Source organism: Hordeum vulgare, chromosome 3H, assembly GCF_904849725.1.
Source record: "Hordeum vulgare subsp. vulgare chromosome 3H, MorexV3_pseudomolecules_assembly, whole genome shotgun sequence".
NCBI lineage: Eukaryota > Viridiplantae > Streptophyta > Magnoliopsida > Poales > Poaceae > Hordeum > Hordeum vulgare.
The window spans coordinates 528,413,357-528,557,535 of record NC_058520.1 but is presented as its reverse complement, the minus strand read 5'-3'; the positions used below and the strand labels follow the sequence as shown (position 1 = coordinate 528,557,535).

At 45.2% G+C, this 144,179-nt stretch overlaps 5 protein-coding genes across 5 annotated transcripts; 2 read left to right on the top strand and 3 right to left on the bottom strand.

Annotated features, from left to right (window-relative positions):
- Nucleotides 1-79,331: 79,331 nt before the first annotated feature.
- On the top strand, nucleotides 79,332-91,070 carry LOC123444716 (N-terminal kinase-like protein). The gene is made up of 21 exons (XM_045121533.1): nucleotides 79,332-79,668; nucleotides 80,197-80,295; nucleotides 80,653-80,804; nucleotides 81,437-81,509; nucleotides 82,550-82,672; nucleotides 82,877-82,985; nucleotides 83,454-83,533; nucleotides 83,684-83,765; nucleotides 83,898-84,037; nucleotides 84,154-84,264; nucleotides 84,376-84,492; nucleotides 84,570-84,659; nucleotides 84,909-84,962; nucleotides 85,072-85,146; nucleotides 85,642-85,717; nucleotides 85,815-85,914; nucleotides 86,947-87,016; nucleotides 87,952-88,025; nucleotides 89,813-89,922; nucleotides 90,104-90,352; nucleotides 90,468-91,070. Exons 1-21 carry the CDS (start codon nucleotides 79,543-79,545, stop codon nucleotides 90,830-90,832), a joined length of 2,475 nt encoding a protein of 824 aa, XP_044977468.1. The 5' UTR covers nucleotides 79,332-79,542; the 3' UTR covers nucleotides 90,833-91,070.
- Nucleotides 91,071-92,541: 1,471 nt separating this feature from the next.
- LOC123444717 (putative pentatricopeptide repeat-containing protein At3g11460, mitochondrial) lies at nucleotides 92,542-95,264 on the bottom strand. Its single transcript, XM_045121534.1, has one exon. The coding sequence runs from the start codon at nucleotides 95,247-95,249 to the stop codon at nucleotides 93,333-93,335; it is 1,917 nt and encodes a 638-aa protein (XP_044977469.1). The 5' UTR covers nucleotides 95,250-95,264; the 3' UTR covers nucleotides 92,542-93,332.
- Nucleotides 95,265-99,467: 4,203 nt separating this feature from the next.
- On the top strand, nucleotides 99,468-104,800 carry LOC123441973. Its single transcript, XM_045118128.1, has 3 exons — nucleotides 99,468-99,680; nucleotides 103,796-103,915; nucleotides 104,465-104,800. The coding sequence occupies exons 1-3, from the start codon at nucleotides 99,468-99,470 to the stop codon at nucleotides 104,798-104,800; spliced, it is 669 nt and encodes a 222-aa protein (XP_044974063.1).
- Nucleotides 104,801-109,230: 4,430 nt separating this feature from the next.
- On the bottom strand, nucleotides 109,231-111,177 carry LOC123440422 (ankyrin-1-like). Its single transcript, XM_045116987.1, is given in 7 exon segments — nucleotides 109,231-109,605; nucleotides 109,723-109,815; nucleotides 109,818-109,886; nucleotides 110,021-110,152; nucleotides 110,400-110,486; nucleotides 110,560-110,699; nucleotides 110,874-111,177. Coding segments are annotated over 7 exon segments (1,134 nt in total). The 3' UTR covers nucleotides 109,231-109,296.
- Nucleotides 111,178-111,798: 621 nt separating this feature from the next.
- Nucleotides 111,799-114,139, bottom strand: LOC123440421. Its single transcript, XM_045116986.1, has 2 exons — nucleotides 113,690-114,139; nucleotides 111,799-113,501 (listed from the first exon to the last, which is right to left on the bottom strand). Exon 2 carries the CDS (start codon nucleotides 113,462-113,464, stop codon nucleotides 112,124-112,126), a length of 1,341 nt encoding a protein of 446 aa, XP_044972921.1. The 5' UTR covers nucleotides 113,465-113,501; nucleotides 113,690-114,139; the 3' UTR covers nucleotides 111,799-112,123.
- Nucleotides 114,140-144,179: the final 30,040 nt, after the last annotated feature.

The following is a 144,179-nucleotide window of genomic DNA, read 5'->3' as shown; positions in this document are numbered from 1 at the left end:
CCTCCGGAATGGGAAAATCAAAGCCATCGTCATCACCAACGCTCGTCTCATCGTGGGCAGTTCATATACATCAACATATTAACCAACACTAGATCATCTCCAATCCCTAATTCATCTCTTGTGCCCAATCTTTGTATCCAACCTCAGATTGGAACCTAGAGTGCTAGTAGTATTGATTGCGTCTTGTGGTTGATGCTAGTTGGTTTACTTAGTGTAAGATTATATGTTTAGATTGTTAAAAACGTATTTATATCCTCTAATCATGAACACAACTATAATTTGTCAGTAATTCATACTTGTTCTTGAGCACATGGAACAAGTCTTGTTATTAGTAATCATGTGAAGTTGGTTTCCATTCAATATTTTGATGATATGTTGTGTTGTTCTTTCTCTAGTGGTGTCGTGTGAGGGGTCTCGTAATCAGGATGACTAGTCCCAAATCAAAATACCAAAGTAAATAACAAATTTCACATGGACAATAATTGATTGAATGGCACCCGTGAATTCGGCTGGCCATGATTTGTGTTGGTATGGTGGAAGGGAAACAAGATTTCTTTTATGTTTGGGAACGGCCTCAAATGTATTTAGCATGGAAGATATTGGATATTCTAGTGTAACTCTTCTGTGTAAAAGCACATCTTTCAAAATACAATTAACTCTATTTTAAGCAATGAGCTTTGGCACATAAGCAAATCCCTACTTCCCTCTGCGAAGGGTCTACCATTTTAGTTTATTGTTGAGCCATCACCTTCTAACTTCAAACACCAACTTTGAGAGTGCTATTGTCATTCTTAGCATAACACGCATTTCGTCTAATTAATAATCGGTGATAGCATGAATGGATGTTTTCTATGCTAAATTACAATGTTTAGTCATTGCTTGAACTTTAGAGGTGCTCTGCATTTATGTTTTGCGGTTACATAATGGGTAGGAAGATACCATATCATCATAGTGTATCATGGTTATTTGATAAAGTGTTGGTATTTGAGATGTAGTATTATTGCTAGGTAGTTGATTATGTCATTGACATGAGTATATATTGATTCTAAGTGTTATCATATAGGGATTCCTATTTTCATGCCGCTCGTTGCTTAGTTCTCCTCAGTTTTTCCCCAGCTCTTTGGTAGTCCTCGCTTTTCCCCTCCACCGCACATCCCACCCTCACAAAAGCCCAAACGGGGGTTTGTCGTTGGGTCAAAGCCTTTGACCGTTACCTAGCGCGGTTACTTACACATGTGACACCCCTCGTAGCGGTTGTGTGCTTGTAGATGGTGGGCGTATATAATGACCTATGGGACACATGTGTCAGCAGGGCATGCTCGTAGATGGTGGGTAGTGTCAGTGACGCGTAGGACAACCATGTTAGCGAAAAGTTGGTCGTCGATGGTGGGCGTAGTTACATGCGCGTGGGACACCAACGACGGGCTCATATGTTAGCGTTTACGCGATGATTTGTTGCAGAATTGGCTGAAAAAAGTACTAGCCTGTGGGAAACCTCTGTTAGTGGGGCGCACTCACAGATCGTGGGCGGTGTCACTAAAGCATGGGACACTCCTGGCAACGGCTACATGCTCGTAGATTGTGGACGCATGTACTGACTTGTGGGACACCTTTGTCATTAGGGCACACTCATAAATGGTTGGTGGTGTCACTGACGCATAGGACATCCATATCAGTGGTAGCGCGTTTCTCGGTGGAGGGCATAGATACATGCGCATGGGACACCAACGACGGGCCCATCTATCATCGTTTGCGTGATGGTTTCTGACAGAATTGGTGAGATAAAGTGTACTGACATGTGGGACACCCCTGGCAGCGGTTGCGTGCTTGTAGATGGTGGGCACATATACTGACTTCTGGGACACCTGTGTTAGCGGGGGGCGCCCGTAGATGGTGGGCGATGTCACTGACACGTAGGACAGGCATGGCAGTGGCTGCACGGTTGTCGGTGGTGGGCGTAGTTACACACTTGTGGGACACCAATGACGGTAGTTACAAGCCCATCTTTCACCGTGTGCATGGTGGTTTATGGCAAAATTGGCAAAAAAGAGTATTAACACGTGGGACACCCGAGGCAGCACTGCACGCTCGTAGATGGTGGGCGCATATACTGGTTTGTGAAAGAGTTCGCAAAACAAGAGGTGGCTTGTTAAGCCAAGAAGGGTATTCAAACCCAATACCTGATGCTCAAAGAAGGGCACAAGGCAAAGTAACAAGTTTGAAACAAAAACATTGTCAACACTTCAAGTTTGACCACATTTTAAACAAAAGTGCACATGGAAATTGCCACATATATGTCATAATCCATGGCTATTTGCCCAAATTTGGCACAAGTATTGGTGTGACCATCGTGGACAATGTTTCTATAGTAATTTGCAATTATTTAGTAATAAAAAGAAAAAATTTCATTTTCCACGTCCTAGAAATGATTGTTTTTGTGAAGGAAGTGCCTCCAATAGTGTAGCACCCTCAAATTTTCAATTTGGGATTTTCTGATTTTATTTGTTTTTAAAGTGAATTTTGAAAACTTTGACAAAAACATCTTCTAGAATCTTTTTGAAAATCTTACCTTGAGAAAAATTCCTTTGAGTTTTCCTTGGCAACAATTCTGGTTTGGAAAGAGCTTTACTTAGTTTCCCTTCTTGACCAAGATTTTCACTTGAGAATCCCCCTCTCCTTCTTTTAAAATTCACTAGTAGTTTGTGTCAAATATTTTGCTAACTAAGTATTGCCCTCTGCAACCTATGGAAGTACCTGAGTGGAAGTGGGATGAAATCAGCATGGGTCTTATTGTCGGACTACCCCGGTCCCGATATGGGCCCGATGCTATATGGGTGGTCACTGATTTACTCACCAAGGTGGCCTATTTCATTCCAGTGAAGACCACCTACTCCACACAGAAGCTCGCTAGGTTGTACCTCGCTCTCATCGTCTACTTACACGGGATTCCGAAGACTATAGTATCCGGCTGAGGCACTCAGTTTACCTCAATATTTTGGGACTACTTACTGTGAGCGAGAGAGGAGAGGAAGCAACGCACCTTGTGGTGTGCCTCTGTAATGCATGTATATATATGTTACAACAGGGGGCGCCGGAGCGCGGGATTACAGGAGCGACATGCGCTAGTGGGTGATGATCGTGGACCTGTACGTGGGTACGACCGGGTCACCCAGTGGACTAGCAGTTGTTGTTAACACCCCGCGGAAGCTGCAATGTCCGGAGGCCGGGTGCACAAGCTGGAACAGAATTCCTGGAACGCCGGAGTAGGCAGGCCCTTCGTCATAACGTCTATGAACTGTTGTGTGGTGGGGACGTGCAAAACACGGAGCTGACCGAGAGCGACCTTCTCACGGACGAAGTGGATATCAAGTTCAATGTGCTTGGTGTGCCTGTGATGAACTAGGTTGGCAGCCATGTAGACCAACGAGATGTTGTTGCAGTAGACCACCGTGGCTGCCGCGAGCGGCGCACGGAGCTCACCGAGGAGCTGGCAGAGCCAACAACATTCGACAACGGCGTTGGAAACAGCGCGGTACTCCACCTCGGCACTCGAGTGCGAGATACTGGGCTGTTTTTTGGATGACCACGACACCAACGAGTCACCCAGGAAGATGGCGTAGTCGGACGTTGATCGGCGGGTGTCGGGGCAGCCCGCCCAGTTGGCATCGGAGTAGGCGATCAGGTCGAGCATGGAGGAGCACGCGATGTGCAGACCATGTGTGTGGGAGACGCGCACATAGCGCAGTATGCACTTCACCAACACGAGGTGCTGCTCGCGGGGGTCGTGCATCGACAAGCATGCCTGCTGGACCGCGTAGGCAAGATCCGGCCGCGTCATCGTGAGGTACTGCAACGCGCCCACAACGCTACGGTAGTCCGAGGCGTCATCAACTGGAGGCCCAACATCGACGGATAGCTTGCAGTGCGTGTCGACGGGCGTGGTCACCGGCTTGCACTACAACATATTGGCGCGGTCCAACAGCTCTTCGGCATACTTGCTCTGCGATAGGAAGAAGCCAGCATCGATGCGGGAGACACGGATGCCGAGGAAGTAGTGCAGGGGGGCGAGGTCTTTCATGAAGAACTCGGCGAGGAGCTGTTGCTGCAGTTGGCGTAGGAGAGACGAGGACGCCGCCGTGATGACGACGTCATCGACGTATAGCAGGAGGTACACGCACGCGCCGGCGTGCTGGAGCATGAAGAGGGACGGGTCTGACGAGGCCGCAACGAACCCGATCTGGCCGAGGAAAGCTGCGAAGCGATCAAACCAGGCCCGGGGCGCCTGCTTCAAGCCGTAGAGAGAGCGGTCGAGGAGGCAGACGTGCTCGGGGTTGCGCTCGTCAACGAAGCCGGCCGGCTGTTGGCAGTAGACGCGTTCGGTGAGGAAGCCTTGCAGGAACGCATTGTTGACATCCATTTGGTGGACCGGCCAGTCCCGGGCCGCTGCAAGGGCAAGGACAACGCGGATTGTGGCAGACTTGACCACAAGCGAGAATGTTTTGTCGAAGTCGATGCCGGGGCGCTGTGAGAAGTTGTGAACGACCCAGCGGGCCTTGTACCACTCCAGTGTGCCATCCGCCTTGTACTTGTGCCGGAAGAGCCATTTGTCGGAGACGATGTTGGCGCCGACGGGGCACGGCACGAGAGTCCAGGTCCTGTTCGCCATGAGAGTCGTGTATTCATCCTGCATTGCAGCCTGCCAATTAGTGTCATGAAGCGCGGCACGCACAATCGTGGGAACGGAAGAGATGGTGGTGGCTGTATTGTTGTCTGAATATTTTGGGTTCGGGAAAAACTTGCCAAGCTACGCGGGTGTGATCATGGTGTGGGTGGAGCGGTTGGTGGTTTGCGAGCGTGGGCGTACGGTAGCGCGGGGATGGCATCAGTGGCTGCATCGGCAGGAGGGTGGAGGGCATGGGCGCTGAGAGCGCCGGCACGGGCGATGCGACACGGACGCCACCAGTGGAAGGCGTCGAGGGCGTAAAGGCACTGTCGGCGGACGCCGCCACAGCAGCATGGGATGGCGGCATGGTTGGTGAGGGCGCTTCTAGGGCAGCGGAACCAGGCAACGCGCAAGGGCTGGGAGTGCGAGCTCGTCGGGGGGCACACGATAGGAAGGGTGGAGTGGTACCGTCTTCGTCGTGGGGAGCAGCAACAGGTGGCGGGCCATAAGGGGAAGGTGTGCTCGCCGAATGTGACACCGCGTGATATGAGGACATGGCCAGTTTCCCTGTTAAGACACGGATATCCCTTGTGCTCAGGGGAGTACCCAAGAAAGACGCATGGCGTGGATCGAGGCGTGAGCTTGTGGGGGGTAATGGCGGAGATGTTGGGGTAGCACAGGCAGCCGAACACCCGCATGCTGGAGTAGTCGGGGTGGGCGCTGTAGAGGAGAAAGAACGGGGTGTTGTCGTGGCGTGGCCGACACGGTCGGCGATTCAGCATGAAGGTGGTCGTGTTCAAGGCCTCTGCTCAGTATGCGAACGGCATGCGAGTGTGCACTAGGAGGGTGCGGACTATGTCGTTGAGAGTACGGAGTGCGCGCTCGGCACGCCCGTTTTGCGGCGACGTGTACGGGCACGACATGCGTAGCACGATGCCATGGGCGGAGAAGAAGTCGCACGAGGCATGGTTATCAAACTCGCGCCCGTTGTCGGACTACAACGTGAGAATGGGGAGATGAAAATGGGTTCGAACAAACACGGCAAACTGTTTGAGTGTAGGGAGAGCGTCAAATTTGTACCGCAGGGGGAAAGTCCAGGCGAAATGGCTATAATCATCAAGGACAACCAAGTAGTACTGAAAACCTGAAGTGCTAGATACAGGCGACGTCCATACATCACAGTGGACTAACTGAAAGGGAAAATACGACATGTATTCTGAAGAACTATAAGGTAACCTAGTGCTTTTTCCTAATTGACAACTTGAGCCAGGAGCAGTGGAGACGACGGGCACATCTTTTGAGGATTGCCGCAGAGTGAGACGGAGGGCGTCGCTGTGAGGGTGGCCGAGGCGATCGTGCCAGAGATTGGCGGAATTTGCGGTGACGGCGATGTGTGTCGAATGCGTGGAGACGGGGTACATGTCGTCGTCATCATCACATTAGAGGATCACTGTCCTCGTGCTTCGATCCTTGACAGAGAAGCCAATGTCGTCAAACTCAAAGTTAACTCGATTGTCACGAGCTAGTTTCTTTACAGAGAGGAGATTCTTGACGAGGTGTGGAGAAACTAGAACGTCTTGTAGAGAGAGAGGTGAAGCAGAGGTAGGGATGGAGGCATGACCTTTGTGTGTGATCGCGAACGATGAGCCATTGCCAACTACAATGCGAGAAGAAGTACAGGGATGGGCCGAGGACAACATACCAGAGGAGGACGCTGCTACTGCAACAAAAGACCTTCCAACGGCGCGAGAAATAGGCACGTCGAAGGGAGAACACTTGGCTTGATCTTTCTGCTGCGGCTACGCCTTAAGGGACTTCCTAGGCAAGTATTCAAAGGATTTCCCCCGTAGCCTAGGAGCCTTGCGTTGGTGTTCCCTCGAAGCGGAAGGGTGATGTAGAGTAGCGGTGGTAAGTATTTCCCTCAGTTTGAGAACCAAGGTATCAATCCAGTGGAGGAGTATCTCAAGATCCTGCACAAACACAAAAACTTGCTCCCAACGCTATGAAGGGGTTGTCAATCCCTTCTAGATTGTTTGCCAAATGAGAACTGAAAGCAACAAAGTAACAAAGCAAAGTAAAAGCGGAGATGTAAACGATGGATGTGAATAGACCCGGGGGCCGTAGTGTTTACTAGTGGCTTCTCTCATGAAAGGAAGTAGACGGAGGGTGAACAAATTACTGTCGAGCAATTGATAGAACCGCGCAAAGTTGTGACGACATCTATGCAAGGATTATTTCTATAGGCATCACGTCCAAAACAAGTAGACCGATACTGTCTGCATCTACTACTATTACTCCACACGTCGACCGCTATCCAGCATGCATCTAGTGTATTAAGTCCATAAGAACAGAGTAACGTCTTAAGCAAGATGACATGATGTAGAGGGATAATCTCAAACCAATGATAAAAACCCCATCTTTTTACCCTTGATGGCAACTACTTGATGTGTGCCTTCCTGCCCCTACTGTCACTAGGAAAGGTCACCACATGGCAGAATCCAAAACCAAACACTTCTCCCATTGCAAGAATCATAGATCTAGTTCGCCAAACAAAACCCAAGACTCGGAGAGACTTACAAGGATATCAAATCATGCATATAAGAAATCAGCAAAAACTCAAATATATATCATAGATAATCTGATCACAAATCCACAATTCATCGGATCTCGACAAACACACCGCCAAAGAAGATTACATCGGATAGATCTCCATGAAGATCATGGAGAACTTTGTATTGAAGATCCAAGAGAGAGAAGAATCCATCTAGATACTAACTACGGACCCGTAGGTCTGAAGTGAACTACTCACGAGTCATTGGAGGGGCGATGATGATGATGAAGAAGCCCTCCAACTCCAGAGTCCCCTCCGGCAGGGCGCCGAGAAGGGTCTCCAGATGAGATCTCGCGGAAACGGAAGCTTGCGGCGGCGGAAAAGTATTTTCGAGGCTCCCCTCATTTTTTGCGGAATATTTGGGAATTTATAGGCCAAAGATCTAGGTCAGGGGGCGGCCAGGGAGGCCACAAGCCTGCCCACAGCCGCCTCCCCCTAGTGGCGGAGTGGGGGCTTGTGGGCTCCCTAGAGCCCACCTGGCTTGACCCAAAGGCCCCCTGATCTTCTTCCTTTCGGGAAAAAATCATTTCGGGGTTTTTCTTCCGTTTGGACTCCGTTCCAAAATCAGATCTGAAAAGAGTCAAAAACACGGAAAAAAACAGGAACTGGCGCTTGGCACTGAATCAATAAGTTAGTCCCCAAAAAGATATAAAAGGTACATAAAACAACCAAAGAAGACAAGATAACAACGTGAAACCATCAAAAATTATATATACGTTTGAGACGTATCACACGCCATGTGGGACGACGCGCCCGTGTCTAGGATCTAGGTGGCGCCGGCAGGCGGCTCATACGTCTCCAACGTATCTATATTTTTTTATGGTTTCATGTTGTTATCTTGTCAAACTTTGGATGTTTTATATGCCTTTTATATCTTTTTTTGGGACTAACCTATTAATTCAGTGCCAAGTGCCACTTCCTGTTCTTTCCGTGTTTTTGACCCTTTTTCAAGCGGAGTACAAACGGAATAATTCTTTCGCGATGATTTTTTATGAAAAATATCAAAAATACCGGAAGAAAAAGATACCGGAGGGGGTCCCGAGGAAGCCACAAGCCGTGTCGGCGCCCCCCCCCAGGCCGCACCAACCAAGCTTGTGGGCCCCTCAGGGGCCCACTTGACACAACTCCACCGCCATCTGGTCCTATAAATCCAGAAACCTCCAGAAATAAACCTAGATAGGGAGTTCCGCCGCCGCAAGCCTCTATAGCCACCAAAAACCAATCTGGGGCCCGTTCCGGCACCCTACCGGAGGGGGAATCCATCTTCGGTGGCCATCTTCATCATCCTGGCGAGCTCCATGACGAGGAGGAAGTAGTTCTCCCTTGGGGCTGAGGGTATGTACGAGTAGCTATGTGTTTGATCTCTCTCTCTCGTGTTCTTGAGATGCCTTGATCTCGATGTATCGTGGGCTTTGCTACAATAGTTGGATCTTATGATGTTCTTCCCCCTCTCCCTTCTTGTAATGAATTGAGTTTCCCCTTTGGAGTTATCTTATCGGATTGAGTCTTTGAGAACACTTGATGTATGTCTTGCACGTGTCTATCTGCGGTGATCAACTTGCGGGTTTGTGATAATTGGGAACCTATGCATATGAGTTGGCACACGTGGATTCATGTGAGTACTCGATGTATGTTTGGTGATCAACTTGCGGGTTCGTGACATTGGGAACCTATGGATAGGGGTTGGCACACGTTTTGACTCTCCGGTAGAAACTTTGGGGCACTCTTTGAAGTTCTATGTGGTTGGTTGAATAGATGATTCTGAGATTGTGTGATGCATATCGTATAATCATGCCCACGGATACTTGAGGTGACAATGGAGTATCTAGGTGATATTAGGGTCTTGGTTGATAAGTATCTTAAGGTGTTATTCTAGTACGAACTTTATGAAAGATTGAACGGAAAGAATAGCTTCGTGTTATTTTACTACGAACTCTTGAATAGATCGATCAGAAAGAATAACTTTGTGGTGGTTTCGTACCCGACAATAATCTCTTCGTTTGTTCTCCGCTATTAGTGACTTTGGAGTGATTCTTTGTTGCATGTTGAGGGCTAGTTATATGATCCAATTATGTTATCATTGTTGAGAGAACTTCACTAGTGAAAGTATGAACCCTAGGCCTTGTTTCCACGCATTGCAATACCGTTCGTGCTCACTTTTGTTACTAGTTACCTTGCTGTTTTTGTAATTTCAGATTACAAAAACCTATATCTACCATCCATATTGTACTTGTATCACCGTCTCTTCGCCGAACTAGTGGACCTATACAACTTACCATTGTATTGGGTGTGTTGGGGACACAAGAGACTCTTTGTTATTTGGTTGCACTGTTGCTTAAGAGAGACCATCTTCATCCTACGCCTCCTGCGGATTGATAAACCTTAGGTCACCCACTTGAGGGAAAATTGCTACTGTCCTACAAACCTCTGCGCTTGGAGGCCAAAAACATCTGTAAAAAAAAGGTTGCGTAGTAGACATCACCGGCTGTTGCTGCTGCATGCCGAGGTTGTTCAGAGCCTACACTAGGGTGGCCCGGTCCCAAGCAGGTACGGCAGAGGACGATGCCCCGGTGGGTGTCGCGCCGTACGGAGGTTGGATAGGAACAACGCCTGGCGTCCAGGCCAGGGGTGGTGCGCCATGGGGAATCGGGTGCGGCGTGTGGGCCACAGCATGGTGCGAGGCGACGCTGGCGAAAGGTGGAGTAGAGTCGGGTCGCGGCCCGAGCACACCAGCCCCTGGTGCATGCGGGCGCCATGGGATGGGCCAAGCGTGCACCATGCCAGTCCAGGGAGCAGGCGCGGGAGCGGACGGCGCCCGCGAGCGCGATGAAGAAGCACCACCTTGGTCGACGACCTTGCCCTTACCCTTGTTGCGGCCGCCCCCACCGGAGCGATGTGTGTTGCCACCGCTACCCTGAGGTGCCCCACCGGAGTTGGAGCCGGGGAGTGAACGGGCAGCGTACAGCGTCGTCTCACTGGAGGGTTCAGGCGCCAAACGGCTCTCTTCCAGCAGCAGGGGGGGCGTCTGCATGGTGAGAATAGGGATGGCGTAGCACAGGCGTGGATGAAGGCCGCAGAACATGTTCAGGACTTGTTCACGGTTAGAGACGGGCTGACCAAGGTCCACGAGGCGATCCGCGTACTCCTTCAGGCGCGCGAAGAAAGAGATGACGGGCCCGGAACCCTGCTTGATGCGCCCGAACTCCGTGGCGAGGAAGACGGCCTGGTGTTTGTGGTTCTCGAGGAAGAGCGAGGTGATGGACACCCAGAGCTCGGCGGCACTGGCGCCACGCTGATGAACCGGCCCGAAGATCTCAGGGCTCACGCGAGTGTAGAGCCACGAGACGACGTACGTGTCATCTTGCACCCAGGCGGGGTCGTCGGGCGGGGCGGACCAGAGATGTGGGCGAGCACGCCTCTCTTTTGGAACGTGACCTCGAAGAGGGTCCTCCACTGAGAGAAATTGGCTGGGTTCAGTTGGAGGACGAGCGGGACGTGTTGGTTGATGTAGATCGTGGCCAGCGGAGAAGCGGGCGGCGACGCGGTCGTGGAGGGATCTGTCGCAGGGGCGACGAGTGCACCGGCGTGAATGGTAGCGGCGAGCGCGGACGCGGTGTGGAGAGCGGAGCGACCCGATGTAGGGGAAGCCGCGGCGTGGAAGGTGCTGGAGAGGCCATTGAGGGGAGGAGGAGGTGGTGGTGTGGGAGGCGGAGGGGTGGACAACGCCGGAGGAGTGGTGGAGGCAGCGGAAGAAGCTTTACATGCATGGTATAATGCCGGCGTCTGATACCATGTGAGCGAGAGAGGAGAGGAAGCAATGCACCTTATGGTATGCCTCTGTATTGCATGTATATATATGTTACAACAGGGGTGCCGGAGCGCACTGTTACAGGAGCGACGTGCGCTAGTGGGTGATGATCGTGGAGCTGTACGTAGGTACGACTGGGTCACCCAGTGGACTGGCAGTTGCTTTTAACACTTACAGCTTGGGAATGCAGTTAGTATTTAGTACAACATATCACCCCCACACAGGAGGACAAACGTGTAAACCAGATTCTGGAGGACATGCTCGGGGCATGTGTACTAATGTACGAAAACAGTTGGGAGGACAGTTTGCCATGCGTCGAGTTTTCTTACAACAACAGCTACCACACAAGTCTACAAATGCCGCCTTTTGAAGCCTTGTATGGACGAAGGTGTCGTACACCACTAAATTGGTTAGAGACCATAGATAGACATATCTTCGGCCCACACATGCTCCAAGAGGCCGAGGACAAAGTGAAGTTCATCGGGTACAAGCTCAACACAGCTCAAAGCCATCAGAAGAGCTATTACGATCAAAGGCACCGTGACGTTAGTTTTCAGAAAAACATGTATGTGTACCTCGGAGTATCACCAATGAGGGGTTTGCAAAGATTCAAGGTCAAGGGCAAGCTGGCGCCTCGCTTCATCGGACCGTTCTGAATAATCGCACAGAGAGGCAAGGTTGCCTGCCAGCTAGACCTACCCACTGAGTTGTGAGACGTGCATAACCTGTTTCACATTTCTCAGTTAAGAAAATGTGTGAGCAATCCAAACCAACAAATATCACATGACATCATAGATGTGCAGCCAGATCTCACTTACCGTGAACACCCCGTAAGGATACTAGAGGAAGCAGAAAGGAGGACACGTCGAAAGGTCACAAAGTTATACACGGTATGGTGGAGTAATCACTAAGAGGATGAGGCCACTTGAGAAACAGAAGAGTTTATGGAGAAAGAGCAACCACACTTGCTTGAGGAATGGTTGAAATCTCAAGGTCGAGATTTTTCTTAAGGGGTTAGGTATTGTAACACCCTCAAATTTTCAATTTGGGATTTTCTAATTTTATTTATTTTTAAAGTGAATTTCCAAAACTTTGACAAAAACATATTTTGGAATCTTCTTGAAAATCTTACCTTGAGAAAAATTCCTTTGAGTTTTCCTTGGCAACAATTCTGATTTGGAAAGAGCTTTACTTAGTTTCCCTTCTTGACCAACATTTTCACTTGAGAATCCCCTTCTCCTTCTTTTAAAATTCACTAGTAGTTTGTGTCAAATATTTTGCTAACTAAGTATTGCCCTAAAACCCTTCCCTCTCCCTCCCTCTCTGATTTCTTGCCCATGATACCCCTCTAGCATCAGGGCATCTTTTAAAAATAGATTCTCAAAGTTTTGGGGGAGTTTAGTTACCTTTCCTATTTTCAAATGACCAAAAACAATTTCTGTAATCAGTTTTGACCCCTAGAGTTTTACAAAGGAACCTATAGATTCCTTTGTATTTTGACCCCGAATTTCCTATCCATTGTAGCTCTCGGTACCCTCAACCCATTGCCCCAAAAACTTTTTGGTTTCTAGTTTGAAATTTTCAAACTCTGTTTGGCCAAAGTTTGGACCAGATTTGCTCTTTTTACTAAAAACCCACCTCAACCATTTTCAAAAATCTGAAAATTTGCAAGCAGCTTCTAGAGTTAAAGAGAGGCCACCCCGAAAAAATTCACAAGCTAACTCGTTTTCCTTGGGTCGGTTTCATTTCGCTGAACAGTTGGTGGGCACTGTTCCGAGGTGTACGAATGGCGGTGCCAATCTCACCAGTATCGGCCCTGGCGGTTTGCGCACTGTGCCCCTCTGTTAGGGCATATTTATGCCTAAGTAATTTTGGTGATTGATGACAGTATCTTAGTGGATTAATCGTGTGCATTGAGCATTTCAGATAATACATGACAAAGGCACAAGACGATTTGGCACCCTCCATGGAATAAAAGCACGGTGTCTTCTACGATTCTCTTTGTTGGTTTTCAGTCGTAGGAACGCCATACTATTAACAGGGTATCCGTATTGGAAAGGTTTGGGTGGAATCAATCTTGCACGCACACACTTTTTCTCCATCTCCTTTCCCTAGCAACTATGGAGTTTTTCCCCTCTCTGGTCTTTCTCTCCATGCAAAATGTCCTCTGGCGGTAGTACCGCTGGACCTGGCGGTAGTACCACTGGTGCTGGTGGTAGTACCGCTGGCCTAGTGGTAGTACCGCCCCTGGTCAGCGGTAGTACCGCTCCAGGACTTTAGTACCGCCATCCTTGCGATTGTACTACGTCGGACTTTTTGCGAAGGCTTTCTTGGCGGTGGTTGGCCCGGTAGTATCTTTGCGCTACCATGGGCTTAGCGGTAGTACCGCTCTGGCCCCAGCGATAGTACCACTGAGCGAGCGTAGTACCGCTACTGCCAGCGGTAGTACCACTGGGCTCGTGCTGTGAGTGAGGGTAACGGTTGGATTCGTTCCCTCAGTATATAAAGGGTTCTTCTTTCTCAAGAACCCTACCTTTGACCCTCCCAAGCTCCATTGTTGCTCTCTAAGCTCATAAGTGCCCGATCTCTCTCCCGAGCCAATCAAACTTGTTGATTTCCTATGGATTAGTTGAGCAGGCCAAGATCTACACTTCCACGAAGAGAAAATTGATTCCCCCCACTAATCCCTCACGGATCTTGTTACTCTTGGGTGTTTGAGCGCCCTAGACGGTTGAGGTCACCTCGGATCCATATCCATTGTGGTGAAGCTCCGTGGTCTTGTTGGGAGCCTCCGAGCATTGTGTGGAGATTGCCCCAACCTTGTTTGTAAAGGTTCGGTCGCCACCTTCAAGAGCACCAATAGTGGAATCACGACTTCTCGCATTGTGTGAGGGCGTGAGGAGAATACGGTGGTCCTAGTGACTTCTTGGGGAGCATTGTGCCTCCACACCGGTCCAACGGAGACATGCTTCCTGTCAAAGGGAAGGAACTTCGGTAACACATCCTCGTCTCAATTGGTTCCACTTGCGGTTATCTCTTACCTTTACTTTGTATTCCTTGTATTGTGGTGTATTGCATTTGTGCTTATTGTTGTTATAGTTGATTGCATCATATAGGTTGCTCACCTAGTCGTTCATCTAGAGAACCTTTTGTTAATTAATTGTACCTTGTTAAGAAAAGCTAAAAATTGGTAGTTGCCTATTCACCCCCCTCTAGTCAACCATATCGATCCTTTCACCCTCCCTTATCCACCATGTTGCACGGCCGTTTAGCCCATTGTGGGCGTCGGTGGTGAGCTGGCCTGCACGCCATGGCTATGGCAGTGGCACAAGCAACGGCTCTTGCGGCCGTCAGAGCAGCATCGTTGCAAAGCCGCACATCCTGGCACCGCCCTTTCATCCTGAGAGCTCCGTGTGGCCGTCCCTCACCCCTGCACACGTTGCTGCTCGTCGACACGTTGTGGACAGTGGAGAGCACGCTCTATGCAACCGCCATGCCCGTGACGAACCGCTCCGTCGAGAGCCTGCCTCCACGCGTAATTGCTCTCAGCGAGCAGTGAAATGGAGCGTCCGCAGACTGCTTTAGTTGTCCTAAACCCCGTAAGCTCCTACCGAACCTCTGGCTCGCCATAATCTGCACCGGAATCAACCCTGATGTGGCACCCATCTCGCCCGCCTATAGATAGAGCCACGCCTAAGCCACTCGGAGGGCTTCGGGAAGGTCATCTTCCCCGCCTCCGGCCGCCCGATTTAGCTTCGGGTTCCCGTTAAATTTGAGCACGTGAATGCATCCCCGCAACCCAAACTTATACAACATGCTCCTCGAGCACTCGCCCATCTAACCTCCGCACCAATTCGGCGTTTGTAGGCTTATCCGACGAGATCCAACTGCACCCGAAAACACCGCCCGCCGGAGTTGGAGCTGTCGTTGACGTGGTGCTCACCGGCGACTACCTCCACCTCCGTCAGCTACGGAATCAACCAGTGAGTGCACCCGTGTCCATTTCCCCCTCTATTTTATTGTAGGACACCGCCGATGATACCGCGAGCCTTTGCCATCGGCAAGCTGATTCCAAACCTAAAAGTTGGAGCTGTCCTAGTGAGGGATTTGTTTTTATTCGAACTATTTTCTCGTGGCATATTTCCCCTAAGTACGCTTTCCCCTCTCGCTCATGCAGTTCCACCAGAGCATTTTCTTTCTTTTTGGTCAGACCCGTGGGGTACTTTCTGTTTATTACAGATTGGCCCCTTGATTTCATCCTCTCCTAACTTTTAAACCAGAGGGGATTTTGAGTTGATTCTTTTTGCAAAACTTTTCTTTTGTTGTCTATTTTTTTATATTTATTCAAAAATATTTTGAGACAATATTTTGAACTGCGGTATTTATGATAGAACCGATGTGTGTGACATCGGTACCGAAGGAGGAGACGCCACCGAGCTCGATCCTGATTTTGTCAACCCAAGCAAGCTTTTTATTCAATTGTTGTGATGTTTGCTAATAGGATTGTTAGTGTTTTGCTTCATAAGAATACTTGCATATGATGAATTTCTTCATAAAAACACTGGCATACGATATGATTTCTTGCTTGACAAAGTTGATCGTCAAGGTGATGATGAGAGGTCGTGGACAATCTAGTCACGTGGCACGTGATAGGTTGTGGCCTGATCATGCTAGTTACATGATACCGTGTGGATAAATTTAATAACTCCAGTGTCGGCATAGATCGAGTATTGTTAGTGTATCACCTTACCTTTTGTACCACCACAGGTCTTTCCGGAAGGGAATACGATGTAGTAGATGATAAACCTATTATCAGTTACACACCAAGTATGGGGGTCGGGATGAAGGTCTCCATGGCCCTGGAGTAAAGCCAGTCATCCGATCAGGTGGAATGGATGTTTCCGATGTGGAACCGAGAGGGATGACACTCCCTTGTAGCGCGCGGTAGAAATTTGATCACATGCTAGTCGTTGATGTTGGCCTCCATGTCTTATATTTTTTTCCCTCAAAGCGTGACCCAGGTGATGCCGGGCTTTGCTAGGTAAAAATGGTTGTGTGCTTGTTCTGAGTGTGTGCTGGTTGTGAGAGTTTACTTATGAAATACCATACACAGGATTAGTCTTAGTGACTATGGAAACCCGTTGGTTGTGGGTAAAGAGTACACCCTCTGCGGAGTCAAAACTATTCGAGTAGCCGTGTCCATGGTCAAGGACGACTGGCTGGCACGTCAAGTGTCGGTCTTTGGAGAACGAGTTTGTTTATGGAAGTGCTGAATGTTGACACCTGTCTATGATGATGGGACTAACATGGTGAAACTTGGTTATATCAAATATCTCAAAGGTTGGTTGTACCACTCGGATATTCATTTACTTTTATGCCCTTTCTGTGGTGTTGTACCACCCGGATATTCATTTACTTTTATGCACTTTCCGTGGTGTCGCTAAGACGCCCGACTGAGGCAAGCGTTTACTTTTATGACCTTTCTGTGGTGTCTCTAAGATGCCCGACTGAGGCGAGCATTTACTTTTATGCCCTTTTGTGGTGTCGCTAAGATGCCCAACTGAGGCGATCATTTACTTTTATGCCCTCTCCATGGTGTCGCTTAGACGCCCTACTGTGGCTTGTTAATTTATTATTATACCTTGTATGCAGTGTCACTTAGACGCCCGATGGTGGTTGTTTATTCTTACCTGTTAACCTTTCGAGGCGTCGCTTCAGACACCCGATCGATGCACTTTTATTTTCTTGGATATTTTGGGAGGATTACCACCAAATTTATCTACTCTAACTTAACTTCTATTAATTTTTCTACCATGATAATTGTGATAATTAGCCCTGCATATAAAATTGTTGCATCTATCTTATCTTTTGTGCAATCCATTTTGCGAGTACTTTCAAAGTACTCACTGGCTTATTTATGTGGCCAGATATGGATGAAGGAGACCTCATGGACGAAGAGTACGATAGCGAGTCCGATGCCTAGAGCAGTCCCAGTCAGTCTTGCAATCTTGGAGTCTGCCGTTGTATCATTTCACCGCTTGTGCCACCATGAATAATAGTCAAGCCTCACTCTCACGCTTGGCATGTAGTAGTACTTAAGTTGTGTCACATCACTCCGATGTGACATGCCTACCTATTTATGCGAACAGTAGAGCTGCCCCATGACCACTGTGAGATATCCGCCCTATGCTAAGTATGTGAGTGTTGTAATAAACTATTGAGCGGCCTCCGCTCTACTCTGCTTAATATTAAGTACTAGTAGTTTTCTATATCAACTTAGTATATTAGTGAGAACGATTTTCAGCACTCATGACATTCATGGCTGATTTCCGATAATTATATTATTTGTAAACCGGTCCTGACAACCTTGGTATCACAGCAAGGCTGACAACCTTGTAATTATTTCATAATAAAAAGAAAAAAATAAAAAAAATCAAGTCCTAGAAATGACTTTTTGTGAAGGAACTGCCTCAAATAGTTTTCAAATTTGTCCCATTTCATTTTTCACCAAAAGTATGTCACATTAGATGGCCATTGACCAAGTTTCAGTAATTTCAGAGAACCATTGCTATATTCCATCTATTTAGTTTACTTTTAGTGAATTATTAGATGTTACCCAAATTTGAACTACAAGTGTGATGTAATTTGGTCTTGAAAATTGCAAAAAAAAATGCTCCAATGTTGGTGGTGGATCAACTTGGGACAAGGAAAGTAGGAATTCCGAACCTTTTTGTATCAATGGTTAACACTTCAAGTTTGACCCCATTTTGAAAAAGTGATGAAAAAGGCTAAAAAATGAAATCCTTCACACAGAGGCTTTTTTGTGAACTACTTTGTGGGGAAATAATAAGCTTGCAATACACCATGTTTGAAAAAAAAACTTCACAAAATGGCTTCTCTAGTATGAACTTATGTGGATTCCAAGGCATATGCACATGGAAATGGCCACATACATGGCATAATCCATGGTTATTTGCCCAAATTTGGCATAAGTATTAGAGTTACCATTTCAGATAATGTTTCCATAGTAATTTTCAATTATTTCATAATAAAAAGCAATAAATTCATTTTCCCTAGAAATGATTGTTTTTGTGAAGGAAGTGCCTTAAATAGTTTTGAAATTTGTTCCATTTCATTTTTCACCAAAAGTAGGTCACATTGGATGGATAGTGACCAAGTTTCAGTAATTTCACAGTATTGTTTCTATATTCCATCTAATTAGTTGACTTTTAGTGAATTATCAGGAATTGCCCAAATTTACTACAAGTGTGATGTAGTTTGGTCCTGAAAATTGCAAAAAATCATTTTATGATCCAATGTTGGTGGTGGATGAACTTGGGACAAGGAGAGTAGGAATTACAAAAGTTTTTGTATCAGTGAGTTTGACCCCATTTTGAAGAACAAAAAAGGCACAAAAAATGAAATTCCATTGCATGGAGCCACCTATTCTGCGCTAGTTTGTGGAAAAATAATAAACTTGCAATAGAAGCTGTTTGAAATACAACAAGTTTGAATTTGGCAATGTTTGATTGAAAACACCCACTTATTTTAGCAAATTCATGGAATGTGGGTCACAAGTCGTCACACACAAGCAAATAATGCACAAATTGGACATCCAAACATGCATACGTACTAACATTCAATGTGGACATTCAAAGAACACCAAATTTCATTAGAAGTTTAAATTTTGAACTTAAATAAACCCTAAAACAAGCTACTGCTCATTTTCATCCAAGTCGCAGCCGATGTTGATGCGTGAGGAGCCGTCCTCGTCGCCCTTCTCCTACTTGCCATCATCCTTGTCCTTGCTCAAGAGGTCGATGGTGACATCGTCCAATGAGGCGACGACCACTTGTTGCATGCCCGACGAGTCCTTCAGGTCATCGGGGTGGCGTTGCGGCCCCTTTGTTGATTCACACAACACCAGGAGGAGCCCTCACATGATTGTAGGATTCCAGCCTCACTAACCACCGCCAACTTGTACCCCGCCGGCAGTGGTGGCTCTGGCTCAGGTTTGGGATCGAGTACGGGAGTACCGTAGCTTGTCCCGGGCTTCAACTTGTGCACGAGAAGGGGGTGCACGAGTGCTATCACACAAACAACAGTGCCAGAAATTGACACGTTGATAGAGGCCGGGCTTGCGTTGGTTCTTCCCTTGAAGAGGAAAGGGTGATGCAGCACAGGAGCAGTAAGTATTTCCCTCAGTTTGAGAACCAAGGTATCGATCCAGAAGGAGGGTCTTGTCAAGTCCAGAGTATCTGTGCAAACACAAACAAGCTTGCACCCAAGGCTTCAAAGGGGTTGTCAATCCCTTCAAGATTGTTTGCAAAGTGAGATCTGAAGGCAGAAAGTGCAACGAAGTAAAAAGTGTAAGGCTGAAATTATGGTGTGGAGTAGACCCTGGGGGACATAGTTTTCACTAGAGGCTTCTCTCAAAATAGCAAGTACTACGGTGGGTGGACAAATTACTGTCGAGCAATTGATAGAACCGCGCAAAGTCATGACGATATATAAGGCAATGATCATGCATATAGGCATCACGTCCGAGACAAGTAGACCGATACTTTCTGCATCTACTACTATTACTCCACACATCGACCGCTATCCAGCATGCATCTAGTGTATTGAGTTCATGACGAACAGAGTAACGCATTAAGCAAGATGACATGATGTAGAGGGATAATCTCAAACCAATGATGAAAACCCCATCTTTTTATCCTTGATGGCAATAACACGATGCGTGCCTCGCTACCACTTGTCACTGGGTGAGGTCACCACATGGTATGAACCCAAAACCAAGCACTTCTCCCATTGCAAGAATCATAGATTTAGTTGGCCAAACAAAACCCACAACTCGAAGATAATTACAAGGATATGAAATCATTCATAAGAGAGATCAGAAGAAACTCAAATAAGATTCATAGATAATCTGATCATAATTCCACAATTCATCGGATCTCGACAAACACACCGCAAAAGAAGATTACATCAGATAGATCTCCATGAAGATCATGGAGAACTTTGTATTGAAGATCCAAGAGAGAGAAGAAGCCATCTAGTTACTAGCTATGGACCCGTAGGTCTATGGTGAACTACTCACGCATCATCGGAGAGGTCATGGTGTTGATGAAGAAGCCCTCCGTGTCCGAATCCCCCCTCCGGCAGGGCACCAGGACGTGCCCCAGATGGGATCTTGCGGAGACAGAAGCTTGCGGCGGCGGAAAAGTGATTGCGATGAACTCCTGATTTTTTTGGAATTTATGGGAATATATAGGTGAAAGACCTAGGACAGGGGACGTCCAGGGGGCCCAGAAGCCTGGATGGCGCGACCAACCTGGCCGCGAGGTGGGGGCTTATGGGGCCCCTGGGGCTCCCCTGCCTTGGCCCCCAAGTTCCCCGATCTTCTTCCGTTCCAAAAAAAAATCTTTTCGGGGATTTTCTTCCGTTTGGACTGCGTTTCAAAATCTCCTGTGAAAGGGGTCAAAAACATGGAAAAAACAGGAACTCGCACTTTGAAAGGACGTGGATGTCGCCTGGAGGGGGGTGAATAGGCGCTTTAAAATAATTACGGTTTAGTCTTGAACAAATGCGGAATAAAACTAACGTTTAATTTGTCAAGCACAAAACCTACAACAACTAGGCTCACCTATGTGCACCAACAACTTATGCTAAGCAAGATAAACAACTAAGTGATAGCAAGATATATGACAATAAACAATATGGCTATCACAAAGTAAAGTGCATAAGTAAAGGGTTCGGGTAAGAGATAACCGAGGCACGCGGAGACGATGATGTATCCCGAAGTTCACACCCTTGCGGATGCTAATCTCCGTTGGAGCGGTGTGGAGGCACAATGCTCCCCAAGATGCCACTAAGGCCACCGTAATCTCCTCACGCCCTCGCAGAATGCAAGATGTCGTGATTCCACTAAGGGACCCTTGAGGGCGGTCACCGAACCCGTACAAACAAGGTTGGGGCAATCTCCACAACTTAATTGGAGGCTCCCAACAACACCACAAAGCTTCACCACAATGGCATATGGCTTCGAGGTGACCACAAATGCTCGGGGCAATCTCCACAACTTAATTGGAGACCCCGACGCTTGCCCGGAGCTTTACACCACAATGATTGAGCTCTGAGGCACCACCAAGCTTCTAGGGGTACCAAGTACCCAAAGGTAATAAGCTTCTCAACTTCTCACTTCCACGTATCACCGTGGAGAACTCAAACCGATGCACCAAATGCAATGGCAAGGGCGCACGGAGTGCCCAAGTCCTTCTCTCCCAAATCCCACCAAAGCAACTAATGCTAGGGAGGAAATGAGAGGAAGAACGAAGAAAACACGAAGAACTCCAAGAACTAGACTCAAGGGGTTCCCCTCACTTAGAGGAGAAAGTGATTGGTGGAAATGTGGATCTAGATCTCCTCTCTCTTTTCCCTCAAGAACTAGCAAGAATCATTGGAGGGATTGAGAGTTAGCAAGCTCGAAGAAGGTCAACAATGGGGGAAGAACACGAGCTAAAGAGATAAGGTTCAATGGGGAAGAAGACCCACTTTTATAGGTGGGGAAAAATCCAAATGTTAGGCCTCACAGCCCGCACAGAGCGGTACTACCGCTCGGTAGGTTCACCAACCATGCCGAGGCCAAAAAGTATGCAAAAAACAGTCCGACGGAGCGGTACTACCGCTCCGGGAGCGGTAGTAAAAAAATACTACAGCTCCGGGGGCGGTACTACCTCTCCGGGCGCGGTACTACCGCTCGCACCAGGAGCGGTACTACCGCTGGATACTGCAACTGCTGTAACTTTCGCATACGGACTCCGAATTCAATGAAACCAAGTTTGTTGGAAAGCTAACGACATGGGCTAACACAATATTGATAGAAATATCAATAAAAAGCAAGTGAGAAAAGTCTCATAAGAAAATGGTGAGAACCCTTCTTGGAATAAGACCGGTAAAAACTCCCAACATCGAAAACATCATAGAAGATGCATATGGACTCCGTTTTCGATGAACTCGAGCTTGTCATGAAGATGAACATAAGCTCTAAAACTCACAAAGAGAAACACCAAACAAGAACCAATAAGTATGATGCAAGGATGCAAATAGTTTGAGCTCTCAACGAATGATACGATCAAGCTACTCACTTGAGAGCCCCCTTGACAGTACGACAATCTACCTTAAAAGAGAAAACCTATCAAGGGCAAACCTATACCTTGCACCTCGTCCTCTTGAGCTAGATGACGATGATCTTGGGTTCCTCAAGATGGACCACCTTTCTTGCTTGCGTTGACTTGATGAAGACTAGTTGATTGCTCCCCCATACACACTATGGGTGAGCCGCTCTTCACCATATCTTCACAAGTCCATTGCCACCATCCTCCATCACTTGACGTCATCCTCCATGGGTTGTATGAGATATTCCTCTTGACGCAAGCCCATGGAAACACACCTAACCCCACATAGAACTCTCAAGAAGACCATGGGTTAGTACACAAATACGTACTGGACAATGCTTACCATACCATGGGATCACTTGATCCCTCTCGGTACATCTTGTACGCTTTGTGTGTTGATCATCTTGATTTACTCTTTGTCTGACGATCTTGATCAACCTTGTGTCTCTACGACCATTCTTTGGATAATACCTTGAATACCACCTTGGTCATCATATAAACTCCTTGAACCCAACAGATGGACTTCAAGAAGTGCCTATGGACAAATCCTATAAATATAACTTAAGGCAACCATTAGTCCATAGGAATTGTCATCAATTACCAAAACCACATATGGAGATATATGCTCTAACAATCTCCCCCATCTTGGTAATTGATGACAACCACTTCAAGAGAGTTTATATAAGGAAATAAGCATAACCAAGCGCACACATACAAAGCAATAATGCATGCGTGCAAGATGTAAATGCTTACGCAATAAAAGAAAAACCCTCTAAACATATCCAAAGTAAACTCTCTAAACTTCTCCCCCATTGGCATCGATTGCCAAAATGGACGAAAAGTTTAGAAAGCCAATATAGTAGGTGGTCCTCCAAAAAGTGTGTACTTCTCAGCAAATGAGTGCAAAGAAATACACAAATACAATGATAAGTAGTTGGAGGAAAACAAACTATATTGAGGATCCAAAGATTGCAAAAAGAAGGATCGTATGGCACAAAGACATACAAAATAGAAGCAAGCAATCAAAAGATACCATATGGAACAAACAATCACATGGTACTTCGAACCACATGAATAAAAGATACTATGATAAAAGCAAAGGAGTGTTTTATCAAAACTAGAGAAGCTCCCCATGATTTGTGCACTAATAAGAGATTTTTGTATTTGATACAAGCGCACAAAATAGGATCGTTGCTCCCCCAAAATTAATAAGAACACACAACGAGTGCAAGAAGATAGATGAGACAATAAGCATATCAATTGCACAAAACAAATGGTTGAGCAACATGTAAAAGAAGCAACTTAAGAATAGGCTCAACCAAAGTAATGTGTGTGAGTCATGGCAAAGCACTTGAGAAGACTAAGATAAGGATGAGCATTACTCATCAACATAGTCTTGATGAAATGAGACACAAAGTGCAAGACATATCGTTCCCACACACACATACCAGAAAATGGGTTCACAAGCTTACTAATAAACAAAATAAGAATCAACGCTTGTGACAACCCATGGCGAAGATAGGAAGTAAGAACCTTGTCAAGAGGAGGGATACCAATCGAAATGGAAAAACCCTCATCAAGACAAGCATGAGGAAAAATAATCTTCACGGCCAAAGAGTGCATCAAGATGTAGGAAAATAAGATACGCACTCAAGACAAATCCTTTCACGAAGCCACCAAAAACTGAAAAAGGAAATGCAACGGTGGACGTGAAAGAAAAGAGGATATCAATTAGAGATGTAACTTCTCTCATGTGTAAAAGATTCTAAGTAGAAGACAATCATGATGATATATTTCCACAAAGAAGGATGTACACACGAAATGGTTACAAGAAGGAACAAACTAGATATCCAAAAGGAAGTCATAAATATATCAATAAGATCTTTTGCTTGGAAGCATAACACATGGCCTAATATTTTCTTATTGTACAATATGAACTTCCAACATACGAACAACAAAGACATCCCAACTAGTAGTAAGACATCATCGTTCGGATGCTTTGAGAAAGGAAACAAGTACTACAAGACCGAATCAAGAGATTCATGTCATGATGCAACCTGGAAAAGAAAAGACAGGTTGGGGCCTTTGCAAGAAAAGAATGCATGAAGTGGATACTTGTTACCGAGACAACATTGTATTGATTAGTAGATAGTTGTTCTTTGATCATCCTAACTTGGATCCAATAACCACATGGTCTCAACACCTTCCTTATAGGTGAGCCGAGCATCCAATGCATCTCCAGTTGTTCCTGGAACAACAAAACAAACAAAATGGTGCCCAAACTCATTGCGACCAAAGAGTTAGAAAACCAACAATACATAGGACAAACTCCACATACATATGTGCATATAGATATGAATTTGAATTTCATGCACACTTTAGCCAATTTATGACAAGGTGGAGTTTCCCCTATATATTGGGTCAAAGAAAGAAAGCAAGCAAAAGAAGCTGTATATAGTAGATATGCATGCTCAAGACTCTCAAGAATCAACTCAACACAAAGTTGATAAGTCACCAAAAGACAAGGTATCAAGTGATAATAAGATCCCAAAAAAAAACTATTAGTTGAAGGATATCAATTAAAAGATACCTCAAGGAATGAGATATCCATTGACACATGCCAAATAAAAGGAAACAAGATACCAATTGAAGTGAAACAAACACAAGGTATCTAATTTCCAAAAGAGAGCTAGGTTCCAACAAACCAAATCCTCGACAAATTTTCATGATGGCACAAAGCATCATAAAGAGCAAGACTTGCCTCCCATCAACACACACTTGATGGGGATCAAAAGATTTTATGATGGGTGAATAAAGAGAGTGTTCTAAATAAAATAGGATAGCTCCCCCAAGGGACGTGCATTATATAGAATTTGCATTTAAATACAAAATGCACAAGATGGGATCATCACTTTCTCTATATCTATAAAAACACTAGACATGTTAAAATAGATCCACAAGAGGCAAGGAAGACAAACGAAACACAAAATCCAATGTAAAGACGATTAGCAATTCCTACCACATGATGGGAATACCAATTGTCAAGGACAAGAATTATTTTGGAAATGATACTCATTGGTAGATCGCAAATATTTCCAAGATCATCTTTACCCATAAAACGCAAGCAAATGACACTTGTAGAGCAAACATGCCACCTAGGAACAAGATAATTTACAGTATCAACACTAAGTGGCAATACCTCAAATGTAGACATTCTCTAGGCTTGTAATATGCACATAGCATATTACTCCCCCATAATGTGATAACCCAACAATATTAACGAGTGGCAAATTAAAACCAACAAGAGATAATTAATGGACCATATAGAAATTGGATTTCTCATGAGTAAGACATACCACATAGAAACTAGATAATCTTGAAATATCAATCCTAAGTGGTATTCCCCATGTATACACACATTTATGGGATTGTGAGGTGTGCAAAGCACATCACTACCCCACAACGGGATAATCCATTAATCTCTCACAAGAGCCAACAAAGATACAAACAAGATGCAAAAAAGGCTCAATACAAGACTCACATGTACATGATATGCAAACCAACATACACATACTCGATTACTCAACATAAGCAAGTTGGAAGCACAACATGTACAAACACATGCAAGGTACAAAACCACAACATGCAAAGGGGCAAGAAACTAACAATGTAAACAGTTTAGGTACAAGTTACCGTAAGGAGGCACATTAGATATAAGATATATACTCGATAATCCAAATGACTTGGCTTGAGAAAATATGAATGATGAAGACCCCTTTAATTCTTCATTATGTATCCAAGTCTCTAATGTCCTCCACAAACACCTATTGATCAAGTTTGAGCTCATTGGTCCCCAACCACGTTGGGTCCTAAGAGGTTAGTCACAATAGGCTTGGCAACCCAAATGGTACTTTTCTTGTCACCACTTTGAGTACCAACAAACTTGGCAAACACATTGCCAACCTTATCCTTCCCAAGTGAATAGATATCATCAATAATGATTGGGTTGGATAAATTACCTCTCGTGCAAGAAGAAGCGAAGTGACCCTTCTCACGACATAAGTAGCAACATCTACCCTTTAATTTCTTCCCTATTGATTTCTCAACATGAGGAGTGTTGGCTTGGGTATTCTTGGGAAGGGGCCTTTCTTCAACTTGTAGTTGAGTATGTGAGTGCACTTGTGGCCTCTTTCCTTGTTGCTTCTGACTTTGGGGCTTCTTCTTTAGTGGGCAAGATCTAACATGGTGCCCTTCAATTTTGCACTTGAAGCAAATAATCTTGGCCGAATTCTTGACTTGTTCTTGGCCCTTCTTCTTGAAGCTTTTGGACTTATTCTTCTTGTTGGAGTTGAATCCAAGTCCATATTTGTCATTTGGGGATTTTTGCCCACACAAGACATTGTTGAGTGTGGACATTCCTTCATGACTCTTTTCCAAGTCTTTCTTCAAGGAAGTGACTTGGGCCTTGAGCTCTTTGATTTCCTCTACATGGTTAGTATCAACACAAGTACTAGAGGAAGTATAAGCTTCATTTTTAGAGCAACAAGGCATGGAAAGTAATTCATCACAAGATGTAGCAACATTGTGAGTAGATGAATTACGAGGACTAGCACATGGAAATATAGCTTTTTGACTAGAAGTAGTGCTAATGTCCACATGGGGCTCACACGATGTTACCTTGGTAGTAATAGCCTCATGAGCTAATTTTAGCACATTATGGGATACTAGAAGATCATCATGAGAGCTTGTGAGCATTACATGACTTTCTTCCAATTTCCATAATTGCTAGATAGCAACTCGAGTTGAGACCTTAGCTCAACATTCTCCTTTAAAATGGATGCTTCACAAGAAGTAGAATTAGTAGCACAAGCATCATTATTAACAATAAGAGGAGAAGGCAACTTTGCAAGCTCTTTAGCATATGAAGCTTAAAGTTGAGCATGAGACTCGGTGAGTTCGATGAGCGAACTCTTAATAGCCTTTGAGCCATTTTCGAGGTGCTCATAGTCCTCAACGAGTTTAGCATGTGCAACTTCAAGCTTATCGTTTTTAGTTCTAAAATCATTAGCCACCTCGAGAGCCCTATCATGGGATTCTTTTAATCTAGATAATTCTATAGTAAAGGTTTCCTCAAGAGATTCCTTGATGGTTTGTTCATTTTCAAGAGCTTGAGATAGCTCCGCGATCTCGTTAGCGTATTCACGCTCATGACCTTCCATTGTCTCAATGGCGGCCTCATGCTCCTCGAGATGAGCTTCCAACTCCTCAATGTATTTCTTGCCCTGAGTGGCAATAGTCATGATTTCCAAGAAGTTGGAACAAGCAAGTTTATTCTTATAAAGAGATTTAAAAATCATTTCACCCTTAATTTTTAAGGATGCAATATTATCACTCTCTTCATCATTATTCTCATCCCCATTATCATCAACATCATCATCATGAGATATATTGGGATTTAAAGTAGGAGATACCTTTGAAGCCTTAGCCATAAGGCAAAAGTGAGTCACAATAGATGATGATGTAGGATCCCTTGAAGCATCATTCAAGGCCACATCATGTTCCATGGAGTGATGAATTTCCTCTACATTGTTAGCACAACAACTCGAGGAAATATATACATTTTTATCATGGCAACAAGATATAGGAAGCATATCATCATGAGATTTAGTCAAGCAGTTTTTACATGATATGCAAGGACTATCAACACAAGCATGTAAAACATTTAGAGTGCTCGAAGTGTTAGTGTCCAAAGATGAAGCATTGCAATAATATAGTGATGAAGGATCAACAACAATAAACCCACTATCATTATTGCAATGATCACCACTACTCACCATATCATTACCTTGTGGCAATCCACATGTAGGTGAAGTAGATGAAGTTGAGAAGACCACACGACCGGAGGTGGAGGGAGAACAATCATTCCCGAAAATCTTGGACATACCATATTTATCTTGAAGCTTTGTCCACAACTCATGAGCATCCCGGAATGGCATGAGTTGAAATATAACTACATTGCTCAAAGCATCAAAAAGAACATTAGAAGCTTGAGCATTGAGATAAGAGTTTTTCTCATCCTCTAAAGATATATTTTAAGAATCCTTTGGAGGAGAAAAACCCATATCTACAATTCGCTCTAAATTTGGGTCCTAGACCCGAAAGTGATTAAGCATGTGAATTACCCAAACATCAAAATTTGTGCCATCGAAACTAAGAGTGTCAGTGAATCCTAAACCCCTAGTCGACATCCTTACTCTCTGGGTGGTTAAACCTAATAAAGAGATACCTAGATCTAATACCAATTGAAAGGACGTGGATGTCGCCTAGAGGGGGGGGTGAATAGGCGCTTTAAAATAATTATGGTTTAGGCTTGAACAAATGCGGAATAAAACTAACGTTTAATTTGTCAAGCACAAAACCTACAACAAGTAGGCTCACCTATGTGCACCAACAACTTATGCTAAGCAAGATAAACAACTAAGTGATAGCAAGATATATGACAATAAACAATATGGCTATCACAAAGAAAAGTGCATAAGTAAAGGGTTCGGGTAAGAGATAACTGAGGCACGCGGAGACGATGATGTATCCCGAAGTTCACACCCTTGCGGATTCTAATCTCCGTTGGAACGGTGTGGAGGCACAATGCTCTCCAAGATGCCACTAAGGCCACCATAATCTCCTCACGCCCTCGCAGAATGCAAGATGCCGTGATTCCACTAAGGGACCCTTGAGGGCGGTCACCGAACCTGTCGTGGTTTTGTCACGGCAGATGTCCTCGTGAAATGACTTAGTGTTGGAGCCATCGCACCTTGGTGGCGACTCAAAGGGGTTTAAACGGGAGCGAGACAGAGATTTACCCAGGTTCGGCCCCTCGTGAGGAGGTAAAAGCCTACATCCTGCTTTGTGTTGTATTGATGGAGTTTCGATTACAAGGAGGGCGTAACTCGCCTGACCTAGCACTCGATGATTTCTAACCTACCCTCTTCTTCCTTGGGACTCTCCTTTATATATAGGTCGAGTCCCTAGGGTTTACAAGGGTCCTTTCCTTTATACAAATCGTGACTCTTAAGATCTCTAAGTCACCATCTTTCCAAAGCTTGGAGACCTTCTCTATTATAGACTATTTCCGGAAGTCGTAAACCGCCATACAACTTTCGGTCTTACCAGGCCAAGGTCCGAACCACATTTCAGATGAATCTCCAGCTTTGGTGACCCGGCCCAACTAGGGCGGGTTATCAACAGATAATATCCCCAACATTAGGCCCCAGATTGACTTGAATTTCCTTCACACCAATATCCTTACTCAATTAAGGGTGATTCATCTTCACTCCTCTTATGCACCATGCACTTAAACCGCCATTTATTGCGAAAGAACTTGAGTCGCCAAACCATTTCTTGTTGGCATGTCTTTATCCCTTGAATCCCGGAAAGGATAATGACATAATCCCCAACGGATCCTTCGATATCGTTATCCCAAAAATTTCGGGGCGCCATTATGGCGAATCTTTATATTTTGGTAGTTCCCGCTCATGGCGCCTCGATCCTAGCACCCGACCTGATAAATAGGCGGGAGGAAGGGACTGGGCGCATTTCACCTACCTGTCTTGTCGCCCTTCTCTTCCCCACTATCGCAGTGAAAACCCTCACCGCCTCCCGAGAGCTCCGCCGCCACCCGAAGACCTCGTCGCCATATGAAAGCTTCGGTGCCGCCCGAAGACTTCGTCGCCGTCGAGCACCTCGTCGTGGCCGAGAAGTTCGTCGCTATCGACCGTCTCACCGCCGTCGAGCACCTTGTCACCGTCGAACACCTCGTCGCCACCCGAGGTTTTCGCATCCGTCCGAGACCTTCATCGCCGTCCGCGCACCTCGTCGTGGCCGAGCAGTTCGTCGCCGTCGACCGTCTCCAACCGTATCCACCAGGTTAGCTTCCTGCCATTTAAGAGCAGATCCAAGTTTCTTTTCGAAGTTCATCCCTACTGCGTTCTTGGTGCCTCCCGAATGGCTTTGTTTGTTCCTGATTAGTTGGCGGCGATGATAACGAGAACAACGATGTCTTTCATACCTTTATTTGTTCGGCCTCTACTTGCATACTTATTGTAGGGCTTCACCAAATCAACAGTACTGTCCCCACCTTAGTCGCAGGTTGTTATATCCAGTCATTTTCCGCATTCATTTCCGTCTGCCCGATAGATCCATAATCTATCGCTTATCTGGTGAAATCTGTTTGTAGTCTCATACTTCACCATTTTGACAAATACCACTCATGCTCTGAAACACCGCTCCCTTAAGTAGCAAGAGTTCCATAAGTCGCCCTGGCAACCTGACCCGGACCTTCGTTGGCGGATCAAAAAAACTCCCTCAGCCATCAGGCAAATTATTTGGCGAGTCAAACGAACTTGTTTCACCATTTTCAGTAGATTCTTGGCATGTCAATTCACCCGTAATTTTATCCCTTTGTAGCATGGGCGCTGTTTTCAAAAGTGATTGGCTCCCAACCAAGGTTAATGATGCTATACTTAATGACTATGTGAAAACGGGAAATCTGGACCCTCAAGAGGTTATTGGTTGGCACACCGGGTTAGGAGAAGAAGTCCCCAATCCCAAGGAAGGGGAGATAGTTGTTTTGTTGAACACCTTGAGCGGGGCATTAAACCGCCTGGATCGAAATTCCTCAGAGACGCCATGACTTTTATGAATGTCCGCCTCCAAGATCTAGGGGCCAACTCAATAAGCAATCTATGCCAGTTCCAGGTGTTTTGTGAGGCTTACTTGCGGATGGAACCCTCAGTTCCCTTATTCTGGTACTTCTTCCACTTGAATCGCCAAACAGAATTTCACAATGGCCCCAGCCTGGAGCTTGGTGGTGTCAATGTTCAGCGCCGCAGGGATAGCCCATTTCCGTCACTCACCATGCCAAGCCATCCCAAAGGCTGGGGCAAGTCTTGGTTCTACTGCCAGGAGACTTCGCCTGAAGGCGAGAACAAGCTTCGGGGTTATAGGGAAGATCGCCTTCCAACAAATTTCAAACTCCCAGACAAGCTCACTGAAGAGGAGGAGTCGGACTTTATCCCAGTATTGTCCGAGTTAAGATCTTTGACAAACAATGGCCTTACTAGAGTTGACTTGATCCGCTGCTGGGTCGAATGGCGTATCCTCCCTTTAAGTCGCCGGGACGGGTTAATGTGCGAATTCGACGGCACCCTAGATCATCCTCAGTGCTACTTCCACACGGCTTTGACGGAAAATGATATTGTAACCATCATCAAGAAGCTGACGGGCGAACCCGCGGCAAAATGCGGCCAAATAGGTCTTAAACCTTTCTGCAAGATTAACCCGGCACCAAAGGTAAATAACTTAACCCGCCTTTTGTTTTTTATTCCTTACGTCTTACTTGAACTATGACCTCTCATAAGATATGCCATTTCAGAAAGGTGATAAATTTTAGTCCAAGAGGCCAAAAAAGTCACCCATGAAGCAAGCTAGGCCGCCTCCAAAGAAGAAATCCAAGGGCAAGGGCAAAGCTGCTGTTACCGAGCCATCTGAAGCCGATGAATCCCAAGTTGGCGACGCGCCTTTGGAGGTAAAAAATCCATACTTTTTTTAACTCGCCATCCATTACTGATAATTTTGTGTTCACACCTCTGTATCTCTTGTGTAGAATGAAGACAATGAAAGCCAGGAGGATTTTGTAGAGGTAATTTCTGTTTCCTCCGACTCATCTCCTTCTCCACCTAAGCCGGCCACGCGAATTTGTGGGAAAGTTCCCTTCTCACACCCAAATGCTTATTTGGATCCAAATTTTCTTCTGAAGAAAGCACAACACGCCTCAAATTGGAAAACTCGAAGTCATTCTGGAGACCTGGTGTCCGGATTACCAACAAGAAACAAGAAAAGGCAAAATGAGGTATCTCTTAATAACACTTCTTCAGGTCCTTTTGGATCGCGTTTGTAACTCGCTCATATCTTCGAAGTATAATTTTTTGCAGAGTTCTCCTCCTACATCTGGCGACTCAGTGATGTCGGCACTTCCACCGATGATCCGTGTCCCTGGGTAAGCCTTTGATAATATTAACCTTTAGTCTGATGGTGACAATATCCATTCCTTTAAACGTCCCCCCTTCTCCTTTCAGGGCACACGCGAAGAAAAGGAAGACTGGCGGGTCAACTCCCATTACAACTTCGGAGCTTATCGAAAAATCGGCGCCGATCGAGGATAACCCAGACCAAGACAAACCTGAAGATCAAGTGGATCTCCCCAGCTCTCCCAAGGAAACCATGGAAGCGCCTAACCCGCCAAGTCCATTGACAACAGCAGAAGACCCGGACGCTGTAGTTATTACCGGTACTCGCTTTTCTAAACCGGCCACATCGGTTTTATCAAAGCATGTATCATCATCAGCTCAACCTGTTCTTGAGCATGAACTTTCCAAGGCTAAGCTCTCCCAATATGAGAATCTGGAATTCAAAGAACTTTGCTCTGGCTTTGCAAGTCACCTGGAGGCGAGTTATGAGATGGAGAAGAGCCTGCTTCGAATGCTGAAGAACAAACATGAGGTACGTTTTGTTGTACACTGTATTATCCTCATTAACCCCCAAGGGCCGGGTCATCAGTAAAAAGATGAGCCGGGTCTTGATGATTTGAAAAAAACTTTCGACCTGTAACCCCCAAGGGCCGGGTCATCAGTAAAAAGATGAGACGGGTCTTGATAATTGAAAAACTTTCGACCTGTAACCCCCAAGGGCTGGGTCATCAGTAAAAAGATGAGCTGGGTCTTCATAATTGAAAAACTTTCGACCTATAACCCCCAAGGGTCGGGTCATCAGTAAAAAAATGAGCCGGGTCTTGATAATTGAAAAACTTTTGACCTGTAACCCCCAAGGGTCGGGTCATCAGTAAAAAGATGAGCCGAGTCTTGATAATTGAAAAACTTTCGACCTGTAATCCCCAAGGGACGGGTCATCAGTAAAAAGATGAGCCGGGTCTTGATAATTGTAAAACTTTTGACCTGTAACCCCCAAGGGCCGGGTCATCAGTAAAAAGATGAGTCGGGTCTTGATACTGTATAATTTTGTCTAAAAAATTATACATTAGCCCCCAAGTGTCAGGGATGTTGCTTGCAATAATTCTGAGACTTGCCCCTTAACTATATGTTTCAACAGGAATCACCTATCCAAACTGAATCGGCACTTGGCGACTTGAAGAAAAGTTTATCCGATCAGCAGGATACCCGGGCAAAATCAGAAGAGAAGTATCAACTGATCTTATCTGAGATGGAGAAGCTAAAAGCCGACTTAAAAAGGGCTCAAGCTGATCAAGATGTTTTAACAAAGCGAGCAGAAAAAGCTGAAGCCAAGTTGGATACTGTGCAACAGGAGCTGTCCGGCTTAAAGCGACACATCTCAAACATGGCGCAAGCTGTCTTTGGTAAAAACCAACTCTTGACCTTTGTAAACAAATAGTCTTGTATAAGTCGCTGACTATCATTACCTCTTATACAGGTCCGAGAGCCGCCAACCTTCAGGATGATTGTGTCCTGATGCTGAAGGCGATTTACACGTTGACGGAGCAGCTGTATACCGGGAGTGTGCTGACCGTAAAAGCAGTGATGGGCGCCAAGGAACCTATAACATCAATAAAGAAGATGCTTGGCTGCTTATCTACTCTTCCTCCCCAAATTGGCGAGTTAACTCGGTCAGCCGCCCGGAAAGGAGCACTGACTACACTGAGTCGGTGCTTAGCATATGCTCCAGAAATAAGCCCAGAAGAAGTAGCGGCGGGCTTTCCTCAACTCAAGGATGATGGGTCAGAATTCGCTGAAGAAGACTACCAGTGCATTGTCAAAGACTCCCGTTTGGCGACGACTCAGCTTGCTGCAAGCTTGGATTTATCAAAATACCAAGCCGCCTACGACAACAAAAACAAGAAGGTTAACCCGCCAACCTTTGTGACGACCAGCTTAACTCCGCGTCGACCCAAGAATCCTTTTGACTTGGACGCGGATCTCTCATCAGTGCTGAACGATGAAGATGAGTTCACCGCACAATCCAAGTGTAACTGGGTACTGGGCGACTTGCAAATTGAAGTCGGCCAAAGCTCGCAGCAGGCTGATCCAAGGGCATCAACAGAATAACACTTCATAGATTTGGCCATGAGAGCCATGTAATAAGTCTCTTTAGGAATCAAACTGCTTCTGTGATATCTCAAAAAATCCTTATGTCGCCCTTAAGGCGTTTTGAAATGCTTGATCTGCCGTTTGAGGCATTTATCATGATACTTGACCCGCCAATGAGGCGTTTTTATGATGCTTGATCCGCCATGGCTAGAGTGATTTTGATCATCAACCTGTTTTAAGCTTGAAAACATATATCAAACCATCTCAGTGAGTAATGGGCGATAACAAATAGCAATCGCCCCAAGATATTTTGAGGTGAGTCAGAAAAAAGCCTGAAAAACCTCGTGGCAGTGCCAGGGAGGTAAAAAATAGCAATTTCGTCGGCTCATAAGGTCGCGACAGGATAGGGCGAGTTAAACAAGCTCAAGCGCCACCCAAGGGAGACTTTTGTATCAAAAGCTCAAGTATTTAGACCGGCTCATCAGGCACAAGTCAAGCTTCAATGAAGCGGGTTCAATGAACCAATGGTTTCTCTATTTTCCATGTGAGGCGCTTGCCGGTACCAGACATGTTTTAACCAAGGAAAGTTCAGGGTCCATGAGCAGAATAACTCGCCAAGAGTTCATGGGTCCATATGGCGATTCGGCCAACACACAGTCCAGTATAACCATTTGTAATGCGGTAATTTTTCGCATGCCAAATGGGTAGTAAGGTTGATCTCAGTGAGAGGAAGCCCCCAAGTGACCTATGATTAAGGGAAAGACCGTCATAGGATTGTAGAAGGGTATACGCTATTTCCACAAAACGACTTGGGAATACACTGTCCTCAAGTAAGTCGGTCTAATCGACAGAATCATATAAGGCGCCTATGTTTGAATCGCGCGCTTGTGGCGACTTCGATCCTCTTTGGCTTATCAATACCCAATTTTATAATAAGCGCGTCGTGGCGACTTAAGCTCTTTGGTATGGATAGCGTCCATGTTTGGGCGACTTCTTGATGAAAGAATAAAGATCCATACCTTTCAATAAGATGAATTAGCAGGAAAGCCCCCAAGTCAGGAGGCGTTTTAATTTTATTGCTTTATAAGAAATGAAAAACTTACAAAACGTAGAGCTTAATATCTCAAGTGTAATAAGGCCGCAAATGGGCAATATTCCAGGGGCGAGTCGACTTAGCCTCCGTGGTTGGCCGATCAGGCCGTAGATCCACCAGATAATAAGACCCGTTGCGAAGGTTTTTGTTGATGACGAACGGTCCTTCCCATGGTGGTGATAGCTTATGCATGCCAGTGCGATCTTGTATCAGCCGAAGCACTAAGTCACCTTCCTGAAAGGTTGGGCTCTTGACCCGGCGGCTGTGATAACGTCGTAAGTCCTGCTGATAAATGGCCGATCGGGTTGCAGCCAAATCATGCGCTTCCTTTAAGGTGTCCAAAGAGTCTTGACGCGCCAGTTCGTTGTCCTGTTCCACATAAGCGGCGACTCTAGGTGAGTCATGCCTTATGTCAGTGGGAAGAACGGCTTCTGCTCCATAGACCAGAAAGAAAGGGGTAAAACCCATAGACCGGTTTGGGGTAGTTCGGATGCTCCATAGCACCGAAGGCAACTCCTCAACCCAACACCCCGGGGTTCGTTCCAAAGGAACCATGAGTCGGGGCTTGATTCCCCGCAAAACTTCCTGATTCGCCCGCTCCGCCTGTCCATTAGATTGTGGGTGAGCAACCGCAGAAACATCAAGCCGGATGTGCTCACGACGGCAAAATTCCTGCATCGCCCCTTGAGACAGATTAGTGCCATTATCAGTAATGATACTGTGCGGATATCCGAACCGGAAGATCAATTTTTTTAAGAATTTGACCGCTGCCTCCGCATCTCAAGTTCCAACAGGCTCTGCCTCAACCCACTTGGTGAACTTATCAACCGCCACCAGCAGATGGGCTTTCTTATTGGATGACATCTTAAAGGGGCCAACCATGTCTAACCCCCAGAACGCGAAAGGCCAAGTGATGGGTATCATCCTTAATTCTTGAGCCGGCACATGAGCCTGTTGCCCATAACGCTGGCATCCATCGCATCGACGAACTATTTCCTCTGCATCTGCATGGGCCGTCAACCAAAAGAAACCATGACGGAACGCCTTTGATACCAAGGAACGTGACCCGGCGTGATGCCCACAATCTCCGGAATGAATGTCATTTAGAATTATGCACCCTTCTTTGGAGGAAACGCATCTTTGAAAAAACCCGGAAGTGCTTCGCTTGTATAGTTCGCCATTGATGATCACCATGGATTTGCTTCGCCGAACGATTTGGCGAGCCAACACTTCATCCGTAGGTAACTCGCCTCAGGCGAGATACCCCAGATACGGAAGAACCCAATCCGGCGTAACGTGAAGAGCCGCCACAAACTGGGACTCAGGATCTGGTATCGCCAACTCCTCCTCTGAAGGCAAACTTACGGAAGGATTATGCAAAGTATCCAAAAAGACATTGGGCGGAACCGGCTTTCGCTGGGAACCGAGACGTGAAAGGGCATCAGTTGCCTCGTTAAGGCGCTGGTCAATGTGATCAACCCGATAGCCATGGAAATGACCCGCCACATCGGACACAGCCCTCCTGTAAGCCGCCATCACGGGGTCCCGAGAATCCCAAGTGCTTGAAACTTGCTGAGCCACCAGATCAGAGTCGCCAAAACATCTGACCCGCGTAAGGTTCATCTCCTTGGCGAGTCGCAAGCCATGAAGTAAAGCTTCGTATTCCGCAGCATTGTTTGTACATGGAAAAATGGGTCGGAGGACGTAACAGAATTTATCTCCTTGGGGAGATACCAGCACCACGCCAGCCCCCGAGCCTTCCAACTGTCTAGATCCGTCAAAATAAATAGTCCAGTATGTGAGATCAGGCCGATCTTCTGCGACCTGTAACTCGGTCCAATCATTGACGAAATCAACCAGGGCCTGGGATTTGATAGCCGTGCGAGGGGTGTACTGCATGTGGTGCGGCCCAAGTTCAATCGCCCACTTGGCAATCCGCCCCGTCGCCTCCCGATTCTGGATGATGTCCCCGAGGGGAGCGGAACTAACCATCGTGATGGGATGCTCTTGAAAATAATGTTTAAGCTTCCGGCTTGCCATAAACACCCCATACACTAATTTCTGCCAGTGTGGGTATCGCTGCTTTGAAAGAGTTAGCAACTCGCTGATAAAATACACCGGGCGTTGCACAGGGTATTCCTTTCCTTCCTCCTTCCTTTCAACGACCACCGCCACACTCACCGCTTTGGAGTTTGCCGCAATATATAAAAGCATGGGTTCTTTCTCAGTCGGGGCGGCCAAGACCGGCGGGTTGACCAGTTGCCGTTTTAAGGCTTCGAAAGCTTCATCGGCTTCATCTGTCCAAACAAAATGGTCAGATTTCTTTAGCAATTGATAAAGGGGGATAGCCTTTTCTCCCAGGCGGCTTACGAAGCGACTTAAGGCCGCAATGCGACCCGCCATCCGTTGGACTTGATTAACATTCGCTCGCTTCCCAAGAGAGGTAACCGCTTCAATCTTGTCTGGGTTAGCTTCGATGCCGCGCTCAGACACCAGGAAGCCCAACAACTTCCCTGCAGGAACACCAAAGACACACTTGGTGGGATTCAGCTTCATCTGATATACCCGCAGATTATCAAAAGTTTCCTTGAGATCTTCCAATAGCGTTTCCCTCCGGTGGGTTTTAACAACAATGTCATCGACATAGGCATGGACGTTGCATCCGATCTGGCCATGGAGGCAATTTTGGATGCAGCGCTGATAAGTCGCCCCTGCACTCTTGAGTCCGAATGGCATGGGCACATAGCAAAAAGCCCCAAAGGGGGTTATAAAAGTTGTTTTCTCTTGATCCTCCACGGCCATCTTGATTTGGTGATATCCAGAATAAGCGTCCAAGAAGCACAAACGTTCGCATCCCGCCAGTGAATCAATAATTTGGTCGATGCGGGGAAGAGCGAAAGGATCCTTTGGACAAGCTCTGTTAAGGTCTGTGTAATCAATGCACATAGGGAAGGTACCATTCTTCTTGAGCACCAAGACCGGGTTAGCCAACCATTTGGGGTGGAAAACCTCTACGATGAATCCGGCGGCCAAGAGACGGGCAACCTCCTCCCCGATTGCCTTGCGTCGTTCCTCATTGAACCTACGAAGATATTGTTGGATAGGTTTTGCCTTTGGGTCAACGTTAAGATGGTACTCAGTGAATTCTCTCGGCACACCAGGCATGTCAGAAGGTTTCCATGCGAAGATGTCCCGATTCTCACGGATGAATTCGATGAGCGCGCTTTCCTATTTGGGATCCAGACCCGTCCCAATAGTGAACTGCTTGGTTGAGTCGCCAGGGACAAAATCCACCGTTTTAGTGTCATCTGTTGGTTTGAACTTGAGGGGCGGCTCAGCATCTGTCGTTGGCTTTTTTAAGGGTGACATATCAGTCGGATCAACATTGGCCTGGTGGTATTTGAGCTCCTCCGCGGCACAAGCAACTTCTGCGTAAGCCGCATCCCCTTCTTCACATTCTCTTGCAATCCTCCTATCACCATCAATAGTGATGGGTCCCTTAGGGCCACGCATCTTGAGTTTAAGGTAAACATAGCATGGGCGAACCATGAACCGGGCGTAAGCCGGCCGCGCAAACAGCGCATGATAGGGGCTTTTTAACTTGACCACCTCAAACATCAGCGACTCACTCCTGTAATTAGATGTTGTTCCAAATGCAACTGTGAGCCTGACTCGCCCTATTGGGTACGCCGATTTGCCTGGGACGATTCCGTGGAACACCGTGGTTGAAGGCATCAAATCTTTCTCCAACAGGTTCATCCTTTGGAAAGTGTCGAAGTACAAAATGTTGATGCTGCTGCCACCATCCATCAGTACCTTTGACAGGGTATACCCCCCCAACTTGGGGAGCCACGACCAACGCTAAGTCACCGGGATTGTCAACTCTTGGCGGGTGATCCTCCCTACTCCATGATATGATCTGCTCAGACCAGTGGAGGTATCTAGGGAGTGCCGGCTCAGACACACTGTATGCTCGGTGACTCACCTTTTTATCATGCCTGCAAGCATTGGTGGTGAAAACGTGGTACTGCCCATTGCTTAACTGCTTGGGATTGCTCCGGAATCCGCCATTATCATCCTGCCCGTGCGAAGCCCCCTGTGGGGGTGGTCGCTGAAAAACTCCAGGCGGGTTATACCGTCGCTGGTGATGCACCGGATACTGGCCGTTGCTTGGCTGCGAGCCACCCTGAGCCCCAGGCTTGGGAAAACCGCCGAAGGGGTTCTCGCATTGATTGGGCGCGCCAAACTGTTCCTGCCGCTGGTCCGGGTCACCGCTTTGCCCTTTTTTGATCGCCTCCGCCCGAAACTCTCGCATCACGTAACAGTCCTCCCAGGAATGAGTCACCGGTCCGTCTGCCATGGCGTGGTGCGGGCAGGGGCCCTTGAGTAACTCATTGTAGTTGCGCGGCTTTTTGCCACTGTAACCCCTACTTTTCTTCTAGCGCTGGTTGCCATTATTGGTGTTGGTGTTGGCGACTAAGTCTGAAGACTCCTCCTGCTGCCTTCTCTTGCTATTCGCTCCCTAATTATGGCGGGCCCGTCCCTGGAACCGGGTATGATTTTTGGATGACTCGCCCTTTCTTGGCGAGTTAGTTTTACCACCATCCTTGCCGGGATCTTTGGTGTCGTCCGCCTCAGCATACCTAGTGAGGGTGTCCATTAGCTCCCCCATGTCTTGGACCTTTTGCTTGAGTCGCCCCAACTTCTGCACCAAGGGCTCGTAGTGGCAATTCTGCTCGAGGATCAGCACAGCCTGAGCCGCCGTAATACCATCTGACAAGTGAATGACTTCCGCGACCCGCCGCGACCAGTGGTGGGCCGATTCATCCGGGCGTTGGACGCAGTGCTGTAGATCGACTATTGTCATCGGACGCTTGCAGGTTCCTCGGAAGTTTTTGATGAAACACTCTTTCAATTCAGCCCAAGTCTGGATGGAGTTGGGAGGCAAGTTCTTTAACCAAGTACGCGCCGTCCCTTCGAGCATCATTGTGACGTATCTGGCGCAAATTGCTTCGCTTACATCGAGCATGTCCATGGCGATTTCATAACTCTCGACCCACGACACCGGCTCAAGGTCCGGAGTGTAGTTAGGCACCTTTCTTGGCCCTTTAAAATCCTTGGGCATTCGCTCGTTGCGAAGGGCGGGGGCCAAGCACGGCACCCCCGCTTGTCTGTTGCTCCCAACAAGAGGCGCTGGGGCGACTTGGATGTTCGGGTGACCCCGACCTGGCGGGTCTTGATGATCAGGCGAGTTGTCCTGGGGGAAGGGCCACGGTCCGCTGGTTATAGCGGGCTGGTCCTCTTGCCGACTCCTAGTGCGGCTTGCCTGGGGAGTGGAGTACAGCCTATCTAGGCTGTGTGAGAACTGAGCATTTTGAACCACCGCCGTCTTCAACATCTCAATGGCGTTCCTTGCCTCTATCTCGGCAGGAGTATTGCCGTGAATCGGAAGGGATTCCAAATGGCGAGTTGCGGCAAGGACGTTGTCCACCGGGTTGGAAAAGTGACCTTGAGGTGCCTGGAATCGGGGAACGCGATCCACAGCTGGCTGAAACGGCGGGTTTGGTGGCTGGCCCGGCCCTCGCCCCGGGGCGGCTCCCGCCCGGGAGTTTGCGGAGTGTCGAACAGGCGGGTCGGGTTGAGATCAGGGGGCAGACGACCCTGGTGCCTCCGCTGATGGATGGCATCAGACGCGCGCTGGTGCCTTTCGAGCCGCCAGTTATCGGTATTCAAGCGAGCTATCTCAGCGATAATTTGAGCTTGTCGGGTCTCGATCCTGGAGGACTCCACCTCGGCATCCCGCTGAGCCTTTGCCACCCCTTCTCTTAGCTTCGTCAATTCCGTGTTTACCGCCTCGTGGTTTTCCGGTGTGATGGGGGTCGCCATGAGCCTTGTTATTTCCGCTGCTAACTCCACCAAAATCGCGGCCGGGCTTCTAGACGTCTCGCCAGTCCCAACTCCGCCTGCCGGGTTCGGCGAGGGTTGAGTCACCCCTGCCATGTAAACGGCGATCTGATGGCGAGTCCTGTCAAGAACTTCGGGGTCCATGGCCAGTGACAAGCCCCCAAGGCAGCCCCCGTGCAGAGATTGGATTGAATCTGAATCGCCCATGGATGATTCCTCATCGGTGTTGACCGGCGTGGTTTCCTGGGTCGCTGAGTGTTCTGGCTCCTCAGATCCCTACGCGAATCCAACAAAGACCGTGCGGGTTAAGTTTGGCGTCATGACCGGGCGGACGTACCTGGCCGGCTCGACGATGTCGGAGGAGGTGTCCGGCTCAGGCACGGGCGATCCAATCATGCCGATGAAAACGCTGATCTTGCCGAAGGGGACCCTGTAACTAGATTCGATCGAATCCGCCTCGGGCCCCCATAGCGAGTTGTTGATGTAGTACTTCCCACGGCGGCTCCGAGTCATGAGCTCCGTCGCGTAGCTCCCAAACCCTGGTAGGGCTCCCTTTGAGAACTCAACTCCACCGTGCGCAGGCCCCACGGTGGGCGCCAACTGTCGTGGTTTTGTCGCGGCAGATGTCCTCGTGAAAGGACTTAGTGTTGGAACCATCGCACCTTGGTGACGACTCAAAGGGGTTTAAACGGGAGCGAGACAGAGATTTACCCAGGTTCGGCCCCTCGTGAGGAGGTAAAAGCCTACGTCCTGCTTTGTGTTGTATTGATGGAGTTTCGATTACAAGGAGGGCGTAACTCGCCTGACCTAGCACTCGATGATTTCTAACCTACCCTCTTCTTCCCTGGGACTCGCCTTTATATACAGGTCGAGTCCCTAGGGTTTACAAGGGTCCTTTCCTTTATACAAATCGTGACTCTTACGATCTCTAAGTCGCCATCTTTCCAAAGCTTGGAGACCTTCTCTATTATGGACTCTTTCCAGAAGTCGTAAACCGCCATACAACTTTCGGTCTTACCAGGCCAAGGCCCGAACCACATTTCAGATGAATCGCCAGCTTTGGTGACCTGGCCCAACTAGGGCGGGTTATCAACAGATAATATCTCCAACAGAACCCGTACAAACAAGGTTGGGGCAATCTCCACAACTTAATTGGAGGCTCCCAACAACACCATAAAGCTTCACCAAATTGGCATATGGCTCCGAGGTGACCACAAATGCTCGGGGCAATCTCCACAACTTAATTGGAGACCCCGACGCTTGCCCGGAGCTTTACACCACAATGATTGAGCTCCGAGGCACCACCAAGCTTCTAGGGGTACCAAGTACCCAAAGGTAATATGCTTTTCAACTTCTCACTTCCACGTATCACCGTGGAGAACTGAAACCGATGCACCAAATGCAATGGCAAGGGCACACGGAGTGCCTAAGTCCTTCTCTCCCAAATCCCACCAAAGCAACTAATGATAGGGAGGAAAATGAGAGGAAGAACGAAGAAGAACACGAAGAACTCCAAGACCTAGACCCAAGGGGTTCCCCTCACTTAGAGGAGAAAGTGATTGATGGAAATGTGGATCTAGATCTCCTCTCTCTTTTCCCTCAAGAACTAGCAAGAATCATTGGAGGGATTGAGAGTTAGCAAGCTCAAAGAAGGTCAACAATGGGGGAGGAACACGAGCTAAAGAGATAAGGTTCAATGGGGAAGAAGACCCACTTTTATAGGTGGGGAAAAATCCAACCGTTAGGCCTCACAGCCCGCACAGAGCGGTACTACCGCTCATGGAATGGTACTACCGCTAGGTAGGTTCACCAACCATGCCGAGGCCAAAAAGTATGCAAAAAACAGTCCGACGGAGCGGTACTACCGCTCCTGGAGCGGTACTACCGCTCGCTCCTGGAGCGGTACTACCGCTCGATACTGAAAGTGCTGTAACTTTCGCATACGGACTCCGAATTCAACGAAACCAAGTTTGTTGGAAATCTAATGACATGGGCTAACACAATATTGATAGAAATATCAATAATAAGCAAGTGAGAAAAGTCCCATAAGAAAATGGTGAGAACCCTTCTTGCAGTAAGACCGGTAAAAACTCCCAACATCGAAAACATCATAGAAGATGCATATGAACTCCGTTTTCGATGAACTCGAGCTTGTCATGAAGATGAACATAAGCTCTAAAACTCACAAATAGAAAGACCAAACAATAACCAATAAGTATGATGCAAGGATGCAAATGGTTTGAGCTCTCAACGAATGATACGATCAAGCTACTCACTTGAGAGCCCCCCTTGACAGTACAACAATCTATTCTAAAATAGAAAACCTATCAAGGGCAAACCTATACCTTGCACCTCGTCCTCTTGAGCTAGATGACGATGATCTTGGGTTCCTCAAGATGGACCACCTTTCTTGCTTGCGTTGGCTTGATGAAGACTAGTTGATTGCTCCCCCAGACACACTATGGGTGAGCCGCTCTTCACCATATCTTCACAAGTCCATTGCCACCATCCTCCATCACTTGACGTCATCCTCCATGGGTTGTATGAGATATTCCTCTTGACGCAAGCCCATGGAAACACACCTAACCCCACATAGAACTCTCAAGAAGACCATGGGTTAGTACACAAATACGTACTGGACAATGCTTACCATACCATGGGATCACTTGATCCCTCTCGGTACATCTTGTACGCTTTGTGTGTTGATCATCTTGATTTACTCTTTGTCTGACGATCTTGATAAACCTTGTGTCTCTATGACCATTCTTTGGATAATACCTTGAATACCACCTTAGTCATCATATAAACTCCTTGAACCCAACAGATGGACTTCAAGAAGTGCCTATGGACAAATCCTATAAATATAACTTAAGGCAACCATTAGTCTATAGGAATTGTCATCAATTTCCAAAACCACATATGGAGATATATGCTCTAACACACTTGGCACTGAGTTAATAAGTTAGTCCCAAAAAATATATAAAAGGCATACAAAACATCCAAAGTTTCGAAAAAGATAATAGCATGAAACCATCACAAATTATAGATACGTTGGAGTGTATCAAGCATCCCCAAGCTTAACTCCTGCTCGTCCTCGAGTAGGGAAGTGATAAAGAATGAATTTTTGACGTGGAATGCTACCTAGCATAGTTGTCCTTTGCAACTTCTTTCACGTGACATGAATGTTCAGATCCGTAAGATTCAAAACAATAGTTTGTTATTGACATGAAAACAGTAATACTTCAAGCAAACTAGCAAAGTAATCATGAACTTTCAAAATAACAAGGCCAAAGAAAGTTATCCCTACAAAATCATATATTCTGGCTATACTCCATCATCCTCACACAACTAATGTAAATCATGCACAACCCCGGAATTGGCCAAGTAATTGTTTTCGCACTCTTACTTTCTCAAACCTTTTATAACTATCACGCAATACATGAGCGTGAGCCATGGATATAGCACTATAGGTGGAATAGAGTGTGCTGGTGGTTGTGAGACAAAAAGTGAGGAGATAGTCACATTGACTCGGCATATCAATAGGCTATGGAGATGCCCATTAATAGATATCAATGTGAATGAGTAGGGATTGCCATACAAGAGACGCACTAGAGCTATAAGAATGTGAAAGCTCAAGAGGAAAACTAGTGGGTGTGCATCCAACTTGCTTGCTCACGAAGACCTAGGGCAATTTTGAGGAAGCCCATCATTGGAATATACAAGCCAAGTTATATAATGAAGATTCCCACTAGCATAGGGTAGTGACAAAGCAAGAAGCACTCAATCATGAAGAACATGGTGCTAACATGAAGCACAAGTGTGGAAAAAGATAGTAGCATTGTCCCTTCTCCCTTTTTCTCTCTTTTCTTTTTTTTCATTTGGGCTCTTAGGCCTCTTTTTTTCTCTCTTTTTTTTGGGATCTTTGGCCTCTTTTTTTTCTCACATGGGACAATGCTCTAATAATGATGATCATCACACTTTTATTTACTCACAGCTCAAAGATCACAACGATGATGACTCCATAGGAAATGCCTCCGGAAGTGTACCGGGATGTGCAATGATCTAGCATGGCATATGACGTTGAAACATCTCGCTAGCTATCTTACGATCATGCAATGGCAATATGAGAGTGATGGCACAAGTCATGAGATGGAACGGTGGGAGTTGCATGGCAATATATCTCGGAATGGCTATGAAAATGCCATAGTAGGTAGGTATGGTGGCTGTTTTGAGGAAGGAATTTGATGGGTTTGTGCACCGGCGAGAATTGCGCGGCACTAGAGAGGCTACCAATGGTGGAAGGTGAAAGTGCATCTATACCATGGACTCACATTAGTCATGAAGAACCACATACTTATTGCAAAAGTTTTTATTAGTAATAGAAACAAAGTGCTAAACGCATACTCCGAGGGGAAGGGTTGGTAGGTGTAAACCATCGCGCGATCCCGACCTCAACACAAAGGATGACAATCAATAGATCAATTATGCTCCGACTTCCTAACATAGCGGTTCACCATACGTGCATGCTACGGGAATCACTAACTTCAACACAAGTATTTCTAGATTCACAACACCCTACTAACATAACTCTCAATATTACTGAATCCATGTCTCAAAACTAATTGAGAGGAGTCGAAACTTCTCTTACTACTTAATGCACATGAAGATGGAGGTTTTTGCATCCTCTTTGGGTACCTAGCACATTTGGGACTACTTTCATAGCATAAGCCAACTACCAAGTCATGCACCGCCGTGCTCTAAAGATATAAGTGAAGCACTAGAGAAAAAGTATCTAGCTCAAAAATATAAGTGAAGCACTATGAGCATTCTAGCAAAATCACGATGAGTGCATGTCTCTCTCTCTCAAAGGTGTGCAACAAGGATGATTGTGACACAACAAAAAGAAAAATACTCCTAAGATACAAGACGCTCCAAGCAAAACACATATCATGTGGTGAATAAAAATATAGCTCCAAGTAATGTTACCGATGGATTGAAGACGAAAGAGGGGATGCCTTCCCGGGGCATACCCCAAGCTTAGGCTTTTTGGTGTCCTTGAATTTGTATTGGGATGCCTTGGGCATCCCCAAGCTTGAGCTCTTTCCACTCCTTATCTCATCGTCCATGAGAACATCACCCAAAACTTGAAAACTTCACAACACAAAACTTAAACAGAAACTTGTGATAACATTAGTACAAGAAAACAAACTACCACTTCTTTTGGTACTCTAGCAAACTTGAATTCCATCTATATTGATGATGGTCTACTGTATTCTTACTTTTCCATGGCTAGTACCCCCCGATACTAACCATATTTTCATCAAAACAAGCAACCAACTCAACAAAAACAGAATCTCTCAAAAACAGACCAGTCTGTAGCAATCTGTTTACTTCGTATACTTCTGGTACCTCAAATACTCTGAAAAATTACGAAGGCCTTGGGAAAAATCATATCAATCAGCAGCAAAAATAATCAACTCAGAATCTCTTTCTGAATAAAAATGAAAAATCATCTCGTGAGCGAAAAGTTTCTGTCTTTTTCCAGCAGGATCAAACAACCATTACCAAGACTAGTCATAAAGGCTTTGCTTGGCTCAAACACAAAAATAAACACAAAAAACACAATCACAACAGAATTATGAAAGTGTGGACGCAATAAAACAGAAATAAAAATATAAATTCATTGGGTTGCCTCCCAACAAGCGCTATTGTTTAACGCCCTTAGCTAGGCATAGAAGTGATAGAATCACGTATCGTCGTCTTTGGTGCTCAAACCATAAGTGGCACTCATCATGGATTCATAAGGCAATCTTATTTTCTTTCTAGGAAAGTGATCCATGCCCTTCCTTAAAGGAAATTGAAATCTAATATTCCCTTCCTTCATATCGATGATAGCACCGATAGTCCTTAGGAAAGGTCTACCAAGAATAATAGGGCATGTAGGATTGCAATCAATGTCAAGCACAATGAAATCCATGGGTACATAGTTCCTATTTGCAATAATAAGAACATAATTGATCCTTCCCATGGGTTTCTTGACATTAGAATTAGCAAGATGCAAATTAAGAGAACACTGTTCAATCTCATTAAAACCCAGAACATCACATAAAGGCTTTGGAATCGCAGAAACACTAGCACCCAAATCACACAAGGCATTGCACTCATAGTTTTTTATTTTGATTTTGATGGTAGGTTCCCACTCATCATGAAGCTTTCTAGGGATAGAGACTTCCAATTTAAGTTTCACTTCAAGAGCTTTTATCATAGCTTCGACGATATGATCGGTAAAGGCTTTGTTTTGGCTATAAGCGTGTGGAGAGTTTAACATGGATTGCATCACAGAAATGCATTCAATCAAGGAGCAACTATCATAATTGAATTCCTTGAAATCCACGGTAGTAATTTCATTACTACTCAAAGTTTTAACGTCTTCTACTCCACTTTTAATGCTTTTAGCATCAAGATAGATGGACTCCGAATCATTGGGGCATTTTTCAACCAAAGTGGATTCATATCCAGCCCCATAATCATTAGGTTTGACACAAGAAAACAAAGATTCAATGGGAGTCACACCAAGCACTTTCAGATCTTCATGATTCTTATCACGAGAACACGCCTTTTTAAGCCATTCATGTCGAGCACGAATTTGGGCGGTTCTTTCTTGGCTCTCAATCATGGAAACACGCATAGCTTTCAAAGTTTCATCCATGTTGATTTTGGGAGGAGCACATCTAACTTTCAAAGCATCAAAATCACAAGAAATCCTATCCACGCTCTTAGCTAAATCGTCGATTTTGAGTAGTTTTTCCTCTATGGACGCATTGAAAATCTTTTGAGAGTTGATGAACTCTTTGATATTACTCTCTAGATCAGAGGGTAATCTATTGTAATTTCCATGAGTATTGTTGTAGGAGTTGCCAAAATTATTAGAGGAGTTACTAGGAAAAGGCCTAGGAACATAGTTTCCTCTAAAAGCATTGTTGTTGCCAAAGTTATTCCTACCAACAAAATTAACGTCCAAGCTAGCGTTGCTACTCTCAATCAAATAATACAAGGGCATATCATTAGGATCCAAAGGAGCACTTCTACTAGCAACCAAATTCATTAACTCATCCATCTTAGCACTCAACGAGTTAATTTCTTCTATAGTGTGTACCTTCTTACTAGTAGGTGACCTTTTAGTGTGCCACCGAGAGTAGTTCGTCATGATGTTGTCTAAGAGCTTTGTGGCTTCTCCTAACGTGATTTCCATGAACGTTCCACCTGAGGTGGAGTCCAAGATATTTCTAGAAGCGAAATTCAAGCCAGCGTAAAAGATTTGAATAATCATCCAGAGACTCAAGCCATGAGCGTGACAATTTCTAATCATTAATTTCATACTCTCCCAAGCTTGTGCAACATGTTCATGATCAAGTTCCTTGAAATTCATGATATCATTACGGAGAGAGATGATCTTAGCCGGCGGACAATACTTGGATATATAAGCATCTTTGCACTTATCCAAAGAATCGATACTATTTTTGGGCAAAGAAGAAAACCAAGTTTTTGCACGATCTCGCAACGAAAAAGGAAAACGCTTCAATTTAATCACGTCATTATCCACATCTTTTTTCTTTTGCATATCGCAAAGCTCAATGAAGGTATTGAGATGGGATGCGGCATCTTCACTAGGAAGGCCAGAGAATTGCTCTTTCATAACAAGATTCAGCAAAGCGGCATTGATTTTGTATGACTCCGCACTAGTGGCGGGACCAATCGGAGTACTAATAAAATCATTATTATTAGTATTCGAGAAGTCACAAAGTTTGGTGTTTTCGTTCATGGTGACTTCAGCAAGCAAGCAAGCACACAAGCAAACAAAAATCAGGCGAGAAAAAGGGCGAACGAAAAGGGCGAACGAAAAGGCGAACGAAAAGGCGAACAAAAAAGGCAAATTGGTGAAGTGGGGGAGAGGAAAATGAGAGGCAACTGGCAAACAAAGTAAATGCAAGAGATGAGTTTGCGACACCTACTTGGATGAGTTCTTGACTTGATCTTCCTCCCTGGCAACGGCGCCAGAAATTCTTCTGCTATCCCACAGACAACAGCGCCAGAAATTGACACGTTGACAAAGGCTGGGCTTGCGTTGGTTCTTCCCTTGAAGAGGAAAGGGTGATGCAGCACGGGAGCAGTAAGTATTTCCCTCAGTTTGAGAACCAAGGTATCGATCCAGAAGGAGGGTCTCGTCAAGTCCAGAGTACCTGCGCAAACACAAACAAGCTTGCACCCAACGCTTCAAAGGGGTTGTCAATCCCTTCAAGATTGTTTGCAAAGTGAGATCTGAAGGCGGAAAGTGCAATGAAGTAAAAAGTGTAAGGCTGAAAATATGGTGTGGAGTAGACCCTCGGGGCCATAGTTTTCACTAGAGGCTTCTCTCAAAATAGCAAGTATTACGGTGGGTGAACAAATTACTGTCGAGCAATTGATAGAACCGCGCAAAGTCATGACGATATCTAAGGCAATGATCATGCATATAGGCATCACGTCCGAGACAAGTAGACCGATACTTTCTGCATCTACTACTATTACTCCACACATCGACCGCTATCCAGCATGCATCTAGTGTATTGAGTTCATGACGAACAGAGTAATGCTTTAAGAAAGATGACATGATGTAGAGGGGTAATCTCAAACCAATGATGAAAACCCCATCTTTTTACCCTTGATGGCAACAACACGATGCGTGCCTCGCTACCCCTTGTCACTGGGTGAGGTCACCACACGGTATGAACCCAAAACCAAGCACTTCTCCCATTGCAAGAATCATAGATCTAGTTGGCCAAACAAAACCCACAACTCGAAGAGAATTACAAGGATATGAAATCATGCATAAGAGAGATCAGAAGAAACTCAAATAAGATTCATAGATAATCTGATCATAAATCCACAATTCATCAGATATCGACAAACACACCGCAAAAGAAGATTACATCGGATAGATCTCCATGAAGATCATGGAGAACTTTGTATTGAAGATACAAGAGAGAGAAGAAGCCATCTAGTTACTAGCTATGGACCCATAGGTCTATGGTGAACTTCTCACGCATCATCGGAGAGGTCATGGTTGTTGGGGAACGTCGCATGGGAAACAGAAAATTTCCTACGCGCACGCAAACCTATCATGGTGATGTTCATCTACGAGGGGGATTTCAGATCTACGTACCCTTGTAGATCGCACAGCAGAAGTGTTAATAAAGGCGGTTGATGTAGTGGAACGTCCTCACGTCCCACGATCCACCCCGAGAACTGTCCCACGAACCGTCCCGCGATCCGTCCCACGTTCCGCTCCGATCTAGTACCGAACGGATGGCACCTCCGCGTTCACCACACGTACAGCTCGACGATGATCTCGGCCTTCTTGATCCAACAAGAGAGACAGAGAGGTAGATGAGTTCTCCAGTAGCGTGACGGCGCTCCAGAGGTTGGTGGTGATCTAATCTCAGCAGGGCTCTGCCCGAGCTCCGCAGAAATGCGATCTAGAGGAAAAATCGTGGAGGTATGTGGTCGGGCTGCCGTGGAAAAGTTGTCTCAAATCAGCCCTAAAACCTCCGTATATATAGGTGGGAGGGGAGGAGCCTTGCCTTGGGGCTCAAGAGGCCCCAAGGGGTTCGGCCGAAAGGGGGGGAGGAGGATTCCTCCTCCAATCCTAGTCCAACTAGGATTGGAAGGTGGAGACCTTCCCACTTCCCTTTTTTTCTCCTTTGATTTTCTATCTCCCTGCGCAGGGGCCTCTTTGGGCTTGCCCACCAACCCACTAAGGGCTGGTGCGGCACCCCTAAGGCCTATGTGCTTCCCCGGGGTGGGCTCCCCCCCCCCCCCCCCCCCGTGAACATCGGGAACCCATTCGTCATTCCCGGGACATTCCCGGTAATTCCGAAAACCTTCCGGTAATGAAATGAGGTCATCCTATATATCAATCTTCATTCCCGGACCATTTCGGAAACCCTCGTGACATCCGTGATCTCATCCGGGACTCCGAACAACATTCGGTAACCAACCATATAACTCAAATACGCATAAAACAACGTCGAACCTTAAGTGTGCAGACCCTGCGGGTTCGAGAACTATGTAGACATGACCCGAGGGACTCCTCGGTCAATATACAATAGCGGGACTTGGACGCCCATATTGGATCCTACATATTCTATGAAGATCTTATTGTTTGAACCTCAGTGCCAAGGATTCATATAATCCCGTATAGCATTCCCTTTGTCCTTCGGTACGTTACTTGCCCGAGATTCGATCGTCAGTATCCGCATACCTATTTCAATCTCGTTTACCGGCAAGTCTCTTTAATCGTTCCGTAATACAAGATCCCGCAACTTACACTAAGTCACATTGCTTGCAAGGCTTGTGTGTGATGTTGTATTACCGAGTGGGCCCCGAGATACCTCTCCGTCACACGGAGTGACAAATCCCGGTCTTGATCCATACTAACTCAACGGACACCTTTGGAGATACCTGTAGAGCATATTTATAGCCACCCAGTTACGTTGTGACGTTTGATACACACAAAGCATTCCTTCGGTGTCAGTGAGTTATATGATCTCATGGTCATAGGAATAAATACTTGACACGCAGAAAACAGTAGAACAAAATGACACGATCAACATGCTACGTTTATTAGTTTGGGTCTAGTCCATCACATGATTCTCCCAATGATGTGATCTAGTTATCAAGCAACAACACCTTGTACATAATCAGAAGACCCTAACTATCCTTGATCAACTGGCTAGCCAACTAGAGGCTTGCTAGGGATAGTGTTTTGTCTATGTATCCACACAAGTATCTAAGTCTTCATTCAATACAATTATAGCATGGATAATAAACGACTATCTTGATACAGGAATTATAATAATAACTTATTTATCATTGCCTCTAGGGCATAATTCCAACAATGGTGTTGATGAAGAATCCCTCCGTGTCTGAATCCCCCCTCCAGCAGGGCACCAGGACGTGCCCCAGATGGGATCTTGCGGAGACAGAAGCTTGCGGCGGCGGAAAAGCGATTGCGATGATCTCTTGATTTTTTCTGGAATTTATGGGAATATATAGGCGAAAGACCTAGGACAGGGGACGTCCAGGGGGCCCACAAGCCTGGATGGCGCGGCGCCCGTGGGGTGGGGGCTTGTGGGGCCCCAGGGGCTCCCCTGCCTTGGTCCCAAGTTCCCCCATCTTCTTCCGTTCCAAAAAAAATCTTTTCACGGATTTTCTTCCGTTTGGACTCCGTTTCAAAATCTCCTCTGAAAGGGGTCAAAAACATGGAAAAAACAGGAACTGGCACTTGGCACTGAGTTAATAAGTTAGTCCCAAAAAATATATAAAAGGCATACGAAACATCCAAAGTTTGACAAGATAATAGCATGAAACCATCAAAAATTATAGATACATTGGAGACGTATCAACGAGCTCTTCTTGGGCCTGGGCTTTGGGACTAGCAGCGGGAGACAGTGCAAACTTGGGATGCGCATACTGGTGTCACGCACTACAGAGTTCATCCCCGACTCCGTCTTTGCGATGTGTAGGCCGGCGTCGCGTGCTGACGTGCAACTATTCCTGACTTGATGCCTCCACGGCAACGGAACCAGAAAAGAGCTTGTCCCGGTTGCTCAACAATTAGCAATTGTCTTGCAATGGCCCACCAGCGCATGGGATCGCGGCAGTTTTCGAGGGTAGAGTATTCAACCCAAATTTGTTGGTTCGCGCGACGGGAAGTGAAAGAATATTCTCAAGTATTAGCAGCTGAATGTGTCAGATTCAACCACACCTGAAAGATTAGTATCTGCAAGCAAAGTATCAGTAGCAATGTAGTATGATAGCAACGGTGCCAGAAACGATCTGTTGACAAGGCAGACTATTCCTAACTGTCGTATCAATGGCGCCAAAAGTTGCCCATGGACGGGAAATATTCTTTCTCGGCAACGGCGCGAGAAAAAGTATTGTAGCAGGTAGCAGCAGTATAACGAGTAACAGTAATGGCAAGGAACAACAATAGTGACAGCAGTAACAAGTAGCAACAGTAGCAAGTAACAGCAGTAGCAAGTAGCAGCAGTAGCAAGTAACAGTAGTAGCAAGTAGCAGCAGTAGCAAGTAGCAGTAGTAGCAATAGTAGTGACAGCAGCAAAGCAAAGCAAGTAACAGTGGCAGCAAGTAACAGTAGCAGCAACAGAGCAAAGCAAGTTACAACAGCAGAGGAAAGCAAGTAACAGCAGCAGCAATAGTAGTAACAGCAGCAGAGCAAAGCAAGTGACAGCAGTGGGACAAACTCGTAGGCAATGGGTCGGTGATTCGTTTGGATGACATTCATCATGCAACAGTTATAACACGGAGAGATATGTGGCTAGCTCCCGTTCGTCAATGTGATGTAGGCATGCATTCCGTGTGTCGTCATACGTGCTTAGGGAAAAGAACTTGCATGACATCTATTGTCCATCCCTCCCGTGGCAGCGGGGTCCAAAAGGATACTACGGGATATTAAGGTTCTCATTTTAATAAAGAACCGGACCAACGCATTAGCACTTGGTGAACACATGAACTCCTCAAACTATGGTCATCACCGGGAGTGGTTCCGGTTATTGTCACTCCGGGGTTGCCGGGTCATAACACATAGTAGGTAACTACAACTTGCTAGATCGGATCTAAAACACACATATATTGGTGACAACATAATAATTTCAGATCTGAAATCATGGCACTCGGGCCCTAGTGACAAGCATTAAGCATGGCAAAGTAGTAGCAACATCAATCTCAGAACATAGTGGATACTAGGGATCAATCCCCGTCAAAACTAACTCGATTACATGATAGATCTCATCCTACTCATCACCGCCCAGCGAGCCTACGAATAGATTACTCACGAACGATGAAGAGCTTCATGGAATTGGAGAGGGAAGAAGGTTTATGATGATGATGGCGACGATCTCCTTGATCCGGAGCCCAAAACGGACTCCTGATCTGCCCTCCAGATGAAGAACAGGATGTGGCGGCGCCTCCGTATCGTAAACGCGATGAAATCTTCTCTTCTGATTTTTTTTCGGGACGAAAGGGAATTTATAGAGCTGAGTTTGGGGGCGGCAGAGCCACGTGGGCCCCACAAGCTTGGTTGCCGCGGCCAGGGGGCGCGGCAACAAGGCTTGTGGCCCACTGGCCCGTCCCCTCCGGTGGATCTCTATGCAGGTATTTTTCATATTTTCTAGAAATATTCTCCGTAAATTCTCAGGACGTTCCCAGAACTTTCATTTCTGCACAAAAACAACACCATGGCAATTCTGCTGAAAACAGCGTCAGTCCGGGTTAGTTCCATTCAAATCATGCAAATTACAGTCCAAAACAAGGGCAAAAGAGTTTGGAAAAGTAGATACGATGGAGACGTATCATCGCGCACTGCAGAGATCGTACCCGTCGTCCCTAGCTCAGACTTTGGAATTCGAAGGCCCCGACTGCTACTGGTACCGTCGCCGCCTCCTGTAGATGTGGGCGTGGCCCGTGGTGGCAAAACCTAGCCGCCCTCCATGATGATCCACAAGTATAGGGGATCAATCATAGTCTTTTAGATAAGTAAGGCTGTCGAACCCAACGAGGAGCAGAAGGAAATGATAAACAATTTTCAACAAGGTATTCTCTGAAAGTGCTGTGAGTAATAATGATAAATAGTTTTGTAGGAAGATAGTTGGTAACAAGTAACAAATAACAATAGTAGCAAGTGTGCAGCAGGGTGGCCTAATCCTTTTTGTAGCGAAGGACAACTCTGAAATTTCTCTTATACAAAGTAAAGAGCTCTCGAGGACATATGGGAATTCCCGTATAGTCATGTTCATCATGTTGGTTACTTTGATAATTTGATATGTGGTTGGACCGGTATTTAGGTGTTGTTCTTACTTGAACATGCAATCTACTTATGATTACCCCCTCTTGCAAGAATCCGCAACTAAGAAAGGAGAGTTAAGATAAATCTAACCATAGCATGACAGATATGGTTCCTAAATAGCCCATACGAAATAATGCACAAACTAGGGTTTAAGCTTCGGTCACTCTAGCAACCCATCATCTACTTACTCCTCCGTAATTCCTTCCCTTAGGCCCAAATATGGTGAAGTGTCATGTAGTAGATGTTCACATGACGCCACTAAAGGAAGCAACAACATGCATATCATCAAAAAATTGAAAGGATACCAACTTCACATGATTACTTATAACAAGACTTCTCCCATGTCCTCAAGAACAAAAGCAACTACTCACAAATCATCACCATGTTTAAGATTAGAGGTATAATGAATATGATAAATGATCTGAACATATTATCCTCCACCAAGTAAACCAACTAGCATCAACAACAATATGTAATCAACACTACTAGCAGCCCCCAGGTACCAATCTAAGGTTTTGAGACAAAGATTGCATACAAGACATGAACTAGGGTTTGCGATGAGATGGTGATGGTGAAGATGTTGATGAATAATGGCCCTCCCACAAAGGAGGAAGTGTTGGTGATGACAATGGCTTCGATTTTCCCTCCCGGAGGGAAGTTTCCCACGCAAAATCAATCTACCAGAGAGCAAAAGGGCCTTTGCCCATGTTTTTTCCTCAAGACGGTGGAGCTTCGTCCCTAAAGTATCTTATTGATTTTTTCTGGGTCAAAACCCACCATATAGCAGAAGAAGGGGGCTAGAGCCTCCCTGTGGGCCTCCCTAGCCATCAACATGCGCCTAGGGGTGTGCGCGCCCTGTTGGCTTCGCACCAACATGTGGCCCCCTCTGGTACTTCTTCGCTCCAATAATTCTTAAATATTCCATAAAAAATCTTTGTGAAGTTTTAGGTCATTTGGAGTCCAGAGAATTTACAACTTTTTCCATGATTTTTAGGTCCGGAATTCTAGTTTCGCGCAATTCCCATCGTTGTGTAGATCTTCCAAATTAAGGGAGAAAAGGCATTAGAATTTTATCATGAAGTCGGGTAATTACCAAGAACAATATAAACATCAATAAGAAATCATGATGCAAAATGGACGTATCAACTCCCCCAAGCTTAGAGCTCGCTTGTCCTCAAGCGTAAGCCGAACTCAATAATAATTAGAGAGAGAGGTATCGTTAAAAACAAAATACGGACATGGGAGCATCATGAATATTAACATAGCAGCAAGTTTTCATCATATAGCTTCTCATAAACAAGTAACAATCTATCCACGAATATTGAAGTATGAAGCATAAACTTTATTGACAACCAACAAACTATGTTCTTAGTCACTGAGACAATCACAATTCATCATATTTCAGAGAAGAGTCCATGTATGAGCTTTCATTTTAGCAAGTTCACATACTCAACTATCATTTAGTCTTCTATGATTCTCACACCCAATGCATATTTTTGAAGCAAACGTTTCTGTCACACACATAGGAAGATAGTGGCTTCATTGTTTCCGCCACCCAACTTATTTACATCAAGGATAATGTCAACAATAATGAGTCATGATCACCTACATCCAAATCGATATACATATTTGGATATTTCCACAACACATGATGCTTGCCAACTATAGAATTAATAGATTAGAATATGGATAAACATTATTGACTCTTGCATAAAAGTAAATACACAAAATTAAAAGATAATCTTTTTGCAAAGGGAAGCAGAGGTTGTCATGTGATTTTAATTTAGAATGTGCAAACTCTTAATGTAATGGAATGTCACTTTATATTGCCCCTTATGATGGCAACCTTTATTATGTAGTATGTCGCTTTCATTTCTTTGCCATCACATGATCGTACAAAGCTTATTTTCCCTTATAATAAAATACCATACATATTTAGGAACAATTTTATTGCTTTGTGCACCTATGACAACTTACTTGAAGGATCTTATTCAATCCATAGGTAGATATGGTGGACTCTCATGGCAAGAAACTGGATTTAAGGGTTATTGATGCACAATTAATATCTATACTTAGTGTGAGTTTTTGGGTTAGCAAAGTATCCTAGACAAGCACCATATGTTAGAGGATCCATTGCAATATATTTTCTATGTGAATGTAAACAAACATAAATCATTATGATGTCTTCCTTGTCCAACTTCAACTACTCAATCATGTAGAAAATATTTGATGGGATCTCACAATCATAAAAGATGTACAATATAGTATATTTGTGTGTGAATGACATCTCCTCCTTAATATTTTTGCATGGATTGTATTAACGACTACCACTGTGTTTGTTTACTCCCAACAACTTTTACTAAGCACACTCCTTTTTATGTGAAGTCATTACTCCCCATGGGATTAGCATATGATCTTTCTTTTTTTCATTGCTATGATTGATGCATGAGAGTAAAGAAAATAATTTCCAACTAGTCTTTATTATAAAACTCTCACACGCGGTTACATGGATAGATAGATCACAAAGAACACTCTAAGCAAAATTATACTAAAATTGTATTCTTCTAGATTACGAAATAGCTAAGGATCGAACTAAGATAGATGATGATGTAGACATGATGGTGATACGATACTGGGGCACCTCCCCCAAGATTGGAATAAGAGAGAGGTGCGCCCATACCTATGTACTCAAGTGTCCTTCTCGGGTGATGGTGGTGATGAAGTAGTAGGCTTATCCTCCATAATGGAGACCAGAGCAACTTCTAGCTATCTCATCTCATGAAGCAACTACTGAATCATTGCAGTCTTGCTTTGCAACTCCACCATAATCTGTTTGTTTTCTAGCCACCAAGAGCTTTTTCCTGCATCGCTTTCACTTGGACAAGAGATGTCGCAATTGTAAGGTATATGCGAGCGAGCAATACTCTCAACCATGTGGAAGTTGTTTGCATGTAACCTGTCGAGGTGTCAATGTGCTTAACCGATGATCTATGGGACCGGCGAGGTCCCTTTGCTATGGTTCTGCGGGGATTACGGGTGCACAGAGAGCATCACCGACAACAGCATAAACGGGGGTATAGATAGGTTCGGGCCGCTCGGAGAATAAAACCCTACATCCTGTATTTTGGTGGATTATGTGGATGATCACAATACAAATGCACTCGTCCGACAAGGATGCTCAAGGGCAGAAGCTACGCGCGTGGAATGGAATGGCAGAAGGTGATACTTGTGATCCGTGTTGAGTTTTCCATGAAGAGGAACGAGTTATGGTAGCACAATGTGGGTAAGTATTTCCCTCGGTTATGGAACCATGGTCTATCGAACCAATAGGAATATCAACCACAACCATCTTCAGCGGTTGCACACATAAGAACAAACAACTTGCACCCAGCGCGGGCAAGAGGGTTGTCAATCCTCTCGTCTTGTTATTTGCAAGCAAGTGAGGTGTGTAGATAATTGTAGACATCAATATAACCTAAAAACAAGTAAATAACAGAAATGTATTGACGGTTTTATCAATATGCTGTGAATAGACCCGGGGGCCATAGCTTCCCTTAACGGTATCTCTCATGAAAATAGCATACGGTGGGTAAACACATTACTGTTGGGTAATTGACAGAAAAGCGGATAGTTATGCGATATTCACGACAATGATCATGTGTATATTGGCATCACATCCATAAACAAATAGACCGACTCCTTCCTGCACCTATTACTATTACTCCACTCTTTGACCGCTATCCAGCATGCATCTAGAGTATTAAGTAAAACATAGTAATGCATGGAGAACAATGACATGATGTAGACAAAGTAAACTTAAGCAATATGAATAAACTCCACCGTTTTATCCTTATTAGCAGCAACACAAAGACGTATCTTGTCCCCTTCTATCACTAGGATATAGAAATTCGCCACGTTGAATCTACCACAACGCACCTCTCTCACCGAAGAAATATTTTTCTAGTTGGCCAAACTATTTCAATAGATCGGAGAGAATTGCAAAGTTATCATAATCATATACATAAGAATCATATAAGTATTCATAGGAGACTCAAATACTTATCATGGATAAGCCGAGCATAAACCCACAATTCATCGGACCCCAACAAACACACCACACAAAAGGAACTACATCATACGGATCAAAGTGAAGATGCGATGATCATTGTATTGAAGAACAAAGAGAGAGAGATTGCCATCTAGGTACTGACTATAGACCATAGGTCTGTGGTGAACTACTCACACATCATCATGAGGGCATCAAGGTTGATGAAGAGGCCCTCCGTGATCTACCCCCCTTTGGCAGGGTGCCGGAATGGAGCTCCAGATGGCCTCCCATTAGAAGAGAGACTTGCGACGGTGTACAAAGTGTTTCGGGACTCCCTCTGATGTTTTTAGGGTAGATGACAATTTATAAGCCAAAGAACAAATTAGGGAGGGCCACGAGGGAGGAACAAGCCATCATGACGCCCCCTAGGCCACGCCCTGTTGGCTTGTGGGCCCCTCGTGAGGCATCCAACCTTCTTCTGATGCTAGTTGGTCTTCTTTTGGTACAGAAAAAATCACCAAAAAATTTCAAGGCAATTGGACTTTGTTTGGTATGGAAAACTTGAAAAGTGAAAAAACACACACAAAACAACAAGTGGAACTGGGCACTGGGACAATAGGTTAGTGCTCAAAATAATATAAATTGGTAAATAGATACCACAAAAGTATTCTAGAATGGTAATATGTCAACATGGAACAATTAAAAATTAAAAATATGTTGGAGACGTATTAGTAGCCATGGTCCTCCTTTTATAGCTAAGGGGTTACCATAGTGGCTAAATTGGTCTTTTTGTGGAAGACTAGTCCATCGACTAACTGCCAAAACTACTAACAGAAGCAATAGTGGGAAATACCTAACTCTGGCGGACAGAGACGAGCGTGCTAAATGCGTCGTGGGGTGGTGCGCTGGCAATGCTCCCAGGTAAGGATTGCCTCTCCTTCTGTTCTGTTTGCCCAACTACTTTCTATTTGGTTTACACGCCGCGGAATGGGTGTCGTGAAAGCGACTACATGCCTCTGACTTGGCCCACCTAACCGCATGGTTGCTCGACACCTCGTTGATGCTGACAATCAACACGATGAGGTGGAGCGACGGAGATCTGGAGGGACCTTGTCGGGCGCAGTTGCTATCTCGCTTTCCTCCTCCTGGGAAGGTGGCTTACCGGGCCTTGTTTCTCTTCGCTTGTTGTAGTACTGTAATGCCCAAGATGTCGTCCTATCCTTATTTTAGCGCGAGGGCCTCGACATGGATAGAAACGCATCTCGTCATTTCGCAAGAATGAATATCGTTACAAGTACATGTACTGAAAAGATTAGTATTAAGAGTTGGCTTACACTCGCCGCAAGCTACATCAGAGTCACTTCAATACAATACATACAATCATCATGAAGAAGAGCAGGGTATGTCTATGGACGAAAACAAACGATAAAAGAACGACGTCCATCCTTGCTATCCTAGGCTGCCGGCCTGGAACCCATCCTAGATCGATGAAAAAGAAGAAGAAGAAACTCCAAATGAACAATCAACGTGCTCACGTCATAGTAACTCCTCACCTGTACCTGCAACTGGTGTTGTAGTAATCTGTGAGCAACAGGGGACTCAGCAATCTCATTTCCAAAGGTATGAAGACTAGCAAAGCTTAATGGGTGAGGCATGGTTAAGTGGTGAGGCTGAAGCAAGCGATTAAGCATTTATTTGAGGTGGCTAACTTAAGAGTACAAGAATAAGAGGGAGATGATCTACGCATAGCGGACGTGAACTACTGATGATCAACTGAATGATCTTGAATACCTACTTACGTCAGACATAACCCCACCGTGTCCTCGACCCGAGAAGGAGCTCTCGAAAGAGACAGTCACGGTTACACACTCAGTTGGCAAGTTTTAATTAAGTTAACTTCAAGTTATCTAGAACCAGATGTCAAACAAAGTTTCCACGTTGCCACATAACCACAGACACGGCTTTTCGAAAGATTTAACCCTGCACGGGTGCTCCAGCTAGTCCATCACGAACTACCACACGCTGCGACGGAATGACCTCGATCAGGGAAACCCATGATCTCCTCGGGTTCCTATTGGAAAACCTCAACCTCGAGATAACCCAAAGCATCCTCGGAATCCCTCGCACAAGACGCTCGAGAAAGGTAAAACAAGTCCAGCAAGGCCGCCCGACATGTCGACGATCCCGATAGGAGCCGCGTATCTCGTTCTGAGGACACGACGGATTGTCCAAACTTCTGTAGGCCAATCACAGAGTTGCCCCTCGTAGCCACCGGCGGTTGGTGATACGTCTCCAACGTATCTATAATTTTTGATGGTTTCATGCTATTATCTTGTCAAACTTTGGATGTTTTATATGCATGAATATGCCTTTTATATATTTTTTGGGACTGACCTATTAACTCAGCGCCAAGTGCCAGTTTCTGTTTTTCCGTGTTTTTGACCCTTTTTCAGACGGAGTTCAAATGGAATGAAACTTTACGATGATTTTTTTGGACCAAAAGAGACCCCCGAAGCTTTGGAAGAAGGCCAGAAGAGCCACGAGGGAGTCACAAGCCCATGGGGAGCGGCCTACCCCCCTAGTTGTACCGTGCGGGCTTGTGACCTCCTCGTGGGCCCAACTGACGCAATTCCACCGCCATAAATTCCTATAAATTCAGAAACCCCCAGAAAGAAACCGAGATCGGGAGTTTCGCCGTCGCAAGCCTCTGTAGCCACCAAAAACCAATTTGGAGCCCGTTCCGGCACCCTGCCGGAGGGGGAATCCATCTCCGGTGGCCATCTTCATCATCCCGGCGATCTCCATGACGAGGAGGGAGTAGTTCTCCCTCAGGGCTGAGGGTATGTACCAGTAGCTATGTGTTTGATCTCTCTCTCTCTCGTGTTCTTGAGATGTCTTGATCTCGATATACCGTGGGCTTTCCTACTATAGTTGGATCTTATGATGTTCTCCCCCCTCTCCCTTCTTGTAATGGATTGAGTTTCCCCTTTGAAGTTATCTTATCGGATTGAGTCTTTGAGAACACTTGATGTATGTCTTGCACGTGTCTATCTGATGTGATCAACTTGCGGGTTTGTGACAATTGGGAACCTATGCATATGGGTTGGCACACGTGGATTCATGTGAGTACTCGATGTATGTTTTGGTGATCAACTTGCGGGTTTGTGACATTGGGAACCTATGCATAGGGGTTGGCACACGTTTTGACTCTCCGGTAGAAACTTCGGGGCACTCTTTGAAGTCCTATGTGTTGGTTGAATAGATGATTCTGAGATTGTGTGATGCATATCGTATAATCATGCCCACAGATACTTGAGGTGACAATGGAGTATCTAGGTGACATTAGGGTCTTGGTTTATATGTATCTTAAGGTGTTATTCTAGTATGAACTCTTGAATAGATCGATCAGAAAGAATAACTTTATGGTGGTTTCGTACCCGACAATAATCTCTTCGTTTGTTCTCTGCTATTAGTGACTTTGGAGTGACTCTTTGTTGCATGATGAGGGCTAGTTATATGATCCAATTATGTTATCTTTGTTGAGAGAACTTCACTAGTGAAAGTATGAACCCTAGGCCTTGTTTCCACGCATTGCAATACCGTTCGTGCTCACTTTTACCATTTGTTACCTTGCTATTTTTGTAATTTCAGATTACAAAGACCTATATCTACCATCCATATTGCACTTGTTTCACCATCTCTTCGCCAAACTAGTGCACCTATACAACTTACCATTGTATTGGGTGTGTTGGGGACACAAGAGACTCTTTTTTATTTGGTTGCAGGGTTGCTTGAGAGAGACCATCTTCATCCTACGCCTCCTGCGGATTGATAAACCTTAGGTCACCCACTTGAGGGAAAATTTCTACTGTCCTACAAACCTCTGCACTTGGAGGCCCAACAACGTCTACAAGGAGAAGGTTGCGTAGTAGAAATCAGTTGGCAGGTTGGACCAACACTCATGCGGAGCACTGGCCCGGGGGGGTTGATTAATTATCCACGGGTAGATCAAACCCTATGCATATTTTAGTTAGTTATTAAGCAAATAGTACCAATGTTGGGCCTTGCCAAACAAGCTTTATCCCAAAACAAGAATCTAGGGGGTCCCCATGACAACCCCAAGCATGTTAGGAGCGCTCATTTATGGAACATAACACCGGTAGCTGAAACTAAGGCGGGAAAGGTGGAACAAAACACCAGGCTAGAAAGGCCGAGCCTTCCACCTTTTACCAAGTATATAGGTGCATTAAATTAAATAGCATTTAATAGGGTGATATAATAAGGAATCCATGTTATCACATGGAAGTAACTGCACCTGCAACTAGCAACGCTAACACATGGTTAAGCAAGCGGTAACATAGCCAATCAGTGGTTTGCTAGGTTGTAGAAAGGTTGAAACTTTCATGGCAATGTTGAGAGGCTGACATTTAACACGTGGTAGGAAGCGCGGCATAATGAAAGAAACGAGACAACTAGCATGGCAATGATAGTTATGGTATCTAGGGAAATGATCATCTTGCCTGAGATCCTGCTTGGAAGAAGAACGACTCCGTGAAGCAGACGAACCGAAGTAGTCGAACGGATCCTCATATTCCGACACGCTTGCCGAACTCTATCGAGACGAAGCAAACCGGAAACAAGTATCAACACATGATATTCACCAGAGCACATGCACGGCATGATGCACAACATATATGATGCATGAGCAGTTTCAAATATGCAAGGCATGTCACGGCAATTCACATCACGCAAACACTACACATTAAGTGAAGCTCAATATGCAACGAGTTGCATATTGACGAAACTCCACATTTAATTATTTAGTTCACCCCCGTTTATTTATGTGCAATATTAAATGTTGGTAAACATGGCAAGAGGTGAAGCATGAGATTCTACACGTCATTCTAGTCTGTTTTACACATAGAGATCGTTGCAAACACAGCTACGGTTCAAAAGATACGAACACCGCAAGATATGATGGCATGGATGCAATATGTATACAATGACAGTGACAAACATTCCAAACATACAAGCAGCAATATAAAATGAACCTACACAAGATTCTAAGCAAGTTTCATATAGGACACGATCAAAACGGAGCAACAGTTCAACAAAAACAAGCTAAACAAGAAATGGCTACAATTTGCCCAAAACAGCAACATGGCATTTTCTACACCCTACAACAACAAGCAACATAACTCTAAAATGCTCAAACAAGATATGAGACAGTAGTGGTCAAGATGCACAACAACCCCTACTGAAAACAACTAGCATGGAAGCATGGATCATTAGGAAAAGAACTCACAAAATGGCAACTAGCACACAATTTCAGACTTAGTGAAAATAACACTTTTGACACTGCAATTTTCAACCAGAAGGCATATTGATAGCAGTAAAACTATATGATATGTGGCACCGAATGGCATGAAACTCTACAGCATGCTAGAGAATCTTAAGCACTACAAATAACTCCATTGCACCAACCCCGAAGGAGTAGTAGATCACTAGCAAATCTCATGGCAATACAACAACAAAATATAACAGATCTCAGACTTAGAAATATTTCAGCATCTTAAAACAGCACTACTTTCTAGTATGTTGGCAACAAGCAAACAACACCTAAACATGGATTTCTATAGCAACCAAAATTACCAGGTCCTAACATGCATGTCCAAGGGCATATCTCTAGTTCACAAGTAAATCATATAACGCACGGAATAAATCCCATGAAATAAATAAAAGAGCATCATGGTAAAATATCATGCACGCTAACTTACTCGGAAGACAAAACTAAATGCATAGTTAAATTCTACGGATTCTTCTACCCCGAAAACATATATAATATGTGGGGTTGAAACAAATACAACTAATGTCACACATATATGCGAGAATATGGCCTAAACATGACATAGCAAACTATTGATGCCACCTACATGAAAATGGCAAGATAACTATCTCTAAAATACATGGCAAGGGGTTACAAACAACATGAAGATTTTTCTACTAGGAACGAGCAAACCGGTTACACACAAAAATAGCTACGGAATATCTATCCTATTAGGACAGCACACAAATCTAGGAAAATGTCAGGTCAAACAACTTCAAACATGCATGCAAGTAGTAAAATAATAATCTACGTGAAATTCTAGACAAGTTACATATATAACTCGCCGCGATCCGACGCACGAATTAAAATCTGCGGGCGTTTTAAAATCTAGCATTATCCTGAAAATACTAATTCGTAGAAAAACTCGTAAAATACTACGGGCCGAATTTGGGCATGCGCTAAACATTATCATGCGCCTAGGCGCCAAACAGAGGCGACAGGGGGGTGCTCACCTCATGGGCCAAGCCCATGCTGCAGGGAGGCAGGCTGGGCCTCAGGTGGGGGCACGAGGTGGCCTATGGGGAGGCGGCCTGGGCGCGGTCGAAGCTGGAGGCCCATGGTCAAGCAGGAGGCCCACGGGAAGAGCCTCGTCTCCCTCCCGTCGTGTGCTGAAGCGAGTACCCGAGTCCATGCGATGCTGGGATGCGCGAGGGAGGTCGAGGGGCTCCAGATCCACAACGGGGATGAGCGGATCCGGGCTGCAGGGCCCCATTCCGGGCATCAGGCAGAGGAGTGGAGTTCCAGTGGCACGAGCAGGAGACTCCACAGTGGCGGAACCATGGCTGGTTTGTGCACGAAGAAGAAGAGAGAAATGAGAGAGAGGGAGAGGGAAGGGACGCGGGGTCGTCCTCGGCGGTGCTCCGCTCATCGGCGGCGGCCGAAGGTGGTGGGGGCTGGCGGCTCCTGCGAGGCGGCGGCTAGGGCGCAACTCGGGGTGAGCAGGGGAAAGCGGGGCTACGGCTGCAGCTCGGGACGCAGCCCGATTCGGGCCCACGGCGGGATCCAGATGGGCTTGGCGGTCCCTGGTCGGCTGGGGGAGGAAGAGAGGGGGCGGATGGCTAGGGTTAGGCACGGGATTCGAGGTGGGATTAGGGTTAGGTCCAAATTAGGCACGGGAGGGCTGTCTATTTATATAAAACATGCTAGGGTTAGCTATTTGCTCTGTTTTCGGGCCGTTGGATCGCGATCCGACGGCTCCGATCGAAGGGGGTTGGCTCGGTGGGATGGTTGGGCCGTGTAGAGCGGCTGTTGGGCTAAGACGAGAGGGAAATGGTGCGACCCGACGACAGAGATTTAAGACACCGAAAACGTCCGACGATAAACAATGACAGTGCCGCTTGGATGTTTTATGCTCATTTTATAAAAACTTTATATCATTTTTTGGGACTAACCTATTGACATAGTGCCTAGTGCGAGTTGCTGTTTTTTTTTCCTTTGCATAAAATCAATATCAGATAAACTCCACATGCCATGAAACTTTATGGAGATTTTTTTGGGACTCTAAGGAAACTTGGAGACAAGGATGATCACCATACGAGGCATAGACTGCCCACTAGGCACTAGGGTGTGCCCTGGTGTCTAGTGGGGGGCTCGAGCGCCTCCTCCACCACCTCCGAGCTCTATAAATACCCCAATATTCCAAAAACCCTAAAGGAGTCATCGGAAATTGTTTCAGCCACCGCAAGTTCCAGAAACCACGAAATCGAATCTAGAGCCCGTTATGGAGAGAAACACGATCACAGAGGGGTTCATCATCATCATTGGTGCTCCTCCGATGTTGCGTGAGTAGTTCATATCAGACCTACGGGTTCGTAGGCAGTATCTAGATGGCTCTCTCTCTTGTTCTGTTCTCTATACAATGGTCTCTTGGAGATCTATTTGATTTAACTCTTCCTATTGTTGTGTGTTTGTTCGGATCCGAGGAATTGGGAGTTTCTGATGAGATCTATGAAATTATATTCATGCTTGATTATTATAGACTCGTATTTCTTCTGTGATATTTGGTTTTTGTTTGGCCAACTTGATCTTTTATCTTGCAATGGGAAGAGGTGCTTTGTGGTGGGTTCGATCTTGTGGTGCTCAATCTGAGTGACAGAAAGAGACATGACACGCATGTATCGTTGCTATCACGGATAAAATAATTGGGTCTATTCTTACATGAATAGATCTTGTCTACATCATGTGAGCGTTCTTAAGGCATTACTCCGTTTCTCCATGAACTCAATACACTAGACGCATGTTGGATAGCGGTTGTTCTATGGAGTAATAGAATTAGATGCAGGCAGAAGACGGTCTACTTGTCTTGGACGTGATGCCTATATACATGATCATTCTCTTGAATATTGTCATAATTATTTTCTCTTCTATAAATTGCCCAACAATAATTTGTATACCCACTGTTTGCTATTTTCTCGAGAGAAGCCACTAGTGAAACCTATGCCCCCGGGGTCTATTTCACATGATCTATTTGCAATATCAACTTTTCTATTCGTGTTTCTATTTTATTTTCTCTTTCATTTCAGATCTATATTATAAAAAAACCAAAATACCTTGTTGCGTTTCATTAGCTATCACTTTATTTGCATCTATCAATCTATCTTTTACTTTACCCTCGAGGGATTGACAACCCCTAAACGCGTTGGGTTGCGATGATTTGTTATTTGTGTGTAGGTACCGTTTACATAATCTTGTCGATCTTCCTACCGGATTGATACCTTGGTTTCATAATTGAGGGAAATATTTGTCGTCGTTATGCTACATCACCCTTTAAGCTTGGAGGGAAAACAACACAAATCAGTAGGGAGTCAAGATTTCTAGCGCTGTTGTCGTGGAAGATCAAGTCAGGATCTATCCGGTTCCTATACACAAACTCTCATCTCCTTGCAATTACATTATTTGCCATTTGCCTCTTGTTTTCCTCTCCCCCACTTCAGAAAAATTACCTTCTTTCCGTTTGCCGTTTTCTCTTCGGATCTCTTGTTTACTTGTGTTCTTGCTTGCATAGACATGATGCCTCAAAGGAGGTATTATGATGTTCCGTATCCAAACATTTTGTTAGAGATTGAGAAAATTACCAAGGAGTACATGACTATTGATATGTATCCGTCGTATCTATAATTTTTGGATTGTTTCATGCCAATATTATACAAATTTCACATACTTTTGGCAACTTTTTATATGATTTATGCGACTAACCTATTGATCTAGTGCCCAGTGCCAGTTCCTGTTTTTTGCATGTTTTTTGTATCGTAGAAAATACATATCAAACGAAGTCCAAATGTGATAAAAAATTACGGAGAATTATTTTAGAATTTATGTGATTTTTGGGAGGTGCAATCAACGCAAACGGGGGCCCAGAGAGCCCAGAACCCACCAGGGCGTGTCACAGGCCCCAGGCGCGCCCTCGTGTCTTGTGCCCTCCTCGAATGTCGGTTGGATTCCTTCTTCTAGCGCAAGAAATATAATTTATGGAAAAAATAATGTAAAAATTTCAACACAATCGGAGTTACGGATCTCCGGGAATTTAAGAAACCGTGAAGGGTCAGATCTGGAAAGCACGAAACAGAAGAGAACAGAGAGGGAGATCGAGCCCCTCTGCCGCCATGGAGGCCATGGACCAGAGGGGTAACTTTCCTCCCATCTAGGGGGAGTCCAAGGAAGAAGAAGAAGTAGGGGGGCTCTCTCCCCCGCTCTTCCGGTGGCGCCGGAGTGCCGCCGGGGCTAGGATCATGACGGTGATCTACATCAACAACCTTGCTACCGTCAACACCAACTTTCTCCCCCTCTATGCAGCGGTGTAACACCCCTTCTCCCTGTTGTAATATCTACTTAAACATGGTGCTCAACTCCTTATATTATTTCCTAATGATATTTGGCTATCCTATGGTGTTTGAGTAGATACGTTTTGTCCTATGGGTTAATCGTGATCTTGGTTGGTATGATTGTATATTTTATTTATGGTGCTGTCCTACGGTGCCCTTCGTGACGTGCAAACATGAGGGCTCCCCGTTGTTGGGTGTTGCAATATGTTCATGGTTTGCTTATTGTGGGTGTTGCGGGGGTGACAACAGCCTAAACACGGATAAGTGGGTTATGGCGTATGGGAGTAAAGAGGACTTGACACTTAATGCTATGGTTGGGTTTCACGACCTTAATAATCTTTAGTAGTTGTGGATTCTTGCTAGAGTTCCAATCATAAGTGCATATGATCCAAGAAGAGAGAGTATGTTAGCTCATGCCTCTCCCTCATATAAAATTGCAAGAATGATTACCGGTACTTGTTATCGATTGCCTAGGGACAAATGACTTTCTTGTTGACAAAAGCTATCCACTTTTATTACCTTGAAATTTATTCATAGTTTTATTCTCGCAAACTACTCGTAGTTTTATTCTTGCAAAATAGTTTCATACTTGTTTTAGGTAAAGCAAACATCAAGCGTGCGTAGAGTTGTATTGGCGGTCGATAGAACTCGAGGGAATATTTGTTCTGCCTTTAGCTCCTCATTGGGTTCGACACTCTTATTTATCGAAGAAGGCTACAAAAGATCCCCTATACTTGTGGGTTATCAACTATGCAATTTGAGAAAAATAAATTCTTTATCGAAGAACTTAAGGAACATTCTATTTTGCTTGATGCTATAACAAAACAACTTGATCATGTTAGTAAAGAATTTCCTAAACTCCAATCTCAATATGCGCTTACCGGAAATTTCCTAATCTCCAATCTCAATATGCTCCTCGTTGGGTTTGACACTCTTATTTATCGAAGAAGGCTACAAACGATCCCCTATACTTTTGGGTTATCAAGACCTTTTTCTGGCGCCATTGCCGAGGAGCAATAGCGTGGGGTGAATATTCTCGTGTGTGCTTGTTTGCATTATCACAAAGTAGTTTTTATTTCCCATTCTAAGTTGTTATATATCTTTAGTTATGGATATGGAACACGAAACACCAAAAGAATTAGTGGTACTTGCTACTCATGGAGATGGGAACCTCCTAAAACCCTCGATGCTCGTTATGTGAAAAATATTATGCACTACTTTGATAATCCTGAGAAAACCCCATTCAACATGATAATGGGAGACACGTTGGATCAACGTGAATACTTTAGGGATTATCGCTTGACACAAAAAGGGAAATTGTTATGGGATCAAATTGATATGTTGCATTGGTATGGTTGGAATTTATGCCAGAGATATGATTTTACTTGTTGCTCTAGGATGAATGCTCCACACCTTCCCTTTTCATGCAAATTTAATGAGAATGAAACCTTGGCTTCTTATGCCAATTGTATATATGATTACTATGATGTGGAACGAATAGAAGAATTTGTTGCTTTTAAGGGTGCTTATGAAATTGAATCTTTGTTTGAAAAGTTTGAAGATTTTGATGGTTCAGTTTATAGACCTGAAAATTTTTCTATCCTTAAATATTGCTATGATAATTATAAATACAATTTTGATATTGATGCGTTTATTGAGAAAGTCTCCGTTGTCCAAGAAGAGACTAATATTTTGCAGGAGTCTGTGGAAGAAGGGATTGATGAAACTATGAGCTCATTGGATGAAAAAGATGATGAGGAGAGCGAAGAACAAAAGGAGGAAGAGCGGATTGATCACCCGTGCCCACCTTCTAATGGGAGTAACTCTTCAACTCATACATTGTTTAACGCCCCTTCGTTCTTACCGAAGGATGAATGCTATGATAATTGCTATGATCCCATTGATTCGTTTGGAATATCCCTTTTTGATGATGCTTGCTATGCTTGTGGCCAAGATGCCAATATGAATTATGCTATTGGGGATGAACTTGCTATTCTTCCTTACATTAAGAATGTAATTGTTGCTATTGCACCCACACATGATAGTCCTATTATCTTTTTGAATTCTCCAAACTACACTATATCGAAGAAGTTTGCACTTGTTAAGGATTATATTGATGGGTTGCCTTTTACCACTACACATGATGATTTTGATGAATATAATATACATGTTCTTGCTTCTCCTACTTGCAATTATTATGAGAGAGGAACTACATCTCTGCCTCTCTATGTTTCCAACACGATAAAATTGCAAGAAACTGCTTATGCTATGTATTGGCCTTTACTTGATGTGCATGAATTATTCTTGTATAACATGCCGATACATAGGAAGAGAGTTAGACTTCGTCATTGCTTGATATATGTTGCTTTGTGCTCACTACTAAATGCCAAATCATTGCTAATTAAAATTGGCTTTGTTATACCTTGGGATGCGGGTGGATCCATTACTTGAGCACTTTATGCCTAGCTTAATGGATTTAAAGAAAGCGCTACCAGCAGACAACCCGGAAGTTTTAGAGAGTCATTTAATTATGTTGAGTGCTATTATAAAGTTTAAAAACAAAAAAATAGACGGGAACTTAAAACTTCACAAAAATAGAAGCGATTGAAAGGTGATGCATTGGTGAAGTGAAGGTCGGCCTTGAACACTTGTGTTCATGCTCATGGAAACAATGTAGAATTTTTTATTAAGATTATCACAAAAATAATTATCACCTTGTACAAATTCATTGTATTATAAAAATAATGTGCCAAGATTTGCCTTTAGGATAGGTAGATTGCTTGTTGGTATGTGCGGTGCAGAAACAGAAACTTTGGCTGTAGCGCGTGAATTTTCATTTTTTACTGGAACGTAAAAGGGTTTTGAAACTTTTTGCACAGTCTTTATATACAAATTATTTATTTCGTCCTAATGTTTCAAAAAAAATTGGAGTACCAGAAGTATGGTAGATGTAAAGATTGCTAGAGATTGTCCTGTTTAAGACAGATTCTGTTTTTGATTCATTGTTTTGCTTGTTTTGATGAAACTATCGACTTTTATCGGTGGTATGAGCCATGGAAAAGTTATATTACAGTACCTACAATGCAAAAACAAATATGAATTTGTTTGCAACATTACTTAGAGTAGTGATTTGCTTTATTATACTAAGGGATCTTACCGAGCTTTGTGTTGAGTTTTGTGTGGATGAAGTGATCAAAGATCAAGGAAGTTTCGATATGAGGAGAAGGAGGAGAGGCAAGAGCTCAAGCTTGGGTATTCCTAAGGCAGCCCAAGTAAATATTCAAGGATACTCAAGCGTCTAAGCTTGGGGATGCCCCGGAAGGCATCCCATCTATCTTTAACAAGTATCAGTATGTTTTCGTCTTTGCTTCGTTCATGTGATATGTGCAAATCTTAGAGAGTCTTTTACATTTAGTTTTCATTTTTTTATGCACCGTGTTGGTATGATACAGTCCATGGTTGATTTATAGAATGCTCATTGCACTTCAGTTATATCTTCTGAGTATGGCTTTATAGAATGCTTCATGTGCCTAACTTATATCATTTGAAGTTTGGATTGCCTGTTTCTCTTCACATAGAAAACCGTTGTTTATAGAATGCTCTATTGTTTCACTTATACTTATTAGAGCATGATATTTTGTAGAAAGAAATAAACTCTCATGCTTCACTTATATCTATTTAGAGAGTCAACAGGAATTGGTAATTTGCATGGTTAGTCATAAAATCCTACATAAAACTTATGGATCACTTAATATGATACGTTTGATTCCTTGCAATAGTTTTGCGATATAGGGATGTAATATGTGGGAGGTACTAGTAAACGGTTGTGGTTAGTAAGAATATTGGTGTTGAGGTTTGTGATTCCGGAAGCATGCACGTATAGTCTCTCGTTATGCCGGCAAGTTGGAGCACAATTTATCCTTGATTGTCTATCTTTGTGTGAAGGTCGGGGGTGCAGATGGTTAACTTCTACCAACCACCCCCCTAGGGGCATGTGTAGTAGTACTTTGCTTCGAGGTCTAATAAACTTTTGCAATAAGTATATGAGTTCTTTATGACTAATGTGAGTCCATGGATTGTACGCAGTCGTACCTTTCGCAATTTGCTAGCCTCTACGGTATCGTGCATTGCCCTTTCTCACCTCGAGATGTGGTGCAAACCTCGCCGGTGCATCCAAACCCCGTGATATGACACGCTCTTTCACACATAAGCCTTATTATATCTTCCTCAAAACAGCCACCATACCTACCTAGCATGGCCTTTCCATAGCCATTCTGAGATATATTGCCATGCAATTTCCATCGGCTCTGTTTGACTTGAGCATTCATTGTCGTATTGCTTTACATGATCATATAGCTCACATAGTAGTTGTGGCTCAGCCACCGTGCATCATTTTTTATACATGTTATGCTAGATCATTGCACATCCTGGTACACCGCCAGAGGCATTCATGTAGAGTCATATTTTCTTCTAGGTATCGAGTTGTAATTTTTATTTCTTTTGAGTTATAAGTAAACAGAAGTGTGATGATCATCATTATTCATTATTAGGGCATGTCTTAGTGAGGAAAGGATGATGGAGACTATGATTCCCCCACAAGTCGGGATGAAACTCCGGACAATGAGAGAAAAAAATATATATATAAGGGGAAAAAGAAAAAAGAAAAAGAAAAAAAGAAAAGAAGAAAAAACGAAAAAGAGAGAAGGGGCATGCTAGTTCCACACTTGTGCTTCAAAGTAGCACCATGTTTTTCATATGAAGAGTCTCCTATGTTGTCACTTTCATATACCGGTGGGAATTTTTCATTATAGGATTAGATGCACACCCACTTAGTTTTCATATGGAGCTTTCATACACTTATAGCTCTTAGTGCATTCGTTGCATGGCAATCCCTACTCCTCACATTGATATAAATTGATGGGCATCTCCATAGCCCGTTCGTTAGCCGCGTCGATGTGAGACTTTCTTACTTTTTTATCTTCTCTATATTTAACCCTAGCATCATTCTCTATTCCATCCGTAGTGCTATATCCATGGCTTGCGCTCATGTATTGCGTGAGGGTTGAAAAATCTAAAGCGCGTTAAAAAGTATAAACCAATTGCTTGGCTGACGCCGGGATAACACATTATCTATACTTTGTGTTAAGAAGACAAAGCATCACAAGATTATATGACTTTGTAGGGATAGCTTTCTTTAGCGTTGATATTTTGAAATACATGATTGTTTATTGGGATGCCTGAGTATTGATGTCTTTATGTCAAATTATAGACTATTGCTTTGAATCACTTATGTCTTAATATTCATGTCATGATTAGATATATGATCAAGTTTATGCTAGGTCGCGTTCCACATCAAATTTTGTTTGCCATTTACCTACTCGAGGACGAGCAGGAATTAAGCTTGGGGATGCTGATACGTCTCCGTCGCATCTATACTTTTTGATTGTTTCCACGGGTACATAGTTCTTATTTGCAACAATAAGAACATCATCGATCCTTCCCATGGGTTTCTTGACAGTAGAATCCGCAAGATGAAAATTAAGAGAACACTCTTCAATCTCATGAAAACCAAGAATATCACATAAAGACTTTGGAATCGCGGAAATAGTAGCACCCAAATCACACAAAGCATTGCATTCGTAGTTTTTGATTTTGATTTTGATAGTAGGTTCCCACTCATCATGAAGTTTTCTAGGTATAGAGACTTCTAATTCGAGTTTCTCTTCAAGAGATTTCATCATAGCATCTACGATATGAGCGGTAAAGGCTTTGCTTTGGCTATAAGCATGTGGAGAGTTTGCAATGGACTGCATCAAGGAAATGCATTCAAACAAGGAGCAACTATCATAATTGAATTCCTTGAAATCCAAAGTGGGAGTTTCATTACTACCCAATATTTTGATTTCTTCTACTCCACTCTCCACACCTTTATCATCAAGATAGGTGGACTCCGAATCATTAGGGCATTTTTCAACCAAAGTGGATTCATATCCAGCCCCTTCATCAATAGGTTTGACACGCGAAAACAAAGATTCAAGAGGAGTCACACCAAGAACTTTAAGATCTTCGTGATTTGCATCACTAGAACGCACCCTTTTAAACCATTCATGCCTAGCACGAATTTGGGCGGTTCTTTCTTTGCTCTCATTCATGAAGACACGCATAGCTTTTAAAGTTTCATCCAAGTTGACCTTGGGAGGAGCACATCTAACTTTCAAAGCATCAATATCACAAGACATCCTATCAACGCTCTTAGCCAAATCGTCTATTTTGAGTATTTTTCCTCTATGGACTCATTGAAAATCTTTTGAGAGTTGATGAACTCTTTGATATTACTCTCTAAATCAGAGGGTACTTTGTTATGATTTCCATAAGTGTTGTTGTAGTAATTGACATAATTGTTAGAGGAGTTACTAGGAAAAGGCCTAGGAACATAGTTTCCTCTAAAAGCATTGTTGTTGCCAAAATTGTTCCTACCAACAAAATTAACGTCCAAACTAGCGTTGCTACTCTCAATCAAGGAAGATAGTGGCATGTCATTAGGATCTAAAGGAGCATTTCTACTAGCAACCAAATTCATCAACTCGTCCATCTTAGCACTAAGCGAGTTAATTTCTTCTATAGCATGTGCCTTTTTGCTAGCACGTGACCTTTCAGTGTGCCACTGAGAGTAGTTGGTCATGATATTGTCTAGGAGTTTTGTAGCATCTCCTAACATGATTTCCATGAATGTTCCACCTGAGGCGGAGTCCAAGATGTTGCGAGAAGAAAAATTCAAACCAACGTAAACGATTCGTATAATCATCCACAAACTCAAGCCATGAGCGGGACAATTTCTAATCATTAACTTCATCCTCTGCCAAGATTGTGCAATGTGTTCATGATCAAGTTGCTTGAAATTCATCATATCGTTATGGAGAGAGATAATCTTAGCCGGCGGAAAATACTTGGATATGTAAGCATCTTTGCACTTATCCCAAGAATCGATACTATTTTTAGGCAAAGAAGAAAACCAAGTTTTTGCACGATCTCGCAACGAGAAAGGAAAAAAGCTTCAACTTAACAACATCATTATCCACATCTATTTTCTTTTGCATATCGCAAAGCTCAATGAAGGTATTGAGACGGGATGCGGCATCTTCACTAGGAAGGCCAGAAAATTGCTCTTTCATAACAAGATTCAGCAAGGCAGCGTTGATTTCATACGATTTCGCACTAGTGGCGGGAGCAATCGGAGTACTGATAAAATCATTATTATTAGTACTCGAGAAGTCGCAAAGTTTGGTGTTTTCAGCCATGATGACTTCAACAAACCAACAAGAACACAAGTAAGCAAGAAAACTGGCAAAGGAAAACGGCAAAAGGCAAAAGAAAACGGCAAAGGAGAAAGGCAAAAAGGCAAATGAAAACGGCAAGGGAGAGAGGCAAATGAAAACGGCAAATGTGAAGTGGGGGAGAGGAAAACGAGAGGCAACTGGCAAAAAAGGTAAATGCAAGAGATGAGTTTGTGACACCTACTTGGATAGATCTTGACTTGATCTCTCGTCCCCGGCAACGGCGCCAGAAATCCTTCTGCTACTGCGACAACAGACCTTCCCTGGCAACGGCGCCAGGAATCCTTCTACTACGGGCTACGCCTATAGGGACTTCCTTCGGAAATATGCAAAGGATTTCCCCGCGGCCTTGGAGCCTTGCGTTGGTGTTCCCTTGAAGAGGAAAGGGTGATGTAGCACATCGGCGATAAGTATTTCCCTCAGTTTGAGAACCAAGGTATCGATCCAGTGGGAGGATCGCGTCAAGTCACAAGAACCGAACAAACACAAAGAGCTTGCACCCAACGCTATGAAGGGGTTGTCAATCCCTTATAGATTGTTTGCAAAGTAAGAACTGAAAGCAAAAAGTAAACAAAGCAAAGTAAAAGTAAAGGTGGAGACGATAGTTGTGAATAGACCCGGAGGCCGTAGTGTTCACTAGTGGCTTCTCTCATGAAAGCAAGTAGACGGTGGGTGAACGAATTACTGTCAAGCAATTGATAAAACCACGCAAAGCCGTGACATTATCTATGGCAATGATCATATCTATAGGCATCACGTCCAAAACAAGTAGACCGATACTTTCTGCATCTACTACTATTACTCCACACGTCGACCGCTATCTAGCATGCATCTAGTGTATTAAGTTCATAAGAACAGAGTAACGCCTTAAGCAAGATGACATGATGTAGATGGGCAATCTCAAATCTATGATGAAAGCCCATCTTGTTACCCTTGATGGCAACAACATGATGCGTGCCTTGCTGCCCCTTCTGTCACTAGGAAAGGTCACCGCAGGGTATGAACCCAAAACCAAGCACTTCTCCCATTGCAAGAATCATAGATCTAGTTGGCCAAACAAAACCCAAGACTCAGAGAGACTTACAAGGATATCAAATCATGCATATAAGAAATCAGCAAAGACTCAAATATAATTCATGGATAATCTGATCACAAATCCACAATTCATCGGATCTCGACAAACACACCGTCAAAGAGGATTACATCGGATAGATCTCCATGAAGATCATGGAGAACTTTGTATTGAAGATCCAAGAGAGGAGGCAACAGGGCAAAAGAAATTGGGGTTCCTTTGAAACAGGAGAGATCCAGGGGTTTCCCTTCCGGCAATTCGGAAGGTAGGGTTTTGACGGCAAAACCTTGAGAAAGATCTTGGGTGGAAAGGCTAGGCTGGGGAGAATTTAGGGAAGGCAAGGCTAGATGACCATCTTCACATACCCAGGGGTGAAAGAAATCCGATAACACCGAGAAAAAAAAGATGGGCCTGCAAATGAAAAAAACAGGGAGCGAAGACCAGGGTGTTACACTGCCAGCATCGAAAGGTCGAGCAAGGATTTCACCCTGGCCGAGTCTGAGCAATCCCAAGCCATCAGAGCAATGGTCGAGGAGGAGAAAGTCGGGTGGGAGGCCGGAACCGCCATCACAGGAAGGAGAGAAAACGCCTGCCCTCGAAGGAGGCATCACGCACTATCGAAATAATGAGTCAGCGAACATGCTAAAGGACGGACAAAACACGAAGGTGGACGGGGTTGGGCAGCCCGACGGAAGGAGAGAGGGGTGAGACCGTGACCGAAGACCCAAACGAGCCAAGATCCGGAGAGGAGCGCAGATCTGGGCCGTCGGGATCGGAGCTGCAACGATGTCGACGAGCTAAAGGAGCAGGAATGGGGGGCACAGCTCCAGAGGCACACGAGAGTCCAAGGCGCACCGACGTGGATGTCGGCCAACCACGGACGCGTGCAGGGGGTGCTTGCGGAGCCGCCGAGACACCGACAAGACGGAAGAGCCGGAAGTAGGCGCAACTCAATCACGGGGAGCGTCAGATCTGGAGCCACTCCGGCCAACCATGGACACCGGAGGCGGAGCCGCACGTGCAGGGTATGGGGTGGTGAAGGGAGCTCACGGGCACACCACACACCCAGCCAGCACACTGCAGGAGCTAGCCGTCGTCGGGCAACCACCAAGATGAACCGCCTCCCGAAACCATGGTCGCAGCCTGCGGGAGAGAAGAGCGCCACCGCGACGCCCCTAGGACCAACCAGCCCGGCCAAGAAGCCCCGGCTCCGCCCTCCCGGGATCCGACGCCGACAGCAGCACGGGTGCTCGCGGTCTCCATGGATCTGGTGCAGAATGGGGAGTGGGAAGGACGCGCCGACGGAGTCCAGGAGCAGCCGAAGCCTGATAGGAAGGGGGCAGGCGAGGGGCGGGGGGCGGAGGGGGACCCGTCGGAGGCACGCCAACGCCGGAGCGCAGTGGAGGTCGACGGGGAAGGGGGAGGAGACACAGAGCCGAGCCAGCCGCGGCGCCCCGCCGCCACCTTCCTGGGAGCCGGCGCGGCTTCACCGACCGCTCCTCCGGTGGCGGCGAGGGGGTGGGGCGGGGTGGGGAGGGGGCCTTGGCGATGCAGCTAGGGTTCCCCCGCCGTCGCCAAGGAAGGCGACACGGGGGTCGCGGCCGTCTACAAGGAGAACGGGTCTTTTTTCTTTCTTCTTTGATTGGTATCCGGGAGACTTTTTGTAATTTTGTTGTTTGATTAATAAAGTACTGATATTTCAAAAAGAAAGGGCATATACACTAATCACACAGCTGGTAAGTGCAAATCACGCAATTTGACATGCCAAAAATATACTAATCGCATCCTGTAAGCATGAGCTGTCATCCTGCCTGTCCCGTAACCCAGTTGGAGATTCTGACAGGCAAGGGGGGATATGCAAATACCGCACCCATCTTCGTCCCCTTGCAGGTAGGTCCCCACGTGCCGTTTCCCCCTCCCCGTCTACCTCCTTCCCTCCCTCGAGGCGGCCTCCACCTCCTCGTCCTCCCCGGATCTACCTCTCCTCCTCCCCCCCTCCTCCTCCCGCACAGCCACCCACCGCCGGGGGGAGGCGACCGAGGGAGGCCAGCGGAACATCACGTGGAGAATCGAGGGGGAGCACGCCGAGGGAGCAGAGCAAAATGTTCAAGTTCCTCAAGGACGTGGTCGCGGGATCCGGATCGGGCCTCAAGGACTTCCCCTACACCATCGGCGAGCCCCACGCCTCCGCCTGGGGCTCCTGGACGCACCACCGTGGCGCCTCCAAGGTACTTCACGCTCGCGCCCTCCCCGCCTCCCGCCTCCCGACCAGGGGTGGGCCGATTGGATCCCCGTAGGGCACCCATGCTTCTCGATGTCGTGCTGAACTGGCGATCCGGGAGCTGGAGCTAATCGCGCGCGCCTTTCAACGGGGGTTCTAGCTTGGTCTCTCGGCGCTCTGAGGCCTCGTGCGCGCTGGACCTGCCGTGTATGAGCATGTGCCCTGTAGCAGTCTCAAGGCAGGGTGCAGTTTTGAAGCTCGTGTTAGACTGATGCCAGCTTTGGCAACGCTGTAGGAAGTGAAATGGACGAGTTCAGTGCCCGTAGGGAGTAGAATTCGTGGATCCAGTGCTTAGTTGATAATCTCGGTTAGTGGATGGTTGAACTTGAAATGCATTGCATAATTTGTGGAGGTCCTCCATTATGATCCATTGTATTGAAGTGTGAAATGTTTGTGCGTAATGCTACCACTAACCACCCATGTTATTTTCACCGTAATTCTGTTTCCAACATGACCGTTCCCTTGTCTTCTCCAGGATGATGGATCGCCTGTGTCTATTTTCTCACTGTCAGGGAGCAACCCTCAGGACAGGCACATGGTTGCTGGCCGTAATGGTGTTAAGAGATTACGGACAGTAAGTTTCTCATTTTGATCTGTAAGATTATTGATAACTAGGAGTGCTATTACTGCGACTTATTAGAGCAAAGTGAGTGGTGGCAAACAATTAGTCTTAAAAACATTATGACCAACACAAAAGTTGGGAAACCAACTGTAGACATCATATATTTAATAATGGTGCTATATCTCAGCTTTGGAAACATGATTTTCTAATATACTTTGAGGGAAACAACTTTAGACATCATATATTTAACAATGGTGCTATATCTCAGTATTGCAAACATGACTTTCTAATATACTTCAGTCAATGTTTATCATTTTTGTATTGGCACCTGCTAAGTGCTAAGTCAGTTGAGTGTTGTTCGTAATGCAGGTGCGCCATCCAAATATATTATCCTTTCTTCACAGTACAGAAGCAGAAGTTCCCGATGGACCTGCTATAAAGCACACAATATATATAGTCACAGAGCCTGTTACACCACTTTCTGAAAAAATCAAAGAGCTGAACCTGGGAGGTACACAGAGGTACAATGCGCCTCTCTTGTCTTCTCGTGTTTAACAAAACTTGGCATGCATGTGCATACATTGTCTACCCTAAGGGTAGTTAAAGCTGCGTGATATGATTTGTGCTAACTAGATTATATTTGATCCACACTAACTGAACAGTGATTCCATAGCGCTGAGGATCTGTAATAACATTTCTGTGTGAACTATCTAATAACCAGGTTGGGATCTGCTGGTAGGCAAACCAGTGGTGTTGTGTCTGAGAAGTCTAGAGATAAAGAGTTCTTATCATCATATATGCGTTCACCATGGTGCTACCTGGTAACCAGTGCTCGTCTCGGACTGTTCACACACCCAGTAGTTATCACACGACCTAACCAACTTCATGCGGCCTAATCGGCAATTGCACTGATAGGGGCATCATTGCATATGAATGGGTATACTTCATAGTAGACAGCAGTTTATAGAGCATGGTACTACACAAATTTTAGTCAGAGTCATTGCTATGTTGGCTTACTGTGCCGTTGCTACCCATTTCTTGAGATCAAAATTTTGCAGTTGGCTGGCTATCTTCTTTTGTCCCCAATATTTTATTCCATTTTTATTTTCATATTTGTTCAGTAAACTTTATTCTCATCAGTAAGTTGTTCCAGAGATGAGTATTTTGCTTGGGGTCTTCATCAGATATCAAAAGCTGTGAGCTTTCTCAACAATGATTGCAAGCTCGTAAGTTCCTGCCTTCATATGGAACCCTATATTCTATTTCTTTTCCACGCAAGCTGTTTATATAAAAATCCTTTATTTGTTGCTATCTGATATCCGCTTGTAGATTTGATTACTGCTAATGGTTGCTGGATTGCTGCTTGCTCATTATATCGTTCTATTTTGTTCCAGACACTGAAGCAAATTTTGTATGTATATTATGCCAATTGATTTGTGGCATCATGCTTGAAGCCCAAGCCATTTTCAGAACTTCTTTGTTTATTGGGTTATATGGCTTTCGACATAGAGCTTTTTCTAGTTATTACATGGCTGCCGCTTGAGCATACAGACTTTTTTCACCGGAACAAATTATTTCCTGTGAGATCCTTATTTTTTTTAATCTTTTTCGTAGTTAAAAAAGGTGTGCCTAGGCTCTAGGCAATAGCAAAGAAAAGCGCAAGGCCGTGGTAAATCGCACAATTAATGCCTAGCTCTTCCAAAAAGAACTTTCATCATTTTTAAAAGATTAATGTGGGACATACAACTTTGGCATTGGATCATGCGTTCAACCTAACACAAAAGTCTGTTGCAAGCCTTACATTCCAAACCCTAGACGCAGATGAGGCCAAGTATTATTCCGCTGTCAAATGGCTTATACTGTGTTACTTCATTGATCATTTGGTTTCTGCTTTATGTTACTCCTTTACTAGGCACTGCCTTTTGAGGTTCTCACGGATCATAAAATACCATGTTTCTCTTGCTTTACTGCAATTTATATTTATGTCCGTGAACTGTGTCAAGCCAACCTTGTTAGTTGACATTACTTGTTGACAGATACTTAGGATCTATATAATGCACATGTAGTAGATATTCTTGTTGAACGTGCAGCTATGTCTCGGTGACGGTAAAATCATGTTGGAGGATGTTTCTTGGGGTACCTGATATTGCGATAATTCATAACTTTATTGTTGAAAATAACAAGTAGTGTCAGTATTTCAGTCTTAAATGAGCTGATTGCTGTCCCTTTATCATTTTTTTTAATGGAGTCCCTTTATCAATTTCAGGTTCATGGAAATGTGTGTTTGGCTAGTGTAGTTGTTACCCAAACTCTGGACTGGAAGCTTCATGCTTTTGATGTTCTCTCAGAATTCGATGCCAATAACGAAATGGCTGGTAGCCCCATGTTGGTAATGCCTCTCAATCGACACCTTTATTTATGCTAGACAGATGTAGCACTGCATACAGTTCTCTTTCAGCCATGTTTTGGTGACTGTTTAAACCAGCTGTTATGTCAAGCTCGGAAATTCAAATATATATATTATTTTCAGTGATTACATTATATAGATGTTTCAATCTATGTCAAGATCTTCTCATTTTATGTTCATCTGCAGCAATTTGAATGGTTAGTTGGAGCACAGTACAAGCCACTGGAGCTGACAAAGTCAGATTGGGCTTCAATTAGAAAATCACCTCCGTGGGCAATTGATTCATGGGGATTGGGTGAGCTGACCTAACTCACTGCATTCTAATAGGGTTCCCTTTCCTTAATTGCATTCTTATGTGACGATTCTGTTTACTCTTCCTGTTTAAGAATGGGGAAAAACTTCTTTTTCGAACGGTTCTTACCACTACCAGTTGCGCACTCGCTCTTCTTTACTTAACCTATTGAGGTTGTTTAGTTATTTCGTAATGGGCATGTTCTCTGTGCGTGAATGCATGTAAGTCTTTCATGGTGTTTACCCATTTTGAATTCTAGACCAAGTCAACGGTGAGATTGACTAATGAAAAACTCTTCAAGTCTAAACTAAGAAAATCAGATGATATTAACTCTTCTGTGTGGTGATACTTCTGTTTGGTGCACCATCCCTCTTGTTTCTTTAATGTTGCTCCTTATGCGCAATGAAATAATGAGAACATATGGCACAAGATATCTTTCACTAAAAGGACAACATATGTCACTCATTGCAGGGTGTTTAATTCATGAGCTCTTTTCTGTTGGAAAGTTGAGCAAGACAGAGGACCTTCGCAACATTGCTTCAATCCCGAAGGTTAGCTTGCATGACTCTGCTGGGGTTTGGTTTGTTCTTGAGCTATCTTGTGAACACATCACATTCTCCATTGTCTGTACCGTAGAACATCAGTTTGACATGGTTCCTCTGACTTTTAATGTTATCGGTTTTGTTTTTGTTTTGTTGCAGTCTTTGCTTCCAGATTACCAGAAGCTCTTAAGTTCTACACCTTCTCGTAGAATGAATCCTTCAAAACTTATTGACAACAGCGGCAAGTTCAATAATTTTTCCTTGTCATTCAAGCACTACTGTTTTCATTTTCTCCGTATTTCTTTTATTAACGCCCATCTTATTCAGCCTTTGTTCTTAATGCTGTAACTAATGGTTTGGCTTTTAATTTCAGAGTTTTTCCAGAACAAGTTGGTAGAGACCATCCAGTTCATGGAAGTTCTTAATTTAAAGGACAGTGTTGAGAAAGATAGCTTTTTCCGGAAACTCCCAAATATAGCTGAACAACTTCCCCGTGAGATAGTTCTGAAAAAGGTACCGTGAAACTCCCAGTTAGAACCCATGTGGCCTGAGTTTGGATTTTATTAATTTTCTGTGCAACTAACTGGAGTTCCTTGTTTATGTTTATATCTTGTCTACTTTGTGAATAGTTGCTCCCTGTATTGGCATCTGCTCTTGAATTTGGTTCTGCTGCTGCTCCAGCCTTGACTGTGCTGTTAAAGATGGGCTCCTGGCTTCCAGCTGATCAGTTTAGTACTAAGGTTTGTCATTATTTATTTTGCTTTTGCTCAATATATATCTCGGTTCTTGACCATCCAGTAAAGATGGTTTGTGGGCTTGTCACTCATGTTGAGAATACTGGCCCTTTTCAGGTTTTGCCAACTATTGTGAAGCTTTTTGCCTCGAATGACCGAGCTATCCGAGTTAGTCTTTTGCAGCACATAGATCAGTTTGGAGAGTCATTGGCATCACAAACAGTTGATGAACAAGTATGCGGTCTATTTTTATATGGTCATATGTTTGTTTCTGAGTGTTCACATTTGACAGGATAATTCTGGATTTGCAGGTTTTTCCTCATGTTGCCACTGGGTTCTCTGATACTTCTTCTTTGCTCCGTGAACTGACACTGAAGTCGATGCTTGTATTGGCACCAAAAGTGAGTTGCACGCACTTCCACGTTGGGCCTAAGTTTTATTTGACTAGGTCTACCATTTTAGTCTTGGTTCATTTGATGAGTTTGGAACTATAGTCATTCTTGCTTCGGAATTTTGTTTTTCGTGTTCCCTTTAGTCATAATTATGGTTTTAAAGAACAATCCAGGGACTTCAGTTTGTTTCATGGTCCTCCTCTATTACATGGAAGTTTTTTTTGTCTTTTGTGCTAATTGGCTGATCTGTTACTGTAGTTATCTCAGCGTACAATCTCAGGATCTCTCTTGAAGTATCTCTCTAAGCTTCAGGTGATGTTTCATTCTAGTTAAAATTGGTTTCAACTTTCAACCGAATGATGCGTTGTTGGATATGAGAAGGGTTGTACAGTCGAGTAAAAGCATTGTTGTTTGTCTTCAGGTGGATGAAGAACCTGCAATCCGGACAAACACTACAATTCTTCTTGGGAACATTTCAACTTACATGAATGATGGGGTTTGTTCCAAAGATGCTCTACCTTTTTCGTTGCTGTTATTGCTAGTTTCCCTTTGAAGTGTTGCTTAGATATGCTGCACTGGTGATGCTGCGGAATTCTAGATGTGCCAATTGGCATATCTGGGGACATCTTGACCACAATTGTTTTTAACTTTTTAAGTCCTGATCCCAGATATTCTCCATGAATAAGCTTCTATTTTTTGTTGAAAACTAGCTGGTTGCTGGCGGCAAACACATACAATAATGAATGAATACCGGAAGAAAATAGTACTAGTTTGCTGGAAATACCAGAAAATTAGTTGGGTGCACGATTTGTCACAAAATGGGAAGATAACAATTTCTAGGGGCAAGCTTAAAATCTTTTCTTGTTTGATTGTGCAGTGCAAGTGCAACTTCTGTTTTTTCTTCTGTGGCCTGGATACGGACTTCATTTGATTGTTTTACAGTTCCACCTTATTTATAATCTTTGTTAATGCGGCTCTGTTATTTTTACAGACTAGGAAACGAGTATTGATCAATGCATTCACAGTCCGTGCATTACGTGATACCTTCCCGCCTGCTCGAGCAGCTGGTACATTAACCTGAGCAGATGTGTTGTTGTACTATTGATAGAGCATTCTTCCACTGATTGTTATGACAAAGTATGAATCATTATTTTAACTTGCCAGGAATCATGGCACTGAGTGTCACTAGTTCGTACTACGAAATGACAGAGATTGCAACCCGTATACTGCCTAACATTGTTGTCCTTACATTTGACCCAGACAGGTAAGTTAGAACCTTTAGCTCTAGCTGTCTCTAGTTTTTCATTGCTGAAGTAGAATACTGTGCTGGCCTAATCACTACTGCCTCCAGTTGTTACATATGCTGTTTTTAGACATGTTTGCAAAATACCATGTTGTGGTTTATTAGTGGTGTTTATCATGAGACTGTCCCTAATCACTCCCTTTAGCTGGAATTGCACTCTTACAGACTAGCAATTTGTGGTTAATTAGTACTCCCTCCGTTCCTAAATATAAGTCTTTTAAGCGATTTCATTAGATGTCTACATACGGAGCAAAATGATTGAATGTATACTCTAAAATATGTCTATATACATTCGTATGTAGTCCACTAGTGAAATCTCTACAAAGACTTATATTTAGGAACGGAGGGAGTAGTTTTTGTTACAATACTGTCCGTCTGTCCCTATTTAACTCCCTTTTGTTTGAACTGCGCTCACAATAAAGTGATGGTTTTCCCCTTTTAGGACTGCGTTTAGGGACTTTAAGCCAGTTTTATGGATTACACTCTTTAATATAACATCAAAATTAAAAAGCGATATAGGCATTTATTTCATCCATCGACTGAGGAAAACAGCAGTGTTACACTCCCAAATTCTATCTGAGGGGAGTTGTGTCCTATTTTATTTACTCTCTCAGAGCAGCCTTTCTTGTTTGAACCCATAAAAGGTGAACCCAGACCACCATAGCCATGTGTATCAATATGTTAGTATTCACACATTTAATAGCAAGCCTTGGTTATTAACTTTCTATCCTACCGTGACATGAGTGAATCTTGTGATCTCACAATTAAAAGACATCATTTGAGCACTCGATGCACCATCAGTTTAAAGAACTCCTGGCATATTCCACTTTTGACAGAAGTTGATATATATCTGAATACAAAGTTGTAACAATCAAAGTGGTCAATGCCAAGATGGCAAAATGTGATGTGCATCACGTTAAAGCCTTTTTCATTTGTTCTTACTGTACTTTTTTGACTTAGTCTTCAGCTAATCCATTCTTATTTTATTTATAGTGATGTGAGGACCAAGGCTTTCCAGGCTACTGACCAATTCTTGCAAATAGCAAAACAACATCATGAAAAGGTAGCATATCTGGTTTATCTGCCTACTATAATCGACTGTTTTATTACACTAGCTGTGGATTGTGGCACAATATGCTGTCTGTTAAGTTAGTGTTGAAACATGTCCTTTTGTTTTCTTTATTCCAAATTTCCATACCAGGTTCTCGCAAACCTATATCTTATTTGTTATATGGATCACTGCTCTGTGTTCTTTCTTTCCCCGCTGCACTTAACTGTCACAGGCGATGATATCTTTGTTTCAAATTAACTATCCATGTTGGAAATCTAAAATGCAACTAATACTCCCTCTGTCTCTGAAACAAAGGCGTATATTTCTTTTTTGAGTCAAACGGTGCATACTTTGACCATGTTTGTAGGAAAAAAACATCAACAACCGTAATATTAAATAGATATAATATGAAAATACATTTTATTGTGTATCTAGTGATTCTAAATTGGTATCGTAGTTCTTGGTAGTTTTTCTACAAACACGGGCAAACTCTATCGTTTGACTTCGGACAAAACTTATAAGCCTTATTTTCAGAGACGAAGGGAGTATTATCATTAACTCTTTCTTACATTTATTATTTCCTTGATCTGCCCGGATGTTGGCTGGTGAAGGTACCAGACCTAGTAAAATAGAGGGAGTAGTAATGATACTTTAATACTGTTGAGTTATTGCATCCTAGCCTAATTGTTCCAAAAATACATTCATGTACCCCCTCCGTTCAGGAATACTTGTCATAGGAATGGATCTATCCGGATGTATTTTAGTTCTAGATATATCCATTTTTATACATTTGTGCGACAAATAATTCCGGACGGAGGGAGTATATATCATTGCTGTGATAAGGTTCTCCGCTCTGATGTTGCTTATACACCATATGTACCTCTACCCTTTTTTTATCAATGTTGCTCTTATATTGTGATTTTTTTTTGCTTTGTTGTGTTTCATAGCTTAACACAGGAGACAACAGGGCAGCCGAAGGTACTGGTGTTCAGTTAAAGCCTGGAAATGCTAGTTTACTTGGGTAAGTTCTCATATGTTCCAATCATCATATGCAAGATCGCTCATGTCTTTCAAGTTCCTACACGTACTGCAAACTAGAGTTTTCCTAACTAACCTCATTTTAAAACAGTATCTATACTTGAATGCTTAGAATTGTGTCTAGTATGTGTATAGAACTTAAAACAATCTTAGACTACAAAATTTCTTATCTATTTGAAAACTAAAATTTTGGAAATATTATTATCAAAGTGAACTTTCATAAACAAAGGAAACATGCAAAAGAAAAACTGATTGTGGGAACCATGCTGTAAGCTATCTCTATCTCAGCTCCCCAAAAGGAAAAGAATGCTTTAAAAAATTGGGTTGTCTTGGGTGTTAGTCAAATCAGTTCTGCTACTCCCTCAGATCCATATTACTTGTTGCTCAAACGGATGTATCTAGCACTGAAATATGTCTAGATACATCCATTTGAACGACAAGTAATATTGATTGGAGGCAGTATTTTAAATGATGTCAAGACATACTGAACTGCCATTTAGCAGAATGGCGTGCACATTGTTGCCGTGGCCTAAGAAAAGTTATCATCTGTTTTCGCCTGAAAATTATAATGTCCTTGTTAGTTGGGTTTATTTCCTTTTAGATATATATATATTCCTTGTAGTACTAAAGTTCCACAAGAGAAGGGCTTGAGTTAGATTAGATTGCTAGAGAAAGAGTCTGCATTATGTTGGATTACTGGAGTTATAGTTTGAGTTTGAGAAAGCGTATAAAAGGTGAATAGAGAGCAAGCTTGCTGATTTTTCCATACCATTTTACCAACAGGAGGGAAAAAAGAGGTCCTATCTTATTTATGTTAGGCCAACAGTGTATATGCACTTGTGATATGAGATTAGATATATTAGTGATGCATATTGTTGTCCACTTTTGTTGTGGTCATAACTACCATGTACACTATGAAATGGCGCTTGATTCCTGGCTGCAGCACACCATTTTTTTGTAGTTATTTGCCCCTTTACTTGTGTTGATGCTTAAGTGGTTGGTGAATAAGTTATTTAGTACTCCCTTTGTTCACTATTATAAGATGTTTTCGATATTTCAATACGGACTACATACAGACTGAAATGAGTGAACAAACACACTAAAATGCGTCTATATACATCCGATTCAGAAAAAAATCTACTCCCTCTGATCCGAATTAAATGACGCAGCCTCTATACAATGTCCATTTTACATTGTATAGAGGCTGCGTCAATTAATTCGGAACGGAGGGAGTAGAACATCTTATACTCCCTCCGTTCCTAAATATAAGTCTTTCTAGAGATTCCACTATTAAACTACATACAGACGTATATAGACATATTTTAAAGTGTGGATTCACTCATTTTGCTCCGTATGTAGTCCTCTATTGGAATGTCTAAAAAGACTTATATTTAGGAACGGAGGGAGTACATATCAACTCATGTAGGAGATGCTGCTGAATATGTCTGATGCTAGCATGCTTGCTAGGAAACACCCACTTCTTAAGGCAACCGTGTCAATTTTGCACTGCATTGTGCTGTGGGATCTAATAACGTCCGTTAACCTTTGAAAACTAGGACACTGATAATTTTTTTGCTTGAAACTAACTAGTTAGTGTATACAAGAGCAGAAACTTATCTACTTCCCTTTTTACTTAGCCAAATGAAACCTGAGTGATGTATGCATCTACAGTTGTACTGGAGCTATCTTTACACCTTTTCAGTTTATCTTTAGAATTTTCTGGTTTTGTATGCAATTGATTTATACTTACTAGAAAGCGTACATATACAGGTGGGCCATGAGTTCTATTACTCAGAAGGGAAAACCGTCCGACCATGGTCCAGTATCTACTGCAAATGCCAGTAACTCTCAAGTTTCAGCACCCCCCAGTACCACCTCAGGTATTATTCATTTTCTAAAATTTTTAAATCCTCGAGTTTTGATCTCAGTTTTCATCGCTTCCATAAACCTGGATGGCTTATAAAGGTGACAAGGTGTGATTTTGTGGAACGAGGATTAACAGAAGTTATAGATGTGTTACATTGCATGTGAATCTTTATGTTGGGTATTATATTGTCGCAGATACTCACTCTGCCCCAGCAGCATATGCACTAGCAGCCGCTTCCAATTCTTTTGATCAAACTGCACCAGCATCAGCAAGCTCATCTATGGATGGATGGGGTGAGCTCGAGAATGGTAACCAGGAAGAGAATGGCAGTGACAACGAAGGATGGGATGATGTAGATCCATTTGAAGAAAAGTCACCGCCATCTCTTCTTTCTAACATACAAGCTGCCCAGAAGCGTCCGGTGGTGCATCCGAAGCAACCAAGTAAGTTTTACCTTTCTGTCGTGGTGCATTTGTATCTCAAGGAAGGACATGTGCATCTCTGGTAAATAAACTTATTGACTCATTTATTTTCTCAATTCAAAAATTTCAACCATAGTTCCAAGTTCATCAAGATCAAATCCGCCAGCGGCACCGAAAGCAGAGGAGGATGCTCTATGGGGCCCTACGGTTGTTCCAGCACCCAAAAGCGCACCGAAGTCTGCAGGCATCAAACCCTCGGTATCGCACAATGATGATGATGATCTCTGGGGTTCAATAGCTGCACCTCAGCCAAAATCATCTGGGAAGGCTTTGAAGCCAGCAGCAGCGAATAATGACGACCTATGGGGTGCCATTGCAGCACCCCCGCCGGCAACCAAAGCTAGGCCTCTGGCGTCATCCGGTAGGGGCCGAGGAGCAAAGCCAGCGCAACCAAAACTAGGTGCTCAAAGAATAGGAAGGACCTCCTCAACCGGCATGTAGAGTGCCATGATACAGTTGTTGTACAAGGATGCAACTTTTTCTCCTTTTCTTTTGTCCTTGACGTGCCTAGGAGATCCTCTTTGTAAACTAGCCCAATCATTTATACGACATGAACATTGCTTGAACTCTGCCCGTTGTATAATATCACAATTGTGTAATATGGTGGTAGCTCAGGAAATTTATGTACATGACAGGTACAGTGCTTGAACTGTGCCATCAATATATGTTTTTTCCTTTATTTTTCTGGGCTTGGATTTGTTTGGACGAACGACAAGGTTTCTACAGACCTTCTGAATGATCGAATAGTTTCAAAATTTTGGTGTTGCATGTTGTATCTGCATGTCAACAGCCTGAGACCAGAATTGTGCAATTTTATGATATGTACTTTTATCAGGAACTACCACCGTGTTGGTTTCTATGATGAACTGGGGATTAACATGCAGCTCTAGCTTCCATGTTGGAAAACAGCCTGAAAAAGCCATCATCAGCCTGTTGCAAGCAACAACAGATCTCAGCTTACAGCATGGCACGAAATTGTTCACCGTATTAAGATATACTTCCTCCGTATCAAAATAAAATAAATGCCGCTGATTTGGTAAACTTTATACTAAATCAGCGACACTAATTTTGAGATGGCGGAAGTACTCACCAACAATTTGTGTGGTCAGGAAATTGCTTACAGTAGGGTTGATAATGGATTAATCGGCCATTTAACTGAATATATGAGTAATTCATTTATGAGTAGATTAACTAGGGTCATATTTATAAATCCTAAGCTACATAGCAACATGCATTGTGCTGAATGTCTAAATATGCAATCCTTGGCTATATAGCAACAAGGAGTGCTAGAGCATCTCCAACATCCTTTGTATATTTGCATTCACTTGCTATTTTATAAATCTTGGGCAAAAAATCTTCTCCAACAGCCTTTGTATAAATGGTCCTCCACCATTTTTTTCACAAGCCAAAGGCCACTTTGTAAAATTTTAGTAAGCCTCCTAAAGCCTCACTCTGTCTCAATGACAGGTGGGTCCGTGTACTAGTGTGTGTGCTGCGCATGCGTTGTGTGTGTGCGTGTGTACGTGTATGTTTTTTTTATACGTGTACGCGTGTGTGTTGCATGTGTACGTGTGTGTGCTGCATGTGTACGTGTTCCTTGCTTGCTTCAGCTAGCTCTTATTGTTCCTCACGAGCCATGCAAAAAAACAAAATAGTGCTGGTCGTACCGACGAGCGCCGACACGGCCTTCATGGCCTTCTGCTTATCCTTGCCGCTGTTCAGCTCCAGCTTCACCACAATTTTCTGCAGCAAGATCAAACAGCTAGCGTGATCATCACATACGGGCCAGAGCTCGAAACGGGGAATACGGACGACGAGCAAAGATCAAAAGGGGCAGATAAAAGCAACCAACACAATTGAGAGTAGTGCTTCTGGTCTTGGCATAGGAGAGGAGTTTTAGGCCAAAAAATGCTTCCTAGTTAATCGGCCCAACCGATAATTCGGCATGACAGCCAATAAATCGGCCTGTCAGACCGATTAACTGGCCCTCCCAGTTAATGAACTCGAATATCACTTTTTTGTATTGGGAGTGGTCAGCAGTTAACTGCAGTAACTAGCCGATATTTGGAACATTGTTTCATTAAGCGCAGCACCCAGTACGAAGCCAGAGCATTCGTGGGGTTGCTGTTGCAACAAAGCATAGATCAAACTGAGCTCAACCAACAACGGACAGTATATCGCAACCTGACGCCACTGCGTTCCTGGCGTGCCTGATCTTGCTATCCTGGCAACCATCAGTGCACTAGAATGGCAAAAATAGTTGATAGCTAGATGAATGCAACGATTCCTATGGCAGCAATACAAAATCGTCTTCAAAATCGACTCACACCAGTGGAATCTAATAAACTCTAAAATTGGCATGCGCGCATGAACATACAGCTCAACATTACCGGTCAATTTTTTTACTTTGCCCTTCCGTCAGCCCTTTCCTGATGCAAAAGATGGCATTCATTCTTTATTTGACTAAACAACCGACCTCAAACATTGCTGGTGTACTGTGAACCACATCTGGTAAAAAATCTGGCATTGTCACACCATTGTCTCAAACAGGCCCGGGTAATTCTTCCGTAGAAGGTCCAAGGGCATGGGTGGAGCATTGCATTTCCACAAGTAATTGCATGAGGGGCAATGCCAATTGATCAGGTGTACAATGTAAGCCTCGAGAAAGTTCGCAGTTTGTTCTATAGGCTGTCCAGCACCAGGATAACCATCCATTAATCGGGTCCGCACCTCAGATTTTGCAAATGGGAGCCTGATATTCAGGGAGTTGAGCAATTCAATCTGAGAGTCCATCATGCCCGCTGTTTATCCAGCCCTCCACTTTTCTCATAGCTGGAGTGGAAGGATAATAGTAGCACAGTCACCAAGCTTGTTCCAGTGCAGTCAGCACTGAAGATCTGGAGTGAAATCTTCCTTCTCCTAACAGTGAGCACCAAATTCTTCACCAGTAGTCTTTGCAGGAGCATGCTCCACCTTCGAAGCGATGGAAGCGGCTCGCGTCCCTGACAAGAAATGCCCGGTTGGCAATTGCAGAGACCGCCTTTAGGAAAGAGTGGCAGTCCCCGCATACCCTTAGGTTCTTGATCACCACAATCTCACTGTCATCAGTGTTCAGCAAACTGAAGGCCACAGCAAGCTTCTCACTGTGAAAGCCGATCAACGGCGCAGCCATCTTCCTGGAGTACCGCTCGTCCACTCTGCCTTGCCCATTTTCCACAGTGCCATCTGTTTTCTCCTTCACCATTTGTTCAAGCTTAATCACGAGATCGTAAATCCTCTTTGCCTGCGGATGTGAGTGGTCGTCAGCCGTAAACAGATGAACCCTCCCCTTGTGTTCGACATAGCTGCACCCAGGCTCCTTCTTGAGCCCGCGCTCCTTCATCATCGCCCGCACCCTCACTACACCATCCGGTTGTCCCGTGTCTGTGTATATGTTCGCCATGAGTACGTAGTAGCCCACATTGCTCGGTTCGAGCTTGATGACATGCTCAAAAGCCTCCTCCCCTACCTCCACATTCTTATGTATCTTGCACGCCCCAAGAAGGGCACCCCACACGGCACCGTCGGCTGGCATGGGCATTGAGGAAATGAGTTCTTGCGCCTCCTTGAGACGGCCGGCCCGCCCAAGGAGGTCCACCATGCAGGTGTAGTGCTCCAGTGTAGGTCGCAACTGGTATGTACTCTCCATTGCTGAGAAGTACCTGCGGCCCTCGTCGTACATTCCAGCATGGCTGCACGCCGACAAGAGGCCGACCATTGCGACATTATCCGGCCGGATGCCTTCTGAAACCATCGCCTGGAAGAGATTTACAGCAATATCTCCATGCCCGTGCATGCCGTACCCAGTGATGAGCGCCGTCCAGGACACAATGCTCCTCCTGGGCATTTCATTGAACAGCCGCTGTGCCTGGGGCAAACTGCCGCAGCGTGCATGGAAGTTGATGAGAGAGTTGCAAAGCTGCACGTTGGAGCGGAAGCCTGGGAGTCTCTCCTGCATGTACCGTTCAACACGCAGGCCTACACCGCGCGCTCCAAGGTGGGCACATGAGGAGAGCACGCCCACGAGCGTCACGGCGTCCGGCTCCACGCCGCCGCCATCGTGGCCACGCATGCGGCTGTAGAGATCAAGGGCGTCCACCGCGAGGCCGTTCTGCGCGTGGGCCGAGAGCACGGCGTTCCACGAGATGATGTCACGCGAGGTCAATGGCATCTCGTCAAACACCTGCCGGGCGAGGCCAGCGCCGCGACGCGAATAAGCTGATATGAGGCAGTTGGCCACGTTTGTCTCAGCGGCCAGCCCTGCTTTCCCCGCGAGGGCATGGAGCTGCGGCACGACACTCTGAGGAGCGGCGGGGAGCAGCGTCATGAGGGTGACGGCGTCGAAGGGGGCGCTGGCTGCCCGCATGCGGCGGAAGATGGCGAAGCAGGCGGCCGGGAGCGCGTGCAGCGCGCATCCGGAGATGAGGGAGTTGAAGGCGGTGCGGAGCGTGGTGGGAGGCGTGGACGCAAGGGGCATTTCGTCGAGGAGTTGGTGGGCGCGCGGGAGCAGGCCGAGGCGGGAGTAGGAGGAGAGCAGCGAGGAGAGGAGGTAGGCGTCGGAGGAAGGGAGCAGGCCGCGCTTGCAGCCGAGCGCCTGTATCTGGGCGACGCCGGAGGCCAGGGATAGCGCCGCGCACGAGATGACCGCGGCTGGCAGCGCAAGGGCGTGCGGCGGCGGCGAGGGGTCGCCGTCGCGGAGCAGGGCCAGGACCTCCCGGTGCCGGCCGAGGCGCGCCAAGGTGCGCACCTGGGCGCTCCATGGCTCCGTGCCATTAGCGTTGCCTGCTAAGGCGGCGGCGGTGGAAGGCTCGGTGGTCATCGTGGTGGTCTGGTGCTGACTGAAATCTCTTGGGTCTTCTCGCTGGCATGTTAAGCTGTTGGAGGCCACGAAATGAATCCGAGCCGTTCAAAGTCAGCTTTCGTAAATGGATCGGCTCGTGCATCCAACACTGACCGGATCTATTTTTTGCCGATGAAAAAAAAACATTAAACATAATTAAACATTAAAAACCGGTCACGAAGGCCGGTGATAGTCCATGCATCCTGTCCGCATTACATTAAATAAATAAAAAACTAAAACTGCATCCATGCGGCCCTATGCATCGTCGTTGGGGCCGGTGAGGTCGACCAGCGTTGGCGCAAGACCGACCCAGAGGAACGCCGAGTTCCAGAGCGCAGCTGCCTGCGCATCCGTCGTCTGCCCCGCCGGCGCGGGCTGTGATGGTGGCGGTGGCAGCGCAACAGCGCGAGCACGCTCCTCCTCCGCCTCTCGTCGCTCCTCCTTCTCCAGCTCCATGAGCCACAGGCCTTCGACGCGCTCCGCCTGCAGATACACCGACCTCAAGTGCTCGAGATAGACCTGCTCCTGCTCCGGTGTCGCGCCCAGCTAGATGGGCGGCGCGCTGACGAACTCCTGGACGACGCCGGTCCACTAGTAGACCTGCCGTGGCAGCGCGGGCTCGGGCTCGGGCTCCGGCGGAGGTGGCACGATGCAGTCGCCGACGGCCGACAACGCCATGGCCTCCGCGAGCTGCCGCTGGTACGCCTCCTTCTCTTCGGCGGCGCGTCGAGCTTTTTCCTCGCTGTCGTGAAGGACACCAGCGAGCGCCGCATGGTAGGCGGCCTCAGCCTCCTGGTCCTCGTCGCTGACGACAGGCGACGCCGACGGAGGACCTCTTGGCTGCACTTGGCGCACGCCACGGCGGTGCTGCTACTCGTGCTCTACCGCGAACCACACCTCCCAGTTAGGGGAGTCGGTCGCGTATGTGGGGTCTCGCCGCTGCTCCATTGACAGAAGGCACCGCCGCTTCGTCACCTCCTCCAGATGCACCCGCGTCGACCGCGGCACGGCCGACACCGGAATCCTCTCCGGATCCAGGTGCCAGCCGTGCGGCAGCGTGACGTCGGGATAAGGGAGTGCGACGCGGTGCTCCCAATGCCACCGCGCTTGGTGCACCGGGACGCTCACACGCTGGCGAGGCCGGGAAGAAGACGACTGGGAGGTGGCGCGGGGGAAGAGCGGGGCCTTGCCCTTGTTTGGGAAGCCGCCGACCATGGTGGCTAGGGTTTCGGTCGCCGAGGAGGTGCCGAGGTGGGGACGGGGGCGGGTTCTGGAAGCGGGTGGCGGAACCCACCGCACGCTCGAAATAAAAAAGGCCAGGCGCGATGGCCGACGCATGGGCCCGAGGATGACGACCGTCATAAATTAGGTTGACCGTGCTGGTTGGGGCGGACATCGAGGGGCGCGCGGCCGCTTCTCGTCCGTGCCGACGCATTTCCTTCCCAAATTTGGGCCGGAAATGGGTCGACGCGGACGCAAAGCGGACGCGGTTTGGCAATGAGTCGGCGCGTTGGGTCATCTTTTTTGTCTGCGCCGACCCAAACGGATGGCGGCGGATGAAATGGTCGCCCCGTTGAAGTTGCTCTAAGTGGTCAAGACTATCCATAGTGGAAGTAATATAGGTAGTAATATAAATATAACTTAAGCAAAATATATGATGTGACAACTAATAAATGAGAAGAGAAAGAGATTGAGTAACTTAGCAAGTTAAGTTACTCATAGTAGAAGTAACATAGTCGATAACAAGGTAAGATGAGTCTATAAGCTAATAAATAAAAAATTCAATATTACTATCATATATTACTATACACTGTGGAGGTGGTAACTTAAACTACTAACATATATATGTTATTACTCTATGTTACTTCTTATTATGAATAGTCTAATTGATGAGTATTCTCAGTGTCAATTACCTAACTTATTGCAGCCATAACAAGCATGCTCCTTTCACACCAATTAATTGATGCATGCATACATGTGCAACCACCCGCAGATATTAACTTCCTGATTGTGTTTGTTAACTACTCCCTCCGTTCACTTTTATAAGTCGTTTCAGACAACTGAAATTGAACTGTTTTGCACGCTGTCTGAAATCCTTATAAAAGTGAACAGAGGAAGTAGCTAATTTACACGGACCTTCTGACCTGGCAAAAAAAATTCGTAGCTATACTTGCTATTAATTTGCAGGGCTTATTTACAGGCTCGTTTCGTTGTCATCTTCGGACGACAGCTCATTTGGACGGAAATAATATGATAATATTCACACAATTAACATGTAGTGACTCCATCGTCCCCACACGTCGTCACTTAGTCGGTTGCATCTTCGTCACTCGGCCGTTCCGCGCGTCGTCCCTCAATTGTACGCGTCGTCATCACTTGGCCGGCGTGCGGTCGCTCAGTCGGACGCATCGTCAGCATTCGACCGCCTCGCGCGCCGTCGCTCAGTCGGACACATCGTCAGCACTCGGCCGCCCCACGCGTCGTCGTTCAGTCAGACGCGTCGTCAGCACTCGGTAGCCCCGCGCGTCGTCCCTCAGTCGAACGCGTCGTCATTAATCGGCCACCACACGCGCCATCGCTGAGTCGGACGCGTCGGCATCAATCGTCTGCTCTGCGCGTTGTCGCTCAGTCTGACGTGTCGGCATCAATCACCTGTCCCCCGTGCCGTCGCTCAGTCGGACGCGTCGTTATCACTCGGCCGCCCTGCACGCCATCACTTAGTTGGCCGCCCCGCGCATCGTCCCTCGGTTGGACCCGTCGTCATCACTCGGTCGCTCTACGCGTCGTCCCTCAGTTGTATGCGTCATCATCACTCGACCACCCTACGTGCTGTTGCTCAGTCGGATGTGTCGACATCAATCGACCGCCCCGCGTGCCGTCCCCTAGTTGAACGCATCATCATCACTCGACAGCTCATGCACAGTTAGACACAGGTTACACGATCACTCGGTGCTTCTGGTGCGCCATCTTCGTCGTTAATCAGACCCAGTCGCCACGATGGTCTCGACGAATGGCAATCGACATTGTTCACCTCTTCATCGTCTCCGACCTCGTCCGCCTCGCAATCGACCGCACCTTTGCGCACTGTCACCGGCTCGGCCGCCTCGCATGCCGTCACTCCGTCGAGCGCTTCTTCATCGCATGGTCGTCCTGCGTGTCGCCACTCAGCTGGACGCGTCTTCATCACATGACTGTCCCGCGCGTCGCCACTCTGCTGGACGCGCCTACATCACTTGGCCGCCTAGCGCGTCGTCACTCGGTTGGACGCGTCTCCATCACTCGGCCGCCTCGCGCGTCGTCACTCTGCCGAGCGCGTCTTCATCACATGGTCGTCCCTCGTGTCGTCACTCTGCTGGACGCGTCTTCATCACTCAAATGCCTCGCTCATCGCCACTTCTCCGAGCGCGTCTTCATGAGATGTTCGTCCCGCGCGTCGCCACTGAGCTGCACGCGTCTTCATCACTCACATGCCTCGTGCATCGCCACTCCGTCGAGCGTGTCTTCATCACATGGCCGCCCCACGCGTGGCCACTCAGCTGGACGCGTCTTCATCACATGGTCGTCCCTCGCGTCGCCACTCTGCTGGACGCGCCTACATCACTTGATCGCCCAATGCGTCGCCACTCAGCTGGACACGTCTTCATCACTTGGCCGCCTCGCGCCCGTCACTCCTCCGAGCGCGTCTTCATCACATGACCGCCCCGCACGTCGCCATTCTGCTGGACGCGCCTGCGTCACTTAGCCGCCCAGCACGTCACCACTCGGTTGGACGCGTCTCCATCACTCGGCCGCCTCATGCGCCGTCACTCCACCAAGCGCGTCTTCATCACATGGCCGCCCAGCGCATCTCCACAGGGCTGGACGCGTCTCCATCACTCGGCCGCCTGACATGCCATCATTCTGCTGAGAGCGCCTACATCACTTGGCCACCCAACACGTCGCCACTCGGTTGGACACGTCTACATCACATAGCCGCCCGCACGTCGCCAATCTGCTTGACGCGCCTACATCACTTGGCCGCTCAACGCGTCGCCACTCAGTTGGACGCGTCTTCATCACCCGGCCGCCTCGCATGTCGTCACTCTGCTGGACGCGCCTACATCAGTTGGCCGCTCAACGCGTTGCCACTCGGTTGGATGCGTCTCCATCATTCGGTCGCCTCGCGCGCCGTCACTCCGCTGAGCGCGTCTTCATCACATGGCCACCCACCGCATCGTCATTCGGTTGGACGCGTCTCCATTACGTGGTCGCCTCGCATGCTGTCACTCTGCTCAGCGCACCTACATCACTTGGCCGCCCAACACGTCGTCACTCGGCTGGACGCGTGTACATCACGTGGCCGCCCTGCACGTCACGACTCTGCTGAGCGTGCCTACATCACTTGGCAACCCAACACGTCATCACTTCACTGTACGCATCTACATCACCTGGCCGCCCCACACGTCGCCACTCTGCTGGACGCGCCTACATCACTTGGTCGCACAACGCGTCGCCGCTAGGTTGGACACGTCTCCATCTCTCGACCGCCTCACATGCCGTCACTCTACTGGACTCGCATACACCACTTGGGCGCCGAGCGCGTCGCCACTCGGTTGGACGCGTTTCCATCACTCGGCCGCCTTGCGCGTCGTCATTTTGCCGAGTGCATGGTCATCACATGGCCGCCTAGTGCGTCGCCACTCAGTTGGACACACCTCTATCACTCGACCACCTTGCATGCCGTCACTCTACTGAGCGCCTACATCACTTGGCCGCCCAGCACGTCGCCACTTGGCTTGACGCGTCTACATCACCTGGCCGCCCCGCACGTCGCCATTCTACTGGATGCGCCTACATCACTTGGCCGCCCAGCGCGTCGCTACTCGGTTGGACGCGTCTCCATGACTCGGCCGCCTCGCATGTCATCACTCTTCTGAGCGCGCCTATATCACTTGGCCGCCCAACACGTCGCCACTCAGCTATACGCGTCTACATCACCTGGCCGCCCCGCACATCGCCACTCAGCTGGACATGCCTACATCACTTGGCCGCCCAACGCGTCGCCACTCGGTTGGACGCGTGTCCATCGCTCGGCCGCCTTGCACGTTGTCACTCCGCCGAGTGTGCCTCCATCACTCGACCTCCTCGCACGTTGTCACTCCGTCGAGTGTGCCTCCATCACTCGGCCTCCTCGCACGCCATCACTCTGCCGACTGCATCTTCATCACATAGCCGCCCTCCGCGTCGCCACTCAGCTGGACGAGTCTTCATCACTCAGATGCCTCGTGCATCGCCACTCCGTGCGACACGTCTTCATCACATGGACGCCCCATGGCCGCCCCATGCATCGCCACTCCGATGGACGCGCCTACATCACTTGGCCGCCCAACACCTCGCCACTCGGTTGGACGTGTCTCCATCACTCGGCCGTCTCGCGCGCCTTCACTCCACCGAGCGCGTCTTCATCACATGGTCGCCCCGCGCGTTGCCACTTAGCTAGACGTGTCTTCATCACTCTGATGTCTCGCTCATCGCCACTCCATGCGACACGTCTTCATCACTTAGCCGGCATGTGTGCCATAGCTCAGCTGAACACATCTACACCACAACCCCCAGTGGGTGTCCGGCTTAGCTGCGAACCTAACTTCACCTAAGTTAAAAAACACTCTGAGTACGGACATGCTCCACACTCGGGGACTTAGCTGCGAAACTGACTTGCCTAAGTTAAAAACTACCCCGAGTACGTACATGCTCCACACTCAGGGACATAGTTGCGAACCTGACTTCGCATAAGTTAAAAACTACTCCGAGTACGGACATGCTCCACACTCGGGAACTTAGATGTGACTTCTTATCGCCTAAGTTAAAAACAACCCCGAGTGCGTACATCCTCGACATTCGAGGGCTTAGCTGCGAACCTGACTTCGCCTAAGTTAAAAACTACTCCGAGTACAGACATGCTCCACACTCGGGAACTTAGCCGCGACTCCGTATCGCCTAAGTTAAAAACTACTCCGAGTACGGACATCCTCCAAACTCGGGGGCTTAGATGCGAACCTGACTTCACCTAAGTTAAAAACTACTCCGAGTACAGACATGCTCCACTGTCGTAAACTTAGCTGCGACTCCGTATCGCCTAAGTTAAAAACAACTCCGAGTGTGGACATGCTCCACACTCGGGAACTTAGCCGCAACTCTATATCGCCTAAGTTAAAAACAACTCTGAGTGCGTACATCCTCCACACTCGGGGGCTTAACTACGAACCTGACTTCTTCTATGTTAAAAACAACTTCGAGTGCGGACATCCTCCACACTCAGGGCCTTAGCTGCGAACCTGACTTCGCCTAAGTTAAAAACTAATCCGAGTACGGACTTGCTCCACACTTGAGAACTTAGATGCGACTCTGTATCGCCTAAGTTAAAAACAACTCTGAGTGCGGACATGCTCCACACTCGGGAACTTAGCTGTGACTCCGTATCGCCTAAGTTAAAAACAACTCCAAATACGGACATCCTCCACACTCGATGGCTTAGCTACAAACCTGACTTCGATTAAGTTAAAAACTACTCTGAGTATGGACATGCTCCACATTCGGGAACCTAGCTGCGACTCCGTATCGCCTAAGTTAAAAACAACTACGAGTGCGGACATGCTCCACACTCGGGAACTTAGCTGCGACTTCGTATCTCCTAAGTGAAAAACAACTCCGAGTGCGGACATCCTACACACCTGGGGGCTTAGCTGCGAATCTGACTTCGCCTAAGTTAAAAAACTACTTCGAGTACGGACATGCTCCACACTCGAGAACTTAGCTGCGACTCCGTATAGCCTAAGTTAAAAACAACTCCGAGTGCGAACATCCTCCACACTCGGGGACTTAGCGCGAACCTGACTTCGCCTAAGTTAAAAACTACTCCGAGTACGGACATGCTCCACACCCGGGAGCTTAGATGTGAACCTGACTTCGGCTAATTGAAAAACTACTCTGAGTACAGACATCATCCATACTCGGGGGCTTAGCTATGACCCCGTATCGCCTAAGTTAGAAAATACACCCGGGGACTCGTCCTTGATCCAGAAATCATATAAGGCAGACTCAACAAGCGTTCAACATGACGAGCACTAGAAGACTTAAACCCTGTGCCAGACTCATCTAGTCCGACAAAGGCCCAGGGACTACACCTAGTGGGTGCACTCAACGTGCCCCCACTACAAGAGAAATACAAAAAAAATAAACATTCTGCTTGGTTAGATCCAGTAACAACATTCAAGTTTAACAGACTCTAAAGACTCCAACCGACTACCAGCAATCACTCAGAGTCTCAGGGGCTACTGTTGGGGATACACATAATGGGTAGGCCCATGAAGGGTCGAAATAGCATAATAGCATGGGGTCCACACATGAGGTGGGCCTAGACAAATACATACATACTATCCACTCGGACAAGTACAATCTATCCATTCGGACAAGTACAGTCTATCCACTCGGACGACAGTCAACCACTCGGCCGTACGACTCACTCGGATATGCAAGGATCAAAAGTGAGCAAGGCAGTCGGAGCATCATCCTCATAGTGCAGGTTTTGTAGTGGGCTGACATCATGGCATTAATGCCCCACATTGTAACATAAGAGGTGAGGGGGTGGCGCACTCTATATAAGCCACCCCCACCACATAGCTCAGGGTTGGCTCATTCTTCCCCATTGGCTTCCGCGCCATTAGTCTCAGGACTTAGCTCAGGCATGGAGATCCGTTCTCCCTTCTCTTCCTCAAATACACCATGTAACTCCGTGTTCATGACAGATAAGCAAAGCCTCTCCGGAGCACGAGATGTAGGGTTGTTATCTCCACCTCGAGAGACCCGAACTCGCTAAAATCATTGTGTCACCCTTTTACATCTCGATAGACCATGCTCCTTTATCCCACCCCTTTCTATTGTCGGAATCGTTATCACGACATCGACCTTATTCCAACACGACATCACCACTACCTCACAGATGCCACCAAGAAACCAAAGCCAAAGGAAAATGAGAATTTATGTATATGATTTTTTTAGAAGGATGGATCTCCACTCCTCTAACCATCGATGAATGGTTGGGCGAAAGAGAGGGCTGAGACGGTGGCATGAAGGAGACCTTGATGACATCTAGGGTTGAGGAAAGAGCGTGTCAAAAGAAGAAGAAAAATACTTTGTAGGCTTCTTTAAAGAAAGATGTTTGCAGCGATCATCTTAGACATGCAGAGGGAAGAAGAAACCATGAGAGGGGGGGATGGAGGCGTGGGGGGCAAAATGGACAAATTTAACCTTTTTGCTAAATGAATTCACAGACTGAACCTAGTTTAAATTTTTTTTACCGAACTGACCCTTTTATGTGACGTCCGACGCGTAGGCGCCACATTACACTGTGTGACGCCTAAACAGTCGGCGCCATACAAAAGGGCCACGCTGGCGCTGCAGGGTCCGCCCGGGTCGTGTGAGGCCTGAGCCTCGGGCGTTGCACACGCTGCTTGTGCCCGCAAAAATGGTTCGAGATCTACCCGCAGGACCAGCTTCGGCTGCTTCTGCGAACCCGTTTCCTCCCCCCCTTCCCTTCCACCACGCCAGCGGCAGTGCCAGTGCCAGTGCCAGTGCCGGTGGATCCTCGCTCCGCCTCCGCTGCAGAGGTGGTATTCTCCTGCTCTTTCTTCTCCCTTGCTGACGATTTCGTGCGTTTGGTGGCTGAGCAAATTCCTTCTTCTGATGATGATGAATCTCTCCGTCTCTCTTTGATCTAGTACTACATGCAACAGCAATGCATCTTCTACTCACCTTCCTCTTCTTCCGAGGTAAAAAAAAGGAAGGAATGTGGCTGTTCTTGGCCATGCCCCCCCCCCAAAACAAGAGCTGGTGTCCCTTGATTCTTCTTCTCTTCCTGCCCAATTTCCTTTTTACATTGTTGCGTGGATGATTCTCACCCCATTCCTTCGGTGATTTGTTTTTCTTGCTCGAAATCCCAAGACGAAGCAAATTTATCCCCAAGGAAAATCATTGCCCGATTATTTATTTATTTATTATTTTTCCTGCGAGGGAGCTCGTCGCCCCTTCTTGGTCTCGTGCGTCGCCTCGTTCCCCTGATTTCCGCCATGATTTGGTGTGCGAAGGCTCACCCACCCCACCGAATCCCCATTTACCACCATTTTTTTAACTGATTTCTTGCATTGACTTGTTTGCAGGTGACAGTGGGATATAATGTGCGGCCCGGCGGTAGAATTCTGCGCGACCTTGTATTCCTGAGTTCTCTCATCTCGGTTGGGTTCACTGGTTCCTTCTGCGCAACCTTGAATTCGCCACCAGCCGCTTCTCAAAGGAGAATGTGCTTGGAGAGGGTGGTTACGGAGTTGTGTAACGGCGCCGGTGTTGGCACCACGCCGCCCTTGATGCTCCTGGAGCACTGCTCCGACGAGCGCGGCCTCTGCCTCATCCACCTCCTGCTCAACTGCGCCGCCGCCGCGGCCTCCGGCCGGCTCGACGCCGCGCTCGAGCACATCGCACTTCCGCGGGCTGCATAATGCATAAGTGCATGTGTGGCGCCTAAGCGCTCGGCGTCACACGGTAGCATGTGCAACGCCCGAGGCTTAGGGGCCACACGGCCGGGGGTGGGCCCTGCAGCGCCAGCGTGGTCTTTTTGTGTGGCGCCGACTGCATAGGCGTCACATAGTGTAGTGTGGCGCCTACGCGTCGGGCGCCATATAAAAGGGTCAGCTCGGTGAATTTTTTTAAAACTAGGTTCAGTCTGTGAATTCATTCAGCAAAGAGGTTAAATTTGTTCATTTTGCGGGGAGATGTCTTTAAAGATTTTTTCTTCATTTCTTTTTTACTCAGAACTAGCTAAACGCCCGTGCGTTGCCACGGATCAATACAAAGACATATAGATCAAATAGTTGTTATAATTACAAATGTGCGTCAAATATGACAAGACATGGTTTCAATTCCTGGACATTAAGGACAGTAAAACTGAACCTAAACTGAGCTTTTCCAACGTTTTGCATTTTCAACCGTCCGTTTTCGCGATCTGGATGTTCTTGGCCGTCAGATCTCGTGTAAAAAGCAACCTGTTCTGAACTATGTGAAATTTGGCCCAGCTGTCCTGTGGGCTGCTGCTCCGAAGATCGAAATGGAGGTCTGTGGTGCATTGGTCCGCCAACCCATTCCAACGCGAAAGGGGGTCCACTGCTGGGCTTGCGAGGCACCAACGACGTCCAATCTATCCAGTCCTGAGTTTCTCAAAAAAAAAAAAATCTATCCAGTCCCGACCGACTTCCATCTCCTTCTTGAAAAAAGCGATCTCGATCTCGATCTCCTTCGCTCGTCGGAGGCGACACCAACGGCAGCACTGCTGCTCAAGGACCCCGCAGCCGAGCCCCCTTCACTCGCTCCTTGTGCCTTCGCCTCAATGTGCGCCCCGACAAGCAGTAGCTCCCACCACCGCCTTCCCCGCTGTATGCACCCGGACGGTGTCCTCAAAACATCTGCGGGCGCCCACCGTCTCGCCGGCCACCAATACTGCCAGCACCCTGACTAGGTGTCCTCTTTGGAACGGGCGGTCGACAAGGATGCAGGTGATGTACGGGCCACGCTCGAGAACTTCCAGGTTAAGCTGGTTGCAGTCGTCCCTCTGGTAGACCATCTTGTCATTGTAGTGCCGCTCTTTGTGATAAGGCATGAGCAGGACATCCGCACGGACCTCGTCCGGACAGCGGCGGATGGTCTTCAGGAATCCTGTGGCTGGAGCATAGGTGCGCATGTCTCTCCCTGCGATACAGTCATATGAATACTGTCCTTACTGGTTTATTTCATGAGAGGGTAAAATACATTTGTACGTACGTTATTTACAAGAGTATCACTCCTGTCTCCCAAGTGCGCCCTTACCCATGATGGTGATGACCACTGTGACGACCTTCCTCTCTATTCACGACGATGGTAGGAGATGGATTCACATGCCCCCCTTTGCACCTCTCCACCGCCACACTCCATTTTACTTCCTAAGGTTGTGTGTAATTTCACATTGATTTGTCGGGAGCATGCCCACATGTAGCAAGGTATGGCCCTGCAAAATCAATGTAGCATTCGTTCTGGACATTACTGTTCAAAACACTTACTGATGATTTATTTTCCCCTCGCTTGCAATACAAATTACCTATTGATTTTATTTTCAGGAGCAAGTTGCACAAGAAATTTCTTGGAATCAAGATACTCATCTTGAATTTAATAGTAAGGGGTTGAGCCTTGGACATACCAGAACAAGAACAACTTATTACCAAGATATGTGCTATGCATATTTACAACGAGATCGTCAAGGATCTTCTATGACTCTTGCCCCCTTCGCTTGTTAGATGATCTTGAGGTTTACAATTTTGTCCACGCGCGTGCACGCACAAATTCACATGATTAAAAAGAAAGGAACCGTCATGAACAAGTTGGACGAAGGAATCACCAAGGACAGACATAATCTAAGGCATCTAATAGCCATTTGTGAAGGCACTGCTACATATGTGTGTATGTATGTATATATATCCTACCATCTGAGAAAGAAGAAGATGGTGTAGTGATAGTTACCTAATGACCTTCCAAATAACTGCAGAAAAAAGACAGGTTGGGGAAATTGCACTAAACGACGCAAGTTCACGTTTCCACCAAATCATTAGGCTGGTATGTATAACAAGAACCAATCCAGTTTTAGATTTAACCTTTGTGCGGAAAGCATACATAGGAGATGATTAACCTTTATTTTGTCGTTTATATCTATGTCCAGACTATGGAGAGTATGCTCCATGAAGCACCAGGCTGTGTTATATATTTTGTTGCTAACTTGGTAAGCTGACATTTGTGCTTTTGGAGCATGGTATGCTGATTATGCATAGTTGATCCGTATGAATTGACTTTTTCTTTCACAGAATTTCGTTGACCTTGTTGCTAGCGAGCGTGTTGCACAAACATATGCTGTTGGTGCATGGTTGAAAGAAGGCGCGATATTAATCGCAGCTTGTTTACTTTGACTACTGTCATCCAAAAGTTAAGGTTCTGATTTCTTCTCAAAAACAAAATTTCCACTTGTACATCACAAGTTTGGATAGTGCTCTCAGCAAGTTAACATGCACTTGCCTCCTAATGAATTTCACAACAGAGTGCACACTAGAAGTTCTCATGAACTGCATGATGAACATATTCTTGAGAAGCTACTCTTAAGTGAAAAGCTAAGGTTTCATACTTCTAATTATTATACAATCTAAATTGTTGAAGTATAGGATGAATATATTCTTGCTAAGCAGATTTTTTTTCTGTTGCACAAGTGGCTACATCTTCTTTTAAAATGCATAAAATTACTGAAATGTCACACACATTATGGGAGTCATTCATATTGGTTTCTTAATTTTAGTAGAAAAATATGATGAGAACAAGTTTAAACTTGCATTGCCGCTGAGAGAAGATAAGTTTCAAATCGTAGGATATTCTCATGACATTTCTTCCATACAAGCAATAAGCTTTGAAGTAGTGTCAACTATTGAGTGGCAACTAGGAAAAATTTAGTGGCAATGAACCTCTTTGATAATGAAAAACTATTATCTGTAACCTTTCCTATGTTAATTACTTGTTGACTCTTGTGATGTGAGGCTCTTGTGTTAGTGTATGGGATGGTACTGGCAGCACACCTGTGCTATTAGTTTGATTGCCTGATGAACTTTTAGGCTCATTTCAAAGTTGAATATTTCCTTGAACGAAGCATCTCGTGTTCTTGACGTGGCTTGTGAGGTAGCTATTTCTATTTTTATATTGATCTATACCCTCCTTCAGAATATAAGATGATATCACATCTATTGTGATGAATAGACATCGAATTGTTTTTTTCGATTGAAGTGGCTATTGTTTATACCTTCCCCACGGAAAAAGAATCATATGCTTCAGCAGGCTAGGTCTTTATTGTAGATCTGTTCATCTTGCCAATGTTTCTGTCATAGTTTGTCTATATTTATATGTTTCCTTTCTTCAGTTCTTCAAGACTTGCATTGATTTCTTCTGCAGAAATTTGTGTGCTCTTGCTCCTGCAGGAAGGATTGATGGATTTGGCTGCTCTTGGCATGATAAAATTTAGATATCTAGGTTTTCTTTTTTTTACTTTTTCTTGATACAGTCTCACTATGTAATTGGTAATTAGAATTTAGAATCATGTAGTTCAGTCTATACATATTTAAGGAGATGGCCGGTTCCATGAATGCCATAGAATTTTCGGTCAGCCGCACTCGAAGAGTTAAATTCTTTGCAAGAGCAGAAGGTGCTAGCTTCTTTAGAGGATATAATGTGAAAAAATTTGTTACCTTTTTTTGCAGCTTGTCTTCTCATTAGTGTGCAAATATTGCTTGTTACATGTGGATATATATTTATGAATTTTTTTATCATTCTATTGTACAAATGTATGGGCACGACAAATTAACTTGTATCATGTAGTTATATATATATTACTAATGAACATTCTATACCTTCGGTTTTTGCTTCCTTTCGGATGTCTTTGTGGTCACTAATGGTGCTATGATGTCTTTTTCCAGTATTAACCTTGATGCATTTTGTTTTTATCATTGGAAGAGCATGCATGTGTTGTGTTGTGCTTTTATTTTATTTTATATGTTTGCCTTGCAATAAGATTGCCATGCATGTTATTGTACCAAGCAAATTGTATGTGAGCATTTTTTGAGTGTGGAATTCTCAACTCATAGTTTTGTTTATGCAAAATTAACTAACGCAATTCATGTGCAATATTGTTTTACCATTATGATTATTCTATTATACAAATTGACGGGCGCAACAACGCGCGCCATCGATGATCTAGTACTTATTATCTCTCGTACTTCTTTCTTCTTAGGAAATCATGGTATCTATTTAACACCTCCACCCTTGCAACATTTCTTTCTCCTTACTCTTCTTTTCTCTTTACACTTTTTCACACTACGCAAGCAAGTCCTCTTCAAAGTAAATTTGTGTGGCACTTTAATTATGAGAGAAGATTACATACTCATAATGTATCTGTCAAGAGCATAATCTGATTCCGAGAAAAATAAATAGCAGTACGATGATCACCTCCAGGAAGCGAAAAGCATCTCCTTGACAATTTCTTAATGGCTTTGCTGCCATTATGAGAAGTATACAAGAAAAGAGTGAAAGAGATAACATTTGCAAGTGAATATACGCATACAAAATCAGCTCTAAAATAAGAAGTTACCAAATTGTACATAAGTATAGCCGTGTCATAGTCTTTGACTGTGTAGGCCTTGTTCCCTTCTAGTTTTAGTTCATCTTTCCTCTTACAAGAGTCCTTTCTCACCTGAACAAGAAAAAATAGTTTTAAGGCAATCAATTACCAGATAAGAACAAATCCAATTACTCAATTAGCTACTGTACATATCAAGTGCGTGGAAACTGATTAAAACAAGACTCATACCCGCTCCTTGTAAGCAGCAGATTTCACATAACTCATGATGCCAGCAACACTCCAGCCAAGCATGTTTGGTGGGCATCGAGTCACGAGAAACAAAATTCAAACAAAATTCAAACGAGTTTTTTCTCAGCTTGGACCGCAACAATTTCTATGGGCAACCTACCAAGCTGTTACAGAGTAGAGAAACCATGAGTTTCTGCAGCACATTCTTGTCCAGGCACAAGGATAAAACTGTATTCCATACTATATGTATTTAAACAGTATGAAACATGGCAGGAAAGGAGGTTTAGAGCATGCGCACTTCGTCAGGAAGGTTTGGATCTGCTCCGGCCTTCAACAAGCACTTGACGAATCCGACGTTGCCACGGTGGCTGCACGCTAACAAGAGAGGGGTCGCTCCACTGAATGCACCAGCGTGAACATTAGCCCCAGCCTAGTTAACATTTTCAGAAAAAGTTTCAGTTAAGATGGGGGGGGGGAGGGAATTCGATATGCGCAATTCATTTGAAAATTTTACGGAACCCTAGTGATCAATCCAAGCATTGCAAGTGCTACTTCAAAAGAAAAAGCGTTAGGCGGCGGCATCGGAAACAACTACGGAGTAGTAGGGTATGATTTGTGCAATCAACACGAACTTAAGCGATCAATTGGCAGAAGATAAAGTAAGAAAATCGTAGCACCTCAATGAGCAGCTTCATGCATTGGAGGGAGCCACCAAGAAGCGATGGGACCAAGGGCGTGAAGACACGGCTGGCGACTTTGTTTGGCTGCAAAATTGCAGACTGGGTCATCTGCCTTGAACATAATGCATGCATCATATATACGAGCAGCCGCACATACATCGGCGCCGTGGCGCAGCAGGACGCGGACGACTTCCGGGCACCCCCGCATGGCGGCGACGTGGAGCGCCGTGCCCCGGGGGTTCGCCGCACCCACATCAGCGCCTTTGTACAGGAGCAACATCACCAGGTCGCGATCCCCTGCAGCGCGGACGACGCGCCAACATGTCAGCCCCGCACGCGCTCTAGTCTGGTCTAGTACCCGCTCGGCATAGCCATAGGCTATAGGCAATGGCCACGACGTCTCAACGGGAGCGACAGGAACACGGAGCAGAGCGAGGTGGCGTCGGCCGGCGAGGTGCGTGCGTAGCGTACCGTTGTAGGCGGCCCATTGGAGCGGGGTCTCGCCGTCGACGTCCGGGGCACGCGCGCTGGCGCCGCGCTCCAGGAGCCAGGCCGCCGTAGCGGTGTGGCCGAAGGTGGCCGCCAAGAGCAGCGGCGTCTCGCGCTCGTCGGAGAGGGTGTCGACGGGGATGCCGAGGTCCTGGACAAGGTAGCGGCAGACGTTCGTCCTGCCGTTGGTGGCGGCCAGGTGCAGCGCCCTGCCGCACGTCGACCAGACGCCGGTGGCGCCCGCGCCAGTGGCGCTAGGCGCCAGCGGCAACAACTCCAGCGCCATCCCTTGACGTACGTCGCAACATCAGATGGATTGTTGTGTCATCCATGGCCAGGAACGCGGCCAATGCGACTACGAGTAGCGGAGCGGCGGCGGCGAATTTTCTGGAAGAGGAAAAACTGGACGCAAGGGGGGAGATGAGGACGTGGGACGTGGGACGTGGGGTGTCTGTTCGTAGGGGTGTTTTCTTTCTCCCGTTTTTTAGCACAAAACGTGGGCAGCGGTGGGTTTGTTTGCCAGATATTTTTACTGCGAGAAGTAAGGGAATGATAGTTTCGATAGTGTGGGGAGGTATCGATCGGGAGGCGGGGAGGAAGGTCGAACCATCACGACAACGGCACATCCTGCTTTAATAGTAGAGATATAAGATTTGTCTCACCAACTTCATATTAAAAAATGTCAACATCTACAATAGTAAAGTTATAATACAAAAACTAATTCCATGATGCATCTAATTATATAGTTTTGGTATTGTGAATGCTGATATTAATTTTTATAAGCATGTTCAAACTTTATGATGTTGGACTTCAGATAAATCTTATATGCAAAGTAAAAAAGAAATGGATGTAGTACTAGTTGTACCTAACAAAAGGATAATTTATAATCTCCACACGGTGATCTCTGTACAGAAACAAATTTCACATAACTTTTCAAGTTTAATTTAGTACTCCCTCTGTAACAAAATATAAGTTTTTTGTTCTAAATCTAGTCCAAAAGCGTCTTATATTTTGATGAGGAGGAAGTAGTATGTACACTAAAAGAGCAGTATTTTGATGAATCAAATAACTATTCATCCTAGCTTAAAAAAAAACTAGTCTTCCTCCACAAAACCACCCCAAAAAACCAGATCTCGTTTACAATTTTCTAAAAAAAATGAAGAATGGTTGTAAATCTCCACGATTCAATTTCATCTTTACGCGCCATTGAGAAGCAGAAGGCAAGTGTTTGCTCAGCTGTCGTCGTCGTACCGACGGCTCCGGAGAACGGAGCTCACCGAGCTGTAGCCGAGCACGTGGTGGAGTGCCCCATGGTCGGGGCCCTGCCGTACCTGCTCGCCGCTCAAGCGGCTCCTCGCAGTTGCGCGCGTGTGCTGCTCCTCCGCGTCCAAGCCAGCAGGCTGCGGCGCTGAGAATATCTTCCTCGGCCGAACCGTCGTCGGGCCGCCGCCCCTCGCCGGCAGTGTCACCTCGAGCATTTCGTCGCAGCCGCCGCACTGCAGCCTGGCGAATTTGTCTACAGATAGGCCGGCCGGCAGCAGCAGTATCTCCTCGCACTTGTCGCAGAGGACGAAGGGCGTGCCGCCCAGCACCGGGCGGCAGATTACGTGCCTCGCCGACGCCCCGCGCCGGCTGCTCGATGCCGATGCCGGTCCCGACACCGGTGCCAGTGCCGATGCCGACGCTGACATCCACGAGGACATTGACGAGGAAGTGGTGGTCGTGCCAAGGCGCCGGCCGCTGCCGGTGGCCGGCAATGCCTGGGCGAGCTGCGACTCGAGGCGGCGCAGGATGCGGGAATCGCGCCGTGTGACCTTCTGATGGGCGCCGTTGCTGCCAGACGCGCTTTTGGGAGGCACGCCGGGAGCGAACCGGGGCGCGTCGACTCTGAGCGGCTCCTCGACGGCGACGATGAGCTTCCGGAGGTTCTCGAGAGCGTGCAGGAGGTTCTGCTGGAACCCCGGGTCAGCCAGCGGCGATCTCGTAGCAACACCAGCGGCCGGCCCATCCCCCGCCATGCCCATGGCCGCCTCGAGTTCCTGCGAGTTCAGCGGCGACGCCCGGCGGCCGTAGGACGAGGCCGACCTCGTCCGCGGCACGTCGAACTCCCCGCCCCCGTCCTTGGGCGCGTCGAGGTCAGCGCTCGCCGGCCGCCTGGTCCTCCGCGACGCCGGCCGGAGCTCGCTCACGCGGCTGTGGAGCGGCGACCCGCTACCCCGAACCTCCGCCTCGTCGTGCCGGCCCAGATCGCCGCTCCTCGGGCCGGTCCTGATCGCGCTGTAGGGCCTGTACGCCGAGGAGGAGGAGGCGGCCCCGTTGTCCCGGCTGGTCGGCTCGAGGTCCCCGCCATTGGACGGCTCCGTCTCGTCGGAGTAGGTGGACATGGTGTCGAAGGAGAGGATCTCGAGCTGCGCCAGCGAGTACTCGGTGTCGTCCGTCGGCTCCGGGTTCTTGCCCCGGATGGGCGTGCGGCACTTGCTGCAGTAGTAGATGACGGCCTGCGGGTCCTGGTAGATCATGGCGCGGCAGTAGGGGCACCGCCCGAACCGCCGCTTCACCTGCTCGCTCTCCATGGCCCCCGTCGTCTCCGGCCTCTTCTCACGACACGAGCTGCAGGAAACGAGCTGGCAAGAATCAGTGGGCAGCTAGGGTTGGGAAGACCATCCATCACCCGTATACATCGAGAGAGAATTCGGGGTACATGATCGCGTCCTCTGTTAGTACAATACAACCTACCCTACTTGGCAAGAACAAGGCGAGAATTCATGAGCAAGACCAAGAACAGACAGAGGGTTTACCTCGATCGATGGCAGCCAAATCCCGAGTCTAAAGATTATTATCCTCGTCTCTTCATCCACTGCTTCGCAGATCACAAGCTGATCGATCTCCCGCGGGCAGAGCGAAGATAAAATCACTCCTCCGGGATATTCTTGTTTTCTGCAACGCGGATCCCAAAGCAAGCAAGCAACCAGTAGGACGACCGAGCGAGGAAGCAGCAGAAAAGTCTACCTCCAGCTCCCGCGACAGCGAGCGAGGAAGCAGCCAGCGGGGAGAAGGGATGTGAGGATGGGGCGACAATTCTCGACGATGCCAATTAAGAGGAGGCCACGCCACACGTTTAGGATCGCTGCTTCCAAACCTCCCACGTTGACGGACGCGTGAGGAGGAGGGAATTCATCATACGGTAGGTGCACTGGCGTTGAAAGCGAAGAATGGTAGGGGACCCGGTCCTGCATGCGAGCTCTACCCCCTAACTCCCTGAAGAATTCTTGTACAGTTGTACTGCCAACTGCATCTCCAACACCAAAGTGCGTCAAATCGTCCGATAAATGTACGGACCATCACATCATAGAATTGTCACAAAGTAGAAGCAAATCTGGAGGAGGTTTGCTGGCATCAAGACAACCGCCACATCGGATTCCCACACCCTCCCTCCCACCCAAAAGAAAAGAACACCCAGAGCCTCGCTTTCTTACCCCGTTCCTCTATCCTTGCGGTGTATCAGCGTAGCGAGACCAACGTCGCCGTTGTACCACACACTCTACCACAAAGGCCTTACTAGACCACTGTCGCTCCACCCGAGTGCTAGCCGACTTGCCTACACCTCCCTTTCGCCCTTAGCAGTGGCGGAGACATGAATAATTTTTAGGTGTGGCGAATTTTATGAAGGAGAAAACCATGTACTCCTTATGTGGTCGCTGGCGTCTGGCGGCGGCTTTCACGGTGGCCGGGGCGCGCGATCTAGCACCTCGTTCGGGCGAAATCCCTGGTCGGCCATGGCCGGCCGCGTTGAAGGCGACGCCTGAGGGCGTCGTTCCCCTCCTTGGAGGCGTCGGTATGGACTGATCCCCTCACTTCCCCTTTCCCTAGGTCTCCCGGGCGAAAGCCTTAACTTTGTTGGGCGGCGGCGGCGCTCACGGCGCCGTTCCCTTCTTGAAGGCGTCGCTTTGGGAACCTTGGGGCTGGGTGACGCTTGTGGGTGGTGGGCGACGGCGGTGGTGCGGCCCTATCCTAGCATGGATCTCCGTCCGTTGCTTGGAGACGGACTCGCATAGGTGGAGGTCGTCGTTTGGCGTCATGATGACGTCGATGGCGGGGGCACCTGCCAAGGCTGGTACCTCAATCTGATCTGAAGATGGACCAGTGGAAGATGGCGGCGACGACACATGTGAGTGCGTTGGACCGGTTTGTGCCCCGGACCCGGTATGTGGCTCGGTCAGGGTCTCCGGCTTTAGATGTTAGGCTTAGGTGAGAGGTCTGGGTATTTGGTCCAGCTTGCACCCCTTCTTCATATGGATAGAAGTAACGGCAGATGTTGCCAAGATGGCGGATTCAGGCATATTGTTGTACTGCTTTGTAAGGTCCTCAAGAATAATCAATAAAATGGCCGCATGCATCTCCCAGATGCAGAGGCCGGGGGTCATCCTCCTTTTCTAAAAAAAATGTACTCCTTATGTTCAGAAAATACAACCAGAATCCAAAAGCTTAGTATTGGCACTCAAAATACCTCACTAGATAATGAAAATGGAAAATGATTTAGGTGGAGGGCTTTTGCCCTTCCCCGACGACCTTCAGAAAAAATACCTCACTAGATAAAGATTAAATGAATGACCGGTCACTGATTTGTCATCCATATAAATGGACATACAGATGATCTACCAAATATATAAGTAGATTAGTACAACTTAATTCAGTCGAGGACAACAAAAATACACTAACAGCCTCGTTCGCCGGTCACTGCCACGCGTCACGGCCATCAGAAGATGCTCGGGGCTTGCCGCTTTGTATTCGCGGGCTGTGGCACCGTGAGTATGTGCCCTGCCGGCTCCACCGCGTACATCATAGCTAGACGAGCAGTAGCTGTGTCGTCACCGAAAAGGGTGCAGCGTACAGACAACGTAAAAAAGCCTGCAACATCACACGGCCCAGCAGACAAGCACAACTCAGCTCAAGTTTTCTCACATGTATTGGTCTTGTAGTACATATACCTAGTATCTGCAGCTTGGTTTAGGTATGGCATACGCCAAACCATGCCATATTGTTGGCTTCGCCTCTGGCCCTTAGCACGACCATCGTGCATGTACCTTTTGCCCCTGCACATTACCGTCCATTGCATACACCACACCTAACAAGTGTTTTGCCAAATGCCATAGCCTAATTTATTGGCTTTTTTGTTGTTTACTTTGACGCAAACACGATGAATTTGGCCCTGGAGTACTTTCACATCAAGTTCATGGATTCGTCCTCGCTAGATGAGGATGAAACCACGATGATGCATGCGGTTCTCAAAGATGCCCAATGTGTGGAGGAGCATATCCTCAATTTTGAAGGTTTAATCAAGGGGCGTCCAATCGGAGGGCACATGGGCATATGATGTTGATTGGCGACTACTTTGTCCCCGATGCATTATTTGAGTCCTTTGTTTGTCGTTGATTCCAATGAGCCCGATTGCATTCGATTGCTCTATATTGGTGTCCGAACATATGATGACTACTTCATCCGAAAGAAGGAAGTCGTTGAAAACATTGGATTCTCTGGTTACCAAAGGGTAACGACTACCTTGATGATGCTTGCCTAATCCAGGACCACATATTCGTGTGACGAGTACCTACGGATGCCCGGGACCACATGCCGGAAGCCATGGTCAGGGTTGCCAATACGGTGGTCGAGGTGTTTGAAGCAGAGTACTTGTGAGACCGAACTGTCGAAGACACCGAAAGGTTGATGGCACTGTATGAAGCAAGATGCTGGCCAGGTATGATCGGATCCGTGAATTGCATGCACTCACAATGAAAGAATTGTAAATATTATCTACAAAGTCAATATCAGAATCATTGCAACAAGCCAACCATCATTATTGAAGGAGTTGCATCACAAGAAGGAGCATGCCCAAGATGCCCAAAGTGCAAAGGAGCATGTTCTCATTTTCGAAAGATCAATCAAGGGACATCAAGTCCTGAATCAGAAGAGGGCACATGGGCATACGAAGTTGATAGGTGACTAGTTTTTCCATGATGTGCTATTCGCGACATTTGTCTGTTGTTGATTTCACATGAGCCCGACTGTGTTTGATCGCCTCTAGAATGATGTTTGTACATATGATGACTACTTCATCTGAAAGAGGGGTGTCATTGACAACATTGGATTCTCTGGTTACCAAATGGTAACCGCGGCTGCCTTGATGATGCTTGCCTAATGCATGACCGCAGATTTGTGGGAAGGGTACCTCCGGATGTCCGAAACTACATGTCCCTAAGCCATGGTCTAGTTTGCTACTATGGTGGTCAAGGTGTTTGAAGCGGAGTACTTGTGAGAACCAATTATCGAAGGCACCGCACGGCTCATGGCATCGTCGGAAGCATGGCCAGGTATAGTTGAATCCCTGAATTGCATGCACTCGCCATGAAAGAATTGTCCATATGCTTTACAACGGCAATATCAGGGCCATTGCAAGAAGCCCACCATCGTTGATGATGCGATTGCATCACAAAACCTATGAATTTGGCACTCCTTCTTCCGGATGCCTATCTCACCATGACATCAATCGTGTTACATCAGTTTCCATTTTTTTGCAAGGTTTTCTGTGGGACAAGCTCTTCCGTGCAATTGTACCATCAATGATCATGAGTACTACATGAGGTATTATTTTTGTGGTGATATTTGTCCTTCGTGTGCGACCTTTGTCAGGTCCATCTGTAATCCAAGGGATGAGAAAAGATCCCACTTTATCCAAAGACAAGAAAAATCTAGAAAGGATGTCGAAACTTGGTTTGCAGTTGTGCATAGACCTGCAAAAACATGGGATCGAAAAGACATCGCGAGAGGTGATGACAACTTATGTGGTCATGTACACCATAGTTGTGTAGGTCTCACGGGGTATGCCATGGTCTGAAATTTTAGCAAATGAGTGATCTTATCGGATTTCCTGAGTAGAATCTGGCGACCCTCGAGAAATTTATCCAAATGCATCAACTCATTCTTCATCGAACAACTCATGAGCAACTTTAGAATGTCCTGGTTGAGTATTTATGGACGATTCGAAGGAAGAAATAAAAATATGTGTGAATAAGTTGAACTAAAATTTTAATTATTTTATTGTAAAATTTCATGTTTGATATACTGTTGCATTGGAATATTTGCCTCGCATTATTATGAATGAAGGTTATCTTATGCCGCCCCAATCCGCTGTACGTAAACACATCCGGATATTTCAGTGAACATTTAGATTGTGTGTTTTGATGAAGGACGTTGGAGATACATTACAAACGCTTTGTGCAGAATGTTTCTCCCAACTGCTGATACTTCTCGAATCGATTCAAGCTTATTACGGTCCAGTTAGCTTGAGCTGGTCTGATGACGATGATTAGCGCTTTCTGGCATTATTCTTTTATTATTACGTGTAAGCCGTGGAGCATTTCGGGGTGTGCAGTCCAGCCGTACGTGTTCGCAGGTCGCAGCTATGCATTTGACGTCAAAGGGAGGACCAGGAGCAGGATCATGATCAGGCTGCCGCCCGTGTTAATTAATTCACTAACCAGCCTCGCGAAAATAGTCAGGCTCGTGAGGGTTGACGCCGCGTCATGCATGCTCTACGCGTTCCCACGGTTCGGACGCGCTCTCTACTCTTCTCTTCCCTACCTAAGTATGGAAACTGAAAATGTATGCATGGCCCCGCGAGAAAGAAAAGAAAAATGTATGCATGGTTCATACGGACATAGCAAAGACATTTCGTATGGTTTACTTGTACTTTCGTCCGCGTTCCCACGTTTGTGTTATACAGTATTTTAGAAAAAAAAAATCTGCCGTGGGAACATAATCTCATTTGAATTGTGTATTTCATAGGCCCGTCTATGAATACTCCCTCCGTCTTAAAATAAGTGTCTTAAGTTTAGTACAATTTTATACTAGAGTTAATACAAAATTGAGACAGTTATTTCAAGACGGAGGGAGTATATGCAACCGGACGCCTCAAGCCCGACTCAAACACACACGACTGATTATTCACAGTCCAGCCACGAATGGGTCTCGAATGTCCGGCCTGACCGACACCCCTCATATACAGTCTAAATGAGGCGGATATAAGGATGCTCGGGCGCGTTCGGCAGGTCGGACTCGACCCATGCTGGTTTATATGACCCCATATATATATATTCATCCCCATGCGTTCTTGGATTAAACCTTAATCACTCCACTCTATTTTCCTTCGTCACCCGACCTCACCTCCGGCGATCTTCGGCATGGTGGGCAGCGGATCTGACTTCGATCAGTCCGGGTCCGTCGACCGGGGTGTCATCTCGTGTGGGTTGTAGGAGGCAATGGTCATCCGCATTGCACTCCACCTCTCCCGGAGGACAGCGCCGGGCCGACGGCATGATCTGTCCGAGCGACACCATAGTATTAGTTCAGCGGGTGCTCAGATCCTCTGGGGCTGGATCATCGCGGTCCTGACAGCCTTCAAATCTCTCCTTCCCCATCGTCGGTCGGGCAGAGTCTGAGTCCCATCGAGACCGGTGTGCCCGTTGTGGGAAGGAGAGTATAAGGGCTACAGAGGCCCGACTCATTGCCGACATGGCGGCAACCGAGGCGGTTGATGCGGCAGTGCGGGCGGCCGCAGAGGATGAAGCCATTCACGCCTGCATTGTGAATAAGCAGCAATGGAGAACACACGCGCCCTCGCCCGAGAGTAGGATCGGGCGGTCCGTAAAATGACCAAACTGCCTACTCCGAATGTAGATAATCTAACATGGCAGGAAATCGCTCCACATTCTGGCGTGATCTTTTGTTCTCGCTTCCGAAGCCAATTTGCCCAAAGGGTAAAGTCTACTATGTTGGCACCTTAGGGAATCTCCAACAGTAACCTAAAATTTTTCTCGAGCATCCGTTCGTGAAAAGGAGGGACGAGTCCACACACACAAATGCGGGAGGATGACATCCAACCGCAGCCGCATACATTTTGATCATAACTCGAACCAAACGTACGAAGGTCGTGCGAACGCGGCAGATTTCATTCAAGTTCGGACATAATTTACATAAAAAGGTCGGTATTTTGACCGTTTAACTAAAAAACTAGAAGAACAAAAAAAATAAACTCTATACCAGTTGACCACCCTGTATGCGTGACCGCCCTGTCCTGCCGCACCGCCGTCTCTGTCATGTCATGTCGTCGTCCTCGTGGTCCTTCCAGCACGGGAATGACATCGGAGGGCCGCGACAGCCTTGTTCGGCGGCTGGCTCCCGCTCGCCAAGGAGCCGCTCCGCCTCATGCTGTGCCATGCGGAGTGCCGCCGTGGACACTTACGACGTGGCCTTGAGAGTCCTGGCGGCGGCCTTGCCACGACCGACGTTGGCGGAATAGTCCCTAAGCGACCACTCCTCACCGATCTTGGCGAGCTCGCTGTCAAGGGGCAAGGACGTCTGTTGGTCGTGTCCGCGGTGGTTATGAATCATCGAGCGCCCATGCTGCGTCGAGGTCTGTTTCATTGCGGACTCCTTACAGTGCCACATTTGTCTTGGCGAACATGGAGCAGTGACCTACGTTGCATCGGTCGTACCTCGCGTGATTTCGGGACGCGCACTCGGCCTTGTACACCAAGGCCCGAATGCCCGAGGCACCGCCGAAGACTTCGCCTCCCAGGTAGTGGAGGATGAAGCCACATGCCTCGGCTATCATAGGCGGCACCTCCTGGGGGCGGTGGCGTCAAGATGGAGACGATGGCGAGTTGATCCATGTGTTGCGGTTGTGCGGTAGCGACGATGGCTCAGGCTTCACGGGGCAGAGGCGCCGGGAGCACGCGGGCTCCTACTTCACATGACCGCTGATGTGGAGGCCGCATTTGCGCGATGGGGACGTGGGCTCCTACTTCACGTGTCCATCGATGTGGAGGCCGCGGTTGCACATCGAGGATGTTGGCTCGTCCTTGACTTGCCGGAGCGGGGATGTCGGCTCGTTCTTGACGCAGGCCCGTGGCGGGGAAGGTGGCTCGTCCTTCACACGCATCGGTGATGGTGGAACTGGTCCCATCTGGTGGAGCGAATGCTCCGTCATGATCTCCATCTGACGGATGAATTCGCCGTCCATCACTGCCGCCTCCGACAGCACACATGGCCACAACTGCGGTTGCTCCTCCTCGTTGCCAGAGGAGCCCCCCACCATAGATGCCGATGGCCCCGGTGACCGAGGGTGACAGCACCATGATCTGCGAGACCACGAGCTCCCATCAGGGTCGCCTCCCGATGCGGAGAACCAGGACTTCGACATCGCTGCTGGCTTGGATCGGAGAGGATGGAGAGAAGGAAAGGCACGGGGAGGTGGAGGAGGAAGGTGTGGTGTTGTGGACGACACCGGAGCTCGGCTTAAATAGCCATGGCTAGGCCAGGCGTTGGGCGCTCAACCTGCTTCAATGTGGTACAACTGTCGGGTTGGTTTCCCAGGATGCGCCGTCTGCATTGAAGCGATGAGGCCAGAGAGGTCGCGTCCGTCTGTGCAGCCTTCCTGTCCGAGCAAATTGTGAGTTCAATGATGGTCGTTACATGCTCTAGGCTTGCATGAATGCAGCGTGGCAACATGCGCGACTGGTGGGATGGAAAGCGCGGGAAGGGCGGATGTGTGGGATCGCTAGAATGGGTGCCTAGAGGGGGGGGTGGTGAATAGACTACTTGCATAAATTAAAATTCTAGCCTTTTCTCAATTTTAATGGTTGGCAGATTTTAGCAATTCTAACAAGTCTAGTGCACCCTACACATGCTAGTCAACATATATGGAAGCGGAAAATAAAGACATTGCACATGTAAGTAAGGAGTAGAGTTTAGGAAGATCAAACAAAAAGATTGACACGCGATTTTTGGCATGGTTCTGATAGGTGGCGCTATCTACATCCACGTTAGTGGAGACTTCAACCTACAGAGGGTAACGACTGCGAGAGTCCATGGAGGGTCCACCCACAAGAAGTTCACGAAGAAGTGACCTTGTCTATTCCACCATGGCACATCCACACAGGACTAACCTCACTCACAGTAGATCTTCACGAAGTAGGCGATCTCCTTGCCCGTACAAACTTCTTGGTTCAACTCCACAACACGAACTAGGAGGCTCCCAAGCCACACCTAACCAATCTAGGAGGCACTACCCTCCAAAAGGTAATAGATGCAGTAGAATGATGAACTCCTTGCTCTTGTGCTTCAAGATAGTCTCCTCAAGGTAGGTGGCTCTCTCTCAGAAAAATGGATATGGCAAGTGTGTGTGTGTGTGTGTGTTCTGAGTGCTTCCTCTACGAATGAGAGGAGGTGGAGGGGTATATATAGGCATCCCGAAAAATGCAACCGTTACAAAATTATTGCCCAACTCGGTGACACCGAAATGAATCTCGGTGGTACCGAGTTGCACTAAATGTGGGAACTTTTGAATTCTGAGTGACACTGATATATGAATATCGGTGGTATCGATACGATGACCTAGGACAGTTTGTAAATCTCGGTGGGTACCGATTTCAATCTCGAAAATTCTGATTCTTGAAACGGAGACAACAGAAAGTTGGTCACCGTTTTTCGGTGACACCGATGTGAAACTTGGTGGTACCAAGAGATTAGGGTTTGTCAAAGGATATGTTAGTGGGAAAATCAGTAGGGCCGAGTGGGAAAACTTGGTGGCACCGATTTTTCGGTTTTGGTTTGGGTCAAAGATTTTTGTTGGAGAATGACCGAATATTTTTGGTGGCTATCTCTAAGCACTTGAGCAACCAATTCATCATAATACCTCACCCCTTTTAATAGTATTGGCTTTTCTACGGACTCAAAAGTGATTTCTCAAAAATGTAAAATGTAGAGTCCTCTTGCTTAAAGCTTCAGCCAATCCTATTCCTTTCCATGCATCAAGGGGCTTATCCTCACAATCCTTTAGCCAATGCTCTCTATGGACTATACCTGAAATACACCATGTAGAAGTGTTAGTCCAAGAGACAATGCATGCTGTCATGAATTATCAAAGCCACCAAGGGATCATATGTGCTTTCAATCTCCCCCTTTTTGGTAATTGATGAAAACATACAATCAAAGCTTCAAATAAAGATAGACATTAGAATATGACTGCTTTGAGAGATACATGACTAATACAAGCTCCCCCTAAATGTGTGTAATCTCCTTTTAAAGGATGGTTGCTTTGAACTGCATGGGCACACACATGGTAGAAGGACAAGACATGTCATGTAAATCTTGGCTATATGCATCAAACATATGTGAATGAAGGACTTCCATGTTCAAGAGTCACTCTTGCAAACAATATGTGCAAGAGACAAGAGATCATCCTGAACAAGGATATGATGCATATACTTACCTTGAGGTTCTTGAGCGTCTTAGCAGTAGAAGTACACTTGGGAAAATAAATGTTAGATAACACAAGAGTGCTCTATTGTAAAGATGCGAAGAGCTCAAAAAGTACCAAGATATGGAGAACATATGAGAAATCTGATTTGATGATAGATATGTCTCCAAGAATATTTAGAACTTTCTCCCCTTAGAATGAATATGTAAGATTACCTCTCGCCCTGAATCATAGCATGTAGATATTGGGAGTAGGTAGGGTGAGACAAGTTCAATCCAAAGATGGCAATAAAACAATTTGAATAAGTTTTATATGTCTCCCCCCTTAATGATATTTCTCCCCTTGAGTATATATCTCCCTTTTTGAATAAAGCTTATTGGAAGCTTTGATATTTCTCCCCCTTTGGCATTAATTTCCAAAATGGCCAGAGGGTAAGGGCTCATTGATAGGAAGGGATCCTGGATTCTTCTCTCTTTGATAAGGGTTCCTTGAATTTATATTTTCTCTCCCTTAAGTATACTTAAGAGTTCCTTGATTTATCTCCCCCTTTGTTAGGGTTCATAGAAATTTCTCCCTCCTATATTGTAGGATCATTGAAGTTTTTTTCCTCCTTAGTAGTTTTTCTCCTCTTTAAAAATTGTGGGAAACAAGATTATGTCCCCCTTTGGTATGAAATGAAATGATCAATAAGAGGTCAGGAGGTAACAAGGCTTGGGATCATTGATAATCTTTCTCCCCCTTTATGTCAAAAATCGAGAAATTCCAAAATATCATAGGTAGTGATAAAATTTGGAGTCACCGAGGAAGTATGGTTTGGTATAACCGAGAATGAAAATACGCCTGTTGAAGAAATCGGTTAGGCCAAGTTTCCCAGATCGGTGAGATCGAGTTGCAATGAAAATCAACTTCTCAACTCAAATATAGAGAAAATATCGACAACTTTTGAAAAAATAATATATCCAAAGATTTAAAAAGAGAAGAGAAAATAGTTTTTTTTATTTTTTTTTATTTTTAAATAGATACATATAGATGAGAGTTGAATGGTTCCAAGAAAGCATGCAACAAGGATATGAACCATACAAAAATCTCCATCTAGATGTTGGGCGGTGACTAGGTCACCTATACAGTATAATGAATTGAGGAGTCAAGCAAGAATGCTTGATCATAGGTCATACTCATCGTTAAGTGCAAAATGCGGTTACCATTTTTTGATTAAGCATTTTAATGTCTTCATATCACTTGAGTTGCTTTAACTCATGACTTGGTGCAAATTTTTATCAAGGATATGAGTACATACCTCCGAATGATGTTGATGACGTGGCATGTAGGTGAACTTGTTGTGGATGCTCAATGTTGATGAAGATCATCTAGAATTTGGAGCAATCCTTGTCATTTTGGTTCACTTTTCACCTACATTGGTTAGTCATGCAAGGAAGAACATAATATATCCAATCGACATGAGTGATTGTATTCATCAAATACTTGTCAATGATATGATTTTGTCGTCTTCTTCCTTCATCATCGAAGAATGGGCTGTTGATAATTGGTTATGTCAAGATTGCTTCTGATGTGAGTTGATGGCAATCTTGTGGAGTGTAGTCCTTCCAAGTACCTACAAAACGGTTAGATGCAATACAAGGGAGTATAGTTTTCCAAGATATAACATAGTGTCATATCAATAACATCATGGAATAGTCAAGTAAGCTCATGCCCTTGCATGCATCTGAGTGACTCTAGATCAAGTTTGAAGCATCAACGATGTTCAACTCACTCCTCAGATTAGAAAATACATTCTCATCTAGTGATTTGGTAAATATATCAGCCAATTGTTTGCTAGTACGAATATGCTTGAGATTTATATCTCCTTTACCAAGATGATCACGAACGAAATGATGTCACACTTGAATATGTTTGGTTCGAGGATGTTGCATATGATCATAGGAAATTTTAATAGCACTTTCATTGTCACACAACAATGGAACATGTCTCACATGGATGCCATAATCCTTAAAAGTCTGTGTCATCCATAGTAATTGCGCACACCATGATCCGGTGGCAATATATTCCGCTTCAGCAGTATATAAAGATACCGAGTTTTGTTTCTTGGATGACCAAGACACAATAGATCTCCCAAGATATTGACATGTACCCGAGGTGTATTTTCTATCAACATTGTCTCCGGCGTAGTTCGAGTCGGAGTAGCCAACAAGATTAAAAGAAGATCCCTTGGAATACCATATGCCAAAGTTTGGTGTACATATCAAGTATCTCACAATTCTTTTCACAACCTTTAGATGACACTCTTTTGGGGTGCCGCTTGATATCGGGCACACATGCAAATAGTCAACATGATATCAGGGCGTGAGGCACATAGACATAGCAATGAACCGATCATTGATCGATAAAACTTTTGATCAACTGGTTTGTCCTCCTTAGTAAGGTCAACATGTCCACTAGTAGGCATGGGATTTCTCATACCTTTGCATTCTTGCATGTTGAACTTCTTGATTAAGTCCTTGGTGTACTTGGTTTGAGAGATAAACGTACCTTTTCTCGATTGTTTGATTTGCAAACCAAGGAAGAATTTCAGCTCACACATCATAGACATCTCATATTTCTCGGACATCAACCTTCCAAATTTCTCACTAAAATGTGGGTTAGTAGAACCAAATATAATATCATCGATATATATTTGGCACACAAATAGTTCACCATTAACTCATTTGGTGAATAAGGTTGCGTCAATTTTACCAATCTCAAAACCCTTTTCAATGAGAAACTTCGGTATGCATTTGTACTAGGGCTGGGCGTTCGGTATAAACCGAAAATTCGGTTTCTACCATTCGGTGTTTACTAAATTTCGGTTAGTAAAACTAGAAACCGAAAATGCTAGCTAAAAATAGCAAACCGAAAATTCGGTTAACCGAATATTGGGTGCGGTTTTCGGTTTTACACCGAAGAACCATGCTTCAAGTATCCATGCACGGATTGTAGTAGTGGAACCCATTTATATAGGTAGAAAATGTAAATCATCCCTCGAGTCTAGCGAGGTGGGACTAAATGAGCCTAATAGTCGGCTGGCTGTACGCATGCGCACACGCGCGGGCCACCAAAAAGGCACACGTTAGCTGGCCTTGCATCCACTTGCATGCAATTTGGTTAGAAAAATAAAAGGTAGGCCCATGTTATGTGAGCTGCTCGATGCGTTGGTGGGCGCGTGGGCAGGCGTGGGAGCGTTGGATGACTCCTGGGAGACTGTGTTGCGTGCATGCGCATGTATTTGCATCGTTTCTTCAGCTGATTCACGTTTCTTTGGTTTTTATTCGGTTAATAGAGAATAAAACCAAACCTACCGAATCCTGTTCGGTTAGTGGACATGAAAACCGAATTTTTATATGACACTAAAAAAACCGAAAATTCGGTTTATTCGGTTCCGACATCGGTTCGGTTTTCGGTTCGTCGGTTTTTATGCCCACCCCGAATTTGTACCATGCTCTAGGGGCTTGTTTAAGACCATATAAAGCTTTACAAAGTTTGTAAACGTGATTATGTTTCTTTGGGTTCACAAATCCGGGAGGTTGTTTGACATAAACTTCCTCCTTAATTTCACCATTTAGAAAATCACTTTTGATATCCATTTGGTAAAGTGTAATATCATGGTGATTGGCATAAGAAAGAAGAATACGAATGACCTCAAGTCTAGCAACGGGGGCATAAGTCTCACCATAGTCCATACCTTCGACTTGCGTCTATCCTTGGGCTACGAGACGTGCCTTGTTGCGAATAAGTTGACCATCTTCATCTTGTTTGTTCCAAAACACCCATTTTGTACCGATGATGTTGTGCTCGTCCTTGGGCTTTTCAACGAGTGCCCAAACTTCATTCCTCTCGAAGTTGTGTAGCTGTTCGTGCATGGCATTCAACCAATCTAGGTCTTGAAAGGCTTCTTCAACCTTCACAGGCTCAATGATAGAGATAAATGAGTAATGCTCACAAAAGTTAGCTAAATGAGATTTAGAGCGAGTTATTCTCGCGGTTTGTATGTCACCGAAGATTTGATTCAGTGGATGATCCTTGTCCACTCTTTCTCGAACTCATGACAACTTCTTCTTGTTGGATGGTGGAGCTTCCTCCTCATCATCTTCTTGTTTGTTGTCATTGACGGTGTCATATGCTTGAGGTGGTGGTGAGGAAGGTTGAGGTGAATCCTCATGATGTACTTCTTCCTCTTCTTCATCATGTCGTGTACCGCTTGGGTATGCCTCCATGTAGTTTTGTGGTTCGCCTTGACGCGAAGTAGGAGCTTCCACTTAAGTTGATGAAGTACTTTACTTCACCTCCATGGACGAATCTTGCCGATAGGTAGATCTTGGATGGCTTCCAAAGGTTCCTTATCTCCTACATAATTTGGCAATTTTTCGACTTGCAAACCATTAGATGCATCAAATTTCACATCTACCGTCTCTTCAACTTTTTGAGTGAAGTTGTTGGAGACATGGTAAGTGTGAGAGTTTGATCCATAACCAAGTAGGAAACCTTCATGAGATTTAGGAGCAAATTTAGACCACCGATGCTTATCAAGAATGTAGCACATAGAGCCAAATACTCGAAAGTATCCAACTTGGGGTTTGTTACCGGTGATTAGCTTGTATGCTGTTTTACTGAGAAGCTTGTGTAAGTAGAGTCGGTTTATGGCATGATAAGTTGTTTCCACAGCTTTTGCCCAAAAGTGTATTGGCGTCTTGTATTTGTCAAGCATCGTTCTGGCCATCTCTATGAGAGTTCGGTTCTTCCTCTCAACAACTCCATTTGTTGAGGAGTGTATGTCACTGTGAACTCATGTGAGACACCCTGTTCGTCAAGAAAGGTATCCACATTTGTGTTCTTGAACTTCGTTCCGTTGTCGCTCCAAACTGTCTTGATCTTCACTTCAAACTGATTTTGGGTTTTCCGAGCGAATTTCTTGAAGATCTTTTGTACATGTGACTTATCATCAAGAAAGAATACCCACGTAAATCTAGAAAAATCATCAACAATAACTAAACCATAAGAATTTCCACCGAGGTTATTGTTAGCATTGGGACCAAAATAATCCATGTGTAGTAGCTCAAGTGGCCTTATTGTAGTCATGATGTTCTTCACGGGATGACTTCCACCGACTTGCTTTCCTGCTTGACAAGCACTACAAAGTCTATATTTTCAAAGATAACATCTTTAACACCAAGAATATGATCACCTTTTATAAGCCCGTCAAGGTTACACATACCAACATGTCCTAGACTTCTATGTCGTAACCAACCTTTAGAAGATTTTGCAATAAGGCATGTACGAGGTTTGGATTTTTTACTGAAATTGACAATGTATAGATCAACTTTTTGAAAACCAGTAAAGAACATGTTATGATTATCATGGTGAAACACCTGGCAATCAACCTCCGTAAAATAGAACATTGAAACCAAAGCCTGCTAGTCCAGATACAGAAAGAATATTGTAGCCAAGAGATTCAACAAGCATGAAATTTTGAATGGAACTATCATGAGATATGGCCACCTTACCGAGACCAAGTACCTTACCCTTGGAGTTGTGACCAAAGGTCACATTCCTTCGAGGTCATATGGATTGGTGTGATCTCATGAAACATGTCTTTATCTCCGGTCATGTGATTGGTGCATCCAGTGTCAAGTATCAACTCTTTTCCTCCGACCATGTACTCTGTAAGGTTCACCATAATACCAAGGTTCCTCATGGTCTTCTCATACTCGATGTCAAACTCATCATTTTCATCGTAGTAGCCATGCTCCACATTGTCATCGTCAGACGAAATATCCTCATCATAAGAATCAAGAATTTCATCAGAATTTTGACTATGACATTGTTCATGTTTATGCATGCAAATGGATTCAACAATGATATTGTTAATGGTAATGTCATCTCCTTTAGCTCGCATGAGGTCATGAAGCTCAATAGACATTTATAAAAATTAGGATCATTTGGCTTCATTTTGTGAAAGGAAATGGATTTTTGGAAACTGTCATCAAGATTTTCCAATGAGTAGTCACGATATGTTTTCTCCAAATATTTTCACAAAGTATAAGCACACTCAAAGTTCTTCATTTGATTAGGCACATTTCTTGGTAGTCCTCTAATGATAAGATTAACAGTTTTAACATTGCCAAGCATATTAACTTCATCATCATGAGAAGGACGTAAGGGATCAATGGGAGGCACATAGGGACATTTAACATACTTGCCCAAATGGAATTTATTGAATAAATCAAGCATTTCATTTTTCCATTGTCTATAATGCTCCCCATCGAGAATATGCACTCTACAACTAGGATTCCCCAAACTAGCCACATCCATCTTCCTCCAATGGCAATTAAACCAAGGCTATGGAGACCAAAGCTCTGATGCCAATTGTTGGATCGATAGAAGGGGTGTATAGAGGGGGGGGGGGTGAATAGACTACTTGCATAAATTAAAATCATGACCTTTTCCCAATTTTAATAGTTGGCAGATTTTAGCAATTCTAACAAGTCTAGTGCATCCTACACATGCTAGTCAACATATATGGCAGCGGAAAATAAAGACATTGCACATGTAAGTAAGGAGTAGAGTTTAGGAAGATCAAACACAAAGATTGACATGACAATTTGTAGCGTGGTTATGATAGGTGGCGCTATTGTACGTCCATGTTAGTGGAGACTTCAACCCATGAAGGGTAACGGCTGCGGGAGTCCACGGAGGGCTCCACCCACAAGGGGTCCACGTAGAAGTGACCTTGTCTATTCCACCATGGCTTACATCCACACATGACTAGCCTCACTCACAGTAGATGTTCACGAAGTAGGCGATCTCCTTGCCCTTACAAAGTTCTTGGTTCAAGTCCACAACATGAAGTAGGAGGCTCCCAAGCGACACCTAACCAATCTAGGAGGCACCACCATCCAAAAGGTAATAGATGCGGTAGAACGATGAACTCCTTGCTCTTGTGCTTCAAAAGATAGTCTCCTCAACACTCAATCACTCTCTCACAGATTTGGCATGGGTAGGAGAGATTGATTTTGTGGAAAGCAACTTGGGGATGCTAGAGATTATGTTTCAAATCGTTTGATTGGAATCTTCTGATGTCAACACAAGAATAGGTGCCTCTCTCTCAAAAAAATGGATCTAGCAAGTGTGTGTGTGTGTGTGTGTATGTGTGCGCTTCCTGTGTGAATGAGAGGAGGTGGATGGGTATATATAGGCATCCCCCAAAATCCAACCGTTACAACATTATTGCCGAACTCGGTGACATCAAAATGAATCTCGGTGGTACCGAGTTGCACTAAATGTGGCAACTTCTGAATTCTCGGTGAGACCGATATATGAATCTTGGTGGTACCTATACGATGACCTAGGGAAGTTTCCAAATCTCGGCGGTACTGATTTCAATATCTAAAATTCCAATTCTTGAAATGGAGACAATAGAAAGTTGGTCAGTGTCTTTCGGTAGCACTGATGTGAAACATGGTGGTACCGAGAGATTAGGGTTTGGCAAAGGATCTATCATTGGGAAATCGGTACGGACGAGTGGGAAAACTTGGTGGCACCGATTTTGCTATTTTGGCTTGGGACACAGATTTTTGTGGGACAATGATTGAATATTTTTGGTGGCTATATCTAAGCACTTGAGCAACCAATTCATCATAATACCTCACCCCCTTTTAATAGTATTGGCTTTCCTATGGACTCAAAAGTGTTTTGTCACAAATGTAAAATGTAGAGTCCTCTTGCTCGAAGCTTGAGCCAATCCTATTCCTTTCCTTGCATCAAGGGGCTTCTCCTCACAATCCTTTAGCCAATGCTCTGTGTGGACTATACCTAAAATATACTCCCTCCGTCCCAAAATTATTGTCTTAGTTTTGCCTAGATATGAATGTATCTAGTCACATTTTACTATTTTAATACATCCATTTCTAAACAAACCTAAGACAAGAATTTTGGGACGGAGGGAGTACTAGGTAGAAGTGTTAGTCCAAAAGACAATGTATGTTGTCATGAATTATCAAAGCAACCAAGGGAGCATATGTGCTTTCATGATGGTGGCCCACAAATCTCCCTCACGCTTATCTCTGGTTTACGGGAGAAATTGCATCCGAACGGCTCCACGGACTGGTACAAAATCATGTTGGATGGCTTTCATGGTCATGACCCACAATCGGGACCGTTACGGAAGATTTGCGGGTCCGTCTTTGAGATTCCCTTAGTGGGAAGGTTTTAATCTTGAAAAACCTTCGTATTTTTAGAATTCCATATCTTTCACATGATCATGATTAGGCAACCATGGTGTGAGAGACTCACAGATGAAGCCCACGGTGAACCAGTGGGATGGTAATTATACCTCATGTTGGCCTTTTTCAAGATTAGTTGTGTGAAGCTAATTTGAAAAGGTGTTGATCCCGAGATTCCTGGAAGTTGTCGTAGAGCGGGGCATGATTCATCGTTAATGACGTCTCTCCTTTTGAGATTTTAACATGTATTGATGTGATACATGTGCACTAGCCAGCCAAAGATTTTGATTTGAGCCGGCAGGCATCCCATATGAGGGCAAGCTTTTGGAGGATCGTTTGATTTGTGATGCCGCATAAGCTCCTTTGGTTGTGAAGAGCACTCTTCCAAGAATTATACCAAAATCAACCGCATCTTTTAGGTTTACCTACAACAGAAAAGACACAAAGAGCAATGTTTTGAAGCCGCATCCACGGTTAGCCGGCTATGAAACGAATGGTTAATCCCCGCGTGTGATATAGTAGCCACAAAAGCATTAGGTTTGATGTGGTGTGGAAAAAATAGCACGGAAAGCAATGGAAAGAGTTTCCTGAAGCAACCATCAATTTAACCAAACAAGGTGGAACATCCATAGTTTACTGGGCATTGTGCGATCTACCTAAGGATGGCAAGATTTCTATGAACTATCCTAGCCAAGAGGCATTATTCTCTAAGCTCACACGGTAGGGAGATTGGTGAAGGATCATATTTTTCCAGGATAGGGGTGGTGCATGAAGGAATCTGTAGTCAAATATTAGCAATAGGAAAATATTTCACATTTATGTTCTTAGCGCCAAGACGACTGGCAATTTTGGGAGTATAAACTTTGTCCCACACTACATGTCATTTTTTCCTCGTAATCATCATGCCTAGGCCATATCTAGTCCTTCCCCTATTTTTGAATCCCTTCAATTTTTTAGATAATTAATCCCCACCCTACTTTTTTCTTATACCTTTAGTTTCACAAATAATTAGCTTTTCAACCCTCAATGCATAACCCTTTGGACCAAATTTACTATAAAATGACACGTCTCATCGAAATCTCTCTCATCGTGATCACCACCCACCCCTGCCATCGTTGATGACCCCCCCAAACCCAGCACTGTGAGTCATCTGCAATTTACTTTTGGCACGTTCCGGTCCAGAAACATGCATGCCCTCTCTCCCGCTGGCCATCTGTTGTCGTTCAAATGCACAAGGCTTTGTAGCAATTTTGGGATAAGTAAGACTTGTCGATCCCACAAGGAGTGAATAGAAAGACACTACTAACCCCACAATCATGTTGTCACTTATATAGTTCTTTGTTCAACCTTACCTGAGTTTGAAAATAGTTTAATTTAGTCGGTTTCTAGGGAAAAAATAAAAGGGGATTTTATCTTATCTACTATGCAACTTTATTTTTGTAGACGCTGTTGGACCTCCAAGTGCACAATTTTGTAGGACAACATCAAAATTCCCTTAAGTGGATGACCTAAGGTTTATCAATCCGTGGGTGGTTTAGGATGAATATGGTCTCTCGCAAACAACCCTGCAATCAAATAAAATAAATCTCTTATGTCCCCAATAAACCCAATACAATGGCAAATTGTATAGGTGCACTAGTTCAGCGAAGAGATGATGACACAAGTGCAGTATGGATAGTAGATATAGGTTTTTATAATCTGAAAATATAAAAATAGCAAGGTAAAAAGTGGAAGACAACAAGCAAAACATTGTATAAATGCATGGAAATAAGGCCTAGGATTCATACTTTCACTAGTGCGATCTCTCAACAATGCTAACATAATAGAATCATATGATCATCCCTCAATGTGCGACAAAGAATCAGTCCAAATTTCATAAGTAGCGTAGAACATAAGATGAAACTGTTGTAGGTAGTAGAATCACCTCAAAGTTATCATTTATGGTCAATCTATTTGGCTATTCCTATAGGTGTCACAAACATCCCTAGAGTTCGTACTAGAATAACACCTATGGTACACATCAATCAACCCTAATGTCACCTAAAGTTCTTTTGGATTAATTATAGGATATGCATCAAACAATTTCAGATCCATCATATTCAATCACTCACAATGAACTTCAAAGAGTACCCAAAGATTTCTATCGAAGAAAGTAGGACAAGAACGTGTATCAACCCCTATGCATAGATTACCCCATTGTCACCACGGGAATATGCAAGTTGAGTACCCAAACAAATATCAAGTGAATCAATAGAACACTCCATTGTCACCACGGGTATCCACATGCAAAACATACATCAAGTGATCTAAAATCCAATATTCAATCCGACACAACAAAATCTCGAAGGGAAAGATTCAATTCATCCAAACAAGATAGCAAGGGACAAACACCATATGATCCAACTATATTAACAAAGCCCGTGATACATCAAGATTGTGACATCTCAAGAACACGAGAGAGAGAGAGATCAAACACATAGCTACAGGTACATACCCTCAGCCCCGAGGATGAACTACTCCCTCCTTGTCATGTACATCGCCGAGATGATGAAGATGACCATCGGTGATGATTTATCCTCTCTGGTAGGGTACCTGAAAGGCTCTAGATGGGTTTTTCTTCAATATAGAGAGTTGCGGCGGCGGAGCGGAAGTTCTAGCTTAACTTTCGGAGGTTTCTGTATATATAGGATTTTTCAACATTAGAATCACGTCAACAAGAGCCACATGGGCCCCACCACACAACAGGGCATGCCCCTTGTGGCCCATTGGTAGCTCCCCTCCAGTGGTTTTTTGCTTTGGTATTTCTTATTTTCTCCAGAAAAATCATAAAAAAGTTTTGGGTGATTCCAAGAACTTTTATTTTGTGCACAAAAACAACATCACGGTAATTCTGGCGAAAACAGTGTCAGTCTGGGTTAGTTCTAAATAAATCACATGAAGTGCATCAAAACCATGTAAAAGTATTATAAACATAGGTAAATATGGCATGAATACTTCTAAATTATTGATACGTTGGAGACATATCAGCACCCCAAAGCTTAATTCCTACTCGTCTCGAGTAGGTAAATGATAAAAGATATAATTTATGAAGTGTGAATGCTAGCATAGTGTATAATTTTGATCAATGATAATTGAGTCACTTTTTCTTAGCATCATTAACATCTACTTTTCTCAGGAAATTCATTATTATAGAGTAGCAATCAATTCACATGTCATGGTTAAAACAATGCATTCTCTTGAAACTTAACAACCTATGTTCTCAGTCATGAAACAATTTCAATGCACCATCAAGTCTAAGTAAGAGCTCCACATACTCAATTATCATATAGTCTTTTATGATTGCTAATAATCAAAGCATATTTTTAGAAAAACAACATCCATCGAACACACAGAAATATAGGGGCTTAATGTTTCGCCTCCCAACATACTTATCATGCAGATAATTGTCAAACAATAACGAATCATGACCAAATATATTTGACTGTATATATATGTTTGGATCTTTCGCCACCACATGGTGCTTGCCAACTAATAGATTGAGGTTGAAATAGGAAGTTGACTCAACATGAAAAGCAAATAACATGAAATTAAATAGATTGTTCCTTCGGAGAGGGAAGTAGTGATTTGCATAGGTGCGAGAGCACACCGTATAAATCAGAGATGAATATATTTTGGATGGTGTGCCTTTCCTGTCAACGGTAAAACAAGGGATTTTGATATGTTCCATGCTAATAACATTATTGGCGGTTCCCAACCAGAATTGAAATTTTACCCCCACTCAACCATTCAAACACATTCCATGGCTAACCGTATCGACGGGTGCCCTCCAAACAATCAACTTTCTAGGGGGAGTTGTTGTTTATTTATTTTTGTATTATGCAGGACTGGGAATCCTTTTTGCGAGCCTCTCTCATGCAAAGTGAAGTGAATAAACACTCATCATGAGAATAACTCGCTTAGCATGGAAGATACTGACCGCCCCAGTTGCTCCATGAGCAGTACGGGCACACAAAACAGATGTTTATTTGAAGGTTTTAGAGGTGGCACATGTGAATTTACTTGGAATGGAAGTGAAATACCATATATAGGTAGGTATGGTGGACTCTCGTGGAAGAAACTTGAATCAAGGATTTGGATGCACAAGTAGTATCTCTACTTAGTACGAAGTTTTGGCTAGCAAAAGGTTCTAAACAAGCACCACACGTTGGAGGATCCATAACAATATAACTTCTATGCAAATATACCCAAACATAACCATTATGTTGTCTTGCTTGTCCAACTTCAACTATCTGATCAAGATTGAAAATAATTAATGGGTATTCACAATCATTAAAGATGTCCAAGGTAATATGATTGTATGTGAAAGTTCTCTTTCCTATACTAATTATTCATAAATTGCTTGTATGACCAATATTGTGATTGTCAAACTTCAATAGATTTTAGTTTCTAGACAAAAAGTGAAACTACTACTAAGCATAAAACACATTCATAATTTCATTTTTATGACATTCAATTCATTCAAATTTACTCTTAGGATATAATTTAAGCACAAGAGTAAACATCAAACTATTCTCAAAAGATATAAGTGAAGATCAAGGAGTAGTTAAATAATTAGGTAGCTATATGAGGATTCTCTCTCTCAATAAATATTTTCAGATTTGAGAATTTTATTCAAACAGGAAACTAAACAAAAATACATTCCAAGAATAGCACATATCATGTGAATGAAATAAAATTTAGGATCAACATAGGCTAACCGATATTTGTTGACGAAGAGAGGTGGGATTTGTAGCATCCCCAAGCTTAGATGCTTGAGTCTTCCTTGGATATTACCTTGGGTGCTTGCTGGTCTTTATTCTCGTCATATCAGCATCTCACCCAAAACTTGAAAACATCAATCACACAAAACTTAACGGAACTTCATGATATGGGTTAGTGTAATAAAGATAGATCATTAACTTAGGTACTATCAAGACAAGATTCATAATAATCAAAAATAATACACAATGTATTCTATCATTACCATAATTTATCTCACCAAATATAAGCTATGTAAACATTAAATTAAGCAAACTATGCATGCAAAACAGAATCTGTGAAAAGCAGAACAGTGTGTGAAGATCTGAATGAGAACCATACTTCGCTAACACTAAAAAATCTTAACAATTTGGAAACTGCATAGAATTTTCATAGAAATACTATGTAAAACTTTCAGAATTTTTTAATGCTTGATTAAAATCACGTAATTCATATACTAGACGCAAAAGTTTCTATTTTTGCACAAAATCAAATCAACAAGTGTCCACACTATGCCAAAGGCTTCACTTGGCACATTATTGAAATAGAAGACACAAAACATGATTACTATAGTAGCTTAATCTTGTGAAGACACAAAAATAGAAAGTAAAAGTGTTGGGTTGTCTCCCAACAAGCACTTTTCTTTAATGCCTTTTAGCTAGGCATGATGATTTCAATGATGCTCACATAAGAATAGTAATTGAAACATGCAAGGGCGCATCGTGAAGCACATGGCAACACATTTAAGTCTAACCCACTTCCTATGCATAGGTACTTTGAAAGCAAACAATTTATTGTAGCAAGAAACAACTTGCATATGAAGGCAAAATAACCGCAACTTCAAAGCTTTGAACACATAGAGAGGAAACTTGATATTATTGCAATCCCTACAAGCATATGCTCCTCTCTCATAATAATTTTTAGTAGCATCATGAAGGAATTCAATAATATAACTACCACATAAAGAATTCTTTTCATGATGCACATGCATAGAATTTTTGTTTCTAGCCACACAAGCAAAATTCTTCTCATTTAAAGTAGTGGGGAGAAAACTCAACAAAATAACTATCATGATATACTTGATCGATATAATCCAAATGAAACTTAAAATCATGATGACAAGTTTCATGGTTACCATTATTCTTTATAACATACATGTCATCACAATAATCATCATAGATAGCAACTTTGTTGTCATAGTCAATTGAAACCTGTTCCAAAATTGTGGTCTCATCACTAAATAAAGTCACGACCTCTCCAAATCCACTTTTATTATTATGAAAAGCTTCAACACCCTCCAAAATACTGGGATCACTACTTCCTAGAGTTGACGCTCTTCCAATCACACTTTCATCAATATAATCATCATAAATAGGAGGCATGCTTTCATCATAATAAATTTGCTAATCAAAACTTGGGGTCTAAAGATATCATGTTCATCAAATATAGAATCCCCAAGCTTGTGGATTTGCGTATCATTAGCATCATGGGTATTCGTAGAATTCATACTAACAACATTGCAATCATGCTCATAATTCAAGAATTTCACATTAAGCATTTTTATAAATTCTTCCTCTAAAAATTAAGCACAATTTTTAGAACCATAATTTTCACGAAAGTTATTAAAAAGGCGAAGCAATTCAGGCAACCTAAATTCCATTTTTTATAGTTTTATCTTATAAAACCAAACTAGTGAAAAACAAGAAACTAAAAGATTCAGTTGCAAGATCTAAAGATATACCTTCAAGCACTCACCTCCCCGGCAACGGTGCCAAAAAGGTGTATGATGTCTACAATGCAACTTTATTCTTGTAGACGTTGTTGGGCCTCCAAGTGGAGAGTTTTGTAGGACAACAACAAATTTCCCTCAAGTGGATGACTTATGGTTTATCAATCAATGCAAGGCGTAGGATGAAGATGGTCTCTCTCAAACAACCCTACAATCGAATGCAAAAAATCTCTTGTGTCCCCAACACACCCAATACAACGACAAATTGTATAGGTGCACTAGTTCGGCGAATAGATGGTGATACAAGTGTAGTATGAATACTTGACATAGGTTTTCATAATCTGAAAATATAAAAACAGAAAGGTAGCAAGTGGAAAACAACGAGCAAAACGTTGTATAAATGCTTGAAAATAAGGGCTGGGGCTCATACTTTCACTAGTGAAATATCTCGACAATGCTAACATAATAGAATCATATGATCATACCTCAACGTGCGACAAAGAATCACTCCAAAGTTCATAAGTAGCGAATAAAATAAGATGAAATTGTTGGAATTATGCCCTAGAGGCAATAATAAATATAGTTATTATTATAATTCCTGTATCAAGAGAATCGTTTATTATCCATGCTATAATTGTATTGAATGAAGACTTATATACATGTGTGGATACATAGACAAAACACTGTCCCTAGCAAGCCTCTAGTTGGATAGCCAGTTGATCAAAGATAGTCAGGGTCTTCTGATTATGAACAAGGTGTTGTTGCTTGATAACTGGATCACGTCATTAGGAGAATCATGTGATGGACTAGACCCAAACTAATAGACGTAGCATATTGATCGTGTCATTTTGTTGCTACTGTTTTCTGCGTGTCAAGTGTTTGTTCCTATGACCATGAGATCATATAACTCATTGACACCGGAGGAATGCTTTGTGTGTATCAAACGTCGCAACGTAACTGGGTGACTATAAAGATGCTCTACAGGTATCTCCGAAGGTGTTCGTTGAGTTAGTATGGATCGATACTGGGATTTGTCACTCCATGTGACGGAGAGGTATCTCGGGGCCCACTCGGTAATACAACATCACACACAAGCCTTGCAAGCAATGTGACTTAGTGTAAGTTGCGGGATCTTGTATTACGGAACGAGTAAAGAGACTTGCCGGTAAACGAGATTGAAATAGGTATGCGGATACTGACGATCGAATCTCGGGCAAGTAACATACCGAAGGACAAAGGGAATGACATACGGGATTATATGAATCCTTGGCACTGAGGTTCAAACGATAAGATCTTCGTAGAATATGTAGGATACAATATGGGCATCCAGGTCCCGCTATTGGATATTGACCGAGGAGTCTCTCGGGTCATGTCTACATAGTTCTCGAACCCGCAGGGTCTGCACACTTAAGGTTCGACGTTGTTTTATGCGTATTTGAGTTATATGGTTGGTTACCGAATGTTGTTTGGAGTCCCGGATGAGATCACGGACGTCACGAGGGTTTCCGGAATGGTCCGGAAACGAAGATTGATATATAGGATGACCTCATTTGATTACCGGAAGGTTTTCGGAGTTACCGGGAATGTACCGGGAATGACGAATGGGTTCCGGGTGTTCACCGGGGGGGGGGGCAACCCACCCCGGGGAAGCCCATAGGCCTTGGGGGTGGCGCACCAGCCCTTAGTGGGCTGGTGGGACAGCCCAAGAAGGCCCTATGCGCCATAGGAAGAAAATCAAAGAGAAAAGAAAAAAAGAGGAGGTGGGAAAAGGGGGAAGGACTCTTCCTTCCAAACCTAGTTGGATTCGGTTTGGAAGGGGAGGACTCCCCCCCTTGGCTCGGCCGACCCCCTTGGGGGCCCTTGGACCCCAAGGCAAGGCTCCCCCTCTTCCCCCTATATATACGGAGGTTTTAGGGCTGATTTGAGACAACTTTGCCACGGCAGCCCGACCACATATCTCCACGGTTTTACCTCTAGATCGCGTTTCTGCGGAGCTCGGGCGGAGCCCTGCTGTGATAAGATCACCACGAACCTCCGGAGCGCCATCACGCTGCCGGAGAACTCATCTACCTCTCCGTCTCTCTTGCTGGATCAAGAAGGCCGAGATCATCGTCGAGCTGTACGTGTGCTGAACGCCGAGGTGCCGTCCGTTCGGCACTAGATCGTGGGACGGATCGTGGGACGGTTCGCGGGGCGGATCGACGGACGTGAGGACGTTCCACTACATCAACCGCGTTTCTTAACGCTTTTGCTGTGCGATCTACAAGGGTACGTAGATCGAATATCCCCTCTCATAGATGGACATCACCATGATAGGTCTTCGTGCGCGTAGGAAATTTTTTGTTTCCCATGCGACTTTCCCCAATAGAAATTGTTGTAGGTAGTAGAACCACCTCAAAGTTATCTTTTCTGATCAATCTATTGGGCTATTCCTATAGGTGTCACAAACATCCCTAGAGTTCGTACTAGAATAAAACCTATGATACGCATCAATCAACCCTAATGTCACCTAGATACTGTAATGTGACCTCAAGTATCTGTGGGTTAATTATACGACAATCATCAAACAATTTCAGATCCATCATATTCAATACAACACAATGAACTTCAAAGAGTACCCCAAGATTTCTATCGGAGAAAGTATGACAAGAACTTGTATCAACCCCTATGCTTATTACCCCATTGTCACCACAAGAATCCAGAAATTGAGTACCAAAACATATATCAAGTGAATCAATAGAACACCCCATTGTCACCATGGGTATCCACATACAAGACATACATCAAGTGATCTCAAATACAATATTCAATCTGACATAACAAAATCTCAAAGGGAAAGATTCAATTCATCACAACAAGATAGCAAGGGACGAACACCATATGATCGAACCATATTAAAAAAGCCGTGATACATCAAGATCGTGACATATCAAGAACACGAGAGAGAGAGATCAAACACATAGCTATTTGTACATACCCTCATCCCCGAGGTTGAACTACTCCCTCCTCGTCATGGAGAGCGCCGTGATGAAGATGGCCACCGGTGATATTTCCTCTCTCTGGGAGGGTACCAGAAAGGCTTCACTTGGTTTTTTTATAGAGAGAGTTGAGGCGGCAGAGCGTAAGTTCTAGGTTAACTTTCGGAGGTTTCTGTATATATAGGATTTTCAGCATTGGAATCACATCAACCGGAGCCACGTGGGCCCCACCACACAACATGGCATGCCGAGGGGGTGGGCGTGCCCTATTGCCTCGTGGCCCACAGGTGGCTCCTCTCTAGCGGTTCTTTACTCTGGTATTTATTATTTTCTCCAGGAAAAAACATAAAAAGTTTTGAGTGATTTTGAGAACTTTTATTTTCTGCACAAAAACAACACCATGGTAATTTTTTTGAAAACAACATTAGTCTGGGTTAGTTGTAAATAAATCACATGAAGTGCATCAAAACCATATAAAATTATCGTAAACATAGGTAAATATGGCATGAATTCTTCATAAAGTATCGATACGTTGGAGACGTATCAAGGGAACAGGGAGGGCTCCACCAAAGGAGGGAAAGCTCTCCCACCTTGGCCGACCAATGGAGGAGTTGGACTCCTCCCCCATGAACGGATCAATGTGGTTGATTAGAAGGGGTGAATAGTAAACTATTAATTTTTAGCCTTTCGTAACAAGTTAGGTTTAGCAACAAATAGGTTGTCTAGATACGCAACTAGGTGAGCAACATATATGATGCCAGCAACTACAGAAATAGAAACAAGCAAAGGATACAACACAAGTAAAGCTTCCACAAAGTAAATGTTAGAAATGACCACACCTGGAGCCGATGGAGCCGAGGATGTGTTATTGAAGTCCCTTCCCTTTGAGGTGAAGTACGCCTCTGTTGGAGCGGTGTGGAGTCTAATGCTCCCCAATAATCCACCAGGGCCACTTTATTCTCCTCACACAATGCGTGATGTCGTGATTCCACTAGTGATGCCCTTGAAGGCGGCGATCGAACCTTTACACACAAGGTTGGGGCAATCTACAGAACTTAATTGGAGGCTCCCAACAACAGCATGAAGCTTCACCACAATGGATTGTGGCTTTGAGGTGATCTCTTCCGTCTAGGGTACTCAAACACCCAAGAATAACAAGATCCGTGAGGGATTAGTGAGGGGAATCAAATTCTCTTGGTGGAATCGTAGATCGAGGCCTTGTCCTCCAAACGCTAGAGTATCAACAAGGTTCAATGGCTAGGGAGAGAGAATGGATAAAATGAGCTTAGGAGCAACAACGAGGCTTGGGAGAAAGAGGTGAGTCAACTTGGAGAAGAAGACCCACTTATATAGAGGTGGGGAAATATAGCCGTTTTCTACCCAATAGTCGTGCGTAAGCGGTAGTAACGCTCTGAGGAGCGGTACTACCGCTTGCACAGAAGTTCCAGGCTGTGTACATATCTGACTCTATGAGGGAGGCGGTAGTGCCGCCTCAGCAGTACTACCGCTCCTGCGAGTGGTACTTTCGCTTGGCGCTGTATGAAGAGGGGACTTCAGCAGAAGTAGAGGAGTACAGTACGTCAGTGCCGTGTGGAGTGATACTACCACTCGAGTGGAAAAGGAAACCAAAAGCGAAATATAAACGGAAGTACGAGCAGAAGTGGAGGACGGGCGGTACTACCGCTCCACTTGCAGCGGTACTTCCGCTTATCACGAGCCAAGGCACGAGAAGCAAAATATAAGCGGCAACGACCTTAGCACTGGAGGGCGGCAATACCACTAGAGAGGTACTACCGCTTCCCAGCGCGATACTTCCGCTTAGGTACCTTGGGGGATCCTTAGAGGACAAATGCTCCAAAGAACTGAGAAGGAATGAGGGCGCAAATGTGTACGTGTTGATTCAACCCTAATATTTCCAAATGCGGACCCCCTCTTGATATTACAGATTTCCTATGACTCAAAACCACCAAAATGAAATAATTGGAAAGTAACCGTCTCCTATCTAAACACCGAGTGGAAATAAACCGTCTTGTGCCATCTGATAATCTTTGAAATCTAAATGCACACGGTTAGTCTGCAAAGGGAATTGGCATCAATCACTAAAATCACTTAGGGATAATGTGCTCTAATAATCTCCCCCTTTTTGGTGGATTGATGACAACACGGGATTTGCATATAAGATGAACATATGGCTTAAGGAAAATTCAATATCTACAAAATATAGATGGAGCTCCCTCTAGATTTTTTCTCTATCCATATATGCCTTTGGAATGCAAAGAGCACACACTAGGATCAACACCCCCTATATTTTATAGACACGACAACACATGCAATTCACATAATACAAGAGATAAGCATGGATGCTACGGATACTAAGTGAGCATAATGATAGAGCACAAGATATATAATCTCACATACTAATGAACGAAGGTAGACATAGAGATAAGTAGGGTAGCATATGTCTCACACCATATAATAGGTACTCAAATATATTACAACCACAAACCAAAGCAAATGAGGAAAGAGTTCATGAGGGAAGAAAGTAAAGGCAAAGAAGACACACTCGTGACTGGATAAATCCGTAAAACTTTCTCCCCCTTTGGCATCGAGACACTAAAGGGGCAAAGAGCACTAAGACAGTCTAAGTTGATGGCCATATTCTAGAGAACCATCAATACTTGGAATGCTCAGCAGACTCATGTGTAGCAGCAGGCAACTACTTCTATGACTCTGTCCACTCATAGTTCTTTGAGATCCACTCCTCCCCCTAAGTGATATTGTCCTCAGACTTGCTAGGAGCATTCACACCAACCTGCCTCATGATCAACTTGTCATGATCTCGAGACTTATTTTGTGCCACATGTGCCTTGTATTGACCATGTGCCTGAAGGCAGAAAAGCCTCTTCATCTTTGATTTAAGCTTGGATGCCCATGAAGGTTTAGTCTCAACATGTGGAACGAACTCATAGTTTGGCTCCTCCTCCTCATCAGAATCAGTGGGGGCAATCTGAGGAACAACCGGGTAGCCCACCAATTATCCTTCATATGTAGCTTGACCACCCCATGAGACACCATGTGCTTAGTGTCAAGGGTTCCCCTGGAAACTTAGCAGCCCATGTATCCTCAATCAGCATGAAAAGATAAGGGCCATAGATGGGAACCTTCTTGCCAAACACTGTTGAACGAAGCTCTCGC

Excerpts from the sequence above, each read along its gene's own strand:
- LOC123444716 (XM_045121533.1), top strand. The coding sequence starts at position 79,543 with ATGTTCAAGTTCCTCAAGGACGTGGTCGCGGGATCCGGATCGGGCCTC. Across the intron at positions 83,766-83,897 it reads AAAACTTATTGACAACAGCG|AGTTTTTCCAGAACAAGTTG; the intron begins GCAAGTTCAATA and ends TTTTAATTTCAG. Across the intron at positions 84,493-84,569 it reads CACAAACAGTTGATGAACAA|GTTTTTCCTCATGTTGCCAC; the intron begins GTATGCGGTCTA and ends CTGGATTTGCAG.
- LOC123440421 (XM_045116986.1), bottom strand. The coding sequence starts at position 113,464 with ATGGAGAGCGAGCAGGTGAAGCGGCGGTTCGGGCGGTGCCCCTACTGC.
- LOC123444717 (XM_045121534.1), bottom strand. The coding sequence starts at position 95,249 with ATGACCACCGAGCCTTCCACCGCCGCCGCCTTAGCAGGCAACGCTAAT.
- LOC123441973 (XM_045118128.1), top strand. The coding sequence starts at position 99,468 with ATGGCCACCCACCGCATCGTCATTCGGTTGGACGCGTCTCCATTACGT. Across the intron at positions 99,681-103,795 it reads CAACACGTCATCACTTCACT|GACCAGCTTCGGCTGCTTCT; the intron begins GTACGCATCTAC and ends ATCTACCCGCAG. Across the intron at positions 103,916-104,464 it reads GCTCCGCCTCCGCTGCAGAG|GTGACAGTGGGATATAATGT; the intron begins GTGGTATTCTCC and ends ACTTGTTTGCAG.